We start from the raw sequence: 117,677 nt of genomic DNA, 5'->3' as shown, positions 1-117,677 counted from the left end.
TATTTTGCCTGTCATTATTAAACTATAAAAAATTCAAAACTTTATAAATTTAATCTTAATTAAAATAAATGAGTGCTTTTAAATCTAGACAAGTATTAAGAATAAAAATGGTAAAACAGGTTAATTTAGCCGGATTTGATCCACCCCACTACAAATAGATAGGATAGATTGACTCACTCACTAAAAATAAACTATAAATTATTGTTCATCTCACTCATAAATGGACAAGCTCACTAATATTGGAAAAGAATGTGTTTTTTATCTTATCATTAATTTAAATTAACAAATTTAATTTTTTTAAGTGATTGAAAAATTTTAATTAAAGGACCTATATCATAATTTTTTCATTCAACTTTAAGACTACAACACAAAATATTAAATTATAAAAAAAAATTCAATCAAAAATACTACTACTAATCTTTTAACAACACATTATAATAGTCCTTAAAAACTACAATACCAAATATTAATAATCTTTCAATAATAAAATTACATCACAATACAAAGTCTATAAAGTAAACATAAATAAAATTATAATATCATCATTTAAGATAAAAAATAAATAAATAAATAATTAAAATGGACTAATAAACTAATCTATATTGTCTCAATGAACTAATAAGTTAACTATAAAAGATAATTCTAACATATTAATGAATTGGCTCATCAAGTGGCAACCTACTTTTTCACCTGAATCTTAAATCCTAAACCACTTTTTTACCTATAATTAGACTATCTTTTGTCTTATCCTAAAATGTTGAGAAACATCAAATTATATTGTCACACAATTTTTTCCGCTATATATATTGCAAAATATTTATACGTCTCACATAAAAAATCTTCTATATTTTAATACTTTTTCATCACATCTTTTATCAATTGTATGACAAACAGAAAATACTCACAGAATTAATCAGCATTATATCAAGTAAATTGATATACAAGTTAAGTTTTAATTTAGAATAAGATTAATTTCATATAGCCTTAACAGTTTGTAATATTGTAATTACTAAGTTTTAATGTAATTTAAGTTATAGTGTTTATTTTTTATATTGGCTGTTTTTATAACCAATATACAAAAGTTGTTTGTAATTTAAAAACTATCATCATTTTTTTTCTACATCAATTATGTAACCACAAATGTAAAAAGATTATAAAATATAAAAATTCTACAAGCGTTTGATGGTGGCCACGAAATTTTTTTAATATTTAATTATCTTATATTCTCAATAGATTTCATGGTTAATCCTCCATATCATATAACAGATCTATGCAATATTTTAAAATTGATAACAAAAAAATTAATCTACACTTAAAAGACAACACCAATTTATCATAAAAATGAATTATGAATAAGTTAATTTCGGACTATACATATCCAAACTATATTTGTCATAAAAATGAACTATGGATAGGTTAATTTCTGACTATACATATCCAAACTACATATACTATAAAGAGCGATGAATTGAAACTTCATAAAATAATATAATTACATAGTTGAGATTGGATTATGGTTAAGTTCAACTAAGATACAACCAACTAATTAATCATATATATATGATAGGAATTTAGGAATTTTTAATCAACAACCTTTTCAGAATATCTTAATATTCAAACCAAACCCAAAAATATTTAACTTAATTTCACTTTATATACTAGTGTAAATTTCTCCTACCTTATCATATTGCAAGATGTTAAATGTTGATTATGCTCACAAACATTATGATGAAGTATAACGTTTCATTGCATTTATTGGATGGAAATAATATAAATAATGATTTAATTAAGTACAAAAGTTACTTGAATGAAAAAAGACTTGACTGGTCAACAAAGGTTTCATCTTGAGAATGAAGCTTTTCTATACACTCGACGTGCTATTGAAGGTTGTGGCAAAAAATGGTGGCCTCCTATGCCTAGTTCTTCAATTGAATGTAAACATAATAATGGTTTTCACTCATACTATATGTTATATGGGGCCAAATACATGTATGTGTATATTGAGCTTAGTTAAGATTGAGATGATATCATTACTTCATTACAGAACATTATGAATGTTTTAATCCTTTTTTTTTTCCTGCTGTTGATCAATTAATGTAAAATATATAGTTTTCTTTCATTATTCTCTGTTATATAAATGAAAATTAAGGTGAAAATAATCGAGTAATAACTTCTTTTTTTTTTTTTTCTTGCTGCTCATATCTATAATTTACTGACTCACTCATAATATTATAATTATCGTTAACCTAAAAGATTTTCACATATAAAAAGGATAAAATATGACCAAAAAAAATTTTGTACATGTAAATACTTATAGATAAAATCTACTATAAATGATAAAAGAATAGTTTAAATGAATGTTCACGGATAATATATTTTTTTACCAAATAAAATGAAAGTATGATATATCTATGAATACCGACCAACTAATATTACTTAAACATCCTTGTATATATAAAAGTAATTAACCCTAAATAGTTGAGTTTATTATATTTTCTTTACAATTTTTAACTTTATAAATTGATATTTTCATTTAGATTTAATTATAAGATAGATGTATTTTAAGTTATTGTTTATCTTATATTTTTTATTTTTAATATTTCATTAATATCTAATTCATGAATACTATATATAACAAATAAATATCTAATTCATTAATATTAATTAAAGTAATTAAATTAATTGATTTTATTTGTATTTAATAATTTCGTAACACTAAATTTTATTTTAAAAAATATTTTTAAAATTAATTAAATAATTTATGCAATTATTATATTTAATAATATTATTCGTAATTCAAAAAATAATATATTTTAACATGACTTATATTGTTAATATTCGATTTACATATCTACTTTCATGGGAAATCAGCAGTTGTATTATTAATATATTTTACAATAAATTAAATATATAAAAAAAATTAACAACTAATATAATTGAAAATGAAAAAATACATATAAAGTTTCTTTTTCTTATTATATATATTGGTAGGTATACTTTTTTATATACGTCAATTTTCCACCGTCACTTAATTTTATCTCGAAACATCTCTTTCTTCACCATCCTGTGCACCCTAAACAAGTATTTACAATAAATCCAACAAATTGAACAGAAGAGAAAATAATGCAAAATCAAAGACCAGAGAATCCAAAACAACCCATTTTAAAGTCATTCAATTATCATAAATCAATAATTTTCCAAGATTTGTAAAGACTTGTCACATTTTTTTTGTTGCTTAGTTAGTAATCAATGACAAGTCTCTATTTTCCGTTTAAATTTCAAATCATAAATTAAAATGACATCGAAATTTCATGCACAGATTTGTATTTTATTCATTTAGATTATTATTTTTCTCTCAATAATTTAACATCAGCATAAGCCGAAATTTAGTTTTTTGTGCACAGTTGTTTAAAAACAATCAATGTGTAGAACCCAAAGAAAAATGAAACAATTATGCAGACAAAACGCCAAAGAAGCTTTAGCTATCCATTTAGTTGCATAAATGTTGTCGGAATATTGTCTAGTAAAAGTTCATTAAAAGGCATCAATATTTTGCATTATTACTGTTTCCTTTGTCGGTTTCACTTTTGCATCATTATTTTTATTTCATGTCTCTCCAAATCACGATCATATGTTGTGCTGCAACACTGTTTCAATGTATGTTCTTGCTCATTATTTTCATCAATACTTTGACACATATATGTTCAAATTATGCCTTCTGAATTGTCAACTACGCCACATAACTCATTTCTATTTTTGGGGGAGGTGGTTTGATTATCACTTTATGTCTCAAGGTGTTAGGATAAAATTAATATGGCATGCAATGGCTTATTAATTATTTGGAATTAACCACCACTAAATACATAAATTGAATCTATTAGTGTAAGATTGTTGTAGATTAATAAGTAATTTCGAGTTTAAGATTTGAATATACAATTGTATTAAATATTTGGAGAAAGAGTTTTATTTTTCACAGTAATCTTATCTGACTCAAACATAATTATCTCTAATAAAATATACATGTTCAGACAATAAATACAAACTGAGATTAGTTAAACTTTAACATGATAATTCTTTCACGGGGAAGGATGATAATGATGATCATTTACAAATACTCTAATGTCTAAATCATTATTTATTTTAACACAAAAATTATAAGTTTTCTTTTAGATTATTATTATGTAACAGTTGTCTTTTAAGTTGATGTAAAGCATTAGTATGCATTTTAGTCTTGAGAGATTTATCCATAACAATATCTATGGTCTACACATTCAAAAGGGTATTTGGAAATCAAATCTAAAAATTAAACAAGTTTCAAAGAATCTTAATGAAACAAATTAATGAGGCAATATTGGTCGGTGTTTAAAGGCTTAAAACAGCAAAGAAGCAGAAGGCACGAAAATTTTGATTATTGTGTTAAGTTGGTCAGATTAAAGATTAGCATGAAGATACAATACAACAATATCCATTAACTTATTTAGCTGGGTGTTTTTGCCATGACTACAAAGAAAGAGACATGAGACATGATACTGACACTCATTATCTTATGTTATTTTGTACATTCCGATAATCAGTGTTGAATCATATGGCCAATTGTATATGGTAGTCTCACAAGGATAAGAAAACAAACGATGGGTTAAAAATGCTTGTAACTGACAAATAAAGACAAATGCATAGTACCACATGAAGAACATTTCAAAACAAACATCTAGCTAGAGTTGGTGAAATTCAGTTGTCTAAACTATTTCTGAATTAGTCACACTTTACAAAATTTTTAATTTTAAAATCTTCTTGTTATGGGAAACACGTGGTAGATTCAAATCAAATGCTAGCTAGTGTGTCCACTAATAGAATTTATTTTAATGTATTAGATTCTGTTAACGTTAATATGGGAAAAAAAATTACTTCCAAATAAGAGTGTAAGTTGGTTGAATTGAACTAAGTGTAAATAGTTCGATTAAAAATTCAACATGTTAGACTAGATTGTATTCATGCAATACATTTTTATTGTGAAATTTAACATAATCATGAACAAGTTGTATTAGATTAGGTCAATCGGATCAACAATTTTTTTTTTAAAATTAAAAATTTAGGATTAAATTTGAATCATTTGATATTTTTGCTATAAATACAATGTTATAAACCCTAAAAAAATACAAATTATATTCTAAAATAAATTTATTGATATGCTACACTATTATCAATCCAAACAGTCAATATTAATATAAAATAAAATTTAAAATAAATATGTCATATTACTACAATGTTGTTGCTAACTTGTATTATTATTATTATTATTAATTATTATTATTATTATTATTATATGTATTGACTTATTTGGTTATGGACAAAAACACAAAATCTCGTTATTTAACTTTTACAATATAAGATTTTGATTAGGTTGAGTCTGATTCAAATACTAAAAACTTGATTCAAACTTAATGAATTTGTTTAGATTAGTTTGCATGCATGAGTTATTTGTATTTACTTACAATCCTACTAATACAACAAAGTCTCAAATGGAATAATCTTAAAAAACGAATAAAATAAATGTAACTACATTGATAACTCTAAATTGAAAATAGTGTAGTGTATTTGAGCTTTATCGTGATGATTCCGGTGGGTATGGTGAAATTAGAAGTGGGTGTATGGTAGTGTCATGTCTCTCTGTTTGTAGTCATATGGCAAAACACCCAGCTAATTAACAACAAATATTGCTCTTTTGTGTCTACATGACAATGATAATCTTTATTCCAACCAAGTCAACACAATAATCAAAAAAATTCGTGACTTGCTTCTTGTTTGTTATAGAGCCTTTAACCTAGCCAACAAAGAGCAATACGATGAATGAGTAATATAGTAGAATTCTATATAGGAAAAAACTCCTGTATAGTATTTTAAGTATAGTTGGTATTGTTCATCAATTAGAATTGAGGATTTATTTTAATAATGTGTGTTAATGTACATTAATGAATTCTACATCAAATACAATTACATATTATCGAAGTAAATTTTTAATTCTGAGGGAAGAATAACATCAACCAAACTGTATTTAAATTTTTTCCTTCTTTATATATGTTGTAGGAGTGTGATTTGTCGTTGTGTAAAAAAAACTTTTAATTTGATAAAGTCCATCTCATAAACAAATTCAGATTGAATTAATTTGATTCGACCACAGGCCACATTTTTATTAAATTTTGTTAAAAGACTAAGAAAAGTTTATAAGGTAGAAACAAAGATTAAATAAAATTATAACTTTTATAAATTTTTGGCCAAATGACTTAAATATGTTTTAATTATTTGTAAAATTAACAAGTTTTAATTTTTTATCTTATAATTTTTTTTTATTTTCATCCTATAAAATTGGAACTCCTTATTTTTATATAATCATTTTTAACTACTAAAAGGTTAAGTGATCATCCTAAATGTTATGGTTGTTAGTAATATCATTTCGGTGTTTAATACCTCTAAAAATTGATATAAATTCTTAAAATGACTATTATTTAACTACCTTAAAATAATTGTTAAGGACAAAAAATATTGACTTACTTTAAATTTTAGATAGATAAAAATTAAAGAAAAATATTTTACAGAGATCAAAACTAAAATATATTTATTTCATAAGACCAAAAACAAAATTTAAAATTTTTGAAGGATGAAAAACAAATAAAATTTTTATAGGGATCAAAACCAAAATTCACTCATTTTATAAGGTGTTTTTCAATACAACTTTTATAAAATAGATAAGATTTATTATATAATATATATAAGTATTTTTTTATATCAAATAAAATTACAATGACTATCATATTATTAATTTTTAATAATTTCTTAAATGTAATAATAAAATAATTTGATTGTTTATGTTTTATTTATTACATTAAAATAAATATGTAGATAAAAATAATTATTAAGCTTTAATTTCGGGAAAATAAAAAAAAAATAGAAATATCATGCCAATCTAATTGTTCAAAAAGTCCACAACTCACAATTTGTATAAGGTCAAACTTCGACATCAATTTAAAAGGAAAAATTAAATATGGGCCTTTTTAACCCAACCTATTATAACTCATGAGTTGTATTAGACAAGTTTAGAATGAGCAGAATAACCCATTTTACTCAATTATTATTTTAATAAAATCATGTCAACATAGCTAAAACACTAATGGTGTGTTTGGAGAATGTGATTCAGTAGGGATTGAAAAAGAAAGAGAGAGATTATCAAGAAATTAAAAAAAAAGGTGTATTTGAAGAAAATAATTTAAGTGAATTTGTGAGAAAATTGTGGTGGAGCTCATGTGGATTTAATTTCACTTTTATATAGGTGGATTTGTGTGAAATTTTTTACAAAAAAAAATTGTACAAGACTAACCCTACAATATTGTCTAAATGTATTTAAAATTAATTAGTAAACGATAAAAATATAATTATCTAAATAATATATTTTATATAAAAATCTAACCATATAAAATATAAATTTAAATATTATTTTTTATTTCTCACCTAATTCCACTTTATTTTTGAGGGAAATTCCACTTTATTAAACAATTACAAATTTCATACTATTTTTTACTTATTTACTCTCAAATTAATTTTCACCTTTCTTTTGTTCCCTTGGATTCTTTCCCCTCCCCAAACAAAACACAAGTTAAATGAATGTTGTTACATCTCTAACAAGAAATTTAACCACAATGATCAATGGACAAAATTCGTGAATTGTATTTCGATAAATTTCTTCTCAAACATGTCTAAGAGAAAAAAAATAAGAAAAATAATGAAATAAATTTTTCTCTTAACAAAAATAATCTTATACATTTATATATGTCTTTTCACATTAGCTTCTTTAAAGTTAAATTAATTTATTTATAAACTTTTTTTTTATAGAGAAGTTTATTTAACTTTTTTTTTTAGAAATGCTTTTAAAAAAATTATTTAAACAGACCTCGTGATAAAAAGGCGTTTATTTAGCAAAATCTTATTTTTATATCGAGTCATGTTTGTCTCTAATTTATATTGAAGTAAACTATTATTTGTCTTTCAGTTTATAAGGTATCATTCATAGTTCTTGACTTTAAAAGAAGAAGATGAAATTATTGGTATATTTGGGCATTCGCATTCATCTAAAATTAGATGTTTTTAGCTAACACTATTAGAATTAGAAATGCTAATTTAGCATGTTAAGTCTCACACAATGTCTTAGATGTGTGATCACGTGACATTCATGTTAATAGTAACAAAAATAAATAATTAAAATTATTCTTTTCCCTTAAATAAAATTTAGTAGTAGTGGTTGGGTGAGGAGGGGTTTTGGTAGTTAGAAGCATGAGGACCTAGGTTCAATCCTCATTATGATCATCATTGTAATCTTTCCTATCTTTACAAAAAAAAAAATAATTTAGTTTCATGTTATAGGAGTATTTTGCTTTTCATCCTTTTAAAATAAAATTTATTTTGTCTTTGTAATTTTATTTTTTATTTTGCTTCATTTTGATTACTGATTTCAAGTTTGTCTATAACTTTCTTTATCCATTAAAATTAGAATGACGACACAAAATTTGAAGATATCTCGACTCTTATTACTAGGTCAATCCTAGTAGTTAGGTTTGTCCATCAAATCAAATGGAGAAAATTACACAGCTCAAAAAAATAATTATTTATAAGAGAAAAAATTGAGAAGATTTAAAATAAAAATAATCAAAATTAAAAAGATTAAAACAAATATTGCAAATGCAGAGTACAAAACTTAACCCTCACCTTAAGCATTATTAATTTTTTTTTAAAAAAATCTTGAGTTTACAAATTTTGTGCCTAGTGACCTCACTTTGTTACCAATGCCAAGTATTATTTAATTGTTTGAAGTTTCTTTATCCTTTGCAATTTGAATTATTGTATTAAATTTAGAACTTGCATGTTTTGTATTTTTCTTGCATACCCCTTCATAAGATAAATTCATATTGTACTCCTAGTTTTTTAGATTCATGATTATTGTGAAAGTCATTTTTTTTTTCTATAAAGTCCATATAGGAAAGAGAGCATGTATTGATGTAAAAGCAATGTTATCAAACTTGACTTGGTTGAAAAATTAGGTCGGTGAGTATAAGGACGAATTACTGAGTCAACAATTAACCTACATGACTTGATTTATATTAAAAAATTATAAATAATTAACAACATATAAAATTTATACTTCAAATTAGATATGATAAACAAGTAAAAATATATTATAAAATTTCCATAAACAAACATTAAAATTTTCAATATTATAGACACTTTCATCAAATCAAAATCAAAGCAACTGATTAACATAATAAACAAAATTAAAATAAAGCAACCACCACCCAATCCTATCAACAAGCAATAAACATAATAAAAAGAAATTAAAATGTAGTTAATGACCCACACTCTAGAGCAAGATTGTGTTGTCGTGTGATGAACAAATGATGAACTCGTCGTTATACAACGAGGACATAAGACAAATGATAACAACTATTGAAGGTTGTGTCGTTGTATAATAAGGAGATGATAGACACACCACATTGACAAGGTCACATTACTGTTGTTGTCAGAATGCGCAACTGCGAGAAAGGAGAAACAACAAGCATTGTGTGTTGCAACTCAAACTGTGTGATGGAGGAGAATGACAAATGGAAGTGACAGACAAATAGAGGATAATCACGAATATTGTATTACTAAAATAAAAAAAATGCATTAACTTGGCCAGGTAGCCAAATCCGAATCACCGTTTTTAGCAAATCTGCCGAGTCAGACCGGTTAAATGGTCGGTTTCCAGGTCAACCCTAAAATAAGACTTGGAGGGATATAGAAAAGCTGTAATTAATACACACAAATGTGGGAGGGTCCATGAGAACACCATGGCTTAATGGAGTAGGTATTATATTGATTGCATTGATGATAATACAAGAATATGTTGTATTTACTTTAAGTAGTTTAAATTTGAAGTTGCTCACATCTTTTGGAAGTTCAAATCTTGGGAGAAAACTCAAAAGAACTGCAAACGACAGGTAATGAGATTCGACAATGGAACTGAATATGACTCTGAAAATTTTAATAAGTTTTGTGAAGATTCGAGTGTAAAACACCGGTTGACAACACCATATTCACCTAAACAGAATGGCACTGCTAATAGCTAGGTGCTTGCTTCATGAGAAAGAATTACCAAAGAAATTCTTGACAGAAGAAGTAAATAGTGTAGTATTTTTGCTTAACGGTCCATCAGCAAAAGCTTTGCAAAAAAAGACACCATTTGAAGCATGTTATGCTGGCAACTCAAAGTTTCTTAATTTGAAGATATTTGAGTGTAAGAGTGTTTGTGCTTTTCTTACATTCCACATGTTAAGAGGGATAATTTGGACAAGAAAGCATAACCTATAATCTTCGTAGCCTATAACTTAATTTCAAAAGCCTACATTACCACACCATGACAGAGTAATTGTTAGAAGGGATGTGAGATTCTTAGAGCTAGATAGCTAAAATTGGAAAGATGATAAGGTTGAATTTCAGGAGGAGAACAAGGACATAGACGAAGAACCGACCAGAGGAACAAGATCATTTGTCTGACATATCTATCAAAGGTGTAATGTTTCCATCATGGAACCTGCTGAATATGAGAAAGTTGCAATTGATAAAAATTGGATAAATGTGATGGAGGAGGATCTCAAGATTAAAAAATCAGACATGAAAATTGATGGACAGACCTAATGATGATATATAAGAAAGTTAAGAGTCAACTGGGTTTATATGACCAAGTATAAATAATAATGGTTGTTAGGGGATATGCCCCAATTTTCAGGGTGGATTTTTTTTTTTTTTTTTGAAACATTTGCTTCAATGGCAAGGTTGGATACCATAAGGATGTTGTTCGCACTTACTGCACAAAATAGTTGGGCTATTCACCACGTCAAAGTAGTAAATATTTGGGTGTCAGCAAAAATATGGAAAAGTATTAAGAAAGTTCAACACGGAGAGTGCAAACTTGCTCCAACTGTAATGAATCAACAAATAATAATGAATATCATGAATTTTGACATATTATTCAAATTTAATAACATAATGAAAAAATATTAATGTATGAAAAGATATATTTAAAAAAATATTACTTAAAAGATATGAAACTAAAATTAATTAATTATTAAAAGATTAAAAAATTATACTAATTATATTTTTTTATTCAAACTTTTCCATTTATGTTATATTTTTTTATTATTAATTCTATTACTTTTTAAATTTTATATTATTTTTAAAAAATTTAGAAAATTCTTTCAAATCTTTTAAATTCTTAGGTATAAATCTATTAAAATTTATATTATAAAATCTTAATTATAAAAGTCTTTTAAAAAATCATAAAAATCATTACATTTTTACAAAATATTTTAAAATTAACAAAAAAGTTTCATATTAAAATAGTCGTATAAAATCTTAATTCAATAAATCAACCTAGACGTGTGTTTGTTTTTATAATTTTAAATATACATATATTAAAATTTTCACCGTAAAACTAGAAAAAAAATAACGTGAAATCTATATTATCTTGCTTCACAATTGACGTAAAGTACAATTATAAAACATTGAACCAAACATGCTATGACATAAATAAGATGATTTTTTTTTTTTTTAAATTTCTTTACAAAACTGTATCCAAATAACACTTTGCAAATTCAAATACTAAAAAAGTGTTGATTACTCATTTATGGTATAGAAAGCGAAAGGTAAACCTCTTTCATTAAAATTAGATTTTTTCCCTAAATTATTATTTTTATTTATTCAATGTGATTTCTTTATTATTAAAATACTTAATTTGATCTCTTCCTATTTAAAAAACGATGTAAACTTGTTCTTTTTGTCTAACTTAGACCAATGGCGTTAATTTCTTATTCATGTAGTTCCACATTTTAATTTCATTGCGTCACCTTTACAATAAATGAACAGTATTAGTTTAAATTGAACAAAAATATGACATAACATCATTTAAAAAAAATATATTAAAGAAACAAACGGAATATTTTAATAATAAAGGTTTAAATTGAACTAATTAAGTAAATTAATAGAAAAAAAGTAATTTAACTTTTTTTAATCATCATAATCAGTTTTGTCAATGAAATAAGCAAACACAACTGTTTATTATCATTATTATTATTATACTCATTTTATATTTATTTGACAGAATATTAAATAATCAATCAATCTATCACATATTAAAAGAATTTTGAGTTGGGTCATACAGATTATTTAAATACATCATTCATAAAAAAAGTAAAGAAACTAAAAAAGAAATTAATCATAAAAAGTATATGAATAGTAATTTTATGAATGTTTTAAAAATCATTTTAAGGAAAATTAAGATTCTTAGTTTTATGCATTATCAGCGTAAATATTTTTATTAAAAAATAATAATAGATATAATGTTTAAAATAAATATCATAAAAATTAAAAACAGCCACAAGACATGGTTTGTGAGAGAGTACTAATGATCCTGCTTTCTATGAATATTATAGTATTATATATATATATATTTCTTTCCTGCTGGAAGGCAAGGAAAAAGTAAACAAGAAAACAAAGCGAGAGAGAAAAGTGGGGGACACGTGGCCCTAGTTTCCATGTACCTGGAGAGAAGTGTTATATATGCAAGTCTTTGTGGCAGCCACCATCGTTAACCTTAACACACACAGCACCAACACCAACACTCCTCCATCTTCATCTTCAAAACCACACTCTTTCAACACTCTCCACTGTTGCATGATCCAGCATCAATGGCCTCGGCATGTGTGAACAACCTCCCAGAGCCCTTCCTCCCATGGCTCCCCACAACCTCCCCTGACCCAGACGACTTCGAGTTCCCCCTTGACCCACCTGCCACCATGCTCCCCGCCGACCAGCTCTTCTCCGACGGGAAACTCCTCCCCCTCCACCTCAAACCCCCTACCCCCAAATCACCATCCTACACCGCCGCCGCCATCACCACCACCACCTCCACCTCCACCACTGACCCTTACCTCTTCTCCCCAAAAGCTCCCCGCTGCTCCTCCCGCTGGAAAGACCTCCTCGGCCTCAAGAAACTCTACCCCACCACCACCTCCAAAACCCAACCTTCCACGAAATCCCTCAAAAACCTCCTCCACCACCGCACCACCCCCAAATCCACCTCCGAAAACGCCCCCTTACTCTCCGACTCCGAATCCCTCTCCCTCTCCTCGCGCCTCTCCCTCTCCTCCTCCTCCTCCTCCCACGACCACGACGACCTCCCTCGCCTCTCCCTCGACTCCGAAAAACCAAACCCTAACCCTAACATTTCAATCCACCGAAACCCTAACCCTAACCATACATCTAACCCTAACCCTAACCCTAACCCTAGAATCCGCCTGGTGAAGCCCCGCGCCGCGTCCTTCGACTCAAACAAGTCCCAATCGGACCTCCCCGCGCGCCCGGGGCGGAGCCCGATCCGGCGGGACTCCGACGCGGTGGTGTCGAGGGGAGTGTCCGTGGACAGCCCGAGGATGAACTCCTCCGGGAAGATCGTGTTCCAGAGCCTGGAACGGAGCTCGAGCAGCCCCAGCACGTTCAACGGCGGGCCGCGGTTCAAGCACCGCGGAATGGAGCGGTCGTATTCGGCGAACGTTAGGGTTACGCCGGTTCTGAACGTTCCGGTTTGTTCCCTGAAAACCGGTTCGGTTTTCGGGTTCGGACAACTCTTCTCGTCGCCGCAGAAGAGAGAGAACAAGGGGCACCAGAGTGGGAGGACTCGGAATTGACGGGAATGCCCCTGTTTAAAAAGGGTAACCAGTAACACAACCGATTCACTACCCCCTTTTTTTTTTTTTTACCTTTTTTTGCCACTCTGTTGTCTAATCTCGGAATGGAAATATTGCAGGAGAAGTTGTTTGGGGTTGGGGGGTGGTTGATTTTATTTCATTTTCTTGACTTTTTTTTTATTTTAAATTAATGTAAATACGCGAGGTGGGCTGGGCTGGGCTCTGTTGTTGTGATGAAAAATGGAATCATGAAAATGATGGTAAAGAAGAGATCCATTTACTGTTTAACATTTTCTTCATTTAGTTTTTTATTTTTATTTAATAATGGAGAAATGGATTTCTTTTTGCTAGTGAAATATTTCGAGATCTGTGGAGGGAACATGTTGAGTTTATCTAAGTTTTCTTATTCTTTTGTTGTTTATGCTGTGAAGTGTTTTGGGAAATGATGCCAAAAATGCAAACAGAGGCGCCAGCTCTGCTGAATTATTATTTGCACGTCAGTCTGATCCCAAACCTTGATGGCTTGCAATTAATTAAGCTTAAGTTTTTGTTTTAGCTAGATGACAATTTGCATTTGGTGTATATTTACTTATTTATTTTTGATTTATGGGGTGTGTGGTCCACACCTGAAGGTCAGTGTGTGAACTTTATGGAAGATTCAATTGGGTGGGGCAGGGTTCTTTTTCTTTTAAACAAGATGTGTACTTTGATTGGGGACATGGGATGAGTTCCCAGAAGGGATTATGAATAATTGAACACAATTTCACTATTAAATTTTCCCTTTGTGTGCGTGAAAGATGTTGGTGGAGGGGTGGAGCAGAACATTCAAAAATAGGGTCAACTTGATCCCATTGGAGTGAAAAGATCTCACTCCCGGCCATCATTATGGGTCCGTCTCTAATTAGATATGGTAGGACCTTTCCTGTTTGCTGCAAGCAATGTGATATTTGCTATAACCGATGTGCATAATTGAGGGAAAGGATATGTTCAAAAGTTGAATGCCTTTGGAGATGGACCCCCCTCCCCCCATCGTGAAAGAAATGGTTCTAGTTCCGTGGTACTATCACGGGGCCTCACTCACATTCAAATTATATACTGTGGGGGGGGATTTAACTTGCAATTAGAAACGACCCTCTGTCGGTTTAGTTGCCTCGTTCCATTCACTAAACTATATATACTATTTGCTTGAATCTTATTTTATACACGCTTCCTTGTACTCTACTACTCGTACTAAAGGGCAACGGAAACGAAAAGTGTACCAACCAAGAAGATAGATAGCATATAAGTAATGATGGTTCCATATTTTTCAAAAGTTAGGAAAATGCTAAAATCACGTGGCTAACATGTTGCCATACTTGCAGCCTAGCCTAGCCTAGCCACCATAAAAGCCAAAACCCATGTGAGAGAGCGGGCTTTTTTATTTGTCTATACAAATTAATGACGGATGTGGATGGGAGGAGACAACTTCTTTCCTAACTCACTTTTATAAAATCATAGTGTTTCGCTTCAATCTTATTATTTTATTCAATCAAATTCTTCGCCACTTCTACCCTCCTTTTTTTAATAAGATAATAAGAAACGTACTTGAAATTCTTCAATTTCATGTGTACCCTTGTTAGCTCACTTTACTCATTCTTTTGGGTTTACCGTGATGATAAAAGGGTCGACTTTTTTCGATTAACTAGTTAACAGTATGCTTTAGCTTCATAATAACTCGTAAGAACGCATGAAGATATTATAACATTAAAAGTGGATTATGTAGGCATAGATGGGATGGTTATTGTGTATACTAGAGTAGTTAATTTATTGAAATTATAGTTTTGATAAGTTAGGGATAATATAAAATGTGAAACATGATACATCATACACGTGAGTTCGTTTTACACGAAATTCAGTTGTCGTTGTCCGGCAAAGTACCGGGGTTTGTCGTGCGCAGTCCCGTCCCATCGTTCACTTGCGCGCATGCTTTGGGGTCTGGGGCTCTGTCTCTGTGGCTATGAACTAATCCCTCCCTACTATTTGATTTGACATTTTCTCAATCACGCCTTACCTACACAAGCCACAATATACTTCCTCCATATCCATCTCAATGAATAATCCTCGTTTTATAAATTTTCAATATAATAGTTTAATTCATTTGTAATAGTTTTAATAAATAAAATTTATTCTTTTAGAACTAGAAATGTTTCATAGGATTTTAATTTTAAATGAAAAATATTTAACGGGTATCGGTGCATGTTTCTACGTTGAAGCACCCTATAGAAACAAATTACAGCGTGAACCTAAAACCTACCTAGGCAGCATTTGCAGCCATGAGCCATCCTATCATTCTCTACTTTTATTATTTTATTTTTATTTATTTTAGGCGACTCCGTCCATGTCCATGCTTGGTTTTTGATGCATTTGATATGATATGGGTGTGGTGTTTGACCAGTCCTAAAGGGGTAGTCCCCGTTATAATACCGCATTTGTTCCCATTAGAGTTTGGGCTTTGTGACAACGTGAAAATGGATGCACCTACCCACACTTCTTTTCATAGTCATGCTGCCAATGTCTGTTTACTGTGTCCCAATACAGCAATGCAAGGGTTAGTTCTGTCTTTACACTTTTGGTGGGAAGTGTTGTGGCATTGTAGGGTCACATGCCCCCAAGTGATTCCCTCAATCCAAATAAAACCCTTACCCTGGATTCTTGTCATATTTTGCCAATTAATACTTAATTGCACTATGAAAGCCTACCTGTGTGACGTGACTTATACTAGTTTGTTTAACGAGCTCAACTTTGTCATTACTTTCTCTTCGCTTTAAATATAGGGTTGAGGATACGTGCAATCATTTCTATCTTGCGAGGTAAATCAGCTGAAAAGCAGCCCCAGGTAAATTAATGGAAGCCCTCAAAGTCTAAAAGATTCTAAACTAGCCAGAGCGAGAGGCTGCCATTAATTAAATATTGAATAAGTGTATTTAAAGCATGATCTTCATGATCTGATTTTCTGTCTCATAAAGAAAACAATTTGTTTGTTGAATAATAAGAGAGCCTGCAAAAGGCTGAGGGGTGAGTTTGGGGGCATCAAAGAGAGAACGTGCTTATGTACAGTCGGGTCTCTGCACAGATTCCCCCTCATCCAATCCCTTTAACCCTATCATATGCATCACTGCCAACCCCCCCTCTCTCTTGCATAGGGAGTGGGTCAGTGCACAAAAGGGATGAGAAAAGGAGGTGCTGTTGCTAAAATGCTAACGGCTAAAAAGGCTGAGGTCAGTATCTAAGATGCGGAAGGCAGACAAAAATAACAAAGAATTTCTGTATAGTGAAAGATAAATAGTTAATGAGCTAAAATATTTGATTAAATTAATCACTTCTCACACATTACTTTTGAAATGAAATTTGAGGGGAAGAAATGACCGACTTGGGAACATATCTTTGTCCTCATCTTCATCTATATTGCAGTGTCCCCTTGTAAGATTGAAGGCCAGGTGCGTTGATGGATGTTTTAGAAATAGAATAATGCCACACCTGTGAGGTCCGTACTAAAGTGTGGGGGCATGTGAACTACTGGAGTTCACATCACAGTATCTTCATGAGCTGGACTACGAAGGATAATTTGTTGTTGTTATGTTAGAGTATGTCATAAAACTGCAATGGGTTTGGGTCCCTTTGGAATTTAGTACTGCATGGACAACTTTTTACGGTTTTACTGTAGGACGGGATGGTGCTGAGATATTTCCTTTCCTTTTCTTCTTCCCTCAGCAGTGCAACAAAACGACAACAGCAAACATAGGCATGATTCTGGCCATTTGCTTCGGGTAATAAGATCTGGTAATGCTTGGGAAATTTTGCATGTGTCACCATATCCTTCGAATCTTATGCATTTATATATAAACATGCACGGCATTCATATGTTACGACTCTATCACCTTCTAGGCATCTAGATGGTGCGGTGCATAGTGGACCCAATAGTTCAATGGAATTGGGTTGCAGACTTTGTTTCACAAGTTCAAGAAATTAAATAGGCCGATTTACTACCAACAAGCAAAGTATGCTAATTTAGATGGGGCACCTGCTAAGTAGCCCCACCATGCAATGGGTTACTGTTTTTCTCATTTATTTTTCATTTTCTAGCTGCAGGAAATGGGATATGACAGGCTCCTTGTAGGATATGTATATAAATTTGAAATAAAATGGCTTGCAAATACTATTATAGGCAATAGAACATATAAATTCTTAAATGCAACAGAATTATTTGTAAATAAACTAAATTGTGTCATTGAAGGCAAGTTTTCTGTTTAAAATAAGAATTCATTAATGAATGAAATGAAAAATTTATTTTATTTTTGAGATTTCAAGCACAAAGTGATAATCAAAAGTAACCTAAATACAGCTTGTGACTGGATCCCAATTCTGAAGTCCTTAACTGACACCAAGCTGGTATGTGCCTAACAACTAACAGGAATAATTCAATTTAAGGGGTTAGGGTGCATTACATAGTACAAAGGGAAAAAAATTGAAGCAGATGACATTCACCCAGAACCTTCAGTGGTTGTTTTTCTCTGCAAAATTACAAACAAAAAAATTGGTGTAAAGAATTAAGAACATGAATACAAAAGGTTCAAGTATTAAATTATTAACAAAATCGATGCTAACTAGTTTGCTACAAGCCATTCATCATTTTAGTTCTGGAAATTCTTTGAAAAAACTTTTTATCCAACTACTAACCATTGTGATTCAAGCAGTATCACTATTTTATCTGAAATATCTTGTGCACGTTATCAACATTCAGATTGCCAAATCCTACTCAGCTCAAGGTGCCTTGCTTATTTATTTATTTTTTTTGCAGGGACAGTACCTCAAGTTCTTTGATTCTTGTCAGAATCATATGGTAGATATCACAACTTATAGAGTTGTCAAAATCTTCAGTGGCCATAGAAGCAGATTTAAGCATACTGACCACTTTCCGAATCAAGCCAGAGCAGCCATGATGCTTCTGGGCTAGCTGATAAGATAACTATCACAATGACTCCATGATTGATCGCAATATGCCAGCTAGAGTGATTGATCCAAGTGTTTTCTCATGGAAAATGTGTGTGGGGTTCAAGAGTTCCTCTTAAAGACTAAAGGATAAAACTCGATATTAAAGTAATGAAAAAGTTGTCAGGGAACTTTCTCCAACAAGAAGGAAAGCAGGTCACAGCTAGGATAAGAAGAGGAATCCTGAAGTCGTATTCAGTGATGCACAATGATGTAGTTCAGGTTATAACTTCTTAGCACGAAAGTGATGAAAGACAAATATTATTAACTCCAAATATATAGCACAAAATATCAGTTTTCCATGGTATTTATGTGTAAGGGAGTTTTCAATAATTCATTTGGTAGAGGAACAAATTTGTAGTCAAGGTTCCAATGTAGGTGACAAGAATAAACTCAGACGGTTGTCAAGCTCGTAAACCTCAACACCCCATTCTTGGACAACTTAACAAAGCAAATAACATTCTACCTAAACTAATCATAATTATAAGACGATTTACATAAAACAAAACAAAAATCCTGTTATATATAGCACATATATTTGAAATCATTTGAAAAGTCACTGGCCCGCAGTTAAAAAGAAGGGAGACAATGACAAATAATGTAATGCCGACCCTTTCAGATAGATTGTTCACAAAAATGGTCAGATAGTAGATCAGAGTAAATTTTATTTAAACATTGAACAGAGCAATCAAACTATATACTGGCTAAAGAGAGCATATATGAAGGGGAAAACCCACCAATAAAAAGTCCAACACTAATAGTTACTATTTAATAGAAAATAACTAAAAAATAAAGTATATGGAGACATTCTATACCATGATTGGTGCCAATAGACAGCATGCGATCAATATTATCAATCCGCCCTTGTATGGATTTTAGAAGTAAATTCAGCGATAAAACTCTTTTCCTAACACTAGAAATCTTGGCAGCATGCTGCATTATGAATGGCAAAGGTGCATCTTCAAGTAACTGATCAAGTTCTGCCAAAAGAAAAGATGAATTTCAGGTCAGCAAATTGGAAACCTAGAGTACTAAGAAATAAGACATCCTAGGGTAATAGGAGAAGCTTTAGCATAGGCATTAAGCATTACTGAAATATAATTATAGCATGTTATCAAAGGAAACCCGAATTTGTATACTACAGCAGCAAGTTTGATATGCTAATGAATACTCCATGGAGAGCAGAATGCCAGAAAACAAGATTTTTGTCATCATGCAGACAACTATATAGGTTAAAACACTTTTTGCTGGGAGCTAAGAAATGCGTTTTTCACAAAACTTGCTACGCTGTACCATAAAGATGCTTACTTCCGCATTCCACTGAGATGGAATGGAGTCTGTTCTAGTGTTTTAAAATAAAATAGTTAAACCAATATGTTAATTCAAATTAATATTCACTCCTCTTAGTAAAACACTCCCACACCAGGAGCCTATGAAATGAACCCTTCACAGAACTTGCCCATGTGGACCATATAGCACGTCAGATTAACATATTCCATTATATGAATTTTTTATGAGGGTTACTAAACCAAAGGCATCATACCAGGATCGTCAGTTGCAAACAGTAATTTAAGAATGAAAAACTGGAAAATTCTTCATGAGGGTAAAATCGAAGGCATATACCAAATTAATAACAGAATCATATCACAAAAATTAATTGAAATTTTCCAAGAGGAGTGTCAGCAACACAATCTCTAAATCATTTCTCCCAATACATTCTCTCCTATTCGTTAAAATTTATTGAAAACTACAAAATCATGAAAAGTTCATTAAATAGGATGCGGGACACACAAAATTTTATGATTTCCAATAAATTTCAATTAATAGGAAGGAGTGTGTTCAAATTCAAAAGAGAGTATGTCCCTAGCATGTCTCAACTTCCAAAAATTTTACCAGGCAGCACCATAAAAAAAATCCTTTCTCCAACAGCAACTAAAGCAAGTCGATGCCTAAATATTAGAGCATCTACAATGGGGGTTGCTTATAAGCAACTCCCTATGCCACATCACTGCCACATCAGCTCTGGCTCACTTTATGAGTTGCTTAAATTTTAGCAGAATTGTAGATGCTCTTAGCATTAAGTTACCAAAGATACAAAAAAGGCCAAGACTAGAACTGCTGTGCAACTTTGGATACTTGTAAGATGAACAAAAGCTCCAAGTCTAGCTGCAGAACTCAAAATGCTGTGCACCTCCACTACATTAAGACAATGCATCTTCATGAATTGCACATTCTTCATTTTTTCCATTACACATAGAATAACAAAAAATATTTCATCTCTTTATGCCTTTTCCAAGTTTCAAAAATATTAAACTTAGAAAGACTAACCAAATGTTTTAACCAAGTACTAAAGGTACCTACTTTTCTCATTCAAGACTCAGGTTTGAATTGTTTCCAAAGCATCTGGTAGGGACAAACCAAGGAACCACATGCAAAATAGTGGAATTAACTGTTAATCTCTCTTGACCTCATAGCAAAGTAGTAGTCAATAGTCAATACTGCACTATAGTGACAATGTGGAACAGCCTTGGGCCACCATGGTATTCAAATAATGGAGCAGTTTTTCAGTAGCGTTGCAGCTGAAATTGAAGCCAAAATTGCATTATTTCATGGGCTATAGCAGCACAACAGTGTTGGGTTTCACAAATCTTGTTCAAAGCTTTATTCACACAACATGAACTGCTCTCTCAGTGCTTGCCTGATTGTTTCTAGTAGGGGTGATCACAGTTTGGTTTTTAGACAAAAACTCCTCTGAACCTATTCGGCTCACGAATTTAAAGTTTAAACAAAACAGGATACTGGATTATATTAGAAATTTAATCTGGTTCATAGGCCAGGTTCAAACACATAATGACAAACAGAATGTTTCCCCCTAACAGAATCACAAACACAAGGTTTCCCCCTAACAATGTGTCTCCTCCTTCCACTGAAACTGATAAAAAAAACTACCCTTCTCCCCTCTCTGACTTCGTCTACAGTATATATTAAATAATAACTGTCACATGTAGAAAATAACTACCTAATAACACCAAACAATAACTACACTCCACTAAAACTAAACAATAACTGCCACGTTTAAAATTATAACTGGCTTTTTTTTTAACATAAACCTTTAGTGGCCTATCAAAAATTGGCATATCAGAACCAAACATAAAAGTAATGTGGTTCAATTTGAATGCAATATCAAATTCAAACCAAACCAAACCAAACAATAACTGCCATCCACATTTATAGCATTTTCAAGGCTGTACGTTATATATGTCACTATCCTATATTAATAACTATGAGCAAAACCTCACTAATACTAGTTGTACATCCAAAAAGTGAATATTCGCATGTTAGGCCTGTCCACAGAATATGCTCCTTTGATACAATAGTAAATTGAATAGAATAATGTTACAGATTAATGCCATAGACATTGCTTACTTCACATGTTTATAGAGTAGCACACATAATGATTTTCTCAGCATGTGCAAGTTCACTTGATCAGGCCACACACAATATACAATTTTACAAGGACCTCAATTCACCAAGGAATCTAAGGGTGTATTTGGATTAGATTAGCTTCTTTTTGGTCTAAACAAAAAACTTGGGAAGAAAAAAAAAAGTTTCCAAACATGCTCTAAGCCTATGTCCACAAGCAAACTTTGAACTTGAACCTGTTTGGATACAAATTAGAAGCACTTTTGAAAGTTTCTCAATTGAAAATAAAAAAAATATTTTCTAATAAAGAAGCTTTCAGAAACACTTCTAAGCTTCGTATCCAAACAGACTCTTAGTCAATTTCCAGAAACCATAACTCATTCTTGTATACTAAACATGTTAACAGTGATACATACAACAGCAAATTCCTCCAATAATAATAATTGTTGATAAACATGGTAGAGTCCAAAGAGAGACGAAAATTCAGAAAATCAGTGAGAAAAATTATAGACATATTACCGATTCAACTAACTACAACCAACCATCTAAGTAACTCCAATTTCCTAACCAACCAATTCAACTAATATCCATAACAATAATAATACCATCAAAAAAGGAAAAGAAATAACCTACTTGCAGTGCACGAAACATGAATTGAATCTAACTTTGATTAGTGTTTACTGATAATAAAAATATTTTTTTTAAAAAAATAAAAAATAAATAAAATAACACAGTTGCTAAAGCTGAAAAACATGGCGCAATGTCGAAGAATCGGAAGAGAAAAACAGATAAATCAAAAAGGATAAACCTCCGGTGAGGCGATCGATGGCGGAAGAGAGGTGGTCCTGGCTTTTGAGAGTTTGCTGAGCTCTGAAATCGAAATCGCTAATCACCGAAGAGAGCATCGAAGACAAGCCTTTCGCCAACACGTCGGAGCTCTGCCGGAGGGGATCGTCGGCGTCGGAAACGCGGGAACTCGACGGTTCCGTTTCAACAACCACGCTGTCGTTTTCCTCGGCTTCCATTGTCGTTTGATTCAGTTCGGTGCGCTGAAGTGATGCTGTGACTAACAGGACTGAAAAGAGTCACTCATGTCCTTAACGACCTTCGCTAATCCTTTTTTTTTTTTTTTTTGATGCCTTAACAATATATAATTGAGTGATATATTTAGTAAATTAAATCTCTTGTATCAGTCAGAGTATTTTTTTTAGAGTTTCTTTTAATTTTTTATTAAATTTATTTTTCTATTTATAAATTAAATTTTAATATTTTTAAATAAATTATCAATAATAAAAATAATATTTTAAATATCTATTTTTATTAATATTAAATACAATTTATATATATTTAAATATAATTGATTATAAGTTTTATTTATATATTTCGTTTATGAGAGATCATTTATTCCATTATTTTTATTCTCTCTGCATTTTAATTAGAATTAGAGATTTTCTATTCTCTCCCAATATGCTTTTTTGTTTGTACATGTATATCTCTTTGAATGTGAAGGACTTTCCTTGAATATTTATTTTCTTTTTGTCTATTTTTGCATACTCGTTATATTTGTTTTAGTCACTTAGGCTTAATATACTTGACAAGTAACAAAAAATAGTTTCATTGTGTAATTATACTTAGACAAGTAAAAATAAAAATTCACTAAATGATGTTTTTTTTTTGTTATTGGCAATTTGAGATATTTGTCATTTGATTGTTGTTATGGAAATTTCTAAGAGACATTACCAGAGAAAAGCATGCAAGGTAAGTTCTCAATTCTTTCATTTATCTAAAGCTTCTAATATTAATTTAAAAATTTACTTATCCATTTCTTTCTTTTTTTCCTCCTATTAGATAAGTTAAACATGATGAAAATAAAGATAGATAATTAAATTCTTTCATCTTCTTTCTTGATGAATAAGATACACATCTTATTGTCAATACAACTTGCAATTACTAAAAGGTGAGCACTATCGGATTATGCAAATTATTAGATCGTTAAAACATTATATAGAAAACTAATTTATTATTGAACATTGTTGTTTTAAATTTATGACATTAAAACTTTATGAGAATGTATTATATTTGAACTTGTTCTTACCGGAAATCTGCTGTGGAGCTGATTCGCCAGGTAAGATCGGTGAGCCTCCTTCACTGGTACGCTTGTGTTCCAAGATGGGGTGGTACCTGCAAAAGAGACTCCGATGCTAAAGTTAGTGTTTGTGGGAGTATCAGTCTCGTATAAGTAATGCACGTACCTTAGTGTGAATTAGGGTTACTTTGGGCCTTGGGCCTGAGATAAGATATGATAAGATTAGATGATGGATCTCGTCTGGAGCGAGATCCCTTGAGATCAGTTATGATCTACTTGGATTGCGAGCCGATGACGCCTAGCGCGTGTCCGAGGTCACTCCGCGCTGTGATGTCGAGCTCAAGCTCGGCATAGCAGTACGAATAGTACACTAGCCCCCCGAGCTCCGAAGACCGTAGGTCGAGGAGTTAAGACCGAGCTTGAAAAGGGGTCGTGACTTTTCGCGTACGCCTATTTGTCATGACGCCATGTGTCATAACCATCACCTCGTTCCCATAACGCGTGGGCAGCACGGTGACAAGATTGTATTTTTTATTTGTTTGATGACGTGGCCTCTTTGGGCCGATGTGGTGTTCCGATGTCCATGTTTCATGGTCGGGCTGAGGAGCTCGGCAATAATGAGCTTACTGCTTGGTTAGACTGGTAAACCTTTGACCGAGTCAGCAGATTGGAAGTTGGCAACTCGGCTGACTAGCCCCCCAAGCACCGAGTGATGTAAGAGCAAAGGGGTTTCTGAGGAGTTCCCAAATTTTTTGTTTGAAGGTTCAAATTCGACCTTGTTAAGTAGATGTGATCTCAAGGTTCGAACTCGACCTTGGTTAAGAAAATGTGATCTCAAGGTTCAGACTCGACCTTGGCATATCAAGGTTCAAACTCGACCTTGGTTAAGAAAATGTGATCTCAAGGTTCGGACTCGACCTTGGCATACCAAGGTTCGAACTCGACCTTGGTTAAGAAAATGTGATTTCAAGGTTCGGACTCGACCTTGGCATATCAAGGTTCGAACTCGACCTTGGTTAAGAAAATATGATCTCAAGGTTCGAACTCGACCTTGGTTAGTCGTCATGGTTAATGTGCCAATATCGAAAATGTATGGGAATGAAGTTGCTTTGTTGATTTATTTCTGAGGGGTGCCTCGTTAAAACCTTCCTTGGCCAAAAACCCTTTTCTTTAGTGGGAAAAAAGGCTGAGGAGGAAAAAGAGTACATCCCCTGAATTTACAAGTTAAGAGAAATAAAATTTGAGGTGGATGAAATTCCAAGTTCCAAATTTTCCTTTGGAGGGGTCTGTTCTTGCTTCTCCCCATAATCGCCAAACAAGGTCACCAACTTTAAATGTTCGTGGCCTGACCTTGGTCTTGCTTTCCTTGTGGTTTGTCGCGAATTGCCTTGCGGAACTCGACATGCTCCTCCATCTGGATGTACCTAGCAGCGCGAGCTCGGAGCTTGTCCATATCGTGAGGGGTCTCACGGCATAGGCTGTCGACGAAGGGCCCGGGCTTGAGTGCCATGAGCATGGCATGCAGGGTGACCTCGGGGTTCATATTTTTGATCTTAACCGAGGTGGCTGCAAATCGCTCCATGAACGCCCGAAGTGGCTCGTCGTCGTTCTGTCTGAGGCTGGCCAGGGCGGTCGAAGTGATGTGGTGAGATCGGCTCGTTGCATACTGCATTGTGAACCGCCTGACCAGAGTGCTGAAGCTGTCGATTGACTCGGCAGGTAGCTGGGTGTACCAGTTGAGCGCGACCCTTTTGAGCGAGGTCAGAAAAACCCTACACAGAATAGCATCGTTATTGGTGTAGAGGTTTACCTGTGTGGTATATAGGTCGATGTGCTCATCGGGGTCCGTCGTGCCATCATAGCGATCGAGGTGGAGAGGCTTCCACCCCTGAGGGAGGGGTGTCTCCATGATGCCGTCCACAAAGGGATGATGGCGGAAGGTTGCTTGACCCCCTGTGACATGAGTTGGGGCTTTGCTGACTTCATGGACCGATTTGTTCGTCGGAACATGAGACCGATGCGTGGCAGGTCGTGGAGTCGGTGCCCTAGTCGCAGTTCGGGGCTGAGAGACCGAGTGCCCTTCTTCCTCATGGAGGTTGCTCGCCTCACGAGGATGATCAGAGGGGCGCCGAGGGAGCTGGGCGCGAATTCGCTCGTTTTCAGCGCGTAACGCCGCTAGATCTGCTTCATTGGCAGTCCTCATCGCAGCTAGGTCGGTTTCGTGCTGGGCACGCATGTTTCGCAGATCAGCGTCGTGTTGCTGCCGCATCTGTTCAACCTGGTCGATCAGTCTCCTCAATGTGGCTTCGTTGTCCATGGTAGTTGAGTGGTTTGCGTCGTCTGTTGCGTGTCTGCTATGGCTTCTGGTGAATACCATAAGCGTGGCCGATAAGAGCTGTCTTGATCGGCCCCACGGTGGGCGCCAAATGTTCTTACCGGAAATATGCTGTGGAGCTGATCCGCCAGGTAAGATTGGTGAGCCTCCTTCACTGGTACGCTTGTGTTCCAAGATGGGAGTGGTACCTGCAAAAGAGACTCCGATGCTAAAGTTAGTGTTTGTGGGAGTATCAGTCTCGTATAAGTAATGCACGTACCTTAGTGTGAATTAGGGTTGCTTTGGGCCCTGGGCCTGAGATAAGATATGATAAGATTAGATGATGAATCTCGTCTGGAGCGAGATCCCTTGAGATCAGTTATGATCTACTTGGATAGCGAGCCGATGTCGCCTAGCGCGTGTCCGAGGTCACTCCGCGCTGTGATGTCGAGCTCAAGCTCGGCATAACGGTACGGATAGTACAGAACTTAATATTGTTGTTTTTAAATTTATGACGTTGAAGTGTTATTAATTAAATTTTATTTTTATTTTTATGTGTTATACAAAATTAAATATATAATATTATTATCATGTGATTTTGCAATATATCCGGTATATTATGATTCCTACAATGGGATAAAAAGAAGTTTTTTTTATTGATTTTATACAAAATAATCCACAAGTAACTTCCCACGAATGCATTTGTAGGTAAGTTTCTCATCGATAAGTTCATAGATTAATTTTTGTTGATAAATGGTAACTTCCCATGTCAGGTAAGCCATAAAAATGTTTAAAGATTTTAAAGTTGTTAATGGATAAACTACCATGTAAGTTACATCATAAAAAGTGAAGGATATTCTCGAGTGATTAATTTTCTAGACCTAAGACTAGTTTGTCAAATGAGAGATGAATGATGGTTTCTCAGCAGAAAATCATTTAATGATAGAGTTTGATGAGTAGATATCATTCAAAGAATGACCCAAAAGATGATATCCTCCACACATTCAATCAATATTCAATCAATATGCGGTTCATGAGTTCCTTTTTTACTTCATTAGGAATCCTAGTAGTTAATATATTATAGTTCCAAGACCCATAAATGTGTAAGTCACAAATACAAACAACAGTGTATTTAATATGCACAATAGGGGCAAGATGACAAAGGTAATCATTATCTAGCCATTTATCACCCATTTATCATACTAAAGACTTTTTTTTTTTCCAATCGAGTTTGAAACCAAGCTTGATATGATCCATGACTTTGGTGGTAGAATTTCGAGTATATGAGACACCTTGAACAATATTTGCTTGAAGAATGGAGACTCCTTTCAAGTATTGAGCGCCAAACATACAAACCCAAATCTCTTTCTCATGCATAAAGTTTCATATATGCTTGCTAGGTAAAAAATTGTTGACAAAACGAGCTGGATGAACTCCTAGACCTCTTGAACTTTATGAAAAGTAGTTATATCCCGATTACCCCAATGACAATGATTATTCCCCATAAAACCGTCTAATAGTAGAGTCAATTTTATCACAAATGCTTTTTGAAAATCGTAAATTATACATAATTTAAAAGCTATTTTGTTACTTAAAACCTAAAATCATTATTTAAAATCAAGACTTGCATAACATTTTTCATATTAAACACAATTTTTATAACTTTAAGAAACAAATCAAGTTAAAAAGCACAAAGGATTAAAAAATGTCACTTTTTCATAATTGAAAATTTTATTTATTTTTTAAACTATAACTATTGTATGAAGTATTTTTTTATAACTAGTATTCATCGAAAGATTTAGCTGATCACTTTTAATAAGATATTCCTTTTCAACCATGTTTTTTCTATTCATAATTAAAAATAAAAATGTCACATTTTTTTTGACTTGAGACTTTAATTTTCTTTTATAATTATAATATTAATATAAAATATTTACAATTAAAAATAATGACTACTCTACACGGTACACAAAATGAATATTTCAGTTGCAACTGATGTTATTTCATCAAATTTTCTTGATTTGAGGTTTAAATTTGGTGTATGGAAAATAGAATTCTATATTAAAAAAAAAAAAAGAATTCGATATTTTTTTCATTACATAAATGAATATTTGTTTTGTATCTCATTAGTATAGAGACATCTCGCGTTTTGTTAAAAGAAGAATTAGGCATTGGTCCTAAACCCTCGAATTACTGAACTGGGTTACGTTCCTCTTCCTCGTTGCAGCGTCTACCCTCTGCGATCCACCCTTGTTCTTCGAAAGGTAAGCTTCGAGTTCTACGTCAAACTACAACCCATTTCTGACCATAATTAAGAAAACAACAACCTGTTTTCGTTGTTTGATTGCAAGATTATCTATCCAAAAAAAAAAAGTTTTGAGTAATAGGGTTTGGTGTTGCATCAATACTTATGAGACTGGTTTTTCACTAATTGGGGTCAGGGGGATAGTGTGAGAAATTAGAGAAAAGATAATAGAAGAACATCTTCATTATGTTCCTGCTGTTGTACAATTTTGATAGGGTTAACCGAAAATGTTAGGTTTACTGTAACAAGTCCCACATCGGGGAGGTCTCCTTACCAGGGAGTCCTTATAAGGCGGGAGGTTCTCCAACCTCTTGGGCCGGCTTTTGAGGGATGGTTCCCCTCCTTAGCCTTATGCTCGTTACAATGGTGCTCTCGTTGAGAGCCAGCCAAATCGAGAAGGGCTACCCACGGAGGGTTCTGACCATCGGAGGGTTCTGACCGGACGAGAGTTCCGAGTGAAGTACCGATGAGTTAAGTACCGTGGAGTGCAGCCATCGAGGACGCTGGCTTTCGAAGGGGGTGGTAATGTAACAAGTCCCACATCGGGGAGGTCTCCTTACCAGGGAGTCCTTATAAGGCGGGAGGTTCTCCAACCTCTTGGGCCGGCTTTTGAGGGATGGTTCCCCTCCTTAGCCTTATGCTCGTTACAATTACAATGGTGCTCTCGTTGAGAGCCAGCCAAATCGAGAAGGGCTACCCACGGAGGGTTCTGACCATCGGAGGGTTCTGACCGGACGAGAGTTCCGAGTGAAGTACCGATGAGTTAAGTACCGTGGAGTGCAGCCATCGAGGACGCTGGCTTTCGAAGGGGGTGGTAATGTAACAAGTCCCACATCGGGGAGGTCTCCTTACCAGGGAGTCCTTATAAGGCGGGAGGTTCTCCAACCTCTTGGGCCGGCTTTTGAGGGATGGTTCCCCTCCTTAGCCTTATGCTCGTTACAATTACATTGATTATATTACGGGATTAACTGAGGATTTTATTAACAATGAATTGTAACTCTGGCATTATAGGTTTCTGATGATCTTACACTTACTTGTCCTGAACCAACTTGTTGACTCGTTTTTTGTGTTATTCAACAGTGGTTGCTCTTGGGATTATATGCTAAATGTTGATCTTTGTTCGTGGGATATGTTTTGTTGTGAGTTACTCTAGGTTTCTAACAATCTTACACAGAGCAACTTTATGTACTCATTTTCTGATGTTATTACAATTTTGTGCTTTTAGGGTTGATAAGGTTTGTTTTATTTTTGCCTTTTTCAAATAAGAGGGGTGGCGTTTGTCCGAAAATTTTCAGATGTGTATTGAAATAAGTTATATGAGTGAGATCTTGTTAGTAATCTTTCATCAACATTTTTATTTTTCTGTCTAATTATAATTGTTCATATTTTTTTTATGCAACCGTTATGTCAAAGTACTGGTATAATCCTGCTGTTGAAGCTAATGCTTGATTTATTTGTGAGTTGTGACATTGTATTTCTGATCTAACTGATTTAATGTACATTTGTGTTGTTTTAATTAGTGTTTTGACAGTGAAGTTTATACAGGTTTGAGAACAAGTGTGTTAGCTATCTAGAGACGCAAGATGTCAGCTGGTCCTGGACTTGAGTCTCTTGTAGATCGTAAGCCATCTGTGAATATTTATGTTTTGCTTTGATGTTTGGTTTTCTATACATAGTTATATTTGTACTTATTTCTGGAAATTATTTAAGTTAATGAAGCATTTAAAACTAATTCTCCATCAAATTGTTGTTCTGTGAGATATGCTTTAAATCAGGCTAGTAGTTGCTATTTCTTACTGAATCTTTTGGTTGTTGACAGAGACAATTTCAGTCATTACAAATGATGGACGAAATATAGTGGTGAGCTTTTGTATATGAACAAAATTAGCTCTAGAAAATTTGTAGTGTGTTACTAAGTGTAATTGCACTAACATCTAATTACAATCCCACTTTGTTCAGGGAGTCCTCAAAGGTTTTGACCAGGCGACAAATATAATTCTTGATGAGTCCCATGAACGAGTTTATTCTACAAAGGTATGATGAAATTATGCAACTGCAGAAAAATTCCTTCAATGATTAATGAGTCATAGCTTAAACGAATATAATATTTATATTTAGCCTTTAGGCTTGGCTCCTCTAAAAGGAACATTCTCACTTTTTCATTATAATGTTCTTAAAATATTTAATATAGAACACATAAAACATATCCCTCTTGCCTACTTGTTCTCTCTATTAGATGACAAGCAAGGCTAGGATGCAGCATTAGATTCTGGCATTCTGCATAAGTCACAGGCAAGATCCATGTCTTCTATGCTTAATGTTAGTTATAGTGTTATTAAAATCGTGATTTAACGAGTTAAATCGCACGACTCTACATCTCAAGGAAGGGGTTCCATGCTAAATTGGAGATAGGTTGCTGGGAGGTAGGATCGTAGCAAAATTGCGATTTTTCTCACAAAAATGTATAATTGTCAATTCCCAATGATGTTGCAAAACCTAAAAATATAATTCCTCCCCAATTGAGAAACACTCATTCGCCACATGATCCTATTTCCTTTTCCATTTGCAACCTCTTTGCTGCCATTGAAGCAGCTGAATATCAAAGCTGCACTGTCACCACTAACCTGCCTTAGGAGACAACACTGAGCCATGTTCCGCATGAAGTCATCTAGGGATAAATTTAAGAAAGGATTAGGGTTTAGAGAATTGGGCCAATGGGCCCAACGTTTCAAGTTTTTGTCTTTTTTTTTTTTCCATTAAGTCTGTTAGGCCTTTTTTGAATTAAGTTTAATTTCTTTTAATTGTTTTTGAAATTAGTATAGCATATAATGTACTAAATGTAATAACAAAAAATTAAATAATTATAATAATAAAGAAATAAAATAAATTATGTAAAACATAACACTGACATATATTTAATAAACTAAATAATAGTAAATTCAAAAACTAAATAAAACGCAACATATAATTATAAATTTTAATTCTATTAATCTATTATAAAATTCTGATGATGAACTTTTGGTTTAAATTTGTTTAATATTATGATTTATTGATTATTTTCTTTATCTATGTTATTTTTTATTTATATGCATTATAAGCATTTTAGGCAGAAGTGTAGGATGTTACGATGCGAATTACGATCTTCGAGTTATGAGTTTTTACCTCCTTTCCAATCTTAGGTAAAATCTTGATTTTAACAACCTTGGTTAGTTACATCTGAGTCTGGGAGGCATTTGTCTATGATTAAGAAAGACCATTTGTTGTGAAATTGGTTTTGTAATCCCAACAACATCAATAGCCTCATCTTACTAGGAGAGGTCGATTTCATGGAATACAGTAAGTCATTGGGATTGGTTAGAAACCAAATTTTCAAATGTGCTATTGAATATTGATCATGAGACCCCTTTAATTAATTTCCTCCAATGTTCTTTTTGGTCTTCCTCTACCCCTTTTTACAGGGCTATAAATCATCTGATATACTTTGTTCATCAGTGCCTCTAGTAGCCTTCTTTGAACATGTCTAAACCACCTTAACTACTTTTGTCTTTTTTTTTCCTCAATGGGCGTCATACCAATATCTTCTCGTATAATTTTGTATCCATTTTAACATTCTCATTTTTACTAGTGTTACTCACATTTTTACCAGAGTATAGCTGATCGTACAGTAATACAATAAGACTTCGTTTTGAACTTGGTAGGTACTTTGCAGTCATAAATAACCTTCATCCCCAAATGTCTTTCTCCATTTTAACCTTGAGCTTGTATCTTGTATGTAACATCATTAGTTTTTCCATCATTTTGTAATGTTAATCACAAGTACTTTAACTTAGAAATTTTGTGATATGGCATCTCCAATTTTTACCTCCCAAGTCATTTTACTTTTATTTCTTGTTAAAATAGAATGTTTATAGATATTCACCCTTCTAGTTGAGCGAAAACCCTTTGGCTCTATGATCCCAACTCCCAAAAATCAAACTACTTTTTTGTACTTTAGAAGTTCTAAATTTTCGTTCATTTGATTGAAGAAATTTTACTGTCTTTGTATATAATCAATGTTTGCACTGATATTTTTGTCCATTTGATTGATATTTGTATGCTATTATTTCTACTTGTATCTGGAAAATTTTTTCTGCAATATTTGTCTGTCTCTGCAATGGCTGTAGCACTGTTTTTTTATTTTGTATTGTGCTCCTCTATTTTGTATTATAGATATCCTCCATCTTGTTCTCCATTATTGGATCCTTGAAAGCAAGTGACTATGTTTAAGGGGAATTAGAGTGCAAAAAATGTGAAGTGGAACAGGAACTGTTAGATTAACGATTAGAGTAAAATGAACTAAAGCCTTTTGGTTTTGGGGTCACAAAGTCTATTGCTTGATTGGTTGCATCTCCTGATGCCCCATCGTGGCTTTGCTAATGGTGTAAACAGATGGAATCAGTTGGGACCGTGGAGAGGGATAATCTTCATATATCTGTATATATCTGTACATTTTTAAAAAATTAATGAAATTATAATAAAAAGTTCTGATCACAGCCATTAAGACATCGGACCGTAAAGATGTGTTTACTTCCTCTAAAGCCACTGTTCACTTTTGGATTGTTGTACTAGTAATTATCAATTCTTTGTTAATTTTGAATCTTTACTTCATTTAAATTTTGTATTAACTGCAGACTTTTCCTTGAAAGTGACGGTTTAAGTCTTGCACAATTTTTCTATCTTCCTGATGTCATCATAATTCTTGTTTCCAACTACAGGAAGGTGTGCAACAACTAGTTCTAGGTCTGTACATCATCAGGGGCGACAACATGTATGTCCCTATACTCCATCACCTCTCAATTTGTGTATCATATAGATTTCACATTGTTGCACAACTTTTATACCCTAAAACCTGTATGGTTCCCCTTTGGTCATTGCAGAAGCGTTGTTGGTGAACTTGATGAAGATCTGGATTCTAGTCTGGATTTGTCAAAACTCAGAGCTCATCCCTTGAAACCTGTAATCCATTGAGATGAAATACCATGTATTGGCGGAAACAATCTTGAGTTTTGCGACATTATATACTAGAGGACGCTGTGAAACTGTCTAAGAATATGCAGACACCATAATATTTCAAATATTCTGATACTGTTAGCATGCAAGTCTTGTCAAACAAATGAATGCAACAAATTCTGCGACTATCTGACGTGAAGAAACTATCTTCTATGGCCACTATTATACATATATAAATGTTTCTTAGTAGGGGTGCGTGCTCATGGGTAGGTTATTTATTTAAATAATCTAACCATTACCATTTAATAACTATATCTATAAATAGTTATGATAACTTAATCATAACCAGTTATGATTTAGAATAACCTGTTTTAAATTTTTAATAACCGGTTATATAATCGATTATATTTTTAAAACAGTTATATAACTGGTTTTAAAGGAAAAAAATAAAAGACTAATTTTATATTTAATATACTTTTACAATAGTTTTATATATTAACAATCTTTGTAAAATAAACTAGCAGAAAATGGTATTTCTTGTCTTTGTAAATTTTATGTAAAGTATAAAAAGAAAACAAATTTGAAGATAAATATGTGAGTAATTAACAATTACAGAGTGTGAAGAGTTTTGGGTGGAGTTTTGAAGGATATGAGATGTTTGAAAATTAAAATTACAAAGAGAAAAAAATTAAATAAAAACTATGGAAGAGAAACTAATGTTTTGGAAATTAAGAGTAAAACCATTAATAGAATATGTATCTTAAAAAGATGTATTGACCTAATTAATTAGTATGATAATATAGATTAAAATAGTTATTTTGAATGAGTGTTTTTAAAAATTATTTTCTAACGATAATGTTTTTAGTTATTTTTCTTTAATAAGATTTTTTTTGAAAATTTTAAATTAGTGTTTCTAATTTATTATTTTTAATTTATACATTAAATTTTAATATTTTTAAATAAATTATCAATAATTAAAATACTTTTTATATTTATTTAAAATTATTTAAAATTAATATTATTTATATGTTAAAAATTATTTATTATAAATTTTATAATGTTCATTAATTTAAAAATTAATTTTTTTTAAATTGTAAAAATGATTTTGGTCATAACCGGTTACGATATATAACTGATTTTGAAATAATAAACTAAAATCGGTTATAAAAGAATAGTTACAAAAAAAAATAGTTATAGTTAATAATCACTTAAAATATGATTAATTTTTATAATTATTTTTTAAAATAACTAGTTATTATAAAAATTGGTTAATTATAGTTAATTTAGTTATAGCTAATAATCACTTAATATATGATTAATTTTTATAATATTTTTAAATAACCAATTATTATGAAACTAGTTAATTATAACTTCAGTTAATTTTTTTATAACTTTTTTTTATCACCACTTCTTAGGTTTATCGGATGGCTACAGGACATCTTCCAACAAAATGCATTTATTATTATTATTATTATTAAAAAAAGTACTCTATGTTTTGGTTTTGTTAGTATTATAGAATGTAGAAGTTACAAAATATAGTTTATTTTTAAAAATAATAATTTTTATTTAAGTTAATTAAGTAAAATTATAAAGTTATTATCTACTATGTATAATTATCATAATACATAAAGAATAAAATTGTCTTAAAATATATGCATGAAAATGATTAAAAAAAATTTAATTTTATATATTGTTATAGATTATTATTAGGGGATTAAATAATTTTCTCTCTATATTTTATTTCATAAAAATAATTTAAAAATGATTAAATATTTAAATTTTTTATATATTATTATAGGTTATTATTATTATTAATGTTTAGTTTTCCTTGACACTTTTATAATAGAGTATTATATAAGCTAATGAGCCCACTCAAACAATAGAGTAAAAAGTAAAAACAATTGGTGGAGGGTATGCTTCCATTTGAAGGACTTCCCAATCACAAAAGAAGGTTCGACCGACCCTCGCGTAACCAGACTTAAAACAGTAATCAACAGCCTAAACTGTAACATCATCTCATAATACCTAATAACTTCATAAAACTCCCATCCACTGTTCAGAAGTATGGAACAAACTTAAATGCATGTCATCTCTCAAAGGAATAATTGCATGTCATTCAGACTGTTGGTGATGAGAACATTGAAGACAGACCCATGAATGCTGAAGTGAAGGTAACAGAGCTGGTTCCCATTATTGCTTCACCACATGCACGAACAATGTAATTAAAAACAAAAATTTCTATTAAAAGAAATGTAGCCAAACTTAACACAAAATGTATGTTTCGAAGCTTATCGTAAGCAAATAATGCTGGCTTCATACACCTCAAAACATATCCTTAAGCAAAGGAAACCCAACACTGTATTTAGAAGGAGAAAAAAAAAGTGATTAGGAGAGAAAAACTCATTAGTCTAGTTATGGAGATTAGTCCATAAGATACATGGAGATTAGTGTATCGATAAGGTCATATAAATACTTCGTAGTCATGAAAATACTTTGTAAATAATATCTTCATACAGATAATATAGTTAAAAAAATATAATATATTTATATTTAAATATAATATATATCAATAATATAGTTAAAAAAATTATAACATTTATTTATATTTATAATTTATGATAAATTTTAGTTATATATTAAATATTTAGCTTATACAAATAGGCTAAAATAATAATTATATTAAAATATGGAATCTAACCGAAATTGAGTCAAAATTAGGAGATGAGAGGGACCATGTGGTTTCGTTTCATTTTTCAACCCCTTGAAAAGATGGCAACATTAATTTCTAAACAAATTTTCTACTTTATTAGGAAAAGTGGGGTGAAGAAAAACTTAGGTATACAAGATAAGTCATGTCATGACTCATATTAGGGAAAACCATAACACAAGAAATTAACAACACAAGAGTAGACAAAAACAAACCTAAGAAGTGCACATACTTCATAAGGTTGTCTACACAATCATCATCATATGCCCTAAAATTTTAAGACTTATGACCCATTGTTGGAGGGTGCCCCTTCTGGGGCAATCGAGGTGGCCCAGTAGTGAATTCTTGTTGGTCACGTTGCAACTGAGATTGATTATCATTATGATCATTATGGCCACTAGTGTTTGAACCCATTGTTGTTGTGTGACCATGGCTCTTTGGAACATTGTGTGCACTTGCAAACATGTCAACTGGTTCAGATTCAGCAATTTTTCCTGCTTCGAGTGGCGTGCCATGCTTGTACGCCACTCTCAATGCTTCATCTTCGGAAAGCCTTGCTTGTGCTGTTCCATACTTTATGTCATCTTTGCTCTTGGCCATGATATTGTGAATGAAGATTTTGAACAAGGTGGTGAAATTCGTTGGATTTGTATTTATATGATCCAAAGGGTGTTGTGAATTTGTGATGCGTGGCTGCGATTTGCACGATTTGGTGACAAGTGTGTATGAGCATGGGTGAGGATGTTGTATGTGGTGACAAGTGGAACGTGTCACAAGTACCCACAATCAATGGGTTTGTTCTAGAGAAGGAAAAAAGATCATGGAGAAATGTTAGTACTTTAATTTTGGAAATTATTTAAAAGTCTTACTTATTAACTAAATTTGGTTTTTAATCAATTTTTTTTGTACTAATTAATTTTGGCAAACATGACATCATCACAATTTGTCATTAAAATATGTTATTGACACAACAAATAATAGCCTATATCAATATAAAATAATTAGTCTATTATGTATCCGCGAGCCTTAAAATATATAAAAATAAAAATAAGTTACACATGGTATGTATATTATATATAGACCTTTCAAAATCAATGGCTCTGGTAATTTGCTAAATGAAATAAGACATTTCACCCATGAAAAGTGATTCTAAATTTTTCTTAATTAAATATGTCCATGAAATTACTTAACCTTTATCTGTTTCATAACACACTCCTTTATAGATAAAGCATTTATCATTATATCTATAAGAAAAATGTTCTATACCAATCATGTTTGATAGGAATGTGAAATTTTTTTAAAATTAATTTAAATCGATCTATAACCAATTCAATCTATATTAAAAAATTCAATCGTTTTAATAAATAAAAAAGTTTAAATTAATTTATTTTATAAAATTAGTTAAATTATTTAATTTATTTTTATAAAATAGATCTGTTTGATTTAATTATTTAAAAAATTGATTTATATATAAATAAAAATATAAATAATCAATCTAATTTTAAAAAAAATTAATTTATATTTTAAAAAATCAAATTAATTTACTTTATAAAAAAATAGATCGTTAACTAATCTACTTTTATAAAAATATTCAGTTCGATTTTAATTTTTCAAACATCCAATCCAACATCCCTGATGCTTATCTGATCACTCTCACTAATACCCATATTTATAACACTTTCATTTATTTATTATTCTCTGTTGCGTAGATAATTTTCTCTGGTGCGCTGAACCAGGACTCATGCATATATTTTATCAGACTTTTTTTAAAAAAAAAAAAAAACATTCACTATAACAATTAATTTTACATGCAATTCTTTTTGTCTTCATGAAATCTGGCTAGTGGTGGTTTCGTGGCACTGAGATTTGATTTGAAGTTGGTCGTTTAAAGTGAGTTCAAACTTGAGACAAGGGCTAATTAAGTCTTGTATAAGATTACATAATAAAATCCCAGAAAAGTATCCTTTAATATTTACCAATTAATTGACTTAATGGATCAAGATAAAGTTTTTTATTGAACATTTTGTGAGTGATTGAGGCATGAGGATGGGGTTAATTATACTGGTTACTTCAGAATGAATCCATGGAATTTCTTGAAAGCAAAAGAAACATTAAAAAAAGTTGGAATGAAATGGTCCTACTCCTATCAGTGGATTATTGATTGATTAGTCACGCTGCCTTTTATTAAAAAATAGTTTAATGATGCTCTAAATTAGTTGTTAATTTAATAATAGAGATATAGTATAGAATTAAAGTATAGATTAAATAAATAATATCAAATGTCGATGGTTATTTTTAATCTGAGATTTAAGTCTAATAGGAAAATTTTGTTTTCAAAAATGATGTATCACGATTGAAACCTTTGTTAAGAGAATCAAAAAATTCATTTAGCATAAAATATCATGTAATATGGTGAATTAAGACTCAAATCTTCACAACAGTAAGTGTTTATATTCAGTGTCTATCAGTAGTTCAAACAGGAATGTCTCCGAAAAGTACACGTGGGAAAAAAAATACTAAAACAAGGATGCTTGTAAGAAAGAAAGGATACTAAAAATACTAAAATAAGGATACTTACATTTGATATTTGATAGTGATTTGAGTAAAATTCTCTTTTATGAATCATGCTTGTAAGAAAGAAAAAACAAGGATGCTTATTTCTGCAAAAGGTATCAATTTTATTGTTGAAGCTTATCAAAACACTCCTTGTATAAGACACAGGAAATGATTGAATCACACATGATCCATTAACCCATTCATTATATATATTGAGAGAAAATTCTAACTCTGCATGATACAACAACAAAGTCTTCCAAGTGGCAAAATCAAAAGCATTAACAAATGGAAGTCACTTCATTTTTTGTTCTCACCTTATCCACCCTTCTATCAGGCAAGTTTTAGTTTCAAGTTTTCAACCAATATTATATGTTTGATCTATATTTATATCTCTCATCAAGTCTTTTTTCTTCTATAGTTGTAAGGTGTATTTTGAGATAAAAGTTAATCTAATTAATAAAAGTCATCTTATAAATATATATTAATATTTAATTATCAATTTTAAAATACAATCATATCTATGGATGTAGGGGCATACACATCAACATTCACAATCACAAACAATTGTGCATTCACCATATGGCCAGCCACTCTCACAGGGGGTGGCACCTCACAGTTACCTTCAACTGGCTTTGAGCTAACCCCAAAAGCCTCATTCAATCTTGATGTGCCACCTCTATGGTCTGGCAGATTCTGGGCAAGGACTCATTGCTCAACAGACTCACATGGCAGATTCACTTGTGCCACTGGTGACTGTGGATCTCACCAAGTGCCATGCAATGGTGCAGGTGGTGATAGGTTCTTTTGTATTTGTATTTTATAGAGATATATTTTTAATCAGACAAATTTGATCTAAATTTATTCATGCATTCTTTATTTATATAGCAAATAACATTTCTCAAACAATACCATTTTTATCTAAAATATTAACTTTGGTTTTAATTATAAGTAATAATTATTAGTTTTTAAAATAGTTAAATTTCTTTTATATTTTTTATTTATTGTTAACTTTATTTTTTATATGTTGATTTATAACTAAAGATATTTAGATATTCTCAATAGGTGGCACCCCTCCAGTTTCTTTGGTGGAACTCAGTTTGGCTCCAAATAAGGAAGGACTAGACTTCTATGATGTTAGCCTTGTTGATGGCTTCAACCTGGCAGTGTCTGTGGCCCCAGAAGGGTGCAACACAACTAGCTGCCCTGCTGATGTGAACAGAATTTGTCCTCCAAATTTTGCTGTCAAGGGGTCTGATGGAAGTGTCATTGCTTGCAAGAGTGCATGTTTGGCATTGGAGCAACCTGAGTATTGTTGCACTGGACCCTTTGCTTCAGCTGATAAGTGCTCACCAACCCCTTATTCTATTGTTTTCAAGAATCAGTGCCCTCAGGCCTATAGCTATGCTTATGATGATAGGTCTAGCACTTTCACTTGCTCTGGGGGAGCAAACTATCACATCACGTTTTGCCCCTGAATCAAAATGGTGGGGGGGAAAACATCCATATTGTAATAACTGAACAAGCAAATTCATTGTGTTGTGTGATTGGAATTCATATATTTGTTTTATCTGCAGGGAAATGTTATAATTCTTTTATGCTTTGTTTGGATTTGAGGATGGAAAATGGGGAGTGGAAAAGGAGGGATTTGAAGGGAAAGTGAGTGGAAAGTGAGGTTGTTTAGATTAAGGAAAAGTGAATGGAAAGTGTAGAGAAAGTTTGTGAAAGTTTGTGAGTGAATTGATTGATGTGATAGATAAAAATAAAATTTTTAATTGATAATTATGTAAGATTACTATTTTGCCCTTAAGTTAAAAAAAAGTTTATAATTATTATAATTAAAAGATAAATATATAAATTTTAATTAAAAAAATTATAAAATATTAATTTCAAAATAATTTAATTTAAATATTTACTTTAAATTTAATGATAGATAAAAATTAAAAATTTAATAGATGAATATATAATTTACACTTTTACTCTTGTATTAAAAATGAGTATAATATTATTTATTGTAAATAATAATAATTACAATAAAATTATATTAATATGTATAATTTTTTAAAAAAATAATAAATAATGATAAGAATAATAATAAATATTAGAAAAAAAATAAGAATCATAATAAATAATAATGATACTAATTATAATAAATAATATTAATATTAATAAAAATGAAAAGTGTTATTATTTTAATTTTATAAATATGTATTACATTATTTTTTTTATATTTTCACATTTTGATGTCAATATTTAAATAATAGAAATTTTCTTAATATAAAAAGTGTACAATAAACCCTAAAAATAGATAAACGAACTTTAATATATATAAAAGTGAGAAGATAGAAATATTAATATTTAATTTTCATATTTAATTTATATATATAAATTAAATATTAAATATTAATATATATATATATATATATTAAATATTAAATATTTAATATATATATATATATATAAATTAAATATTAATATTAAATAATTATATTTAATTTAAGGTATTATATATTAAATATTAATATTATATATATATATGAAAAAGAGTATTAAATAATAATTATTTATTAAGTAATTAATGTGGCCAGAACGGCCCGTTCCAAAAGTGGAACGGCCCGTTCTGGACTCATTTCCTATCCCAAAATTTGTTACCCAGAACGGCCCGTTCCAAAATTGGAACGACCCGTTCCCAAATTGGAACGGCCCGTTCCCAAAGTGGAACGGCCCGTTCTGAGTACGCATATTACTCATAAAATTCATTTTTGGAACGGGCCGTTCTGGGTTCCACTGCAAGCAAAAATACCCCAGCATAATCGATTATGCTTATCGATTATGGCATTGCATCATCAATTATGCTCAGGCATAATTGATTATGCAATGCCATAATCGATTATGTGGCCAACCATAATCGATTATGCTTCCTTCGTATAATCGATTATGCATGCATTTCCTTCGTATAATCGATTATACATGCATGGGACAGGGGCATTTCTGAGTTTTCACAAATTCTACGTGACTTTCTTCTCCTTTCTTCGCTTTTGTGCGAGACGCGAACCACGCTTCTCTCCCCTTTTCTTCACCTTTTCGTCGTCGCAAATCACTAGAAACAAACAACAATTTTCTTCGCCTTTCCTTGCTCGTGAACAGTAAATCCCTGGAAACAAACACTACCTTAGTTGCAAGAACTGTTGGTTGTGACACTTCAATGGTATGAAATTGAAGTAGTATGTATAAAGTTTTAGATCCTACCATCATGCAATAAAAATAAATGTAAAATATTCCTTCTGATTTATATTATAAGTAAAAAAAAATTTAAATATAAACAAATTTTAACTATTTTTATAAATGATATTTTTACTAAAATGTATGTTCTTTTAGTTATATTATTTCTTTTAACATTTATTAAAGATAATTTAAAAATATATTATAAAATTAGTAAAATTAACATAAATAACTAATTTTTTTAATATACATAAAATTATTTTTTTTCTACTTCTTATAATAGAGAAGATAAGAAGTATATTTTGGTATCATCCTAATAAGTAATAAGCTTCAACTTGTATTGAAGTTGTTCAAAACCAATATCATTGTTGGCTTGCTCCGTTGTGTCTCGAAGATCAATTGATAAAAAAAATAATTAATTAATTGATCAGATTTAGGTGAAATAGAATTTGAGTTATATTTCATAATAAGCAATTACAATTAATTTATATTTCAATAATATATATTTATTAAATGTACATATAATTCTTAAGATAAAATTTTAATTTTAATTAAAAAATAACACCAACTGTAAATAAGAAATTACACATAAATTTAGTGGTTAATTAATAAGGTACCTTTAAATTAAAACATGGAGGAATACTTGTTATTTGTACAATAAATAGATTTTATACCTGTGTAAAACATAAACAAATAATGTATAAAGGTGAAAACTTTCTTCTTATATTTCTGTGTCAAAATCATTACATTATATAGAATGTCCTAGTCCTAATGATAAGAAGGAATAAAAAAAGGAAGAGTGACATATTCTTTTATCACGTGTACTATATGTATAACACACTAATTCTAGAAAGGTCTAGGTATTTACAACTCATAAAATAGAATAATGCAGAAAAATAAATGAGAAGATGCTAGTACAATATTTATGTGATTATGTTGTGGTTAAGCTTGAGTCATGAGGTTCTTCTATTAGCCCCCACAAGCTGAAGGTAGGAACATATCAACTAGCTGCAGCTTGGATAAATTGATTCCAAAGGGCTGAGGAGGTAGAGCCTTGGTGAACATGTCTGCTAGTTGGTTAGAAAAGGGAACCGCAAGTAGTTTCATTAGACCAGCTTGGTATTTTTCCTTGACAAGATGACAATCTATATCCAAGTGCTTCGTTCTTTCTGAAAAATGGGATTAGCAGCGATGTGCAACGCGCTTTGATTGTCACAATAAAGAATTGATTGAATCAACTAAGGGACTTGAAGATCTCTAAGTAAATAGATGAGCCACTGTAGCTCACAAGTGGTTGAAGTAAGGGCACGATATTCTACTTCTGCAGACGAATGAGAAACGGTATTTTGCTTCTTTGCTTTCCATGAAACAAGAGAATGGCCAACAAAAAAGAAATATCCAGTGATTGATCGTCTCATATTCACACATGTTGCCCGATCCGCATCACTAAAACTGGGGATTTGAGTGTTGCAATTTCTAGGAAAGAAAAGTCTTTTTCCGGGACACCCCTTTAGATAGCAGAGGACTCTAAGTGCTGCATTGTGGTGTGCCTGTGTTGGATTAGACATAAACTGACTTAGCTATTGTGTGGAAAAAGCAATATCTGGTCGTGTGCTTGTTAGATAAATCAGACGCCCCACAAGGCTTCTATAAGGCAATGAATCAGGAAGCAGATCAACACAATCAACCTGAAGCCTGAGAGCACTATCCATTGGTGCAGAAGAAGGTTTACATCCAAGCATTCCTGAGTCCTCTAAAAGTTCAAGACAATATTTCCGTTGACAAAGTGATATGCCTCATTTGGAATGAGCTACTTTAATACCCAAAAAGTATTTCAAAATTCCCAAATCTTTGAGATGGAAATTGGAATGCAAAATCTGCTTGGTCCTATTTATTTCTTTATCAAAATTCCCAGTCAAAACGATGTCATCAATGTATATAATGAGAGCAGTTATATCAGACTTGTTAGTTTTAATAAATAAGCCATGATCAGCATGTGAATGTTTATAACCACAAGATAACAACAAATTGGAAAGTTTTTCATACCACTTTCGACTAGCCTACTTCAATCCGTACAATGATTTGCACAACTTACAGCAATGGGACGAAGTGTCACCATGGACTCCTAGTGGGATAATCATATAAACATCCTCTGATAGTTCACCATGGAGGAACGCATTGTTAACGCCCAGCTAGAATAGGTTCCATTGATTGATTGAAGCTATAGCCAGTACAACTCGAATTGTTGTTATCTTTACTACAGGGGAGAAGGTTTCGAAATAATCAATTCCTTCAATTTGAGAAAACCCCTTTACCACGAGACGCGCCTTGTATCATTCGATACTCCCATCAGGTAAACATTTAATTTTATATACCCATTTGCAGCCAATTGGCCAAACATGATTAGGAGTGGGGACAATATCCCAGGTCTTGTTCATCATCAAAGCCCCAATTTCACAATTCATAGCTTTTCTCCAATGAGAATGCTGTGCAGCTTCTTGATAGCTTTGTGGTTCAACCTCTAATGATAATGCCATGAGGAAATGACAGTGGGAAAGAGAAATTTTGGAATAGGATAGAGACGATTGTATTGGATGCAACAGGTTGAAGAAGATTGATTCACAGAGCGTTGAGAGGGTAGATGTTGAGAGGGCAGATCAACCTAGTAATTGTCAAGATATGAGAGAATGTGGCTTGGTCTGGTAGAACGACGAGGGGGAAGTTGTTCTTGATGAGGAGGTGAAATAGGTGGCTCTTGATGAAGATGGGAAGCTAGTGGTGAGTCATTTTCGAGTATGGGAGGTTGCGAACAACTCGTTGATGATGGTGGGTTAGGCACGTTTGAGGTTTCTAGAGGGAGAAGATTCTTGAGGGAAGGATTGGGCCAAAGGTGACCCAAATATGGAATCTGTGTCAAGTAATCTTGGTGGTGTGAATGTGGGTTGTGGTTCATTTTTGTTTTCATTTTGATGAAATGGAAAATCCATTTCATGAAAAATGACATTCCTAGAAATGAAGGTTGGTTTAGTGTTTAAATCCATGATAATGTACCTTTTTATGCCATTTTGAAATCCTAAGAAAATCCCTTTTCGGGATCTAGCTTCAAATTTGTGATGATGGGTGTCTATGGAAGCAAAACACATACAACCAAAAACCTTGAGCATTGAAAAATCTAGTTATTGTTTGTAAAGAAGTTCAAAAGGTATTTTTTTTAAATAACGGGAGAGGGTACACGATTGATTAAGAAAATAGCATGTTTGATTGCATAGGACCAAAAGTTGTTTGGTATTTGAGATTGAAACATGGGGGCCCTAACAACGTTTAAGATGTGTTGATGCTTTCGTTCAACCCTTTCGTTTTGTTGAGGAGTGTAAACACAACTTGTTTGATGAATTATTCCTTTTGAAGAAAAGAAATCTTTTAGCAAAAATTCAGGCCCATTATCAGATCGAATGCACTTAATTGTGGTCTCAAATTGATTTTCTATCAAAGCAACAAAGTTTTGTATATGAGATTTAACTTCAGCCTTAGATTTTAATAAAACAACCCAAGTATATCTACTATGATCATCAAGAATAGTTAAAAAAATATTTATGGCCATGGATGGAGGCTTTGGAAAAGGGACCCCAAATATCCATATGAACTAAGTCAAAAATTTTAGAACTTCTATTAGTGCTAAGAGAGTAAGAAAACTTTCTTTGTTTTGCCAAATGATAAACATCACACACTTCATTAAAATGTTTTGGAATAAAGGGGTACTCACAGTGTAACACATTGAGACGATTTCTAGACAAATGTCCTAATCTAAAATGCCAAAGATTGAGATTATTAATGGAGGTGTTGATATTATTGGCGGTTAAAGGTAGGATGGGTGGTGATTCCTTCTCTTTGTCAATTACCAAGTAATATAGTCTTTCTTTGAGCTTAGCCGAACCAATCGTCTTCAACATGCTGGCTTCCTGGATTTGGCAAGAATCATTAGGAAATGTTATCACATATTCAAGAGTGGAAAGTAATTTGGAAATGGATAAAAGGTTGAATGTGAAATCAGGGACATATAAGACATTATGAATAGAAAATGAGGGTGAAAAATGAATACTTCCAGAAATTTGAGCCTTGACAAAAGTTCCATTTGGTAAATTAATATTCATAGGTTTTATTTTTTAATATGTATGAAAATAATCTAGTGAGCAAACAATGTGGTCTGTTGCTCCATAATCAACAATCCAAGGAGGAATATGTGATTTAGTTGTACTAAGGGTGGTGGAAATAGAAAAAATGCAAGGAATACCAGATATAGTGTCGGGAAAATAATTTGGGCTGGAAAAAGAAAGGTTGGCCTGAATAGGCATATCATTAGAGTTCGCACCACCAAGCCCAGGATTAGCTTGGAGAAGAGCTATCAATTGCTGATATTGGGCTTCGGTGATGTTAAGCCCATTTTCATTTACTGAAACAACACCAATCTCCGTAGCGTTGTCTCCCCCATATGTTGTAGTTTTGTTTCCTTCTCTAACGACACTGTTGACAGTACCTCCATGGTTAAACTAATTTTTGTTGGGAGGACGAGGACGACCAGGGTACTTAGGATGTCTAGGGGGATAATCGTACTTCCAGTAGTAGATTTCGACGATGTGACCTGTGCGGCTGTAGTGTTCGCATTTAGGGGCGGAGCTTCCATGCTTTTGGTAGCATACTTCGATTGTGTGACTATGGCGTCCATAATGATCACATTTTTTTGTTAGTTTTGGCCCCTCTTGAGTGTGGAGTGCCTCGGTTCTTTCCAGTCACGGCATTAACGAATGGGTTGACATAAGAAATAACAGAACTGGTGTGTTAGCGTTCATGTTGTATAATCATGGAAAACACCCGATTTGTAGAGGGAAGAGGATCAAGTAAGAGGATTTGGGACCTCACTATGGAGAAGCAATCATCAAGGCCTTTGAGGAACCAGATTATGAAATCCTGTTGGTGGAATGTCTTAGCAGAACAGGAACAAGGAAGAAGGGGTCTAAAATTGTCTAATTCCTCCAACAAAGATTTGAGGTTTGTGTAATAATTAGTGACATTGTTGTTGCCTTGCTTTAGGGAGTAGATTTCTTCTTGTAGTTCAGCTACACGAAGCAAATCTCCCTAAGAGAAGCGCTCCTTGAGATCAATCCATATGTCAATGGCAGTCTCGAAGAAAATGATGCTTTGTGCAATTGAAAGGGATAAAGAGTTCAAAGGCCATGACATAAGGAGTGTATTACAATGTTCCCCGTGTGGGTAAAGAGGGTTAGTGAATGCTGGTTTAGGAATGGATCCATTTAGGAATCCCATTTTGTTCTTGGAGATTAAGGCCATTCGAATGGACCTGGACCAGGATTGGAAGTTGTTAGCCGAGAGGGCTTGGGTAACAATGATAGAGGAGGGACTTTCACTTGGATGAATGTGAAAGAGACTAGAAGGATTGTGGTTGGGATCATTGAAAGGTGGAGGTGTGTTGTTGTCCTTAGCACCTGAAGAATCATTGTCAGGTGTGGTTTATGTGTCAAAATCATTACATTGTATAGAATGTCCTAGTCCTAATGATAAGAAGGAATAAAAAAAAGGAAGAGTGACATATTCCTGTACCACGTGTACTATATGTACAACACACTAATTCTAGAAAGGTCTAGGTATTTACAGCTCACAAAACAGAATAATGCAGAAAAATAAATGAGAAGTTACTGGTGCAATATTTCTATGATTATGTGGTTAAGCTTGAGCCATGAGGTTCTTCTATTACTGTGCGGTGCCCAAAATTCATAGAATTTATTAAAGATGATGATAAGGGGTAAATAATTATATTTTTTTTAAATGTATTATCAGAAATTTCATACTTAATAATGTGTATAGAAAAGATTTTGTTAATAGAGTAAAAATTTACATTAATAATCTCTACAACTTGAAAAGAAATAATCACACTCTACTTTCATATTAAAAATTACTTATTTTCATATGTCATACTTTATGTATAATTTCCATTTAAATAATTTAGTTGTTTGGACACAAATCTTCATTAAAAAGGTTTGTCCCCATAAATTAAGTATAAATTTTTCAAGTTATTTTTATAAAAAGAATTTTCTTCCCGTGAAATAGAAAAGTGTAACTACACTACAATAATTTAGATAATAATGCGATTTCAAGTAAATTGTTGATGTTGTGAATTAAGTAAAAAGTTTAATAGTTGTTGTCATATAAAAAATGTTGATACACATTTTATATTTTATATATTTTATCCTATAAATTAAGACTAAATTTTTCTTAAGCATTTATGAAAAATATTCATTCTCATTTGTTATATTATTTTCAAATTTTTAAATAAAACATTTTAATTAAAAGAGAAAGCAATAAAATTACGTTTTAAATTAAAAATATTATAACAATGAATTAAAAAGTTATAATTTCACTGAGTAATTTATATATTAATATGAATTATAGAGAAATTATTCATTTATGTAAATTAACTAAAAAAATAAGAATCCCCAATTGTCATGTCTTTGTACAAAAACCAAAGGAGAAACTACACTAATCAAATCTCTAATACACAAAAGGAAAGAATCCAAATCATGAATTATTAAACATCAAAAGTTAAAACATAAAAGACATATAAAATAAGAAGAAAAAGAAAAGAAAAAAAAAGGAGCTTAGTTCTTTATTCTCCCACTAATATATTTGCAATAACACTGAAAAATATCACTTAGGTTTCATTTTTCCTATCCAAACTACCCGTAGTTTGAGCTAAAAATAACAAAAGGAAGTAGTATCAATGTTTGTTAAAATTTGTGCTATTATAGAACATCAAACTTTTACCTGTGCCAATAAACATGCTTTTGCTCACCACATCTCCCAATCCAAATGTTTTCTGTTATTATTAGTTTCCTTCAAATTTTGGGCTTTATTTTCAAGTAAACCACAAACAATAATATTATATTCAAATTTCCAAAATAAATAAAGTTTTAAAGGTTTCTTTTTGTGAGTTTGTTAGAGGTTGCCACATGTAAAAATGTTTCATTTGTGTTTTCTTTAATTGTTTATAATTATAATACAGGCATAGATATAAAGATATAAAGATTTTTATAATTGGTTTCTTGGAATATATATATATATATATATATTATCATTAGTGACATAATTTGGTTTTGTAAAATTGATTCTTGTGTACTAATCACAATTCAATGTGAATAAAAATATTTCATTAAAAATTTAAATTCTACTTAAATAGTTTTTACATTTTGTAAAGAATAGATGTTTTAAAATATTCTTCATAAAAGAATACTAATTGTAAGAATTGAAATTTTTGTAGGGACCACAACTAGTATGATTTAGGTAAAGTTATTATAGTATCATTTTCACACCCGAATTTGAAAAATATACCGTATCTAACACATATTTGTGCCAATAAAACTTTAATCCAAATTATATTTACACCCATATCCACTACTTCTTATGTGCAAAATAAATAAATTAATGGGTGTAAATATACCGTATCTAACTTATTATTATATATAAAAAATAAAAAATATAAATAGATTAATTTATCTGGTCATCAAAATCATATTTTTCATATTAGTGAATAATGATATTTAGTCTAAAAATCTATAATATGTTATTAACTCCCTATTTAATAGTTATAAGAGTGTCATCTTATAACTATCATTTTATTTATAATTAATATATATATATATATATATATTCTCTATACACGTAGAAATATCTATTTATCAAGCCTATGTATCAATAAAAACTAAAAAGTGACAAAAGAATAAAAATTATGATTTTTTGGCCAAATTAAACAAAAATAAAATTTAAATAACAAAACTAAATTATTAAAAAATTATAATTTTTTTTGTCATGTTGACAATGATACAAATAAAACCATACTAGCTTAAGGAGTATAATGTAGAAATGAAAAAGAAGAAGAAAATATAGGATGTTTACTTGCAATATTTGATCTATACCTATTATAAAGAAGATATTGAATTATGTAACTATTTTTTGTCTTATTTTAGTAAATCATTATATCTTTTAAATATAAAAAAAAATTCTTATACTTTCTCTAAATAATTATTATCAACTTTCTAATATTTTATTTATGTGTAATTATTAGAGATATGAAGTATCGATATATTATCACATAAAACACTTGAGACATAAACACATGATCGAAGAAAAACATCAGGGGTGGACTTTTTTGTATATTGAAAAATTAAAATAAAACACCTATGGGGTGGAATTTTTTATTGACCCACTTCTTTTAGGGTGATTAAAATAAGCAATTACAAAAAAGAAATTAATCATAACCATAATTAAAAAATTTATAATAAATGATTATTTAAAAAGTAATTATAAAAATTAATCACATATATTAAATGATTATTAACTATAACTATTTTTGACACATAAATTATTAAATAAAAAAAGAATCAGTACTATATTAAATTTTCTTCTGTGCACCGAACTGCATCTTCTACAGTGATCCATCTCTGCTTCTTCCATAAGCTTATGGGTTTGTCTATGGTATTTTCCCATACTCCATGTTTTTTCTTCACAAGATCTATACTTTCTACTGAGCTTCTAACAAGACGAGGAAAATGAGGTTCATTCAAACACACCCACATGAATAATTTTTTAAAATACGCGTGAAAATTGTAATTTTGCTTAATGGGCATACAGGGAAAACCCTGTTTCTGCAACCGAGCGTATTTGGATTGAGTAATTTGGTTATTAGATAATATTTTATTTTTCTATCTAATTTTGGTTGAATGTCCTTTTTTATATTATTACTTATTATTAATTCACTTTGATTTCTCGTTTGTGTTATGATTGCAAGCCAGTCTTTTTTCTTTTTGTAACTATTACTGCCAACTTTATGATTGAATTCTATTTTGGTTGAAATGAAGTAATTTTTTCTAACTAAAGAAGTTGGTTAAAAGATGATTTTAAGAAAATGAGTTAAGAGTTTAAATTATCTTTTGTTTTCTACTTATACACACATTATTATAATCTTATTCTTAAATAATGTAGAATTTTAAATTTTGAATTTGAAATTTGTAAAATTAAATATTTGTCGGTAATTTAATAATGACGTGATAGTAAGTAGTACGATAAGTCTAATAATAACTAATAATAATTAAAAAAATAGACTTTGATAGTATTTACTAGATATTGAGTATTTCTGTGTTATAAATTCAATCTTTTTTCTGTATTTATAATCATTACTTTTTTCATTACATGAATAATTGTAGTAATTACCATCACTATCTTCAATGGTGTATCTTAAATGGAATAGCAAACATGTGCGAAAAGCACTAGAAAATGTTGGGGGCTGCGCTGCAGTTTGGGGCTTGCCCGACAAGGACCGATTTTACATTCCGATGAAGGTAAGGAAAAACCAGAATCAATGTAGACAAGCTCAAACCAACAATGGAAAAACTAAAAACGCTGATTTAACTTTGAAGAGCATAGTTGATGTTTTTGAGAGTATTTGTTGACCAAAGGAGCTGGATTTCCTTTGGACCTTGATCAAAATGAGTGTATTATTCAGTATTATGTTTCATATTTATCAGCTATTTAACTTATGCTTAATCTGTTGAGAAGACAAATGTAAAGCCACAGTATACTAGTGAAGATAGTGATGGTGATTATTATAGAGATTCATGTAATGAAGAAAGCAGTGATTATGAATATGAAAAAAGGACTGAATTTATAACACATAAATACTCATTATCTAACAAATGGTATCAAAACCTATATTTTAGTGATTATTGATTGTTGTTAAACCTATCATTTCACTTGTTATTGGACTATCCACAAATGTTCAGTTCTACAAACTTCATGTCGAGTGTTGGAGATCTCACATCATTTAAAAGCAAAGCCATAATATTGTATATATGTGAAAAACAATCATTATCTTACAAATCAGTTTGGTAAGGTTAAATTAAATTCTTAACCCATTTGTTTAAGAAGCATGCTTGCCAAAGAGATAACATAAAAAAGTAGTCTCTATAATGATATAAAATAAAATGATAAACTTTAATATTATATCACATAACAACCCAATTTATCAATTCATACAATGAACAAAATGTAGGTCAAATTCACCACCAATTAAATGTCCAACATTTTTAACTAAATAAGTCATTAATTGGTGAGAAGTGAATCCATTTAGCTAAAGAGATAGATGCTTCTTAAAGAAAAGCACTTGAAATTTAGAGTCTCTTCAAATTCCTTGAACATGGTCTTTTTGATTATGCTCCATTAATAACCCATCACCATTTATTAAATTTGTGTTTCATTCTTACAATGAACCAAATGTTTGTTATAATGACCAATGATATGTCCCTAATATCTTTTAGCATACTATCAAATGTAAAATTCAATCTTCTAATTAATGAAAAAATGTGAATCATATTTCCCTAATTTTTTTATAAGGCTTAAAAATAATATAAACTCAAGAAAGTGTAATATACAACAAAAACAAGAGGCTTACATGGGCCCAAGAAGCATGTCTAAAAAGTAACCAACCTTGATAGCCTCTCCAGCCACCACTGCCAACCAAGATGGCCATCCAATTGAAATCTGCTCTCCTTGCATGACATTGGGAACACTACCAGCCCCAAAATGTTGTTGAGCAGCACACTCCATTATTCTCAACCTCTTCCTCTCAACAATATATATCATCTTGCAACCGCACATAACCATTCTCATGCTTATACAAAGGTAACATGGTTTGTTCATAGTTGAGATATATATTGTATGATTGAGAAGAGAAAAAGGTGAAGAGGCAAAGTTTGGGAGTTGAAGCCCCAACCTGCATTTGGCCTTCTCATTTTTCTATAAATTAAGTGTTTCATTGGGAACATTGATGCATGCCAAATGCTAATGGGTGTGAGTTAAATGCATATTTGAAATGTGTAGCATGCTTAAAATGTTAATGGGTGCAAATTAATTGTATATTTAAATTTTAAATTCAATTAATATCGGTGCAATAAATAAGATCGCAAATTATTAGATGGGAAATGTTCAATTTCAATTTAAGTGGAAAAAAAAGTTAGAGAACTTCTTATATGTATTAAGATTTTTTTTAGACAAAAGATAATAAATGTTTGAAATTAATTGGATAAAAACTTTCTTTCTCATATTAGGATTGAAGAAGATAAATAGACATAAATATCTCTCCCTTCCAAACATTAATTAATTAGGTGGGAAATGATTAAGTGGAAAGAGAGAAAATTAATGTAAGAAATGTTAAGGACAACTTTAAAAAAGTAGTTTAAATTATTGATAAATTGAATGCTCTTAACTAAATTAACTAATTTTATTAAAGGGTGTAATTAAATTAAAAGGAACTTATAATTAGGGATGGAGGTAGTAATTGGTACCAGACAATTGACCAATAATTTTATGTTAGCTACTTAAATTAGTTTACTAATTTTAAAACTTTGTTTATTACTGCACTTGTTTTATTGGATTTATTACTATACTAGTTTTGCTCAGCAGAAGGGTTTTGGAGTGTATAGAAGAACTTCAAAAATGGAGGAAGATGGGAAGAAATATTTTACACTTGCTTGTGTTTGTTCCAGGAGGTCTGCAAGCAAGCGAAGGCATCTTCTGATTCCATATCTTCTTGCAAAAACCCAATGTAAAGCTAGAATTAATGCATTTTTATGTCTGGATGGAAAGATCAGAGTTTTAAGTGTTGCAGTTGAACATAATCATTATTGTCGATTAATATGGCGGATGCACTGATGAATAATCTAAAATACTGAACAAACATGATAATTAAATCCCCTAAGACGTGTAATGACACGGACCTTTTTAAGAACTTATCCACGGAATAGAGAATAAAAAAATAAGGTTTGTCTCAATTAATTAAAATATTTAATGTAATAAAAAATAAAAATATTTTTAGATCCCATTTTCACACTTACAAAGAGAAGCAAATCAACAAATTTGAATAGGCTCACAAGGCCTATTCTCATATGCACAAACCTAACATCCTTTATTTGTTCCTTTAAAAGTATTAGGAGCATTTTGATATATATAAAGGCTCAACACTTGAGTTGTTCAAGTAATGTGAGACTTGTTCTTTTGAAATAACATGTATATATATATATATATATATATATAAGGGGGGTTATAATTACACCGATATTATTTTTACTAAGTGTTACACCGCTTAATAACTTTATGTTAAATATGAATTTTGTAAATGCAACCGTTAGATTGAAAGTTCCTCTCACTTTATACGTGTATATCAAATTTTGTTAAAATTGAACAACTTGAAGGTAATCAAAGTGTTCATATTTTAGTGTATTTTGAAATGAATATATTACGTCAATTTTGTTTTATAAAAATGAAGTATCAAATCATCTTGGACTAATATAAAATTTTGTATATATGATCTAAGTGATATGAACTTTCAATCTAACAGTTGGATTTACAAAATTCGCATTTAACATATAAAGTTATTGAGCAGTGTAACACTTAGTAAAAGTTACACCGGTGTTATTATAACCCCCTCATATAGAGAAGGGTTCAAACGACACCGATATAACTTTTACTAAGTGTTACATCGCTCAATAATTTTATATTAAATGTGAATTTTATAAATCTAACGGTTGGATTTATAAAATTCACATTTAATATAAAGTTATTGAGCGGTGTAATACTTAGTAAAAGTTACACTGGTGTTATTTGAACCCTCTTTATATATATATATATATATATATATATATATATATATATATATATGCAAAAATCATGAGCTGTTTCCGGGTTCAAGCAGAGCACGGCTTGTTAAATATACTAAAAAATCTAAGCCTCAAAGGAAAAGGAAACGTGATCTTCGCAGTCCAGCTGAGATCAATGAGGATGGAAGTATTCAATCTCTAGTTGTTGAAGCTGGAGAACATGAAAGCAGAGGATTTTTTGATAAAAATCATAGGACCTTTATTCAGAAAGGTAGCAGGCTAAGATTTGAGAGTGGAGATGCTGAAGCTATTCAAAGCTATTTTGTTCATATGCAAAAGATGAATAGTGGCTTCTATTATGTGATGGACTTGGATGATGACTGCCGACTAAGAAATGTTTTTTGGGCAGACGCAAGAAGTGAGGCTGCAAATGAATATTTTGGAGATGTGGTAGTTTTCGACACCACATATTTAAGAAACAAGTACAACATACCTCTTGCTCTTTTTATAGGAGTGAATCACCATGGACAATCAGTATTACTGGGTTGTTCTTTGTTGTCAAATGAAGATGCTGAAACTTTAACATGGTTATTTCAGACATGGCTGGCATGTATGTCTGGACATGTGCCAAATGCCATCATCACAACTGAAGATATAGCAATAAAAACTGTAATTGAGATTGTATTCCTAAAAGCTAGTCATTGGTGGTGTTTGTGGCACATAATGAAAAGGGTAACTGAAAAGTTGAGACAATATCCTCAGTATGAGTCAATCAAAACAGATTTGTATGGTGCTGTATACGATTCTTTTTGTAAAGATGATTTCGATGAAAGTTGGAAAAAAATAACTTATAGTTATAACCTTCATGACAATGAATGGTTGAATAGCCTGTATAATGAGCGCCAACATTAGGTTCCTGTGTATGTCAAAGAATCATTTTGGGCTGGAATGTCACAGTAGATAGAGATGAAAGTATGCATGCTTTTTTTGATGGATATGTTTACTCAAAGACAAGCTTAAAGCAGTTTGACAATGCTATGAAAGATAAAGTTGAAAAACAGTGCTTAGCAGATTTTAGTTCCTTTAATAATTTAATCCCTTTTAGAAGCCATTTTGGCATTGAGAACCAATTTCAAAGAGTTTATACCAATGGGAAATTCAAAGAGTTTCAAGAAGAGGTAACCTGTATAATGTATTGCAATGCTGCCTTTCAGAAGAAAGAAGGCTTGGTTTCAGCAGATTCTGTTGTTGAGAGTAAAAAGATTCAAGAAGCAATCAAATATGTAACTTTCAGTGTACATTTTAATGAAGAAGATTTTGAAATGCAGTGTGAATGTCATTTGTTCGAGTTTAAAGGCATTTTATGCAGACATATTCTTTCTATGCTCAAGCTCATAAGGAAAACAGAGTAAGTGCCATCTAAGTCTGTTTTCTCACGTTGGAGGAAAGATTTGAAGCGGAGATACACATTAGTCAGATGTAGTTATGGTGATTTAATTGCTAATCCTGAGGCAGAACGACTTATAATATGCGCAATGCTTTTCATGAAGTTGCTTGTATGGGTGTAAATACTGATGTTGATTTCATGAAAGTGATGAAATGGATTAATGACTTAAAAGTTGAATTAAGTTGTAAAAAGACTTCTTCTGGCATAACTGAAACACTGCCTATTGTATCAAATATGTCAATGGTTTCTGATGATACTGCTTCAGTTTTTAAGGAAAGGACTTGATCCTTTATTGCGCAGGTATTAATACTTTTATCTAAGCATGTTAATGATCCTATGTCTAACTCTATTTTTATCACATGCATTTTCAGTATGTACAAAGCCTGTATGAAAATTCAGTTACTGCTTCACAAGACAAACAATTTTTTCCACTGAAGAGTTGAACATTGAATATTTAATTCCTCCTTGCACTTTTATGGTGTGTTTGAATGAGTGATTTTAGAAATTCAAGGAATTTGAAAAAAAATTTATTTTTATTTCTTTAATTTTAATTTTCATCATTTTTAAAATGTTTTGTTGGATAAGTTAATTTAAGTTTCTTAAATTTTAAATTCTTATTTTGGATATGGGAATTTGATTCTATCATAATAAAATTGATTTTAAAAATATATTCGTATGTTGAGATTTTTAAACTAAATTTTATGAAATAAAAATTAGTCAATTTTTAAATATTTAATAATTTTAAAAATTAATATTAGATAATATTTAATAATTTTAAAAATATTTTTAAATATTTAATTACAAAAAAACACAAAGAGATAAGAAATAAAATAAAATATATAAAGTGAAATAAGAAAAAAAAATAAAAAATTTTATATTCTAAATTTTTTGAGAGAATTTAAAATTTTATTATTTTAAGAAATTTTACAAATGTTAAGATTTCAAATACTTGTAAATTCTCTATGCAAATAAAATATCTCACTTCAAAGAATTTGAAATCTTTAAATAAATAAATTATTTTATTTAAATTTCCTGTTCAAACACATTCTTATTTAATTTTTAAGCAAGTGATTACTATGATGACATAATTAAATATCCTTTTCCTCCCATGATGACAGTTCCTGTTCCAAGTGGGAAGATTCATGAAGTGCCATCAACAGGATATTTCGGTTAAAATTTGTCTTGTAGTTGAGTTGGTACTCCTGATCAAAGAAAGACGAAGGCCATTCTTCTGATGGTGCTAGGGGGCAGAACCAACCAAAGTTAGTGGGGAAAATATTTTTCTCATACAATTTTTTCCCTTTCAAGTGCTATTTATGCAATGATCTGCTTTGAATATGTTAGATGTTGGATGTGTATAACTGGATGTTAAATGCTAATCAATTGCCAAAATTTAGGACTAAGCTTTACGGTGCCATATGTATTACTGCATTATTTAATGAAAGTACCAGACAGTCATGCGGTTAATCTGTCATTGGAGACTTGTGTCTGGGTTTGTCCTGTTTGGCTCCTAGCCTCCTTCAACTTCGACAAAATCATGAAAGATTTTTTTTACCGGGTTTATATCTCTCCAAATTGAATTCTTGAATTTTGTACCAGTTAAGTGTGGTATGCATGTCCCTTGCTGGCCATACTTTGTAACCAAGTAAGTAGTGATTTCACCGATTTGCCCATAACAGATGTCTTGCAGGCATGGCTAAATATGAGGTGGAGCAAGAAAGGTATAAAGGAACTGTTGTTGAAACTACAGTTGGCTTTTTTAACAATTTGATAAGTGAAAATCAGAGCAATATGAGTTGGATGACTATACATTAAATGAAGCTGGATTGAATACAAATTATTGGTTTGGAGGCACCATATGAAAATAACATCAACTCTGCATGAAGATTATGAAGCCGGGAAGTGTTGCAACTAGCAGAACTGCACAGTAACAGCTTGTAGTTTTCAGTGATGAGAGTAATCATTGCAGTCCATCCATCCTTGTGCTAGTCTCCTCGGGCTTTCAATGAAAAGAAAGTTCAGGCAGCAGAAACTCTTTCATTGTGTCCTCATTTTTGAAGTGGCAGCATCATGGGAAGCTAGTCAATGGCCAAAACAAAAAGAGATCTACGATGACGTTTGCACCGAGTGTAATTTAGTGTGTTTGGATCACCATTTCAGAGGCACCAAACATCCATTTCCTTATTCCAAATGGAGAAGCAACAACATTGATAGATCGGAGAAAATGCAGGTTACATTCAATGGAACTGTAATCCAAACACACCTTCAGTGGTAGGATAGGGGCAACTGTGGCTCTTCCTGGTCACCAGTTCAGCAATCTTAATTTCAATTGTGGCTCTACCTGATCATCAGTTCAGCAATCTTAATTTCAATTATACCTGGATGCATCTTTCTTTGTAGAAGAATATTGATATCTTTAATACAATTCAAATTGCTGAAGATTGATACCGTACACTTGTTCACTTTGTAATATTTTGTAGTCATTAGCAGATTCCTTACCTAACCCATCATAATAATGAATATAATTTGATTCATTATATCTCTTGCAGTCCATGCCATAAATGTAAGCAATTGCCATTTTTTATCATTTAAGCTCAAATGGAAAGGGTATTTCAAAATAAATAATTTCGTAACTTTCTCAGGATTCTTTCTCTTACACCAATTTTGTACAAATGAATTTCTTGATTGTCATATTCCATGTAGGAATACAAAGTCAAATACAATGAGTTTTATATCATTGAAAAAAGAAGTTAAGTAAACTTGTATTAATGTATTCTATTCTATTCCTACAACTGAATCATGCAGCACATCTTTGTCATCAATGCCGGAGAATAATCAGAAAAAAATTTCTCTGATATCATTTTATTTGCTTGAATGCACAGTCCCCACAGCCCCACAGAGACATCTTCTAGAGAGAAATTTGTTTTTATTTGGACCTGAAAATACTTTAAACTTTAAAGAACATATCAAACAGTGTTATTGTTAATGTCATCCATCTCACTCACTGTATACACACGAATTGAAATTTACAATTGTATTTATGGCAAGACAGAAGATATAGTTGTTACCACTTAATCCCAATAACTTAATTCAAATAATCACCACAAGTCTTGACAAGAACAATTTCCATTTCTGAAGTGATGAAACCTCAAGGAATCTCTAACAATGATGGTCACACCAACTACCTTAGAAATGTACTTAATGGCATTGTGACAGTCACCACAAATTCTCAAATTCTTGAAAACCCGTATAGATGACTGTCCATTCAAATTCAGTATCCCAAATGCAACAGCAAGCTTCTCACTGTGGCTGCAAAGACTCTCAGCTTTTTCCTCTAGGTCAACATCTTGCAGAACATAATCAGTGTCAGGCTTATATCCAGCCAATTTCATTTTCTCACCCAACTCATCTAGAAAGTTATAGATTTTATCACTCTCCATGTTATTTTTGTCTCCAACAACAAAAATGTGAACTTTATTTCCCACTTGAAGCCAACTACAGCCTGGAGTTTTAGTAATTCCTCTCTCTTTCATCAATATTCTGGCTTCTGAAGCTTCACTCCACAATTTGGCAGTGACAAGGATGTTAAATAATGAAACATAATTTCCAGGGTTGTTGGGCTCAATCTCAAATAGTTTGTTGGCTGAAATTTTTGCCAACTCCACATTCTTATAAACTCTACAGGCACCAAGTAGTGCTCCCCAAGCACTGGCAGTTGGTTCCATAGGCATTCTCTGTATAAACTCATATGCCTCGTCAAGGCGACCAGCACGGCTGAAGACATCAACCATACATCCATAGTGATTAGCATCAGGTTCTACTAGATGATCCTTACCCATTGAATCAAAGATTTGGAGTCCTTCCTCTACTAGCCTTGAGTGGCTACAACCAGACAGAACACCAGTAAAAGTGACAGAATTGGGCTTGATCCCTGAACGAAGCATGCTCTCAAAGAGCAAAAGCCCTTCTTTTCCATTTCCATGCATTGCGTTTGCAATGATCATTGTATTCCAAGCAACAACATCTTTTCTGAGCATCATATCAAAAACATTCCTTGAAAGATTCAAGTCACCACATTTAGCATACATATATACCAGCGCTGTCATGGTTGTTAAGTCCCCAATTATCCAATGCCTAAAGACATAGCAGTGTACCTCCTTGCCCATTCTCAAGCTTTCTAAAATAGAGCAAGCTGGCAAGAAACTACTAATTGTTATCTGATTAGGTTTATATCCCATATTTTGCATCTTCCTAAGCATCTCCAGTGCCTCCTCTGTTTGCCCATTTTCCATGCAGCCCCCAATAACAGCATTCCATGTAGCTTCATCTGCTTTGACTCTTTCACTACTCATCTGGGAAAACAAGGCAAGACCCATCTCATATTCTTTGTTTGTGAAGTATGCTGTTAAAACTCCATTCCAAGAGACAACATCCCGGTGAGGCATCAAATCAAATACTAGTCTAGCTTGTTTCACACTTAAACATCTTGCATACATGCTCACAAGTGCGCTGCAAACATACACATTTTCTATCATCCCATGTCTCACTGCAAATCCGTGAATAGCTCTTCCAGACTTCAAATCTTTCAATTCCGAACACGCAGGCAAAATGCTAGACACAGTCACAGAATTTGGCTTCACCCCATTCCATCCCATTTCGCGAAAAACAGCCAGCCCTTGCCTAGGAAATCCACAACTAACATAGCATGCTGACATCGATGTCCAAGAAACCACATCTTTCACAACCAAATCATCAAAGACCCGCCTTGCACCTTCAATGCATTTACACTTCCCATAGGCATGAATCAATGCATTGCCCAAGAAAACATCATACATCATCCTGCATCGAATGGCGTCATCATGAACCTCCTTGACTCTCAAGGCATCACCAGAAGCACCACAGGCCTTGGCAACAGCCAGAAACACCGAGCTGTGGGGCTTGATCCCGCGTGCCCGCAGCGAAGCATAGAGCCTTATGGCCTCATTTGGAAGTCCATGAGTGGTGAAAGCTGAAATTAATGTGGAACAAGTGGTGGGGTCTGGTTGAGGAATATTATCAAACAGTTGTTGGGCACGCCTTAAATCACCCACATTCAGTGCTGCCTTGAGGAGTCTGAGACCCAAGTGAGATGGGAGGTTAGTGGGCACAGAGGGAGCCACCTTTTTTGAAGGTAACTGCTTCCAGATGGAAGAGGATTACGTTAAGTGTATGATGTGATGTGAGTGAGTGCTCAACTTTTTCTTTTTCTTTTTTGTGAAAAAGGTGGCAAAACAAAGCCAAATTCTACACAACTACACGCTCTTCATTTGGATCCATTTTTGTACTTTGACCCTATAAGACCATCCCAAACATAAACATATTTCCATTTTTACCAACATTTCATTTCATTCTTTTTTCCTTATCTTTCTATATTTTTCATCATATTTATCAATTTCTTTCTTTCTTTTTTTCACTTTTTTTCCTTTTACCTATACTATTTAAAAAGGAAAATGATATTGGTATAACAGGTATTCAATTTCTATAACATCATTTTTTTTATTTTTCTTTATTATTAATAAATATATTAAACAATGATATTAAGACAAACATAATATTATATAAATTATTATGCGTCTTTTCTAAATGGAATACAAAAACATCATTATTATTTAATAAGATTTTTTTATTTGCATTCTTACTCTATTTTCTACTACAAATAAAATAATTAATTTTATATATATTAAAAAATTTAATTATTTACCTTAAATTTTATTATTTCAATAAGATTCTTCTTAAATTGTTCTTGTTATAAATGTCAAAAAGTTACACATTAAAAAAATATTTTAAAGAAAATATCTTAAATAATATAAAATAGTTAAATTTACCTATATTTTAAAAAAATGTTTTTTATAATAAAAAATAGAAGGATTATTATTTTATGACATGTTTTATCTATATAATTTTGCAATTGTTGTCATAATATAAGACTTCTTCATGGCTTTGTTCTTGTATATAAGGTACGTTTAGTTGGAATAAAATAGTAAATAAATGGAAAGGAGAATAACGAAGAAATAATAATTGTTATTGCCAAAAAATGAATAAGGTAAAAGATGTGGGTCACACCTTTTCCTTTCTACTTTTCAACCGTTAATAAAAAAAATTTATATAAATATATAAAAGTGATTTTATATTTTTACATACATAAATTTTAAATTTTTTAAATAATAAAAATAATGTTAAAATTAATTATTTTTTATAAATTTAAGACTCGAATCTAAAATTTCAAAATTTGAAGAATAAATGTGATATTAATTAATTTAACAAATATTAATATTTTTTAAATATTTTTAAACAAATATAGTAACATTGATCTCATTAATAACACATAATCTCATTATTATAAAAATTCAATTGGTTAAAATATTTTAATCGACTAAAATTTTATTTTTTTACATAACTAAAAACTATTGACAATGAAGTTAATAAAGTACAATTATTTTATATTTAATTAAAATAAATAATAATAATAATAATTAAAAATATAAATTTTATTTTATTTTATTTATCACGTATTTTTTTTTACATTAATCATAATGTGAATTATTATCTATCATATCATTGTCAATAATAATGACATATAACATATGAATCAAATATCAAATCTCAAAATTTGAAGACTAAATTTGATATCAATTAATTTAATAAATATTAATATTTTTAAACAAATATAGTAACACTGATTTTATTAATAACATATAATCTCATTATTATAAAAATTATATTGGTTAAAATATTTTAATAGACTGAAATTTTGTTTTTTTACATAACTAAAAACTATTGACAATGAAGTTAATCATGTACAATTATTTTATATTTAATTAAAATATAAAAAATAATTAAAAAATGATTTTTATTTTATTTTATTTGTCATGTATTTTTTTCACATTAAACATAATGTAAATTATTATTTATCATATCATTATCAATAACAATGACATATAACATATAAAATCAAATATCTTTATTATTTTTCTTGATTACTAAACATTCCTCCTTTTGATTAGTTACAAATTATTTTTTTTTATTAGTAAAAGACTTGTGATATCAAATATCTTTATTTGCTTTTCTTGATTACTAAACATTTCTTCCTTTGATTGGTTACAAATTATTTTTTTTATTAGTAAAAGACTTGTGATATCAATTTTTTTTCTTGATTAAACACTCCTTCTTTTGATTGGTTACAAATTATTTTTTTATTAGTAAAAGACATGTGATATCAATAATAAAGATTTAACATAAATATGGTGTGTTTATTTATACCAACCAATATAGTAATTTTATCATCTTACAATATATTTTTTTATAATTATATTATCAATACAAATTATTTACTAATTTTGTCAATAATTAATTTCTGTTAGAAAATTTAGTTGTCCACTTTTAATGAAGTTTTTTATTCTAACAATTTTTTTTATGCATTATAAACATTTTGAATAAAAATTCAATGTGGTCTCTAAAAGATGATAGAGGTAGTTGATAGGTTCTTGAAAGATTTTTTGTGACATCTGAATTCCTAAATTTTAACTATATTATGTAGTTTAATCATTTTGTTATACTTAATTACTTTGTTAATCTCATAATCAAGCAACAGTTAATTGTCACATTGACAATTATTATATTTTTTGATTGATTATTCTCTCCCTTAATTTCCTAATATGAATTATAATGCAATATTTTAATATTTTTAATTCGCATCGAACACTTTGTCCTCATTAAATGTTATTGTCATGGGTATTTCATTTAAAATATAAGTATCTATATTTGATTAACGTATCTATTAAAATGATCACTCATTTTGTTAAATCCCAAATTCAATTATTTAGGTTTTACAATGTTAAACTTGAACATAAGAAATTAAAAATGTCTAAGACAAAAAATTTCAACTACAGTAAACCTACAAAACCCAACAACGAAATACTTATATTCGACTGATGCATCCTTAGTTGAGATCTTTTAGGACGATCATTTATTTTGTTTAATCCTAAATTCAATAATTAAGAATTTATAATCTTAAACTTGTAATCAGAACATATGAAGAAATTAAGAATGACTAAAATAGAAAAATCTTACAATAAAAAATCTTACGAAATCCAATAACCTTTCATTTTAATTGGAACACCAATACCCAAAATACTTTAACATGACAAAGTTTCTTATTAAATAACATTGCATTATAATTCATATTAGGTGATTAGCAATCAATTAGGAGAAAAAATACACATTAAAGTAACAATTGAACGTAGATCGATCATGAAACAAACAAAATTAATATAAAAAAGGATTAACTTAAATAATGAAGTTAAAATTTAAGAATCTAAATACTAAAAAAAATCTTTCAAATCTCATCAGTTCGGTTATTTCTAACATTTTTTAGTGACTAAATTAAATTTATTTTTTAAAAATTTTAATACTACATATGACTTCATTATTTAAACCTAAAATAATTAATACATCAAATACTATAAATTAAGTTTTATATAAAAAACAATTATTTTAAATGGAGTATTATAAAATAAAATATTGAATTCTTAATAATTTAACTCAAATTTAACCTGTGCATGGAGGGTTCCCATGTTAGGTTATTTAATGGAAAAATGCATCAAAGGTTAAATTTGAAAATAGCGCAACTATTTGCATTAGGATAACACGAAGAAACGTGGCTGGTTGTGGTCGCTGCTGAATTCAAATCCCTACTTGAAGTTGAAAATTCGTCACTGGTATTTCTCTCTCACTCTTTAATTCTCGCGAGGGATCAATAGTTAGTTTTGAAACTACTTGCAACATTGTCAAGTAGAACCAACCCACAATGTTTCTTGATTTTTGTTCCATCTGTAAAACTTGACCAACTAGGATTCATTCATTCATCATCATTTTTCTACTTCAATCATGGCTTCACTCCTCAACACGGTGTCACCAGCCGCAAATTTACCCTCCAAAACGAAACGAGCCTGTTGCCGCGGTTTCTTGCACTTCCAGGTCCCAAAAATTCACACTTTTTCCCTCAAGAAGGGTTTTTCTAGGGTTTGGGTTTCGACCCAGGTTGCCATTTCCCCAAAAGATTCCATCTTTACCCTCCCCAATTGGAGGAGTGGGAGGAATGACCAAAGGGGCAAAGAGCTGAGGATGTATGATGCATTTCTCCACTTAGAGTACATGGTGGGTAAGGGCCACAAGCCTGAGGTTACTCAAGCAACTCAGCTTTTGTATGATCTTTGCAAATTCAATAAGGCTAGGAAAGCTGTTAGGGTTATGGAGATGATGGTTGGTTCAGGTATTATACCTGATGCAGCCTCTTATACTCACTTGGTCAATTTTTTGTGTAAGAGAGGCAATGTTGGCTATGCAATTCAGTTGGTTGAGAAGATGGAGGGGCATGGCTTTCCAACCAATACTGTTACCTATAACACCCTTGTTAAAGGGCTTTGTATGCATGGGAACTTGAATCAGAGCTTGCAGCTTTTGGATAAGCTGACAAAGAAGGGCCTTGTCCCGAATGCATTCACGTTTTCCTTCCTTCTCGAGGCGGCATATAAGGAAAGGGGTGTGGATGATGCTATGAAGCTTCTGGATGATATAATTGCCAAGGGTGGGGAGCCTAACTTGGTTAGTTACAATGTGTTATTGACTGGTTTGTGCAAGGAAGGGAGGACTGAAGAAGCTGTCAAGCTTTTTCGGGAATTGCCTGCGAAAGGGTTCAGTCCTAGTGTTGTGAGTTACAACATTTTGCTGAGGAGTTTGTGCTACGAGGGGCGGTGGGAGGAGGCGAACAAGCTTCTGGCAGAGATGGATAAAGAGAACCAGACTCCCTCGGTGGTTACTTACAACATATTGATTACTTCGCTTTGCCTCCATGGAAGAACCGAACAAGCTTTCAAGGTTTTAGATGAAATGATGAGGAGTGGGTTCAAGGCGACTGCTACTAGCTATAATCCGATCGTTGCCCGCCTCTGCAAGGAAGGGAAGGTGGATCTTGTTTACCAGTGTCTGGACCAAATGATTCACAGGCGCTGTAATCCTAATGAAGGAACATACTGTGCTATCGCGATGCTGTGTGAGCAAGGTAACGTGCAGGAGGCTTTCTTTCTAATCCAAAGCCTGGGAAATAAACAAAACTACCCTATGCATGATTTTTACAAGAATGTGATTGCAAGTCTGTGTAGGAAAGGGAACACATATCCAGCTTTTCAGGTGCTATATGAAATGACAAAGTATGGATTTACTCCAGATTCCTATACTTATTCATCTTTGATAAGAGGAATGTGTAGGGAGGGAATGCTAGATGAGGCTCTAAAGATATTCAGGATTTTGGAAGAAAATGAACACAGGCCTGATCTTGATAACTACAATGCACTCATACTTGGATTTTGCAAAGCTCAGAGAACAGACTTGTCAATAGAGATATTAATGATGATGGTTAACAGAGGATGTGTGCCTAATGAGACAACCTATACCATTCTTGTGGAAGGGCTTGCTTTTGAAGAGGAAACAGATATAGCAACCGATCTGTTGAAAGAGTTATATGTGAAAGAGGTTCTGAGCCAAAGTACTGTTGAAAGACTTTGTATGCAATATGACCTCAAGGAGTTAATAGCAACAGGGTAGTGACATTCCCTCAAAGTATATAACAGAAAGTAAGTACTAAGTAGGTATATGACTGCCTTCTGATATGAATGGTGTTTTCTCAGCTTGATTAGTCAGGTAAAACAAAAGGGTTCCCAAATGCTTGGAATTTTGATTGAATACAATGTTTACAGATGAATAATGAAATGGTTCAAGCAGATAATTTAATGCTAACTGCATCCCTCCCATGCTTTAGATTTAACACTATTTTGGGCTCTTGGTGAATTGAGTTCTTTAAGTGATTTGTATTATCCATTTGTTGATTTGATTCTATAAATTTCTTTCCATGTCATTTTGATTGCCACGTGAATATATGCACTTACTCCTTCCGGTAAAAACATATAATTTACTGCAAGCTATAAATAATAAAATCTCAGCAGATTTTATCCACTACTTCCCATTATTTTTTAGTGATTTTGAAATATCAGGTGCTTGTAAGATAATGTAATGTTATTTATATATAACTTGGACCACACTGGGACATCTAATGGCACAAAGTTGTGAGTATGCAACTTAATCGAGTCTGCGGATGTAAATAGACACATTGAGTAAAATCTTGCCACAAGTGTTATGAACCACTTTCTTTTGCTCATTTTCTTTACATGTTCTTCTTTGGCACTTCATTGTTCATTCTATTATCAACAGTTGATATTTATTAATTTGTGCAGATTGGGTAGGTAGGATATCAATCTATTATAAAAGGGCCAAGGATCAAGTAAAATATATCTTATTAAATTCCTTTCGAGTGTCTACTGGTAGCTACGAACATCAACTCGAGTCAGAATACAAGTTTACTGTTGTCAGATTTAAAAAAAAAAATATTAATATAAATATTATGAGTGTTTATTTCAAGGATCAGAAACTAAAAGTGTGAACTTGGAGTCTTTTGTCAGATGGATTTGGAGAAGGGAGAGATGATATGATTAGCGTTTATGTCAGTATTTCAAAAGAGATATTGCAAATGGTGAGCTATCCAATAAATTAAACCAATAATGATTTCCTAAAAAATGGTTAGGTGTTATTATATGTCAAATAGAATATATATATATATATATATATATATATATATATATCAACATTTTTATGATATGAGCAACAATGAGGTTTGCTGTTTAGTTGATATACCTGGTCAAAAAGTTCCTCTTGGTGGTACATTGTTCAACTGTGACTAAAGTTGGGAGAAGGTACTATTTTGGTACTATTTTTTTTTTAATCTATAGCAACAAAAAGGTTTGGATATATTACTTCAATTATCACCACCTATTCAAGTAATTCAGAGAGATAATACTGTGAAGTTCTTCTATTTATTTATATGATTTAATTTAGTTTTATTATTTTTAAAATGTTCAATTTGATTCTTTAAATTTAAAAAAATGTTTAATGTTATAGTTTCATCCAAATTGTCAAATTGACATTAATGATGTTGATGAAATTAGATGAAAAGTCAATATTGAATATTTTAAAAATAATATGATCAAATTGAATAAAAATTTACATAAATAAATTTGAATTTTCTTTTTCTTATCTTAAAAAGTGATTATTAAATAGGTAAATAAAAATTAAATTTATCTAGAAAAAAATGTCAAATTATTTAATTTAATTTTACTATTTTTAAATAATTTAATTATTTTTTCTAATTTTTAAATTATGTTCATTAACTATTTTTTCTAATTTTTAAATTATGTTCATTAACGTTGATAACATTGAACATTTTAAGAAAAATTAAAAGACAAAATTGAATCATTTAAAAACAAAAAAAAGAACAAAAATATAATTTAAGATTTCACAAATTCAAGTAAACAATGAAACTTACAATAAAACTTTGTTGACATATATTGAATTTGAGTACACTCGCGGAATATGGATAGCTAATATAGACAAACAGAAAGTATTACAAAACTTTAAAATACAAATTTGGGACTTCGTATGTCTCTTGGGGGTAATAGAATTTACAATTTCTAGTTCAGACGGAGGTCGGTGTGGGACTTCGTATGTCTCTGTTACATAGTCCGCAATGCAATAATTCTGCTGTCCGATATGGGACTTGGCCAAGCAATATTAAAACTTACCCATACTAAACTGTATTTTTGCTGCCTAATGTGAATGTAACTCCATTATCTTCTAAAACCTTAAAAATATAAACATTTTAATTCTTAATTAAATTAGAGAAAAACTGCAATAACAAGCTGTTAAAAATTACATAAAAATGAACAATAAACCAACATATTATGTCTAATTTATTGATTCAACCTAACTAGTACTTCATATAAACATTTAAAAATAAGATTAATACACTTGTTCTTCGAATTATTAATAGAAATATTTTATATTGACAACTTTTAAATGGACCATGAACTAAATACAAAATTCAGAAAGTAAAATATACTACATAAACTCTGCAGATTTATCATATAAAACCTTAATATATCTATAAAATTTAAAATAAAAAATTCTATTAAAAAAAAGACTGATAAGTTCCAATAAAATGGATTTTATACAGAAAACACATAGACAGGTCAACTCCATATCCAACATAACTTTGTATATACAACATTCTTAAGTTAAATTTTCATAAGCACCAATAAATAATTCTCTCCAACGACAAAGATATAAAATAGCCCAAACACAAAATAAGCAAAATTTGAACTAAACTGGTGGGGGCCGCGCGAACGCAGGCCCCCTCTGCCACAAATTATGATGTAGGCTCTATCACTTGGACAGACCTTAGAATAGCACCCCTCCTAAGTGCAATGGAGGTCACTACCCTAGGCCATGGGCCTTCTTGATCACCCATTGACCCCATCCAGGTAAGTATGTTGTACATGCACACACACATTTCTTTTATAGCTCATGTTCCTCACACTTCCCCCTATATTCACCAATGTGGGACTAAAACTCATATTTCCCTGCACTGATAATTTTGACTACAAACCTCTGACATTTTAATCCTGAATGACTGGATCAATTCTCATAAAGGAAATTATTTCATCATATGAAAGATTTTAAGATTATCATAATCTCTAATATTAAAATTTAATACAGAAACAAAATGTTAAGTATAAAAACCTATAATATTTCAGAAACACCAATAATAATGAGTAAAATTTATTTTAATTTCCAACTTCCAAAGGAACAAATATTCATTTACATGATGAACACAATAAATTATTCATAAAAAAAATCAAGTTAAGTATAGGAAAAAATCAGTATTAGTCATTAATTTTAGTGAGTTTTGCTAAACAATAAAACCTTTAAAAAAAATATAAACCAGTTGAAATTTAATCATCCAGGCATGAAAAGTCGAAATTATTTCTCTTAAATTTAATTACTTATTCAAACATTTAATTACTTATTGTAATATCATGGTTAAAAAAATAATTTTACAAAAGTTAAATCCAGTTTTCTTTGTTCTAGATGTTGAATGTTTAATGGCTATATCTAAAGGTGAAATCTGAAACAACTATTCTTTTTCTTTTTGAAATTAAAATCAACCAATTTAAACACGCTAAGCCCATAAAAATAAGATTAACAAGTGAAAGTTCTGTACCTAATAAACATATCCAACACAACTTGCTTTCACCTTGAAAGATAAGATATGCAATATGCTTTAACAAATTCTTAATGACACTAAATTGTGTCATCATTATGCAGCTAATTTATTTCTAAACAAAAATATGAATTAATTTTGTTAATTAAAATAATTATAATTTCACGCATGCTACTTTTGTATATTAAAAAAAAGTCTTGCATCTAGTTACAAAATGAATATAATAAATTATTCATCAAAACAAATCACATAATATATAAAGAATATAACTCAGGAAAAAATACCAGTATTAGTCATGAGAATTACTGAATTTTCCCAATCCAAGAAAAGAAGTAAACAATAAAGCTTTGAAAAGACAAATTTATTTCTCTTAAATTTTTCTTTTTTGACAGCTTAAATATGATATTTATTCAAATGTTATTTATTCAAACATACATTTTAAGCTTTAATGTAAAGATATCATATTATAGATCAAGCAGAATTATTCATTAGTTCTTTGTTCTCAATTTCTATTAAGTAATTGGTACGGTGTATCAGGCCCAAATTTAATAAGCATATTTGAACTTGGTTGGTGGGGTGTGCCAGGCCCAAGCTGTAGTGCAACGCATAGGCGACACATGAGAGGCCCAGTAGCAAGCTACTGTAATGGACTCTCCCCCTTAAAAAATAAATTTAATATCGTGTGGACCAATGGCCCACATATCAGATATTAAACTGATAAGAACAGATACTACACTTGATCTTAGCCAAAAGGCCGAGAAAGGTATGCTTTGTAAACTCACACGCTGCTTCTTTTATTCTCAATTCCACTTCGCATATTCTTTCTCCTCAGCAGTGTGGGACTTGGACATGAGCAGTTTAACACTGAACATCAGTAGCCACCACAGGTAGACTTTGTTTTCTTCACCACAACGCCCAATTCCTGTTCCTTCAGTCACCTGAATCCAATTATATTAGATATGATTGCTAACAAGTAACAAATATTCTTAGAAATATTAAAATTTAATCAAACAAGATTTTTAAATATACTCAAAAATAAAATTTTGATTAAAATAATTTTAAGAAAGTGATTCAAGAATGCAATATTGAAACAAATGTCTCATATACTTTTTTCCTGAAAAAAAAATTCTAATAAGTTTAAAATAATAAAATTTGACTAATCTCAAATTTTGACACGTTAAGGTTGAATAGGTAAAAAAAGAGAAAAGTTGAAGTTAAAAATAGAATTAATTATATTTTTAATCTGTATAACATGATAAATTGATAATCATACGATTTTGATTTTGATTTCTAAAAGTTTAGAATATGATATGAGAATAGAATAGGAAAAGATAAGAGTAGGATGTGATAAGAGTAGAATAAGTTTTAATCATATTCAATGTTAGTATGCATCATAGTGGTAAAGTAGATAATATTATTCTGTTATATATTTTATATTTAATATAAATCAATAAGATATGACATAAATTATGTTTAAATAAAAAAAATACAACAAAATTACATATAAGTTTTAAAAAATAAATGTAAATTTAATTATTTTAAAAGTTTAAATTAAGAAACATATTTTTAACTATTATTATATAAAAATAAATTTCCATCTATTTAATTAATTTTCTAAATTATAATTATGTTTCATATTTTCCTTTAAATAATTTAAATAATATTTTTCATTTTAATATTTTAGTAAATAATATATTTTAATTTTACATTTCAAATTATAATAATTATATATAAAATAAAATATTCCAAGAAAATTTTATAATATATATTATATAAATAAATATATACATTGTGATATGTACTATAATATTATATATATTGGTATATAAACTACAATTATATAACATATTTATAAAATTAATATTTAATTTATATGTTATATATTTATTATATATATTGTTATTTTTATAATATAATATTTAATATAAAAAAATAGTATTATATAATATAATATATGAGATAATGTATATAAAAAATGAGGAGAGCTTATCCTATTCTAATAATTCTTAGCCCAACTTCCCCATACTACACCAAATATGATATGATAACCCTATCATATCTCCCGTTCATGATAGACAATACACTACATCAATAGAATAAGATAAAAGATAGAATAATATTATCATATTTCATCGGCACAACAAATAATCGGTTGGTTGTCACGGTTACGATGTGAGACTTTTTTAGGAATATCGGAACAAGCCTGTAGTTGATGCTAAGGGACAAGAGTGGCTCAGGCCCTCCTTCCAGTGCCAATGTTCTGACTGTAAGTCCATTGTCATCATTAGGATCACCGTATTCGAGGTATTATCCGTTTTGGTGCTTGTTGGGCCATCAGAGTTTTAGGATAACACTATCATATCTCTCATTCATGATAGACAATATACTACACCAATAGAATAAGATAATAGATAGGATCATATTATCGTATCCCATCAACACAACAAATAATCATTGCGCCATCACAATTACAATGTGTGACTTTTTTAAGCATATCGGAACAAGCCCCCTATTCGATGCTAAAGGCCAAGAGTGGCATAGGCCCTCCTTCTAGCGCCAATGTTCTAATCGTAAGTCCATTGTCATCATTAAGGTCATTGTATTCGATGTATTGTCTACTTTGGTGCTCATTGGGTCGTCACAGGTTTAGGATAACTCTATCATATCTCCTTTTCATGATAGATAATACACTACACCAATATAATAAGATAAAAGATAGGATTTTATTATCATATCCCATTGGCACAACAAATAACCGTTGGGCCGTCACGGTTGCGATGTGAGACCTTTTTAGATATATCGGAACAAGTCCCACAATCGATGCTAAGGGACAAGAGTGGCCTAGGCCCTCCTTTTAGCATTAATGCTCTAATTGTAAGTCCATTATTATCATTAAGGTCACCGTATTCGAAGTATTATCTGTTTTAGTGCTCGTTGAGATAACAAAATCTCATTGGGCCATCATAGTTTTAGGATAAGACTATCATATTTAGGATAACACTATCATATCTCCCCTTCATGATAGACAATACAATACACCAATAGAATAAGATAAAAGGTAGGATTATATTATGATATCCCATCGGGACAACAAATAGTCGTCTTTGGTGCTCGTTGGATCGTCACAATTTTATCATTGAAAAAGTATCTTAGTGGGTTAAAGAAGAAAAGTGTTTATAAATTACTCTTAATCTTGACTCTTTAGCGATGTGAAACTTTTTTAGACATATCGGAACAATGACCATTATATCATATCCCGACTCAACTCTCCCTTCGAAATAGAGCATATACTACATCAAAATAGGATAACACTATCATTATCTCATTGACACAACAAATATGAACAAAGTTTGATGATCACAAAAGATAAAAATTGAACCTTACTTCTTTACTTATAATAATAACATTTAACGACTATATCAATTAATTTATCCTATATATATATATGAAAGAGAAGGGATATACTTTCCCCAAGAGTAAATCTTAGAAGATTTACTTTAATCAATAACTGAAGTTCTACATTAAATTTCAATAATTCAATTATTGAATTAAAAGTTCTTTGTTAATAAATCAAGCCAATTTTTTTTTAAAAATTTTGATACTTTGATTAATTCAATTTATTGGACAATCATAAAAATATTTTATACATTGATTTGAATATATATCATGAAGTATTATATAATTTTTAAATTTTTCAAAAATATGTAAACTTAATCTATACATTAAAAATTTTAATTTAATAGTTAGATCATTGAAATTTGATGTACAATTTAGATTCTTAAATGGAGTAAGTGAATCCCCCTTATATATATATATATATGATATTGATATCCTTCTAAAAGATAGTTTAAGTTTAATGTAATATAATTTGTAAAATAGCCCAATTTTGAGTAATTTTTATTATATGTCTTAAATAATCAAAAAATCAATTTGAAATAACAAACTATTTAAAATTGATTAGCTAACTAATGCTCAAGAGAGAAATAAAAAATAAAATGATGATAAAAAAAATAAATCAAATTACATAGATTGTACAAGCTAGGGTATTTAGATAAATTATTATATAAAAGTATTAACATTGCCCAAGCTGTGGTATTTGGATAAATTAAATTGTATAATTTTTTCTATTAAAATATTTACTAATATAATTATTATTTTTTCACACTAATTGATATAATACTTATTGCTTACACAATATTATGTATGACTTTATTCTTATAAAAGTTAATTTAGTAGGAACGGGTTATAACTCTTCTTAAAAAAATATAAATATCTTATAAAAATAATAATTTTAAAACAAATATTTATATATTAAAATAGTATAAGATACATGTGAATATAAAATTATTTTACATATACATATATATGCTAATAATAAAAAGTATACCACTTTTTGGTGTCCACAATTATTTTTTAATTTTATCCTTTAGTTAACTATAATAAAAAAATTATATGTAACTAAAAAAAGTTGTTTAATAATTAACTGTTAAAAATATTTTTCTTCTCTCGAAGGCATAAAATCCCTTTCATCCTACTAGTATCAATAAATATCATTGTATTAATTTATTTTTGACATATATATACACTTAAATGAAATATAAAACTAATTGAGAAATACATTAAAAAATTTATAAAATAGAAAATCAAAATTTAACACCCATATAAAGTGAAGTTATTTATTTTTAACTAAACTCTCTAAAACTGCAAAACTCGAGGCCCAGGGATCCAATGATTGTGCAATTTAATAGGATTACACTATGTGTGTCTAGGTCACCCGTCACCCTCTATGTATCAATTTAATTTTTGTTTTCCTAGTTTTTTTTTTTTTGAGAGGTTTCTATCTCTTTCAACTTTCACATAAGATTTCTAGATAACCTTCTCATTCATTTTTCTTTTTCTTTTTCTTTTTCCAATCCACTTCTCATCTAATTGTGACTCCATTTCATTCTGTTTTCATGTCATTGATAAGGACTTGTCATCATATCTAAATTATCATTATTATTAGTATTGATTTTCTTATGTTGTAATTGATTGTATATATTGATATCACATCCAGTTTTAATGTATATATTGATATCATACAACAATGTATTTTGATCTCAAATTAAAATTAAAATTTTTGTTCAATTAAAACACACTAACTATTACACTAATTAAAATTTTTGTAACCTCTCCTTTGTCTTATGAAAGCCACTGTATTAGATCCTCTTATATAAAAATTAATTTAATAATCTTATATAATTAGAATAAATTATTTAGCTGGAAAAATATATTAGTTATGTTTGGACTGCAAATTACTGAAATTAGTAAATTTTGATCTCCTAATACATACAAGGATGCAATAAACTTTAAAAAAGAATTACTTAATTGAAAGAATTGATTTTTGTTCCATGGAGAGTGGTAATTGTCAAGACTTGCAAGTTGCAAAGCTTTTTATAATTTATTTCTAAAATAAATTATTTTAAATTGTAGAATCAATATTTGTAATAAAAGTTATTTTAACAAGACAGAAAAATGAAGGTCTTCATATAGAAAAGAAATCCCTCATTAAATATGTAATAAAATGTACGTAGATTTAATCAAAACGTGATTAGATCAGAGTGTGTCAACTATAATTTTCAAAGTCACGATCAGCAACAATACTATAACAAAATTAGAGAACAACTACCATCACTATTATCTATAGAAAGGATTCTAGCATCTGAAGATAGATCACATAGCAAATGTCTAAACTGAATAGGTGGGGCGTGTCAGGCCCATGCTGTAGTGCAACGCATAGGCAACACATGAGAGGCCCAGTAGCAAGCTACTGTAGTGGACTCTCCCCCCTTAAAAAATAAATTTAATATCGTGTGAACCAATGGCCCACATATCAGATATTAAACTGATAAGAACAGATACTACACTTGATCTTAGCCAAAAGGCCGAGAAAGGTATGCTTTCTTCACTGACATGCTGCTTCTTTTATTCTCAATTCCACTTTGCATATTCTTTCTCCTCAGCAGTGTGGGACTTAGACATGAGCAGTTTAACACTGATATCAACCACCACCACCATCATATATAAACCCTGTTTTCTTCACCAAAATGCGCAACATGGTGAAGGATGATTATCTATTCAAAATCAAATATTCATTCCTGTTCCTTCAGTCACCTGAATCCAATTATATTATATATGTGCTCACTAACAAACCCACTTCTGCTTCAGGAAAGTATTCTGCATAATTCATTTCATGATTAGATAGTGAGACAAAATATGACTGAACAAACATAACATGACTCATCTGATGCAATTTCATTTAGAACTTGGAAGCTAATAGATGAATGAAGTAATCGATTCTATCCTCATATTTGAACATGTGCAACACCCCTTGGGATGTGCCTATGTCAATACAATATCCTTGTGAGCAGGGTGTTACTTTAGAAAATTATATTTTTTTATTTTAATTTTTGTAGTTTATTTTCTAGCCAGTATTGATTTTTAATATTTTATGTTCATACTAGTTCAAGACTTTCAAGTTTGGTGTGTTAAATTTCAATGCATCACTTGACTTAGAATTCCATAAGAATGCAAATATCAATACTTAATAATTAAATTGTTTTGTTATTTTTTGCATTTTAATCATTAATTGGTGTAATAAATAATTAAATAAAAATAGACTTAAATATATTCATAGTCTTTACAAAATGTTATGTTTTCATTTTGGTTCTTATAAATTTTAATCTTTATTTTTTATTCTTCAAAATTTTAAAATTGTGGTTTTAATACTTATTATATATGATTTTTTGAACTACATATATGCTTATTAGAAGATTATGTGACAATCGTAAATAATACTCATAACTATAATTTAATTATCTACTTGTGGCACTTCTAATTTTTTTTATAATTATTAAAATAAATATTATATATACACCTTAAAATAGTTGTTAGAGATCAAAAATAGTAATGTTAAATTTTAGAGAAATAAAAAAAAAAAAAATATTCTATAGAGATCAAAACAAAAATTTGCCTTTTTTTTATCAAAAACAATATTTTCAAATTTTAAAAAGATAAAAAATAAAGAAATTTTTTTACAAAAATTAAAATAAAAAATAAATTATTTTACATGGAATAAAAATATTTTAATCTTGAAAATATTATCCTCTCAGAAAATATTTTTTAGAGTGTATTTTTTTTTAATTAGGTATTGAAACATGCTTTCGAAAAATACTTTTCAGAAAAATAAAAATGTACTGCTTGAAAGTGAAAAGTACTTTTTTAAAATATATTTATAACTACAACAAACAATTTTTAAATTGGAAATAATAAAAATATATTATTTTTAATCTATAATTTATTATAAAATTAATGCATCATACATTTGAAAATTCATCCAATTAAAATGTTGAAATTAAGATTAAAAAAAAGGCTTAAAAAATAATAAAGTAAACCGGTGACCGTCTTAATTGTTAGTGAGGTTCAAATTAAACGAGAAAAAGAGAAGAAAAAAAAGTTGTTTGAGAGATAGACAGGCGATTGAAAAGTAGAGGAAGAACGAGTGAATAGAAAAAAATAGTTATAAAAAATAAATGAAAAGGACATTAAAAAATATAGGAAAAATGGAATGTGTATATAACATATGATTTAAAAAAAAAATTAAATGCAACTTTTTTAATTCTTAAGAATTATAATGATAACAAGTCAATATTAACCTACAAGTTTATAATAATTTAACACTAATAAGTAAAAGTAAATATGCTACATTTTATAAAAATCAAATCAACTTTATTTATATCATATATACTTTTATAATCTAATATAAAATTTCATAATAATTTATTTCAAAATATATTCTTTTGGTACGTGTTTTAAAATATATTTTGTAATTAGATCTTTAAGAATAACTAACTTTATCTTAATTAAGTATAAGTCAACATGTTTAATATTTAAAAAATAATTAATGTATAACTAATATATTATATTACATTAGATGTAACAAGTACTTATTTAAAAAAGTTGGACTAGTAAATTTAAAAGACTTATTAAATGGTTTAGAAAATGATATTTTTAAATAATAAACTTTAATAAATAAAATTACAAACTAATTAAAAAAATAACTGACTTAATCTTAGTCTAATAAACTAGATAATAGACTTTTGTTGAACAACTCAACCTATTTCCTCCCATACTCAGAATCGTGATTTCCAAAAGTCATGAATTCCAAATATTTGTTTTTGGAGTAACTAAAATATATCAAGTTAATCATCGATCTAACCCGTGAATCAATCAAATCCATCTTGTTGTATTATTATTTTACTAAGATATCATTTTTTTATAAAGATAAATTGATATTAAATAATATAAAATTACTATATTTATCTGTTTAAATCTGATGAAACTTAATATTAATGGATAATCACTTCAATGATAATTTTTTTTTACTTTTTTATTATTTAAAATTATGCACTTTTTAATTAAATTTAATGTTATATGTATAATATATAGGTTGTCTAGTTTTATTTTAGATTAAAGATTATTTTAAATTAGTTATTTTAAAAAAAATTAGGTAAGTGGTTAACCCCTCATCCTGTGATGAATTTGGCCAGACTAGACAAGTTAGAACATTTAAGAAGATAAGTCAAGCCGACAACTTAAAAAATAGATTGAGATGAACCGGGCAAACTAGCCGGACCGACCATTTTATCGGCCCTAACCCTATTCCAACTCTAAATAAACTAAATCACACACACCAAGCATCTATTACACTCCATGACTCTCATTCTAAACTCAAGATAATTTGGCATAACTGATAAATCGGGTCTTTAACTATCTCAAACAAGTCATTATATATTAATAATTCTAAGCATGATTCATTATTCACGAGACAAGATTCAACATTAGCCAACAATTAGGGGTTAAAACATAAAATCGGATCAAATTTTCATGCAAGTCTCAAAATAAACTACTAAGATAAATTAATAAGTCTACAAAACCAGCATATATTTAGATACCACAAAACGCTCAATATAAAAACTTAATACACTCAATAGTCTTAGTCCAGTAATGCTAAAACTAAGTCAAGAGATAAACCTCCCCTCCCAACTAGACCTCAAGATCCTAAGAGCCATAACAGCCTAAAATGCCAAGGATGGAAAGCTCATCTCGAACCCTGGCTTATGCACTCTACTTAGATCTTTGTCTCATCTTTCGGCGCTTCCTCTTCAACCTTCTCATGCGCTTCTTCTTCCACTGATATATAGCAACATTGTGTTAGTCTGATAGAAAAAGGCAAAATAGAAACTTGGGGGCAACAGCCATATAGGCAAAGAACAAAGATATCGTGCAGCATAGAATGAAATGAAACATGTTTTATTCTGCTGATGTAACAATGTCTATAAGCCTTCAAACACAAATTTATACACTACCGCGCTACTCAAAAGTAACATATGGCTAATTATACCCAACATAGATATGGCACCCTTCATCTAGAATTTAACTCTAGAGCTTTAGGATTTAGCTCCTCTAGGGTGAAAAAAAGTGATGATTTATAGCCATTGATAGGAAAAATAAATTCCTTAGCCTTGAACAACTGCATAGTTTATTATACATGTGCATGCATTTAATTACAATCTCAACCTTTAATTTACCAATCAATCACTTTAGAGGAGCCCAATTCCCTCCTTTTTTACTCTCCAGAATACCATCTTCTTCACTTTCCTTAACAGTGAATTTTGTAGTAGTAATTTCAACGGAGAGGAGAAGGTAGGAATCTTAAATTTTACATGGTTTGGTTCAAAAACTTGGAGAGGGGAGGAAAAAAGAGAGGGCAAAAATTCCTCCACTTCCGTTTCTGTCTCCCTCCAATATTGGAATGTGTTGACATAATTATCCTTGAAATTTTATTTATCCTACCCCCCTCCATTAATGGTACTGTCTCCTCCCTTCCCTTCCGTTGATTTGAGCAAACAAAAGTACTAACCAATCAGGTGCATTTGAACTCAAATGCATAACACAATTCACAAGTTAAGTCAGACCAAGGCGTTCAAGATGTTTGATTAACCTAAACTCGTTCCTTATGAAATCAAACACTTTCACCGAAGTCTTAATGGCTTACTACAATATTTTCCTGTCATTAAGGCAATACGAGAAGCATCCAGTAATGGCAGCACAAGGATAAACAGGCTTCCACTGTATACAACAATACTTACCCATGAAACAACATTCAATCACATCGCATCTAAACTAATCTAATCGATTTCAAATTAAATACATGCGGCAATTCCCTTTCTACCCAACACCCATATCAACATCATCTCCTTACAATTCCCAAAAACAAACAGTGCATCAAAATCCTTCAAATTGAAGACAACAACAAACCGCATACATCATATCAGTCAGATTTACACCGAATTCATCATGAAAACCATTTTCTCCGAGGCAAAATCAATGCTAAAAAAAACTAAAAATCAAACATTAGACAATCGAGTGAATCATCATAATTCCCAAGAATCTAGAACTTTTCGCAATAATGCTCAGATCCTAAAAGGCTCGTAACAGGTAAAATATAAACAAATTGAAATAAAACAACGATTATAGAAGCTTTGAAAATCAACAAAAACAATAAGGGAGGAAAGATGAATAATCAAAGGAAAAGCGTTTAACCTTAGCTCTCATCTTGAATGACGAAGGTTGTCACGCTTCTCTCAACGATGACGTTTTGTGCAGAAGATGAACCCTGAATATGAACCTGTGGCGACAAAACCCTTGTTTGGGTATTTATAGTGCTGCGTTTCGAGAAAAACGCGAAATCCTAACCATTCTATGAGTCGTTCATGCGGGAGGGTAACATTGTAATAATAGAAAATATATTTGAGGCAAAAGTGAAAAAGAAAAAAAAAAAATATATATATATATATATATATATATATATATATATTTATATATATATATATATATTTTATAAGAATACTTGAGAACTTTCTGGATTTCCCTACTTTTGAAGGTAAAAATAACATTTGTTGGAAAAAACCTAAAGTTAAATAGAAACAATCCTTTCACCAATAAAATAAAATAATATTATATTATCATTTTCAACTGTATTTATCTTTATCTTCTCAAAAATGTTTTTAATTAAAATTAAAAGATTATGTTATAATTATATTGTCACTGTATATCCTGGATATTAGAATAATAGTTATAATAATTGATGTGAAATGTAAAAATTAATTGCAATTAATTGATGTATTTTTTTTTCACTTTTTAGACTATCATATTCAGTTTATTTTATTTTTATATGAATATGATTTTATTTTAATTATTATTTAATATTGAAAGTATAAAGTTTAACTTAAAATATAAAGAATATTATTATAAAAAATAAAATTTAAAAAATAATCATTTTTAAATTAAGTTAACATAAATATTAAAAGAAAAGTTAATAAACACATGTATAAAGGAGTTGTGGAGTGAGTAAATTGTATACTAAGTAGTTAAAACCCCGAACTTGTTATTTGTTGGAAGACTTACCTTAACTAAATCAGAGCTTGCGGCATTGTCTTCTTACACCATGCAAACAAGGAAAATTCTAACATGAAACAATATAAAATGTGGTACATGGATGAACATTATTTTTAATCGTTGGATTTAATAATATAATAATCAAGGGTTTAGATTTCTTACCTGTAATTTGGAAAAGAAATTTTTTGTATTTTACAGATTAGTCCCTGTTTAGAGTTACTATTTTAGTCGCTGACGAGTGGTGAGGACGAGAAAGACAACGGCAGGAAGTGCGATGGCGAGGCCGTCGAGGGCGAGTCAGGGGCATGGAGGGCCAGATTTAGAGGTGACGAGATTTAGGGTTTAGGAGAGGCCCTGGGAGAGTTGAATGTCGCGAACGACGGGGAGGGGGAGGTAGCAGCAGAGGAGGGACATGAGGCTGGTGGCGTTGAGGAGGAGGAGCATGCGCCTCCGCTGCCACACCGCGTGAAGGAGGCCACGCCTCTACTTCTACCGCACGAAGGAGGTCACACCTCCGCTGCCACCACCGTGGAAGGAGACGATACCTTCGCTGCCACCGTGCCTCCGTTGCTGTCGCGCCTCCACAGTGCCTCCGCATATAATACAAGGACTATTTTGCAATTTTAAACAAGTTAAAAAACTTGTTATTGTCGGTAATTTTGGTGCCTCATGGATGACCCATGGCCTTAGATACTTCATGTTAGAAGGCTTCTGCAAACAACCTATTTTACTTATAAGGTGTGTGATGAACTTGACAATAATAGTTTTTATGGGATGATGATAAGCTTCATAGTCATGTGCATGTAATTTCTTGGTCAATTGTTTATTCTCCAAAGTTGGATGGTGGCTTACGATCGAGGAGCTCTAAAATTGTGAATTCACTTTTTATAATGAAAATTTGTTTGCAACTTTGTTAACAAGAAAATAAATTATGGGTTCAAGCTATCAACTCCAAGTACAACCGTGGGAATGGATTGCTACTATTATTGCTAAAAAGTCAAATTTGTTTAATCTATGGAAAGAAGTATGTAGTGATTGGGACATATTCCAACAATGTTTAGCTTGGAAGATTGGTAATGGTCGAGAAACAAAATTTTGGTATGCTCAATAAGTTTCCTCCATCCCTAAGATAATATCAAGAGCCTTCCTATTTATTATTGTTAAGGAAATCAATGAAATAGTGGTTGAATATGTTAATTAGAACAGATATGGGATTTAAGAAGTATTAAGCATTTGTTGTTTACTGATGTTTGTGAAGCTATTCTAAGCCTCCCCCCTTGTGTTTTGGTTTAGAGTAATGCTTTTGTTGGGAATTTCTCTCTACAAAAAGGGTATGATTTACTATGCCCTAAAAATGAAAAGTCTTGACAAAAGGTGTTCCAACTTTTATGGAAATGGAGATGCTCAAAATGTATGTGTACTTTCTTTTGATATCTTGCCCACAATAGTCTTTCAATGAATGAAATGTGTGTGCATGGAAAAATGAAGGATAACGCTCTTAGGGACTAATGATGGCAAAGGAAATCTAGAAAAGAGTTGCTAATGAGAGACTTCTTAATGAATTTTTTTACAATGGATTGGTTAAGTTGGCTGAAAGATAATTTAGCTAAAGAAAGGGATATCATGTTTGTTGTTACTATGGACAACATTTGTCACATGTTGAATAATGTTGTTTTTAACAATGTTAGTCCTAATGTTGATAGAGTGATTGCTCAGGTGCAAGTTATAATTGTGAGAATAACTTTTGTTTTCTCTTCCTATTTTTTTCATAGGACCCCCCTCTACTACTAAACTTAATAACCTGCACATTTCTACATCATTTTCTCTTGAGCATGTTGTTAAATCAATTATGATGGAGTTATGATAGTTGGACAAGGAGTGACTTGTGAAGGTATCTGTTGTGATTCAGGAATTGTATGTATTGTTGTACACATACCAATCTTATTTATAAAGTGAATACAATAAATGATAGAGATACTAATCTCTAATATTATGAAAACTAATCTAATCATATCCCTAATTGATAGTGAGGATAATAACCATAATATATGTATCCACAATATCTGTAATATATTCACAATATCTGTAACACTCCCCCTCAAGCTGGAGCATATGTATCATATGCACCAATCTTGTTACAAATGTAATCAATCCGAGGTCCTTTAAGCGATTTTGTGAACACATCTGCTAACTGGTCACCGGAGGCGGCCCGAGGCAGCGGTCAGAGGCGGCGACCGGAAGCGGCGATCAGAGGCGGCGACCGGAGGCAGCTATCGAAAGCGGCGGTCGGAGGTGGCGATCGGAGGTAGCTATCGAAAGCGGCGGTCGGAGTTAGAGACCGGAAGCGGCGGTCAGAGTCGGTGGCCACCTGAAGCGACGGTTGGAGTCGGCAATTAGAAGCGGCGGTCGGAGGCGGCGACCGGAGGCGGCTATCAAAAGTAGCGGTCGGAGTCGGCGACCGGAAGTGGCAGTTGGAGTCGACAACCGGAAGCGGTGGTCGGCGGCGCGGCGGTCGGCGATCGATGACCGATGGTGGTGGTCGGCAGCACGACGATCGGAGGCGGCAGCCGCCGGCGGCAGCCGAAGGTGGCAGCGAGGGCCTTTGCAAGAAGAGAGAAAAATATATTCTAAAAGAAAAGAACCTAAGCTCTAGATACCATGTTGTGATTCAGGAATTATATGTATTGTTGTACACATACCAATCTTATTTATAGAATGAATACAATAAATGATAGAGATACTAATATCTAATATTATGGAAACTAATCTAATCATATCCCTAATTGATAGTGAGGATAATAACCATAATATATGTATCCACAATATTTGTAATATATTCACAATATCTGTAACAGTATCATTAGAGATCACAATGACACCTTTATTATGTTTTTTTCGTATAAAATTGAGGTGTGTTCAATAATGCAAGCTAAGTTATAGGGTATCTATTATTGGCTTAAGCTTGTCAAGATATAAAAGTATTCTAAAGGACATATGCGGAGTCAAATTCAACCATTGTAGTTCAGTTATCAAATGAAGAGTATAATAAAAATCATGCTTGCTACTACCTTTGTAATAAAGTAGTTAGCATGGTGCATGAGATTTCCCTTACGAGTTGTATATATGTTTTTAGAGAGTTCAATCAAGTGGTTGGTGTGTTAGTCAATAAAGGTTTGAGTTTGTTAGAGGGTATCAAAGTCTTTAATTCTCCTACAACTAGGATTCAAATAACTTTGTTAATGGATATTTTTGTTGTGTCTTTCTTTCGTGGTCTTTAGTTTGGACATTTGGCACATTGTTGCACAAAAAAAAAATACTAATGGAAATATATACATTGCATTGTTAATGGATACTAATAGAGGTCAATCAAGTGGTCGATGTGTTAGCCAAAAAGGGTTTGAGTTGGTGAAAGGGTGTTCAAGTCTTTAATTCTCCCCTGGTTGGGGTTCAAATAGCCTTGTTAGCTGATATTTTTGTTATGTCTTTATTTCGTGATTTATAGCTTGAACACTTTGTCCTTGTTGCACAAAAAATATTGATAAAAATATATGCACTACATTTTTCATTTTTTTAATGATATAAAAAGAAAAAGAATCAATAATTATATTTTTTATTATCTTATAATTATATTCATTAATTTATTGATAATTATTTTTATCATAAAATTAATACCATTGTTAGACTATTCATTTGGAGAAAGAGAAGAACATTGAGTGGATTTGAGAGAGAACTACTGAGCCAAAGAATGAATGGGGTTTCAAGATCTTAAAAGCTAGAGAGATGAATATTTCCCTTCTAGAAAAAAAACATAATTGGTCATTGTTAATGTACCAATAGCACATAAATTTGGATGCATCATTTTCCAATAATGTTATGGTGGTCATCTCTCATAAGTGGTTTACAATGCTCCACTTCTAACCATCGTTAGATTCAACTCAACTACATAATTATATAATGCACCCTCATCACATAGTTTTTTTTTCTTCCTTCTCACTCTCCCACAACCACCAGTGCCATAATGCTCTTCCATCGCCACAACTTCCTTTTCTCCTTTAGTTTTTTTTTGTTGATTTTACCACCACCGACTAACATTAACTTCTTACCATAACAAGAAACTAAAGGTTGCCCTTGATTTGAATTTGGAAATTGACGCGACTTTTTGGGGCAATCAATGTTAACAACAACAATGACATAGGATCGCAATGAATAAACTAAAGATTGTCACTAATTTGAATTTGGCAATTGACGCAACTTTTAGGGGCAGTTAATGCTAGTAACAACAATGACATAGGATCACGATGAAGATTTTTTTTTTTTGTAATTGGATTTCATGATTTGGATGAGGTTATTGTTGTAGGATTCAATTTGGTTTCAATGGAGTTCTTGTTGGCGAGGAAGTTGAATATAACGTTGATGACAAGAGGAGTTGAAGACAATGTCGATGAATGAATTGTGCAATCCTAATGTTTGATGTGCATGTTGTTTTTGGAAATATTGATAAGCAAAAGGGAAGTCTCTGATTTGTGTGCTCGTGACTGGGTTGAAGATAAGACATGTGTTTATGAAGTGAACAAGAATAAGGTTACAAAGTGGATTAGATTCTTAAGAGTTTGGTTCAATGCTTTTAATCTCGCTGTTGAAGAAGATGGAACCATGGACCACTATCGCACGATGGTTAACAATCGTGTGTAGTGGTCTGTAACATGTGAAGTATTCAGTGGGAATAGGTGCCCAGGAATAAAAAAAGAAGATGTTGATAGGATATGGAGTGTGCATCGTAATTATGTGATTCCATATTGATCTAATGACTATCAATTTTAGTACATGACGGATCACCTATGTCACTAACTCATTGGTCCACCTTAAATTTCATCCCATTTTCCAAACCATTTTTGTAAAATCTAGTATGAAACTAATACTTACAAAATAAATTTTATATATTTTTAAATGTATATATTTTTTCATCTTTATCGTTATACTTTTTTTTATTTAACTTAGTGAAAAAGAGATTGTTCAAGTATTTATGTATTTTATTAAAATAATTTAAATAAAAAATATGGATTAAATAATAATGAAATATATGCAATTAAATGATGTTAGATTATCAACAATGGTACTTAATATCTCATATTTAAGTAATTGTGCCTTTTTTTTCATTAGAGTGGGCTTAAGTGACATAAGTGTATCTTAAATTTAAATTCTATATCTTGTATAAGATATGGTAGTTGATGAATAAAAAAATATTTTTACACCATCAAATTAAGAAAAGAGCAAAAAAATAATAAATCATATATAAAAAATTATTTAATAAGCATTGCTTGAAATTTTATCATTAAAGTAAAAATGCAATGATTTGCACTTACTTATGAAATGCTTAAATATAATGTGAGAATAGAAATTCCAATAAAGTAAAATAAGAAAAATAGTTTGTTAATGCTCTCAGTGATTTGGGGGTAATTATAAAAATAAAATTAGATAAAAATGACTTATGACCTTTTTGATTCAAAGGATATAAGAAGAGAAATTTTAATGGAAGAAAGGAGAGAAAAAAAGAAGGAATTAAACATTATGTTTAGTTAGGAAATAAAAGATTTTAATAGAAGAAAAAATAAGAGGTGAATTTTAAAAACTAATAATAAACCTTTATACGCTTATAATTTTATTTTACAAAACATGATTCAGATATTGTAGACATTACACTCAAAATATTTTTAATCTCTCTCTTCCGAATCTTCAAATATTGGAGGGAAGCTAACAACATTAAATAAGATGTTCTGCTCATTTCCATTCAATATTCATCTCTTAAAAACAACTAAAATTTAGAATCCCTCCCCCTTCCAACCAAATGCAGTATGAAACACTATCACGTATTCCTCTTTATATTGTACTTGGGAAAAAAGAGACACTCCATACCATGTTATTAAAAAATAAAAATGTTAAAAATGAAAGTATACAAACAACTGTCCTATAATATTGGATATTTGTTTATATTAATTAGAGAGTAAAAGACTCTTTAAAATTGTGGATACTAAAATAAAATATCACTTTTATAATAGCAAGGAGGTTCATCAAAATATATGTTATAGGTTTATATTAGTTAGAGGGTAAAATAATTCATAAAATTGTGGACATCAAAACATGATATTGCATAATTAACATTTATAATTATTAGGGGGAAAAACTCTTCATATCTTTCTATTTAAAAATAAATAATAAAGATAATGATCAAATATTTCCGGGTGAAAGGTTTGGAAACTAAATATCACATTCAAGTAAAAAAATAAATAAATAAATAAATAAAATAAAATGAAAGAGAAACTGAATTAGAGATACTTATAGAAATAAATTACTCTAAAATTATTAAATATCGAAAAATAATATCTCTTTTATTAATCATATATATTTTTTGATAAAAATAGAAAAGATTACAAAAATGGTCATAATGAGGATTGAACCTAAGTCTTTATACTTCTAACTATCTTAACCCCTCTCCACTTAATCACTAGACTAATCCTAGTAATCTTTTATTAATCATATACATATATATTATATATTTTTTTGTCAAATTATCTATATCTTTTAGTCCATTGGATTTGAGATAAACTAATCCCATCGTTCTACCAGCATGATGAATTTTTGCATACAATGGGATCAAATACAATTTATTCACTAAGAATCCATTTGGTGTTCAGGACACCATCAAATAATATAATTATCCTATCCAATTATAATTTATTATTTATTACATCAACAAAATATATTAGTTTTATTCATACCCTTATCTTATCTACTTGATTAATTTAGTGTATTTCTTATCATGAAACGGAAATTGAATTAAAAAATAACATGATAGAGAACAATAAACTTTCTTCTTGATCTTTCATTTCTATATACATTATTATGTCATAATATTATATTATACAAAATAACATGATTAATATAATAAATATAACATATATAATATTAAATATTAATTTATAATACATATAACTATATATATATATATTATTAATTTATATACTGATGTACAATATTATATTATATTTAATGATATATATACATTACGATACATATATGGTATTTTAATATGTGCATTCAATATTTTATCTTATTTATAATTATACTTTGACATATAAATTTACAACTTAGTATTAATTAAAATATAAATTAAAAATGATTATTTAGGTACTTTTAAATAAAATATTTTAATAATAATTATAATTTAAAAAGAATTATCTATATTTTATATCTATACTATATGTATTTATACCATATACAAAGGGATATCTCGTTTAATTTTTATATTTTTAGACATTTATATCCTTTAGTATATATATATTTTTTATTATATCTCTTAAGTCTTAAGGTAAAATAGAAAAAATAATATGTATATAAAAATTTAATTGTTCATCCTATTAACAATAACTATTAACTTATTATGTAATCACCTTTGATCTTTATTTTTGTTTAAAGTTACTTTATTATTTTTTAATTATATATTATTTCACTTAAGTAATTTATAATTATTTATAATTTTATTTTGTATTATTTTTAAACAAAATTTACGATCTCAATAATCTATACTAATATATAAAGGAATATCTTTTTTAGTAACTATCTTGATCTTCATAATTTTTGGACCATTATATCCTTCTATTTTAAAAAAATTATAATTTTTTTATTATCAAATTTAAGAACTTAAAACTAATAGATTAATCATAATACCAATTAGATTAATATACTTTTATTATTTAATTTTTATTTTATTTTATATGCACCATTTTATCTTTTATTTATTTTTTAATAATATTTTTTTATGAGTAACTTCTCATTTTTTTTAATATATTGCAGGCACGAAGTGTCTTTTTTGTACTAGTATATATAAAGATATTTTTATTTGGTTTCTACATTTTTTAGATATTTATTATATATATATATATATATTTATCGTTATCACATCTCATATGGTAAAATAGGAGAAAAAAAATGCTATATACAAGATACTTGATGTGTAAGTACTTTTAGTCTCTACTTTTTTTTTAGACCATTATATCCCTAGATCTATTTTAAATAATTAAATCTCCAAATATAATTCACACTATTATGTAATTTCTTTATTTTATTTTTTACCTATAATATATCTATATCTATACTATGTGTAAAGGAATACCCCCTTTAATTTCCATATTTTTTAGACATTTATACCCCTTTATTAAATATTTTTTTTCCACCATCATATCTCTTAAGAATAAAATAGAAGAAAAAAATGTATAAAAAATTATTTATCCTCTTCTATATTCTATATCTATACCTATTATAAAGGAGATACATTTTAATAATCACCATTTTGGTCTCCACTTTTTAGTGAACCTTTATATCTATTGAATGTAATAAAAAAAATTTCTTATATCTTCTACAACTTATAATATTTATCTGTGTGTAAGTATTAGAGACACATAGTGCTTTAATCCTCTACTTATACATAAAGGGGATACTCCCACTTGATTTTCACAATTTTTTTTAAAAATATTTATACATATTTATTATATATTATTTTTTCCCACCATCATATCTCTTGAGATAAAATAAAAAAAATGTATAAAAAATTAATTATTCACTTTATCGATAATAACTACCATCTTATTTTATAGCCATCTTTGATTTCTAATTTTGCTAAAAATCATTTTTTTTATTTTTTAATTATATATTATCTCATTTGATTTATATTCTAAAACTTCTATTATTATTTTATTTTATATTATTTTTAAATAAAATACATAGAGACCACTAATATAATTTTAAGGAAAATAATTTACATAAATAAGCATATTTTTGTATAATATAGTTAAAATTATATTTTTCAAAATTTAATTTTTGAAAGATTGTTAAAGTTAAATTATGACTTATTTTTTAATTAATGAAATAATTTTTTAATTATTTGAATATAATTTATATTAAAAATAAAATATATAATATAATAATATTACCTAATTTATTATTATCATAATATACATTAAATATTAGATAGAATTAAAATTTATTACATTTTTATCTATTCTTTCTTATTTTTTCCATCTTATCATATCCTACTCTATACAGTTACACGTATATAGATAGAAAATCAACATATTTTAGGAATACAAATGGTCAACTTTCGGATTTTGTTCATTTATTTTTTATCATTCTCTTATGTCTTTTGTGCAAACAAATTATAGAGTTTGCTAGAAGGAGGAGTTTGGCGGAGTTTAAACTTCCAGAGCTAAATTTAGAGCTTCTCTCTGCAACACAATTCAATTTCATCTCCCATTCGATTCTCAATTTCTCGAATTCTCTCATAAAACGAAGAGACCATGAAATCTGGCAGAGAGAGCGATCGCAGCTTCAGTTCGCATATGCAGACCCTACATCGCCGTCTTCTCCACGCCTTAAACCTCGGCACCAGGTCTCAACTCGCACCCCCACTGTCTTCTAATTTCTTATTCCGCCATTTTTTCCTTAAATTTTCTATCTTGTTGGCTTTTCACAAACTGGGCAAACTGCTACACATCATTTAAACTTGGGGGGCTCAAAGTGATTGATTGAACTGTGTTTTCATTTAGTGAATTGTTGTTGTGATTCTTAGTGAATATTTTTTTGCAGACATTTTGACGAGAAGACAAATAAATGGAAGTGGCAGTGCGCCAACATTGAAGTGCAGAAAAATGTGCTACGATCGATTAGTGCGATTCTTGATTCCTCATCGGGAGATGCACGTGCAGCACGTCATGCTATTGTTAAGGTGCATTGTTTACTTAACTTTTTGTTTTTTTTTGGGCAGTGTGTTAAGTATAGTTAACGGTATATGTGAACCACCTATGAATTTGCTTGAGCCAATTGTACTTAAAATACTTAGGAAGTTAGGATTAAGTTACATCAGCGAAATAATTACAAGGAGTTAATTACAAATACAATAAGAGTTAATTAGAGTTTAATTTCTATGCACTGTCAAATGTAGAAAGAATGTTACACTGACACTACATAGCGTAGTTACTCATAAATAAATTAAGAAAGCATTTCCTTAGGGTCCATTTGATGTGAGAAAACATATTCTATTTTCACATATTTTCTTGTCTCTAAAGTACAAGAAAAAGTGAAAATGGAGAACAATAATAAGACGTTTTTATTGATTTCCAATACAAACTTTTGAAAATGGGAAACAAAGTGAAAGCAGAAAATAAAAACAAAATACAATTTCTCAAATCAAACAAATACTTTTTGAAACTAGTTACTGATGTAATACTTTGTGAATTATGAGACACACACATAAATAAATATAATATATATATATATATATATATATATATATATATATATATATATATTTGTGTAGAATGGTTTGATATAGATGAATTAGTCTGATATATTCAATAACATTGAAATGTGTACTTTACTACATTGCTTTACTTCTGCAGGAATCTGTTGCCGATATTTTGGGAGCATTATTATGGATTCTTCAATGCAAAAGTGAAGCCTTGTTAACCATGGCATCAAATGTGGCAGTGAAGTTAGTTAGTGTTTTACCTAATACACTATTGCAACCACATATATTGGATCTTGTTTATTGTTTGTCATCCTTGCTATCTTCGCATCAAGTAGAAGTTGCAATACCCTGTGCTACTGCTTTGAATTTGGTAATCTCAAATTTGAGTGCTACAAGTGAGAAGGAAGTTATGGAAGCATTGAAAGAAACAGAGACTTCCATTCGTATTGTTGGAAATATAAAAGATTTTGCTGAAGGTGCAAAGAAAATTGAATATTTTGAAGATATGACTTTGCTTTTGAGCACAATATTGTGGCGCTGGCCTCCATCTAGATTCCCTGTTTTTAATGATGTTATACTTATGAAAGGTTTAGCAAATATGCATACAAGGACGGATGGTTCTATTAAACTTGTACTTTTAAAGTTGTACACGTCTTTAGGTATTAAAATATCCATCCACCCTCCATTACAAACAAAAAACTTTTCCTTGTTATCATACATTCTCAAGTATTTAAACCAACTAATTTTCATTTTTTTACCAGCTTTATGTGATTCTGTAGCAAGAAAACTTATAGAGGATGGAGAAATATTTCCACAAATGTTTGTGCAGGCGATGGGAAAATCAAACCCTCATGTTGTTCAGATAGAGGGGTTTAGGCTTGCTCAATGTCTATTGGTAATGTTTCATTGTTCTCTAAGATGATCACTGTAATGTAAAGTATTACTCCTAACCAAGATTGGTTTTTTCTATTCAGAGATCCCAAGAAAATTGTTTAAAAGTGGTTGGTTTGTGTGGTGAAGCTCTTGTTGATGCCATAATTCGTGGGATGAGAGAAACTGGGTTGAGTTCTAAAAAAATTGGGAACAACCATGGGTTTTTGTCAGTGGAAGCATGCCAGTTGGCTCTAATAACTCGTTGGGCAGGTGATCATCATATTAATTTTTGGAAAAAAGGAATTGACAAAGTCCTCCTTAATCTTCTGATTGGAAATATTCAAGACCAATTGTCTGAACCTGTCTTGTCAATGGAAAAACAAATAACCATGGCGAAAGAGGGATTAAAAGCCAATTATAATTTTGGTCTTAGGAGTTATGTGTGGGACATTCTTGGGTGGCTTACAATTCACTGTGGAGAAAATTTAAACCCTTACACCCATGGAAATGAGCTCTGCATCAACTTACTAATTACATGTGCATGGTAAATTGTATTCCTTTCATTATCAATTATTGATGGATTTAATATGTATACACATTGATATTATAATGGTTTAATTAATCTTTTGGTCCTTTCACCTGCACCAACTTTTTGTTTTAGTTCCTATATCTTAAAACACTACATTCTAGTCCCTATGCGAGCATTAACTTATTTATTTTTAATTTTTTATGTTTAAGTCTCTATTGTCAGTTTTTTGGCAAGTTCAAACTGCCACAAAATGGAGAAGGACTAAAACATAAATAAATTTGTTTGTATATGAACTAAAATGTAGAACTTTAAGTATAGCAACTAAAACAAAAAGTTGGTGCAGGTAGAGGAACCAAAAGATTAATTAAATCTTTTATAATATATCCTATATCTCAGTTTCTTATTACTACTGTTGATTATATTTCTGGAATTTTACAGCCGAACTTTTATTTCACCTTCATTGTGTTTATGCTCTCCAAATTTACCAATTCTAATTTCCCCTTTGTCTATAGCTTGAGTTTTGTGGATACACTTGAAAAATGGTGCCGAATATGTCAAAAGGATATTGATAATCATTTTCAAAGTGAACCAGTATCGAGGGCTGTTCTAATGATGATTCATTCTCCATGTAATACCATCTCCTCACATACTAGATTCTTATTGTCAGATTTACTGAAGGTGAAGGGCGTGCCATGCTTTAAAAGCTTAATACATACTCTAGATTATACATCATCTTTGGAAAGCTATGGATCATTTGATAAACTTCAACTGGTTATTAATTTAATTGGGTTGCTTTGTCTTTCAAGTTTACCACAATATCAAAGATGTCTTGTTGAGAGCAAAGGGATAAAGGCAATTGTTCTTCTTGTGAAACGATGCTTATGTAATGACATTCATGTAGAAAGGCATACAGCAGGCCTTGAAAGGTCTTGTTGCTGTTTTGGTGAAGAAGATTGGGAAGGTTCCAATGTTCTCTTATTTTATAGTTTGTTGGGCTTAACTGAAATCCTTCATCAGTGTGACCTTCTACGAGATGATCCTCAGCAATTTTCTAGAGAGGTGACAAACATTAGAGCTCAGTTAGTTAGCAAACTTAATGAGATCTGTAGCAACAACTCTTTCAGTCCTGGGGTGAGATGGTATGTATCTTATATTCTAACTTATTTTGGATGCTACGGGTTCCCAAACAAATTAGCCAAAAGGATTGGGAAATCACTCAATAAGGAAGAATACTCTGATATGAAGCTTGTTGTAGCAAATGGGGATTGTATGAGTGTTCATATTGTTATTCTTGCTGTTCGCTGTCCATCACTGCTGCCTCCTCAATTGTTACCTAGTAGGAAGAGTACTGAAGCGGTAACAGATAAGTTTGTTGGAGAGACCATGAGAGAAGTTCGATTATCTTCTCATGTTGATTATGAAGCATTGGTGTTGTTATTGGAATATGTGTACTTGGGATGCTTACATGCAGCAGAAGAAACAGTAAAGAAGCTGAAAATCCTTGCTAAGCGCTGCAATCTACAGCCTCTCTTGCAAATGCTTAATAGACAACATCCAAAGTGGGGCACACCTTTCCCCAGCTATAATCTTACTTCAGCTCTTGGTTCAGCTGGAAGTTGTTTTTCGTATGGTTTGCTTCTTGATCATCTTCTTATAAAAATATATTGAAATTGCATGTGATTGGTGTATTCTTGCATTTTCTTTTTTGTTTATTTCTACTTTTATCATTATTTCCCACAAAATCTGTACATTATTTCATGTACACTTAAATAGTAGCCTTCAACTTAATAGTTTGTATGGTTCATTCTGTGTTTTAAAATGAATTATGTTTCTAAAAGGACTATTGGAGTTGGAACAAGTTGCTAAATGCAATTGTATTATCAAGGTTGTAGTAAGAAATACTAGCTAAACTAGCTTTCTTATTGATTATATATTTATTGACTTTTGATTTAGGGCATGTAAAGGGTTTCTACTTAGTATACAATGAAGATAGTACGAGTGACATTGCTAACATTTGTTTGCAAGTTTGGGACAGAAATTCTGATATTGTCAATCTCTTTTCAGGGATGTCATGTTGGTAGCTAAATCAACTGAACTTGTTGGGTGGACATGCAATATTTGTTCTGACAAAGTACCCCATATGCATGTTCATAAAGTCATATTGCAGGCTGGTTGTGATTATTTACAAGGTTTGTTCCGGTCAGGAATGCAAGAAAGGTGATTATTGATCAAGACATCAATAATTGATCTATTTTATAGTTTTTCTGATATACAAGTGATTAAAATGAAACCAGAGGTTTTAATTAAAAGCTTGCCTATTGTTCAAGCTGGAGCTCATGAAAACCGAACATGTACATGTTTCGAAGACATGCATGGGTGTATAATGTATATATCTTATTCTTGTTGACAACATCTATGCAACTTGTTTTATGGGAAACTGATTAAGGCTTGAGAAGAACCTTGGGAGCCCAAGGCCTTATAAATCCCACATTAGAATCCCATACTTCTAATGTGAGACTCAAGTCTCACATCTTGCAATTGGATCCTAACTAGGCGTGAGATGTAAATCTTCTTTCACAAGCATGTTCTAGTTAAGTAGCCTTTGGAAACTCACTGATGCATGTTCTTGGTCTTGAGTTCAAAATAATCTAATCTGAGAATTGGTTGAAAGTGACTTGGAATCATGTCTGTCTTCATCATGGTTTGCATTGTTATGTTCATGTCATCCCATGTTTGAACTCTCATGCTAGTCTGGGAGATCCTTAGAAATTAGATGCAAGAAATTTTCATTTCTATATAGATATTATTCAAGCCTTCTCTATTTGCTTCAACTTTTGTGTCCCTATGCATTTTGATTGCCTTCTCTGTTCCCGTAAGGATCTTTCTTAATGTTTTTCATTCTTGCAGTCATTCACAAGTCATAAAAGTTGATATTAGCTGGGAAGCATTGGTTAAATTAGTGCAGTGGTTTTATTCTGATGAGCTGCCTAATCCTCCCTCTGGATGTGTGTGGGATAATATGGATGATGAAGAAAAGCTATTTAATCTACAACCATATGTGGAGCTTTGTTGGCTTGCTGAGTTCTGGATTTTGGAAGATATTCAGGAAGCCTGCTGGAATGTGATAATGTCTTGTCTTGATTCTTCCAGGCAACTGTCCATTAAAATAATCAACATGGCTTATAATCTCTCTTTGTGGAAGTTGGTTGACATTGCCGCAAATCTCATTGCTCCTTCATATCGTCAATTACGAGATTCGGGTGAACTTGAAGAATTTGATGATGCACTAGTGCAGTTAATTTATTCTGCTTCTATTCAACTTAACCAAGAAAGCAACAATTGCTTTAGGTGATTTAATATTCTTCAAGATGATTCATAGTGCAGGAGATTTAGGTGGCATATACTAAAATATTTTAGGAGCTAAAACCTGCCACATTAGGTATGCTGAGACATCTGTCACTTTTTTTTTTATATTTTGAATGTTCTAAAATTACCTCTATAATTTTAATATGAATCCCAAAACTGGTTCTTTTCTTCTTTTTCATTAAATTATGAAAGGCAAAATATGCTTAATTAGGGACATTAAAAATGTCCTATATTATATATTTATATTTTAGTATTCTTTCCATTTCTTTGTCAATATTTGTTTTTTCCATTTTGCAATTATTATTTCATGCTGGTTTTGTTGAGATGACAGCTCTATACAATTCCCCTTTTTCAAATAACTTAAAGAAAAACAGTTCAAGTACTTCCATTTTATGTAACTTCCTGATTATTTTATTTGAAGATTTTCTAACGTTTTCAATACTGCTAAGCATTTCCTAATCTGCAGGAGTTTTTTTTTTTGTCAGATAGTATTTTTGATTAAAAAAATACATATGGGGTAACAGAAAATCTAATATATAAACTGGAAGCATTTTGTAAAAACTTGCTGAAATTAATTTGAATTTTTCATATAGAAAGAGGTGATAAAACTTCCTTTATATAGGAGAGTGAAAAATGAAAAATGTGTAATGTGCCCAATGTGGGACTAAGCTACTAAGCTATGTGAAAATGAGCTTCGACTAAACCAATGTGGGACTAAGTTTTCTCTGATACCCCCCGCAAGTTGGAGGGTGAAAAATATCTAACACTCCAAGCTTGGATAGGAGATAGAGGAAGTCTTAGGAAGTAAAGCCTTAGTAAAGAAGTTTGCCAGCTAATCTTGAGAGGAGATGGGCAAAAGTCTGAGCAAGCCTGCTTGAACCTTCTCACGAACCAAGTGACAATCAATCTCAAGGTGTTTTGTACGCTCATGGAAGACAGGATTATGTGCAATGTGTAAAGCACTCTGGTTATCACAGAAAAATATAGGAGATTTGTGAGGAGTAATCTGCAAGTCATCAAGGAGGAATTGGAGCCATTGGAGTTCACAAGTTGCTGAGGCTAAGGCTCTATATTCTGCTTCAGCAGAAGAACGAGCAACTATCAACTGCTTCTTAGATTTCCAACTGATGAGAGAGTTGCCAATGAAGAAACAATGCCCTGAAATAGACCTACGGGAATCCACACAACCACCCTAGTCAGCATTTGAGAAGCCTCGTAGTTGAAGGAAAGAATCCCGCGGAAAGAACAGCCCCAATCCAGGAGCACGTTTAAGATATCTAAGAATTCTCACAGCAGCCTTGTGATGAGACAAAGTAGGGGAACTCATGAACTGGCCCACCTGTTGAGTGGCAAAGGCAATATCTAGGCGAGTGGAAGTTAAGTACAAAAGACGCCCCACAAGCCTTCTATAAGAGGAAACATCAAAAAAGGATTGACCATTGTCTTGGTGAAGTCTGATAACAGGATCCAATGGTGTAGTTGTTGGTTTGCAGTCCAAGAGAGAAGAGTCCTGCAATAAGTCCAAGCAATACCTCCTTTGTGAAAGGGTAATACCAGCAGAAGAGTGTGCAACCTCTAAGCCCAGAAAATACTTGAGAATTCCCAAGTCCTTAATTCCAAAGGTTGTATGTAATTGAGTCTTGATAGCAGGGAATGTATCAAGAGAGTTGCCAAAAAGAATTACATCATCCACATAGATTAACAACCCAATGAAACAAGAGACACCAAATTTAAGAAACAAGGTGTGATCAGTAGCTACTTGCTGGAAACCAAGTTTAAGAAGAAAAGTAGAGAGCTTCTCAAATCATTGCCTGCTTGCCTGCTTTAAGTCATAGAGAGACTTAGTTAGTTTACAAACCAAGTTTGAAGAAGGTACTGTCAAACCTTGTGGAATGGTTATGTAAATGTCTTCATGGAGGTCACCATGGAGAAAAGCATTATTTACATCTAGCTGATGAAGATGCCAACTGTGAGGCTGCCAAAACTAAAATGACCCTGATTGTTGTGAGTTTTGCCACTGGTGAAAAAGTATCCAAATAATCAAGCCCTTCCACTTGATGGTAACCCTTAGCAACCAGCCTTGCTTTATATCTCTCAATGCTGCCATCAGATTTCCTTTTTATTTTGTATACCCATTTGTTTCCTATAGGAATAACTCCAGATGGGAGAGGCACCAAGGACCAAGTGCCATTGAGCTCAAGAGCAGTGATCTCTGCAGCCATGGCTTGCTTCCAACAATCATGCTTACTGGCTTCGTGGTAAGAGGTAGGATAAACTAGCAAGAGAAACAAAAGAGTGAATAGGATAGAAACTACCTGAATGATGCTGCTGAGGAATGATGGATGAATTACATTGATAGTCTTGCAAGTAGGATGGTTTGGTTTTGTGTCTAGTGGATTTTCTGACAGGTGGTGCAGAAGGTGAATTAACTGTTAGAGAGGAAAGGGGTGTGAGTGAGGTGTCTGATTGTGAATGGTCAGAAGAAGGATTGTTGTCTGATGGAGAAAGTGGAGTTATGGGGTTAGCAGAATCTATAGGAGAAGGATTAGTGTGAGGTACTGGAATGCAGATAGGCATAGGATGTTTATTTGTTGATGTTGTGGCACTTAAAGAACAAGGAAAAACAAATTCTTCAAATACAACATTCCTGGAAACAAACACTTGCTTTGTATGCATATCATAAACCAGAAAACCTTTGGTATGAGATTTATAACCAACAAAAATGCATTTATGACTTCTATGATCAAATTTGGATCTATGAGCAACAAGAGTTGAAATGTAACACAAACACCCAAAAACCTTAAGGTATGACAAGTCAGGTTGTTCATCATATAAAAGTTGATGAGGAGAGTGTCCTCCCAATAGTTCTGTAGGAATTCGATTGATTAAATGAACAACATGACCAACAGCTAGGCTCCAAAAAGTTTTAGGTAAGTTTGCTTGAAAAAAAAGGCTCCTAGCAACATTTAAAATGTGTTGGTGCCTTCTTTCAACCCTCCCATTCTGTTGGGGGGTCTCTACACAAGTAGTTTGATGTATGATTCCTTTGTCCCTATAAAAGGAAGCAAGAAAGAATTCAGAACCATTATCTGTCCAAATTGTTTTGATTGTAGTATTGAACTGAGTTTCTACCATTTGAGTAAAACTTCTAAGATGAACTTCTGTTTCAGATTTGTGTTTTAAAAAAATCACCCACAGATACCTACTATAATCATCCAGAATGGTCAGGAAATATTTATGATTCTGTATGGATTTGGTTTTAAAGGGCCCCAAACATCTAGATGTAATAAATCAAAAGGTTTGGATGCATTATGTAAACTATCTGAATAAGGGAGTCTTCTTTGTCTAGCAAAGTGACAAATGTCACATATATGTCTTTTATTAGAATTCTGTAAGTATGGATACAAAGCAATCATTTGATTCATTTTTGAAAAAGAAATATGTCCTAGCCTAAAGTGCCACAAAGCTGTATTAGGAAAAGAACTGGATGTAGCTTCTGCTAGGTTAGCTTGTGTCTGATGCTTGGAAACTTGCATGAAATATAATCCATCCAATGCCTCAGCAGAACCAATCATCTTCATAGTTGTCAAATCCTGAATATAGCAAACATGTGGAAGTAAGATAACTGCACAATTCAGTGTTGTGGTGAGCTTAGAGATTGAAATGAGGTTAACAGAAAAATTTGGCCAATGTGTGAAGGCACAACTGTGTTCCCATTAGGGAGTTTAACAGTAATAGAATGATCAGTGAGAGGTTCTAAGGAAGTGAATAGTGATTTATCTGAGCATGTATGATCTGAAGCTCCAGAATCCAATATCCAAACATTATGTTTACTGGAATGAAGAGAAAAGACAAAGGACTTACCTGAATTGGAGGTGGTTTGTGATTTTTCAGGCATAGAATGGGTGGAACTTACGGCTGCTATTTGAGTGTTTAAGGTATTACCAGTGATGTTTGATTGTTGAAGCAAATGCATGATGTTTTGATACTGCTCTTTAGTCAAGGACACATGATCTGATGCATCATCACCCTTTATTGTCTGTTGTTCCTCTATTGAGTTGTCCAAACCTTCACCAATAACATGATTTGAACTATAATTCTTCCCTCTAGAGCCTCCTGGATAACTGTGCTTCTTATAACAGACTTCCACTGTATGTCCTGTCTTCTCGTAATAGCTGCAAATTTTTAAGTTTCCTCTGCCAGCAGAACCATTATAACCTCCTCTACCTCTACCAAAAGGCCTTTTGCTTTCTGTTGCATTGATGAAAACTTGTGTTTCCTCTATATTGCCACTAGAACTAGAGTTGAGCCTTCTCTCATGTTGAATAACAAGTGAATAAGTCTTGTCTATATCTGGAAATGGCTCCATCATGAGGATTTGAGTTTTTACAACCTCAAACTCATCATTCAAGCCACTAAGAAATTTCATTATGTAGTCTTCATTTTTGTATATTTTACCATTTTTACCTGTCTCACAGAGGCATGCAACAGCACATGTGCAGTCAGGAAGAGGCCTGTAATTGTCAAGTTCTTCCCACAAGATGGTGATCTCTGTGAAGTACTGTGTCACTGAGTTACTACCTTGCTTCATTGATGCTAATTCTTGTTGTAGCTCAAAGATCCTCACTTTGTCTCCTTGAGCAAAGCGAGTCTTTAGCAATACGCTTTGTGCGATTTGTGGTTCCACAGAATTAAAAATCCAAGACAAAACAAGATTGTTACACCTCTCCCAAGCATCAAAGCTGGGATCAAAACTGGTAGGCATTGGCATTGTGCCATTGACGAATTTGAATTTGTTTTTTTGATATGAGTGAACGTTTCATGGCTCTTGCCCAACTATGATAGTTCTTAGAATTTGTTTTTTTGATATGAGTGAACGTTTCATGGCTCTTGCCCAACTATGATAGTTCTTAACCGATAGTAGAGGAGTAGTTAAAGGCATGGAAGGATTCTCACCAGGATGTATGTAATACACACTCAAAGGATGTGCTGGATTTTGTGGAAGCGTGACAGATGATCCTGCACCTCCTCCTCCATTGAAATTGTTATTCCCCCTAGCCATAGCAGCAAAGAATCACCAGAGCTCTTGAGATCAAGAGCTCTGATACCATAATAGAAAATCTAAAATACAAACTGGAAGCATTTAGTAAAAACTTGCTGAAATTAATTTGAAATTTTCATATAAAAAGAGGTGATACAACTTCCTTTATATAGGAGAGTGAAAAATGAAAAATGTGTAATGTGCTCAATGTGGGACTAAGCTACTAAGCTATGTGAAAATGAGCTTGGGCTAAACCAATGTGGGACTAAGTTTTCTCTTATAGTAGGGTAAAAACATTTCCTCATAAATAAGAGACGAAAGAAAGCAGTGAGTTGAAGTAACTCAATATGCCACAAAACTCATCAATCTCTTTTTCATTTAGTTTATAGAGAAGTCCTTGTAGCAGCCATGGGTAGACACGTGATTATAATCATATCCCTACGCAAGTGTAAGGAACCAGTAAATTAATTGGGTGACAAGATAAAAAACTAAGAAACTAGGGAGATGGGAAGACCAAGACAGGGGGAGGGGATTCATTTGCATTGTTGATAAGTGCATGTTTTGAGTACCTTAATTTTCAGGTAACATTTTCTGTTTTCAAAAGCTTGTTTAGTAAGATTTTGATTATATGGTATTTTAAACACAAAATAAGCTAATCAAAACAAAATTTTACGACCATGTGATTTATTAATACTTGTTTGTCTCATCTATATATTGATTGTAGGCAACTGAAGGACCTGAGGTGAGGTGAGGCGCGCTCCTTCAAAGCTTGTTGTGGTGGAGGTTAGAGAAAACCTGTTGCTCTTTTAGGATTATAATCTTATGTTTGGTCTGTTTAGAATGCACGTCACTTAGTAGTTTCTTGTAAACAATTCTTAGTAGTCAACATGGATTTTCTCCCTAAGTCCTTTCTCTATCTTCTTTTTGAGTTGCTTTCTTGGATTAAAATTGCAGTTGAAGATATAATGTCATTTTGATTTCTGTCCATCAACCTTCGGTTAAAAGCTCATTCTACAAATCATTTTAAGTAATTCAAGAATTCTGTTTTACTCCATCAAATTTGTTTGTAGGTATTTCTCTTTCTTTCCTGAAAACATTCTAACTAGTTTTGCTTTTTATATTAATAGGTATGCAATGCTAAGAATCTACGTTGAGAAATTTTCAATCCCGTTCCAGCTACAAATTATGTCATACACCATTAAATTATTACTTTAAAGACTTTTCAGATAATAATAATTGAAAACAAATAAATCAGTGTTCTATTTAGTTCATGTATGAAATTAGGTAGTGGTATGTTTTTTCTTCTCCAATTTGCCTTGGTTATGGTTAATTATTTAGTTGTAGAAGGATTTGTCTTAGGTGCAACATCTCTAGCTCTAGGGGTTTTCTTTCTATTAGAGATCTTAGTGATATAATCCAAATAATATATATAATAGGTAACTCTCTTTTGATAAGCTAGTTTTTGAGGTTGAATTAAACTCACAAATTTTGATTAATCTTTGTCAGGGACCGTGAATGAAGGTGGATATTTCTCTTTCAACATAGTGTATTTCAATCCCAAGGTTAAGATTCGCACCTTGGACAACTTGATTAAAGGACATAAGTCGCTATTACTTGTGCTAACCAATGTTGATAGTATTAGAGTTTATCTTAACAATTGTTATCTAAGTTAACCTTTCAAACTACTTATACATGTCTAATCCTATAAATTTCAAGTTTAAGTTGTTGTCTCAAGCGTGAGGGTAATAAATCCATAACACATGTATATTTATAGAGATTTTTTACCTATTTTAATGCAATAACTTGATGAAATAATGCGAAAACATAACTTGATTGGGTGCATTTTCATGTGGTATTTTGAAATTGTTCAATGAATAAATAAAATGAATATTCTAACTTTTTTAACTTTTCAATGTAGGTAAAATGATCGAGGAACATGGAACAGCAATCGGGATAATTTCATGCGCCTAACATGCTCATGGTGCGCCCAAGTCCCAACCCATCTAATTTGAAGCTAAAAAGGTTTGCTCACGTGCTCAACTCATGGCATTATGCGACCAACCTACTAAACAGGGAACCCAAGGCCAAAATGTAATTATGATGCGTCAGACCCATAAGATTGATGCATCTAGCAAAAGCTTGAATGATAACTAGGAGAGCTACTTTTTGGGGGCAACCAACAGTCCAACACCCCATATCTATCGCCCACCTACTTTGTATTAAGCTCTAAGTTACAAGTTTTGCATCCTAGCACCTAAAGGGGTTTATCCACTATTCCAAAAGCTTAAGAGGCTTTTGGAAATTGTTAAAGATCTCATTTGATTTTATGTGCATAGGGAAACTTGGAAATATTGTATAGCTATATTTAGGGATTTTATTCATTGTATTTTTATTTTATGCTCTTCACTAATAATAAATAAATTAACATGTGTGGGATGAAACCATTGTCTGTATATTTTTATATGGTATAAGGTTAGACTTGATCTCCCTTTGCTCTTATGTCGAATCCTGTTTTGTTCCCATTTTCACGGCCTCTCACAATTCTCTTGCTGCTTCTTGTGTAACTTTCATCATTGTTTCACTTATCTCGTGTTAAAAGTTGACTCAGATAGCCAACTATTATACCTAAGTAGCAACAGTCCAATTGCAATTCCATGTTCAAGATTGTGTTGATCACTTGACCCCTTGAGCCACAAATTCCTGCTAAGATTGAGCATGTTGGCGGCTAGTCGACACCTCCTTATGCAACATTCGCTGGTTCTCTATTTCTCTTAACCTTTAGTGCCAATACCAAGTGTTTCCCACCTATTACAAGGTTTAAACAGAATTTGGATTCTCTCTTGCAATCTTCTCTCTCTAGTCTCTCTCCAGCAATAATAATAATCATTAGATATATTTAATGGCTTAAATTCAATCTTATAAAATCATTTAATAAATTACATTAATTAATAAGATTGAATTTGAGCCATTAGATATATCTACCATTATTGTTGGAGAGAGGCTGGAGAGAGAAGATTGCAAGAGAGGATCCAAATTCGTTTAAACAAGGCTAAGAATGTATTTTAATGATGTTCATCATCTCTACAACATAGTGATTGCTATGAAGTGATTAATGTCTATCAAGTTAGAGAATATGATATGCAAACATATCTTGGTAAGCTCAATCATTTGATTGTTGATTTTTCTAGTTTAATGCCCTTCACTAGTGATGTAGAGACCTTTCACAAGCAATGCAACCAATACTCTATGTTTCTTTCCCGTGCTAGTTTCTCGTCTAATCTTAACTTGGTACAAATAAGATATTATTAAGTCCTACAGTTCCTACCTACGACATGGTTAGTAAACAATTGTTATGGCTTTCTATTTTGCATGTTTTTAGACATTCCTAAGTTCTTTCTAGTGATTCCTTCACTCTTGTCTCTCACTCTTTCCATTGTGGTGGAAGTAATGGGGCCGTGGTGGCAAAACTTGTCCTCATTGCAATTATTGCAACCATTATGGCTACATTGAAGTGAAATGTTGCACCAAAGTCATGAAACAATCTAAGTTGGCCAATGTGGCCCGATTTTTCCCACTTGCGGATGTTGTTATTTTTGGCATTAGGTATAATGATTTCCTCCAATCCTAGAAATCCCAAAAACTTATCTCACAAGTTACTATTGTGGCTCAATGTAGTAATTATGTAGCCTATCTCTCAATGACCTTGAATACTTGAGTATGGTGTCTCTCGTGATATGACTAGTAACCAATCTCACATCTTAATTGTCTTTTGTTACTCTTGCTGGCAACACTTAGGTCAAAGATCTATGCATTGACCAAACTCACCTACTTCCAAATCTTTTTAAAATTTGTCCTATTTGTTCATGATTGTCCTTTTAATTTAATTTCAATTGTAAATTCACTTGCATACCTGATTTCTCCGTCTCTTATGTTAATAATTCAATTATTGTTTAGGATTAGCGTACAAGAAATAAGATTAGAGTAGACCATGCGTCTTAAGAATTGTATCAACTTTCACTATCAGTTGCTTGTGTCCCCATTTTTTCTCTTAATCTTGCCCATTAGAACATCGATTATCCTAGGTTGGAAAAATTGTGTCTTGTTTTTTAGTTTTTCTATACTTCAATCTTTATATGTGAATCATGTTAGTTAGTAAAACATGTTTATCAAATGTGTAGTCTTCACATCAATAAGAGTGTTGTATTATCTTTTACTTTTGTTCAATTTGGTATTTTGAGTCTTAGTCTAGTTTGTTTAACTTTAAGATATTCTTGTTTTGTACTCCCTTCGATTCTTATTATAAATATTTTTAACTGAATCACACAGACCAATATAACTAGTTATGTTAATTATTGTGTTTATAAAACAAAATCATGTTATATCAATTTTACTCTTCTTATTATTAAATTTTCATACGAGGTGACATCAATATCAAAAAATTGATAAATGACAATTAGAGACCTTACAAGGTGAGAGAAAATATTTATTTCCCAAATTCTTTTCTCATTGTCTACCAATAAGAAACACATATTCTTATAATATTTAATAGAGACAAAAAATGAAAAATTAAATTAATATTTTATCAAAATTGTAAAATGTTTTATAAAAAATACCATCACTTCCTTCTAAATTGTCTTATAATAAAGATTAAATAAAATAATATTCATTAAGGATTTTTCCTGTTGCACCTAGGTATTTTTTATGTGGTTTATATTTTTTCATAGTTTCTCTTATGAGGTACAAATCAATTTGGGGTGTTAATTAAATTTTACAAATTAATAATACACAAGAATATTTATCTTCTCAATTTCAATTGTATCTAACCTTAAATGGAATTATCAATCAAATGTCATATGCTCATTACATCATAGCAAAATAGTGTTGCTGAATGAAAAGCCAAAACTTAATTGAAATGACATACACCTTCACTACAATGTTCCTCTCCACTTTCGGTGGATTATTTCTTATAAGATGCGATTTGATCATTTGTCCTCCATAGTTAGAGTTCATTCTCTATCTTGTACCATTAACATAACCTTTATCCTTGTTTATCTTTGTATCTTTGGTTACACTTGTTTTGTCCATGAACTTGCATCATGTAAAGATAAATCATCTATAAAAGTCTTTTAAATGTATTTTAAGTTAACTTCGTCTCCTAAAAGGATATCATTATTTTTGTTAACTTCAATGTTTTCTACACTTGTTTTGTCCATGAACTTGCATCATGTAAAGATAAATCATCTATAAAAGTCTTTTAAATGTATTTTAAGTTAACTTCGTCTCCTAAAAGGATATCATTATTTTTTGTTAACTTCAATGTTTTCTAGTCTCTACTGACCTCACTTTCTTGGAGTCAACTTCCTTTTTCTCCATGTGTGTTGTTAACAATGCTCCTTTACATATTCCACCTATTGTTCCCACTCCAATCATTGTTAATGTTTCACCACCATTCATCATCGATTAAAGGCGGCCATAAACTTCCTCAACAATTCCACCTAGTAATCCTTCAACACCATATCTTGCTCTAAATGTCATCCCATCGATGTTACCTACACCTAAAATTTTTATTATCCTATGCAAAGATATTTTGTCCTATCACAATCCTCACTTTTTATATGTTTGTACTCTTTACTATGACTTATTATCTCATCCATATTCTTTTTTGTCTCTTTTGTGGATTCATGTCTATTCTTAAGCTCACACGTGGAGTCCTGCCTAGGTGATGGATGAAATTAATGTTTTAAAGAAAAGTGGAACCTGGGAGTTAGTTCCTCAACAAGATTGGGTTTATATACTGGATAATATGGCAACATTGACCAATTCAAATATTGATTGAGACAAAGTGTAACACCCCAATTTTTAATTAAACTATTTAACTAAACTTATAATATAAATAAATAATATTTTAATAAATAAAAAAAATAGACATAAATTATGAAAAGCATTTGGGTTGGACTCTTGAGTCTGACTCAGAGTTTTAGAGGGGAGAGGTTAAGTCGTATAACGCATTAGTTTCTAAAACCCTAAAAACATTTGCAAAGGAATTCTTAAAGGATAACCTCGAGGAGCATGTGGAGTAGTATTGGAATAGTATATATATTTGTCTTGGAGATCATCATTTAAGGTAAGCGGGAGTGGTATTTTTTTTCATCTTGTGGGCATATATGAGGAGTATAGGCAGTAAGGTGAGTTCTAAGCCTCTTAGGTTATTGGTTAAAATTTAATTGGTGCATGCATTGATAGTTTGAGATTATTGTTGTTGTTTGACTATATATATGATGTGAAATTTTGTGATTTATAATGTTGAATTATGCCCTGCATTTGGTTAAGGGTAGGTTTTGTATGATGAATTTAGAGTGGACATAACTAAATGATTGAATGTATTTTGATGTTAGTTGGTGTTATATAAACATTCTATATTATTGTTTTACTCGTTGATCAATGTTTTAAGACATTAACAAAATTCATAAGGGTTAGGAAATCGAAGTTCATAAAGTATATGATTTTGCAATTTTGCATAGTGTAGAATCTAATGGTGGCGCTAAGCGTGAGTGCCCTTCTCCATACTAAGTGTAAGAAGGGTCATGCCGGCATGAAAACCACAAAGAGGTCCCATTACTCTTAATGGCAAGAGGTGCCCTGCTAGGCACCATTTGACGTTGATTTTTTGAGTGCATGACATTAGGTGTAGCTAGGGTCACATTGGGTGCAAATGCATCTAAGGGTCTTTGATCCCTCAGTGTTTGTGTGGGAGTAGTCACACTAGACACAAATGTGTCAGAGAGGTCGTTGACCTCTCTGCACTTGGTGCATGATTTGTCTTATCGAGCCTGGTTTCATATAGTAAGAAAGAGATAGTGAATCTCGAGGTTAGAGAAAGAAATTAGCGAAAGAGCCCATGAGGGAGAATTTCATTCTAGAATTAAAGAAGAGAAAAAAAAAACAGATAAGTAAACATGACTAAATAATTAAATAGAGTAAAAAGGTAATGAAAAATCATAATTAAGAGACGGACTTAGGAAAAGTGAAAATGATAATGGAAAAAATTATAAAGGGAAAGAGATGAGTATAATGACCATAATTGAGAAATAATGAGAAGAGATAAAGTGCAACTATAATTGAGTAATTAAAAAGAAGTAAGGATGATGAATTAATAAAAGTAAAAAAGATGAAAATGGGATGCGTAGATGACTTGAGATTCTTGTGCACAACATTTAAAATGTTTAATGTATTCAAGGCAATATTGATGATGAGACGAGGAAATGCAAACATGGTTTGGTCATTTGAGAAGTCCATATACAAAGGCTTAACAATGCTATGATGACGATACTATGCATTACACTAATTGATTATGTTTAATGAAGTTGTTTCCAAGTCCATGCATACATGCATCTTTTCTTTGTAGCGAGATGTGTTTCTTTCCAAAAGGGTCTTTGTGTTCTTTTAACTTGAACTTGGGAGTGTTACGGTGGGAAGCCTCTAATGATGAATGGAAGTGACCATGTGTAGTTGTGATACTCCAACTAACTCCTCATTAAATTCCTTATAGAGTGAATAAAAAATACATGTGCCTATTGTGTGGTAGCTCTTGGATTATTTCAATTGTGAGTCTTTTGGCGATATCGAGGATTGATACCACATAGAATTAAGAGCATGAGTTACATAATTCTTTTAATAGTGCATGTGTTTGACTCTGAGATTGATGTATTGATATTGGGAATGATTTATGTATGTTTGAGTTGGCGTGATGATGTTTGATGTTGTTTTAGAATATCATCCTTATTCTTTATATGTGCTTATACATGTGCGATATATAATCTCACTCCCCTTGTACTTTTGGTGTTGCTCTTCTTATTTGGGTTGAACACCATAAAGGAGCTAACCAGGTAGATGAGATTGTGCCTGAAAGACATGAAATGTGGGACTTTGCTTTACTTTTTCGAATCTTGCTTTAATTAGGTGACATTAGGGTTAGAGGACATTTGTTACTTTGTTTATATTTTCTTTTGAGAACCATGCTTTAGACTTAGAGTTTATTTCTTTATGTTTAGTTTTCTCTTGGAATTTGTAAAGGTCATTTAGTGCCCACATTTGCAAAGTTATATTAGTTTTATTTTTCTTATTATTTGTTAAAGAATTTTTATACAATCGATGACACATTACTAGTTGTGTTAAAGGGTTTTATTTTATTTTCCAAGAGATGTACTTTCATAATAAATTTTTAATAAAAGTTTTGGAGTAGAAGAGTGTTACATTTTGTGATATATGTTATACGTGTTTGTCATATTTTCTATATGTACTTTGAATTGTATGCTTTGATGTTGAGTGTTTTGAGCTATTTCTTTTTTCTTTTTTTGTGTACCTTTTTGTGAATAAAAAAAAGTAATGACATATAAGAATAATCATGCTTTAACTAATGCCCTATAACAAATGATGGAAAACATAAATGTAAGTAAGACCAATTAGTTGTCAAGGTTCTAAAGTAATAATTCACCTCATGATTGGCATTGATTTCTACCATATTTAATTTTGAAACCGATCTAACATCCATGCAATAATCCATGGAAAATTGGACCTCCCGGGTTTTCTACTTTCAATTTTTAGTTTTGGTAACAATAGTCTAATCTCCATAAAGATCATCATTTGCATTATTTAGATCATTATTATTTTTAACCTCATTAACACTAGGATCTTGAGATACCCTCATGATTGACATTAATATCCACTATACTGAACAAACTTTTGATTTACTGGAAACTGGCAATGCTCATTTGACATTCTTAACTGTTGACACGCTTTCACACAATTAGGTATGCTTGTTCAGTGTAACACCATGGAAATATTATGCTATTTGGTATATATATACTTATATATATATTTATATATGTATATATATGTTGTTTATATGGATTTGGGTTAGATTCTAGATGTGTGGATTTGAGATGTACTTATTTTTGTGCATGTTGTATATTTATGTGGTTTTGATTAGTTTTTTGGACATAGAAGCGATTTCGCAGTATGGAACAAGATATTGTTGTTTTAAGGTGTTTATGTAGGCATGTGTATGCTTGAGTGGTGAATGATGCATTGACACCATTATACTGAACTAGTACTAAGAGGAAAGAAGACTGATCACCTTCCTTCTCATTTTAGTTAAGTAAAGTATTGTGGCATGCAACTCATTATTCTAAGAATATGTATCTGAATGAGATGCTTGTTTGTATGTTGATACATGTTGCATTTCATATGGTGGTAAGTTGTGAGTATTGCATGGAAAGGAATAGGAATGGTACGAGATTGAAGGATAGGAACATAAGATAAATCTGGTCTTTTTGAGTGAATTTGAGGTTATTTTAGAGCTTAGGGAGTTGAAATACTTCAAGAAATAGGATATTTGAGGTGAATAGGTGTTAAGGGTGAAATTTGAAAATTTTAAAAAATGGCTATATATAGGGACTTAGAACCGAAGGATCTCATTTGTCAGATAAAAACAGTTTCTAGAGAGAAGAGGTAGAGAGATAAGCTCTGGTCCAGAGGGAAGCTAAGGATAAATTTGGAAGTTTATCGAGCCGGGATCAATCTTCACAACTGGAGTTTCAAGAGATTTAGTCTCTAAAAGCTTGGAAAGTGAGATTGAAGTTTGAGTTGGGATTTGAGGATCTTGTTCAAATCTTGCATTTTTGAGGTTTCTAAGGTAAGGGTAATACTTATAAGACTTAATCTAGTGTGTATGAATTTGAAATATCACATTGATTCCATGTTTTATGCATGATTAAGGTTGGATTGAGTTGGAGAGGATTGGTTAGGGTTCTTCATGATTTCCTATCATTTTCATGGATTAATGATTAATACTTGATTTTATAACTTAATATGTTGTATTTGGATGGTGTTTATACTCTATAAAGGTTCAGAATTGTGTAATTTGGTCTGGGATTCATGTTGGGATGGATTTTGGGGGTGAAAATCGAAGTTTTCGAACTTCTGACACATTATCTGATGCATGCATGCTAAATGCACGTGACGATGCACTGGGCTCACTAAAGAACAGAGTTTTCTATTTAGAGTGCATTGAGCACGTTTTGAAATGGGCTTAGCGCATAGGTCTACGCGTTGAGTAGGTAACTTCCGGTGGCTCTTTATCTCGAGCATGTTGACCACACGGGTCTACATGTTGAGCAGGTAGTTTCTAGTGGCTTTGTTTCAAGTGCACTGAGTGCACGAATCTATGCGCTAAGCGCATGTAGCCATGGGCTGAGCGCATGTGGTGATGCGCTGAGCGGGCAAAACCTGATAGGCTCCCAGTTTTGGTGTGCTGAGTGCATATACCACTGCGCTGGGCATGTGGTCTCTTTGAAAAAATTATTTTATAATTGAGTTTTTATAAAACTTTTAAATGTTGAATCATACCTCTTTTGTTGTTATTTATGTGGAATGATTAAGAAAAAGATTGTATGTGATTATGGAACATGCTTATGTGTGTTTGGTTTGAAAAGCTAATAAGACTTAGAGGAGTAAGGTTATGAAATGGATTAAGAGATCTCTTGGTGAGGTCTGGATATAATCTTTGGAAAAATATGGAATTTGGGTTCCCATGGTGAGGATCTCAATATGAAACTTTTCCAAATATTATATAAAAAACCACTTTAGACAGGATGATCACCAGGGTTACATGACGACGTAATCCAACTGTATATTTTCCATGAGAGGTTAGGTGTGTGACATGGGCAGGTGACATGTTCACAAATTCAACACTTGGATTGAATGTATTAAGGCCATCATTTGATTTGAATGTGTTGGCTACTTCATGGAATTATACAGTGGTGTGACTTCAGTTTGGATATGGAATATGTATGCATTTGATATGGATTGTATACATTGGTTATGGATTCTTTATTATTATGGATTACGTATGCATTGGTATGTATGTGTATACATTGAATTTTGGATTTATTTATTTTGGCATGGAGATAGACATGTAAATAATGTTTTCATTCCTTTGGTATGAATTAATGTCATGATAAATATTTAGTTTGATGATATTTCATTTATATGTATTATGGTTGGTTTTATACATGCTAACCCTTATATTTTCATGATATGGACTGTGATGATCTCACTATGTGGGGAGCAGATCAGGTGAGAGGCTTTGGGATGGCAAGAAGTCTTTCGGTAGTTGCTCTAAGAAGTGGTTAGATTTAGAGCTTGACCAGCACCTAGGGTGTCTTATTTTGATATTTTCATGATATTGTAACTATATTATCTTTTTGGATGACTGTATAACCTTACTGATGATAACCCTCTTATAACATTACGTTTTATATGATGAAAACAATTTATACGTTTTAAAACTATTTTAACTCTAGGGTAGCTGGCATTTGCTCTCTTTTCTTTATATTTTATTATTTATTTTGAGTTATTCAGTTAGTTGTTGATGTGACGCCCTAAGGCAGGTTGTTACATTAGCACCCTCAGCTGTCGATGCATTCTCACGCATCTAGGTATACTCACTTGTCACCCTCGATTGTTGATGTGCTCTCACACATCTAAACACCTATTTGGCACCCCTTAGCAACCAATGCATTCCCTTGCATCTATGTGTGCTTATTCAGTACCCTCTATAACAACCCAAAATTGCTGGGCCAGAGGCCTAATTGATTGCCCGGAACGGGCCGTTTCAAAAGTGAAACGGGCCGTTCCGGAATAAGAAAAATGCCCAAAATTGGAGAAGCAGAACGGGTCGTTCTGGTATGGAGAAGGGCCGTTCTGGTGGGAGAACGGGCCGTTCTGCTAGGATTGAGAACGGGCCGTTTTGGTTTTGGAACGGGCCGTTCCAGTTGATAATTTTGTGTAGTTTCGAAGGGTCCAGAACGGCCGTTCCACTTTTGGAACGGGCCGTTCCGGTAGGTGAGCCTGAAATCCTATAAATAGCGCCCCTCACCTGTCATTTTCACACATCTCTCATTCTCTCTTCCTATTATCTTCTGTTCTCTCTTCTTTCCCTCTTCTTCTCTCTCAAGACCAAGGGGCATTTAGAGGAGGAGACCAAAAGATCCCTGTTTTAGTTCAACTGTTGTTTATCCAGGTACGGAGGAAAAGGGGATTATTTATATGTAGAGTTACATGAGGGAATTGGGTAGAGGAAGAACCCTAATTTTATAATTATTTCTGTTTAGAGAATTCTTTGTTTTATGTGATTATGTATGAATTTAGGATTATGAATATATATTTTATTTGTAAAAATGATGCTTTGGGAGAGAGAACGAAATTATAGAAAAGTGTCTATAAGTAAGATTTTAAAAAAATTGGACTATTTCTGTTTGAGAAATTGAGGATCCCATTAGATTCTGTATGTGTTAAGGATTAGAAATATATATTTAATTTGTAAGAATGATGATTTGAGAGGGAGAACGAAACTGTAGAAAAGTGCCTGTGAGCTAGGTTTTGGAACAATTGGGGGTTTTACCGTTATGTTGAAGTTATATTAAATTGGTAATTCCGTTGATTATTATATTAATTTATGAATGTTATTGTTATATTACTTGTTAAAAATTGATAATCTAGATGTGAATTGCTTGAGGGGTGTGTAAACCCTTATTTTGTTAGACTTATTTGTTGTGTATATGGAATTGTGTATGTGATATGAAATTGAGCTGTGAAATGAGATGTTGTATGGATGTGATTATGATTGTGATTGTGGTGCCTCACATCAATGACCAGGGATGGCACGAACCCTGGGTAAGTGATGCTACAGGGAGGGCGTGACCCTGACATGGTGTGGGATGAGTAAGACGATTAACACGTATCATTTATGTCAAATATGGCAGCCCTGGCATAGGGTTAATTGCAAGAGATTTTGTGGATTGTGATGTGATTGTGGTTCCTCACATCAATGACTAGGGATGGCACAATCCCTGGGTAAGTGATGCTACAGGGAGGGCGTGACCCTGACATGGTGTGGGATGAGTGAGGCAATTAACTCGTATCACTTATGTCAGTTATGGCGTGGCCTTGGCATAGTGTTAATTGTAAGATTTATGTGGATTGTGATGAATTGATTGTGATGTGATTGTGATGTGATTGTGATTCCTCGCACTAATGACCAGGGATGATACGAACCTTGGGTAAGTGATGCTACAAGGACGAGCGTACCACTGACATGGTGTGGGATGTGTGAGGCAATTAATACTTATGTCAGGGGTGGCACGAATTTGGGCAAGAGATGCTATAGGCGTGATCTTGACATATGATTGATTGCAAGATTTGTGATGATTGTTGTGATTGCGAATTGTGACATGATGATGATACGCGATTGATAAAGTTATGATACATTGAAATGTTTATGAATATTTTGTTGAGTATCGAGTTGTAATGAGATGATATGTTGTGTTTGTATGTACTTTACATATAGATATTTTCTTTTCTCACCGTACAATTTTGTGGATGTTTTAGGTGAGGAAGATTCGGCTACGAGTGGCATCCAGAATGCCAACAGTTAAATTAGGGGTATGCTCTAATATTGTGACATCGGGGCAGAGGACTTTTAGAACAGAATTTTTATATGGATTTGGATTTGTAAATATCATTTTGAAAACAATTTGTAAACTCCTGTGTTTCATTTTTCTAAATCTTTATTATTGTAGTTATTGAAGAACGATTTTTGAAATTTCTCATGTGAACCCTTTTACCGAAATTTAAACATTTATTTGTAAAGTTATAGTATATGTGTTGGGGTAGTAAGGGTGTCACACCCTCGATTTCCTATACACTTTAACACTACCAAATACGTTCACTCAACACCTTTAATTGTTGAATAAGGTAAATTACTCTCCAATTTGTAAAGGTAATCAAGATGATTAAAGCTCAATTATGATTAAAAAAAATTAGATTACAAATGTATTACTTAATAGGTAACCTCAAACTAAGGTCTATTGGAATTTAAGTCCAACAAGGCTAGTATAAATAGTATCTTATATCGATATAGAGTCATTGTTCACAATATATCTACATTTAATGCTTCGAGTGGATTACTTACTCGAGTGTTGGAGTGCCATTTATAGGTATTGGCCAGACCACATAAAAGACATTGTTACCAAAAAGGCACTATCATCCATAACCAACAAAACAATAGCAAAAAATACTTAAACCCTACAACTACAAGCAAAATCAACTGGTAGCATCATCATCCCCCTCATGATTGTTTCTCCCCTTGATTCCTTAGCATTATCCCTGATGGAATCATACTTGGGAATGCAAGAGGTGACACACTCAAAGATCCAAGAGGAGTGGGCTAGACATGGAAGATTGGGCCAGTCAAGGCCCAATGGGCCCTATGGGCTTGAAAGGCCCAAACCAAGTTTCAATATGGGCCTATCTTGATTTGAACACTCTTATTATATTTTGTTAGTATAGCTTGAATATATTTTGGTCTTGTATTTCTGGACCACATAGAGTAGCATTTTAGATTTTAGGCTTGTTGGGCCTAGTTTTGGGCTTCATGGGCCTTTGGGCTTTTGGTACCCAATATTGGGCTCATTTTCATTCTTGTAATTTTTCCTTTCCATTGTATTTGTTGGACCAATGTATTTAGGTCATTAGATTAGGAAAATACAAGAAATACTAAAGTAGGCTAACTAGGTTAAATTAGGTTTAATTTGGAAGATATTTAAGTTACATTTGAGTCACATGTTTTGCACCAATTGGTGGCTGAACATGTGACACTCAAATTAACCCTAAATGACTCTCAAATCAAACCTAGATACACATTAGGTACCTAAAGTTTCGGCCAAACACATGGGAGCCAAAATTTGAATTCAAATTTGAAATTTGAATTCAAATTTTGGGCGCCACATGTAAGCTTTGACTTAGGCGCCCAAATGTGTGCAAAACCGGATGCTACTTAAGTGTTTATTCTACTCTTTGTATTCACTTTTGAGATATATGAAATTTGAGAGCATTTTCTGCCAAATTTCGTTCAAGAGTCACCAAGAGAGAAACCTCACTTTCTAGGAACCCTAGCTAGGTTTTCCTCCTCTTTGAAGTGAGCTTTCCCTTGCACCTTAAGCTTGGATGCTTCCATCCAAGGCTTAAGCCTCTTCCATCCGTGATACTTCCACCTTCTTTGGTTCATCATTTCGTGTTCAATCTCCTTTGAAGAAGATCCGAGTTTAAGGAGTAGCTAAGGAGAAGTCAACTATCACTCCTCCTAACCTTCTCCATCATTTTTGGTATCAAGAGCAAGGTCTTCAAGGAGATAAGTTGTTTCACTTTTTGAGTCTGTTTCTTCTTGTGTTCTAGTGTGTTCTTT

General features: G+C 31.5%; 10 protein-coding genes, 1 long non-coding RNA gene and 4 other non-coding genes across 33 annotated transcripts; 7 read left to right on the top strand and 8 right to left on the bottom strand.

The window, feature by feature from the left end:
• The first annotated feature begins 12,532 nt into the window (after window positions 1-12,532).
• On the top strand, window positions 12,533-14,122 carry LOC109813609 (uncharacterized). The gene has a single exon (XM_020377828.3). The coding sequence runs from the start codon at window positions 12,768-12,770 to the stop codon at window positions 13,764-13,766; it is 999 nt and encodes a 332-aa protein (XP_020233417.2). The 5' UTR covers window positions 12,533-12,767; the 3' UTR covers window positions 13,767-14,122.
• Window positions 14,123-14,200: 78 nt separating this feature from the next.
• Window positions 14,201-14,279, top strand: LOC114916868 (small nucleolar RNA Z122). Its single transcript, XR_003805518.1, has one exon. It is a non-coding gene; the product is annotated as a small nucleolar RNA Z122 (small nucleolar RNA).
• A 3,793-nt stretch (window positions 14,280-18,072) lies between these two features.
• LOC109813591 (SNARE-associated protein-like protein) lies at window positions 18,073-23,326 on the bottom strand. The gene is made up of 3 exons (XM_020377796.3): window positions 23,026-23,326; window positions 19,610-19,774; window positions 18,073-18,316 (listed from the first exon to the last, which is right to left on the bottom strand). The coding sequence occupies exons 1-3, from the start codon at window positions 23,240-23,242 to the stop codon at window positions 18,300-18,302; spliced, it is 399 nt and encodes a 132-aa protein (XP_020233385.1). The 5' UTR covers window positions 23,243-23,326; the 3' UTR covers window positions 18,073-18,299.
• A 5,405-nt stretch (window positions 23,327-28,731) lies between these two features.
• On the top strand, window positions 28,732-34,099 carry LSM8 (Small nuclear ribonucleoprotein family protein). Of its 5 annotated transcripts, XM_020377831.3 has the most exons (7): window positions 28,747-28,881; window positions 30,003-30,061; window positions 30,468-30,542; window positions 30,742-30,782; window positions 30,882-30,956; window positions 33,677-33,729; window positions 33,839-34,099. In XM_020377831.3, the coding sequence occupies exons 3-7, from the start codon at window positions 30,506-30,508 to the stop codon at window positions 33,927-33,929; spliced, it is 297 nt and encodes a 98-aa protein (XP_020233420.1). In that variant the 5' UTR covers window positions 28,747-28,881; window positions 30,003-30,061; window positions 30,468-30,505; the 3' UTR covers window positions 33,930-34,099. The 5 variants fall into 5 exon arrangements, with proteins under 5 accessions (XP_020233419.1, XP_020233421.1, XP_020233420.1 ...); XM_020377830.3 differs by lacking the exon at window positions 30,003-30,061 and having other exon boundaries at window positions 28,732-28,881; XM_020377832.3 differs by lacking the exon at window positions 30,003-30,061 and having other exon boundaries at window positions 28,745-28,881; window positions 30,459-30,542.
• Window positions 34,100-36,693: 2,594 nt separating this feature from the next.
• SMP1 (seed maturation protein) lies at window positions 36,694-37,258 on the bottom strand. Its single transcript, XM_020377829.3, has one exon. It carries the CDS (start codon window positions 37,216-37,218, stop codon window positions 36,895-36,897), a length of 324 nt encoding a protein of 107 aa, XP_020233418.1. The 5' UTR covers window positions 37,219-37,258; the 3' UTR covers window positions 36,694-36,894.
• Window positions 37,259-38,733: 1,475 nt separating this feature from the next.
• LOC109813601 (thaumatin-like protein 1) lies at window positions 38,734-41,122 on the top strand. The gene is made up of 2 exons (XM_020377820.3): window positions 38,734-39,962; window positions 40,237-41,122. Exons 1-2 carry the CDS (start codon window positions 39,695-39,697, stop codon window positions 40,647-40,649), a joined length of 681 nt encoding a protein of 226 aa, XP_020233409.1. The 5' UTR covers window positions 38,734-39,694; the 3' UTR covers window positions 40,650-41,122.
• Window positions 41,123-51,686: 10,564 nt separating this feature from the next.
• LOC109813602 (protein FAR1-RELATED SEQUENCE 4-like) lies at window positions 51,687-56,024 on the top strand. Its single transcript, XM_083064806.1, has 2 exons — window positions 51,687-51,800; window positions 55,242-56,024. Exons 1-2 carry the CDS (start codon window positions 51,687-51,689, stop codon window positions 56,022-56,024), a joined length of 897 nt encoding a protein of 298 aa, XP_082920932.1.
• Window positions 56,025-58,340: 2,316 nt separating this feature from the next.
• Window positions 58,341-61,754, bottom strand: LOC109813603 (pentatricopeptide repeat-containing protein At1g20230; the record flags this gene model as incomplete). Its single annotated transcript, XM_029274418.2, has 1 exon — window positions 58,341-61,754. A coding segment is annotated over one exon (2,097 nt), but the record flags the coding sequence as incomplete, so codon positions are not given.
• A 3,383-nt stretch (window positions 61,755-65,137) lies between these two features.
• On the top strand, window positions 65,138-67,510 carry LOC109813621 (Pentatricopeptide repeat (PPR) superfamily protein). Its single transcript, XM_020377843.3, has 2 exons — window positions 65,138-65,315; window positions 65,449-67,510. Exon 2 carries the CDS (start codon window positions 65,485-65,487, stop codon window positions 67,198-67,200), a length of 1,716 nt encoding a protein of 571 aa, XP_020233432.1. The 5' UTR covers window positions 65,138-65,315; window positions 65,449-65,484; the 3' UTR covers window positions 67,201-67,510.
• Window positions 67,511-69,872: 2,362 nt separating this feature from the next.
• LOC114916865 (U1 spliceosomal RNA) lies at window positions 69,873-70,033 on the bottom strand. The gene has a single exon (XR_003805515.1). It is a non-coding gene; the product is annotated as a U1 spliceosomal RNA (small nuclear RNA).
• A 1,303-nt stretch (window positions 70,034-71,336) lies between these two features.
• Window positions 71,337-71,532, bottom strand: LOC114916866 (U2 spliceosomal RNA). Its single transcript, XR_003805516.2, has one exon. It is a non-coding gene; the product is annotated as a U2 spliceosomal RNA (small nuclear RNA).
• A 4,973-nt stretch (window positions 71,533-76,505) lies between these two features.
• Window positions 76,506-76,702, bottom strand: LOC114916867 (U2 spliceosomal RNA). The gene has a single exon (XR_003805517.1). It is a non-coding gene; the product is annotated as a U2 spliceosomal RNA (small nuclear RNA).
• Window positions 76,703-79,685: 2,983 nt separating this feature from the next.
• Window positions 79,686-81,613, bottom strand: LOC109813617 (uncharacterized). The gene is made up of 2 exons (XR_002241019.3): window positions 81,410-81,613; window positions 79,686-79,996 (listed from the first exon to the last, which is right to left on the bottom strand). It is a non-coding gene; the product is annotated as an uncharacterized LOC109813617 (long non-coding RNA).
• A 9,822-nt stretch (window positions 81,614-91,435) lies between these two features.
• Window positions 91,436-104,879, top strand: LOC109813592 (BTB/POZ domain-containing protein). 15 transcript variants are annotated; one of them, XM_083064554.1, is made up of 13 exons: window positions 91,440-91,706; window positions 91,904-92,042; window positions 92,716-93,223; window positions 93,326-93,459; window positions 93,539-93,981; window positions 94,479-95,591; window positions 96,031-96,183; window positions 96,874-97,405; window positions 102,756-102,954; window positions 103,098-103,156; window positions 103,328-103,443; window positions 103,880-103,935; window positions 104,292-104,879. In XM_083064554.1, the coding sequence occupies exons 1-8, from the start codon at window positions 91,615-91,617 to the stop codon at window positions 97,316-97,318; spliced, it is 3,027 nt and encodes a 1,008-aa protein (XP_082920680.1). In that variant the 5' UTR covers window positions 91,440-91,614; the 3' UTR covers window positions 97,319-97,405; window positions 102,756-102,954; window positions 103,098-103,156; window positions 103,328-103,443; window positions 103,880-103,935; window positions 104,292-104,879. The 15 variants fall into 15 exon arrangements, with proteins under 15 accessions (XP_020233393.1, XP_020233391.1, XP_020233390.1 ...); XM_083064553.1 differs by lacking the exon at window positions 102,756-102,954 and adding an exon at window positions 101,811-102,089; XM_083064552.1 differs by lacking the exon at window positions 102,756-102,954 and having other exon boundaries at window positions 103,328-103,439.
• LOC114916863 (uncharacterized) lies at window positions 97,833-102,494 on the bottom strand. Its single transcript, XM_029274419.2, has 2 exons — window positions 101,197-102,494; window positions 97,833-100,925 (listed from the first exon to the last, which is right to left on the bottom strand). The coding sequence occupies exons 1-2, from the start codon at window positions 102,101-102,103 to the stop codon at window positions 100,891-100,893; spliced, it is 942 nt and encodes a 313-aa protein (XP_029130252.2). The 5' UTR covers window positions 102,104-102,494; the 3' UTR covers window positions 97,833-100,890.
• Window positions 104,880-117,677: the final 12,798 nt, after the last annotated feature.

The sequence above is a fragment of the Cajanus cajan genome, chromosome 10, assembly GCF_000230855.2.
Source record: "Cajanus cajan strain Asha chromosome 10, NIPB_CcT2T_4, whole genome shotgun sequence".
NCBI lineage: Eukaryota > Viridiplantae > Streptophyta > Magnoliopsida > Fabales > Fabaceae > Cajanus > Cajanus cajan.
This window is presented reverse-complemented; position numbering and strand designations above follow the sequence as displayed.

Coding starts and splice junctions, on each gene's coding strand:
- LOC109813609 (XM_020377828.3), top strand. CDS start 12,768: ATGGCCTCGGCATGTGTGAACAACCTCCCAGAGCCCTTCCTCCCATGG.
- LOC109813591 (XM_020377796.3), bottom strand. CDS start 23,242: ATGGAAGCCGAGGAAAACGACAGCGTGGTTGTTGAAACGGAACCGTCG. Junction 19,775..23,025: donor CATCGATCGCCTCACCGGAG/GTTTATCCTTTT, acceptor TTCTTTTGGCAG/AACTTGATCAGTTACTTGAA.
- LSM8 (XM_020377830.3), top strand. CDS start 30,506: ATGTCAGCTGGTCCTGGACTTGAGTCTCTTGTAGATC. Junction 30,543..30,741: donor ACTTGAGTCTCTTGTAGATC/GTAAGCCATCTG, acceptor GGTTGTTGACAG/AGACAATTTCAGTCATTACA. Junction 30,957..33,676: donor AACGAGTTTATTCTACAAAG/GTATGATGAAAT, acceptor TTCCAACTACAG/GAAGGTGTGCAACAACTAGT.
- SMP1 (XM_020377829.3), bottom strand. CDS start 37,218: ATGGCCAAGAGCAAAGATGACATAAAGTATGGAACAGCACAAGCAAGG.
- LOC109813601 (XM_020377820.3), top strand. CDS start 39,695: ATGGATGTAGGGGCATACACATCAACATTCACAATCACAAACAATTGT. Junction 39,963..40,236: donor AGTGCCATGCAATGGTGCAG/GTGGTGATAGGT, acceptor TATTCTCAATAG/GTGGCACCCCTCCAGTTTCT.
- LOC109813602 (XM_083064806.1), top strand. CDS start 51,687: ATGGTGTATCTTAAATGGAATAGCAAACATGTGCGAAAAGCACTAGAA. Junction 51,801..55,241: donor GATTTTACATTCCGATGAAG/GTAAGGAAAAAC, acceptor AAAAAATCTAAG/CCTCAAAGGAAAAGGAAACG.
- LOC109813621 (XM_020377843.3), top strand. CDS start 65,485: ATGGCTTCACTCCTCAACACGGTGTCACCAGCCGCAAATTTACCCTCC.
- LOC109813592 (XM_020377800.3), top strand. CDS start 91,615: ATGAAATCTGGCAGAGAGAGCGATCGCAGCTTCAGTTCGCATATGCAG. Junction 93,460..93,538: donor GGCTTGCTCAATGTCTATTG/GTAATGTTTCAT, acceptor TTTTCTATTCAG/AGATCCCAAGAAAATTGTTT. Junction 93,982..94,478: donor TTACTAATTACATGTGCATG/GTAAATTGTATT, acceptor CTTTGTCTATAG/CTTGAGTTTTGTGGATACAC.
- LOC114916863 (XM_029274419.2), bottom strand. CDS start 102,103: ATGCCAATGCCTACCAGTTTTGATCCCAGCTTTGATGCTTGGGAGAGG. Junction 100,926..101,196: donor ACAAACCACCTCCAATTCAG/GTAAGTCCTTTG, acceptor TGCTATATTCAG/GATTTGACAACTATGAAGAT.